The 121,222-nt window shown below is 48.2% G+C and overlaps 4 protein-coding genes across 18 annotated transcripts; all 4 read left to right on the plus strand.

The window, feature by feature from the left end:
* Positions 1-9,362: 9,362 nt before the first annotated feature.
* SLC26A9 (solute carrier family 26 member 9) lies at positions 9,363-28,425 on the plus strand (the record flags this gene model as incomplete). Its single annotated transcript, XM_082670144.1, has 20 exons — positions 9,363-9,487; positions 12,180-12,319; positions 12,426-12,536; positions 13,175-13,350; positions 14,872-15,036; positions 15,515-15,667; positions 16,000-16,082; positions 16,839-16,986; positions 17,265-17,378; positions 17,575-17,652; positions 18,213-18,308; positions 20,513-20,619; positions 21,696-21,765; positions 21,887-21,979; positions 22,118-22,231; positions 22,874-23,143; positions 24,238-24,292; positions 25,480-25,625; positions 27,052-27,123; positions 28,378-28,425. 20 exons carry the CDS (start codon positions 9,363-9,365, stop codon positions 28,423-28,425), a joined length of 2,364 nt encoding a protein of 787 aa, XP_082526270.1.
* Positions 28,426-41,343: 12,918 nt separating this feature from the next.
* On the plus strand, positions 41,344-72,476 carry PM20D1 (peptidase M20 domain containing 1). 3 transcript variants are annotated; one of them, XM_082651271.1, is made up of 14 exons: positions 41,344-41,624; positions 44,200-44,286; positions 45,787-46,019; positions 46,467-46,553; positions 47,777-47,910; positions 48,210-48,329; positions 49,082-49,157; positions 49,530-49,591; positions 49,834-49,912; positions 51,918-51,989; positions 57,182-57,350; positions 59,472-59,571; positions 60,792-60,916; positions 62,155-63,849. In XM_082651271.1, exons 1-13 carry the CDS (start codon positions 41,450-41,452, stop codon positions 60,913-60,915), a joined length of 1,518 nt encoding a protein of 505 aa, XP_082507397.1. In that variant the 5' UTR covers positions 41,344-41,449; the 3' UTR covers position 60,916; positions 62,155-63,849. The 3 variants fall into 3 exon arrangements, with proteins under 3 accessions (XP_082507397.1, XP_082507396.1, XP_082507398.1); XM_082651270.1 differs by having other exon boundaries at positions 60,792-60,887; positions 62,155-63,848; XM_082651272.1 differs by lacking the exons at positions 60,792-60,916; positions 62,155-63,849 and adding an exon at positions 72,340-72,476.
* A 2,304-nt stretch (positions 72,477-74,780) lies between these two features.
* On the plus strand, positions 74,781-98,491 carry SLC41A1 (solute carrier family 41 member 1). 2 transcript variants are annotated; one of them, XR_014296520.1, is made up of 12 exons: positions 74,781-75,149; positions 76,848-77,870; positions 85,814-85,921; positions 87,048-87,119; positions 87,764-87,908; positions 88,047-88,193; positions 88,801-88,948; positions 89,795-89,874; positions 90,389-90,523; positions 90,832-90,980; positions 94,260-96,545; positions 96,686-98,491. XR_014296520.1 is itself a non-coding variant. In XM_082651295.1 (11 exons), the coding sequence occupies exons 2-11, from the start codon at positions 77,496-77,498 to the stop codon at positions 94,443-94,445; spliced, it is 1,545 nt and encodes a 514-aa protein (XP_082507421.1). In that variant the 5' UTR covers positions 74,781-75,149; positions 76,848-77,495; the 3' UTR covers positions 94,446-98,491. The 2 variants fall into 2 exon arrangements, 1 of the variants encoding a protein (XP_082507421.1); XM_082651295.1 differs by having other exon boundaries at positions 94,260-98,491.
* Positions 98,492-108,122: 9,631 nt separating this feature from the next.
* On the plus strand, positions 108,123-114,340 carry RAB29 (RAB29, member RAS oncogene family). Of its 12 annotated transcripts, none has more exons than XM_082673296.1 (6): positions 108,123-108,190; positions 110,245-110,344; positions 110,906-110,977; positions 111,672-111,853; positions 112,124-112,245; positions 112,529-114,340. In XM_082673296.1, the coding sequence occupies exons 2-6, from the start codon at positions 110,326-110,328 to the stop codon at positions 112,638-112,640; spliced, it is 507 nt and encodes a 168-aa protein (XP_082529422.1). In that variant the 5' UTR covers positions 108,123-108,190; positions 110,245-110,325; the 3' UTR covers positions 112,641-114,340. The 12 variants fall into 12 exon arrangements, with proteins under 12 accessions (XP_082529422.1, XP_082529425.1, XP_082529426.1 ...); XM_082673299.1 differs by lacking the exon at positions 110,245-110,344 and adding an exon at positions 108,510-108,759 and having other exon boundaries at positions 108,129-108,393; XM_082673300.1 differs by lacking the exon at positions 110,245-110,344 and adding an exon at positions 108,510-108,759 and having other exon boundaries at positions 108,129-108,331.
* The last annotated feature ends 6,882 nt before the right edge of the window (positions 114,341-121,222 follow it).

Below are 121,222 nucleotides of genomic sequence, written 5' to 3' on the forward strand. Positions count from 1 at the left end.
ATGAGAATTAACCCAGATAACCTGTGTGAAAACCCAGTGTCATTATCAAAAGTCAGTCAGACTCAGGGGAGACTGATTCACATGAACAAAACTCACATTAGACCAATCAGTAGACCAGAATGTTCATGGGTCATTTAAAAGAGAGAAATGTACCTGCAGGCATCCCCAGATGCTCCAGTAATTGGGCAGTGCATTCTCTGCACTGAAGGAACCAAAGTACAACCAAAAGGGTTTCCCTGGCAGGCATGGTATCCAAGCAAGGGATCTTAGTTGTTTGATCTTGGTGGCCACTGTCACCTGGCTATAGGGGGAATCTGATAACTTGTCCACCATAGTTTAGAACAGGTCACGCTACCCATGCCACTGGACAGTGCTGGAGATGAATGGGCAAATTCTGGCCCTCTGGTTCTACTTTGTTTGAAGATTCCATCACACAGTCATTCACCCATTCCACGAATCTATATTGAGCTTCTACTAAGTGCCAGGCACTCGGCTATGCGGTAAGCATACGGAAGTGAACGAAACAGGCGCTTCCCTGCCCTCCTCATGGAGTTCACAGTCTTTGGAGAAAGACTGACAATTGAACGCATAACTTCCATCCATCGTGATCAGTGTACTGTTACCATGGTGAAGCAGAGGGAGCCATGGGCACATGGCAGCTAAGCCAGCGCAGGGGCCTGGGGAAGGGCTGCTGGAGGAAGTGTCCACCTGCCCTCAGCAGGTGGCAGGACACGCTTGGGTGGCTTGCCTTCCAGCTTTCTTCGGTCATGTTCAGGCGCCTAGGTACACCCTGACAACTCTGAGTGACCTTGGGTGTTTCCTTAGTCCCCACAAGCAATGCATCTACAGACTCTCCCTTGGGCTGGGCTTGCAGACAATTCATTCTTTTATTCATTCAACAAATATTTATTGAGCCCCTATAATGTGCTGAAGCTAGCTCATTTCTCAGCGGGACTTTCTCCTTAACTTCCAGGGTGCCTTACTGAAGCCCCCTGTACTGATTCCAGCCCACCTCAGAGCCTCTGTTGTCTTCTGGAGAGGTGGGAGGACAGTTCAGGCTAAGGCAGTGCAGCCCCAGATGCATGAAGGAAGGGGCTCCTGGCACCAGCTGGGGACTCCCCTTCTCAGGAAATATGTCAAGAAACTGCCCCAACCCAGCTGTCTGCCCTTTCTGAGGTTCTCCCACCATGCTCAGTGAGCACGGGGTGGGTGGGCAGCTCTAACCCAGAAGGCAGGCAGCAGCCTGAGCAGAACCACAACCGAGGTGGACATTCATTCATGGAAGTGACAGAGGCCTATGAATTAGAGATTTGCTAGCCTTCAGGTCGCCTTACATATGATTGTTGTAAGTCCAGTTTCTTGAGCGCCTTTACCATATCCCAAACCCCCATGCACCCCTTGCACCCTACCTGGGAAGTTAGGAGGGCAAGGAATACTTTCCCCATTGCACTGCTGGATAGATCAAGGCACAGAGCTTACAAGTGACCTAAGGCTGAGGACAGAGCTGGGAACCAGGTCTCCACCACTGCCCCAAACCTCTCAAGGACCCTCAAGGCCTTCCAAAACATGGCTTGTGGCCTTCCTCAGGGGTGTTCAGAGGTCTACTGTCCCCCTTCAACACCCCCCTCTCTCCAACGTTCAAAGCAAGCAGCCCCAGGACCCCACCTCCCTGGGGGCCTCAATGGGTCCCATTGTCCAAGAAGCTATTTGGCTTGACCCCAGCCCCATAAGCAACAGGACGCAAGCTCGGAGAGGGGTCTGCCTTGTCCCCTGCTCAGCCTCGGCTGGCCGCCTTGGGGGAGCCTGTGAGGCCGGGGGCCCCGCTGAATGTGACCTATTGTCTTCAGGGTGGATTTAGGAAGTGCCAAGCTCCCATCAAACAGCCCTGCTCCTCAGGTAAAACAAAAAAAGGGCTGTTCATTTGGGACCTTTCTTCCCTTATCTCCTTTTCCTATCTCCTCAGGCTTAGCTATGGTGTAGTGTTCAAAACCACTTCCCCTCTGAGCCAATCGGAAGCCGGGGCTCACCCTGTGGCCCTGAGGTAAAGTTATTTATAAACGCCTCCCTGGATTATTTGAGCAGAGCCCTTTCGCACACCTCTGGAACACCTTTCGGCTGCCCGCTCCCCAGACACACCTGCAGCCCTGCCCAGCCGGCTCTGCTCACCCACTGGTAAGCCCCACCCAGCCCACCCCCTGGGCTGGGGGTCATCCCTGGAAGAGGGCGGGCACCGGGGGCAGTGAGAGGAGGGATGACAGGAACCAGCCGATCATGGCGGTGGCTGTTTGCCAACCTGGGCACAAGTGGGAAGGAGGCTCTGGGCCCCCTGGGTCTGAGAGCAGCCCCCAGCCCTTCACCTCGGAGAAGCCCATTGGGTCCTCACTCCCATGTCAGGACCTCAGCTGCAGGGCAGGGGGCCGAAGGGAGCTTGTGGGATGGAAGGTCCGGTGGAGGAGGTCTGCTGGACCCCCAAATGGGGTGAGGAGAAACAGCCAGCTCCTTTGCAAGGGCTTCTTTCCTTTGCAGAGGAAACAACAAAAATATTGGAACTTCCTCGGGGCGCCAGCCTTTGAAGCTGCTGGCTGCACCTCTCCCTTTCTTTTCAAGTCTTGGAAGCCAGAAGCTCTTAATGCTTGGCTCACCGGCCTGCTCTGTGTGGCTGTCTACTCCCTCCTTCTGCCCCCCAGACGTCCTCTTGCACTCGTTCGCTTCTCCACCAGCTCGAGGCCCCTGCATGGGCTGCGTGTGTCCCCAGTGTCTCCATGAGTCCTGAGAGGTTGGAGGAGGTGGAAGGAGGGGAAAGTGAGGATTAGGAGAGGGTGAGCAAGGGACTGGCTCCGTCAGGCAGGCAGGAGCAGGACCCAGGGACCCGACTCCCAGGTGCCTGCTTCAACTCAGGAGGAATGGGACCAGCTCCACTGGCTCCCAGCCTCCTAACTCCTCATCCTGCAGCTTTGAGGGGCCCCAAATCACCCTCAGGCAGTGCCCCCACTCCTCAAAATCAGCCCACGGGCTCCCCAGCCTAGGCCAAGCAAATCTTCTATCATTCTAGCACAACCCACCACCACCACCACCACCCCCCGCCATGACACTTGACTCCACTGGGTCTGAGCACCGGGAGGAAGACCAGCTTTAAGGCCGTGCCCCTCAGGGTGGCACAGCACCCCAAGTCAGGCAGACAAGAGGGGGGCTATCCCCCCGATGGCTTCACTCACACGGACACCCCTCTCCCAGAGCCCCACGGCCCTCCCCAGCCCTCCCTTGGCCCTGGTGTTCAGAACCTGGCAGGACCCTCCTTGGGCAGCACTGAGACCAGCGCACATGGCTCCTTCACCACCAGGATGGGCTTCCCGGGCACCTCCCAGAGCCTGGTCGACTGTCCGGAATGCTCAACTGTATAAAGCCTGGGGGTAGAGGTAGACTCCTTTTTTTATCTCTTGATGTCCAGAGTCTTCCCAGGGATGGGCACATACCAGGCACTTAGTGAGCGTGTGCCGAACTGAATCAGACAACCCAAATCTGATTCCAGTGAGCTCCCTGAGGGAACGAGGGGCCAGCTCAGCACTGAGCAAGCTCTTCATTCCTTGAACCAGAGCAGCGGGCCCATTACTGGGGTCCTTGTACACTGGCCTACTTCCAAGTGAGACTCACCCTAGTCTCCTTACAGACCTCTAGGCATCTAACCTTAAATGTCCATTTCGGGGACCCATGACCTTGGTCAGGTCTCACTGCTGGAAAATGCCTTTCTGCTGGAGCTTATTTCCTCAGCCCAGCAGCCACCCCCAGCAGGGAAAGCAGAGAGGAAGGGGTGAGCAGGCTTAGAGATAAAGAGTGGGGATTTGGGCAGGTAGCAGTGACTCTCTCCCCTACAGGGGATACCAGTCCCTAGAACAGCCAGAGAGCAGGAAGGCAGCACAGGGACATCTTGTGCTCCCCTTCACATTACTGGATTAGGCTGGGGTGAAGAGGGGGTGGGAACTTTTCCCAAGAAACATGGGGACAGTAGAAATAAAAAGAGTAGTGATAAAATGCCTTGGAAACTCACAGGCCTCTATACCCTCACTCCTTCCTGCCAGGGATGTGGTCACCAGCTGAGACCCCAGCTCTCCTCTCCTATCTCCAGCTCTCATCCCACCCACGCTGTCACTCAGAGGTGGCCCTTTCCCTCTGGTTCCCACCCTGGATGAGGCGGGGAGGAACCAGCAGCTAGAGCAAAGGGGAAACCTGAAAGTGACCTTTCCTCTGCCCAGAACACAGCGATCGCCCAGGTAGGGACCAGTGATAAGAAGCCTGAGCTGCATTGGCCGAGCTGGGGTTGCTCCCGTGCCTGGCACATGTGCACATCAAAGAACACCCCCCAATCTCACACACACACACACACACACACACACACACACACACTCACTCACCCGGCAAGGCTGAGGAGGAAGCCAACCTGGGCCACAATGACAGGATCACCTCCAGACCTACTGAAACCCCACAGATGGGTTCCTCGTCTCCCTGCTCCCCAGATGTCCTGCCTCTTCTACAAAGATTTTTTTTCCCAGTCCCGGGAAATTTTGAAGGAACAAGGGCATCGGGAAGGCAGGGCGGGCGGCATGTAGAAGCAGATGGGAAAAGGAAGGCCAAGAAAGTCAGAGTGACTTGCCTGAGGTTGCAGAGGAACAAGGAAGAGACCCCTCCAGAATAATTGGAGTAATAATAACAGTCTGAATTTGTTGCTCACGTACTGTGGCCAGGCACCATTCCAAGACTTTCTATGTATTAACTTGGGCACTGTGCCCAAGCCCATCTCTGCCCACTGTATTCTCATGGGCAATGTGACAGACCTAGTCAGAAATATGACTTGGAGGAGATTCCAGTGGGCTTTCTATTGAATGAGTTCACTGTGGGGGAATTAAGATTTTGATGAAGCCCAAGAGGGGGGCCTGCTCTGGTCTGTGCCCTCCCCACAGAGTCCATTTCCCCTTTGTTCCACCCCCAGCTCCTTAGCTCTGCAAGACTTCCAGATCCCCCTTGCCCCAGATGTGACCCCATTCCCCTGCCAAGCCTGGGGAATTGTCCATACACCCACCTCTCCTCTTCCCTTCTCACCTTCTACTTCCCCTGAGCCTCACGGGCCCCCCTCTAGGTCTCTCCAGCAGCTCAGGACCCGCCCTCCTTACCTCCACAGTGGGGGAGGGGCGGGGGCACCCTTTGTTCCTCAATATTGTCACATGGCCCTGCTGTTTCTCCCTGATCCGGTGGGGGATGGGAAGCAGTGGAGGGGCTGACACCGTTTGACGGGAGGCCAGAGCCGGTGATACACACCTATGGCAGTAGAGCCCTCGACTTTTCAGCCATGCTGACATCATTTGGCAAAGGCTGTGTGTTTGTTTAACTAGGGATCAAGTCTTCACGTTCCCTATACCTCTCTCCCCTTATTGCCCCCTCTCTCACCTTCCCACCCCTAACCTAGCACTGTAGGAGCCCTCTCTGGGGGTCCCCGGGAGCCCCTGAACTCTCTGAGAACGCGGGGATCATCTGGGAGAGGCGGTGCCCCCACCTCGTTGCCAGCTCACCCTTTTCCGCCTCTCCCTCCCATCCCCCTCTCCTCCTAGACCTGAAGGACTGGCTGGGGATGAAGTAACCTCCCCGCCTAAGCCCCACCCTGCCTCAACCCCTATTCTTGGAATGAGTAAGTATGATGAGGGTACCTCCTCACCAGGAGCCGGGGCAGTTGCGTGGTTGCAGATTTGCCACTCTGTCTGTCACTATCCTGGGAAAGCCAAGGCCAGGAGAGGAGTCAGAACCCCCAGCAGAGCCCTCGCGAAGGTCCTGTATCACTGGCTGGGATGGAAGGTCACCAGGGTTGTCTGATGCCACTCAGGGATGCCAGAGGGCAGGATCAGGGTTGTCTCTGGAAGGTCTGGGCCCCTTCCAACAGGAGCACTTGAGTTGGAGTCAAAGGCCTGGTTCAGTTCCCATCCCGCCTCTGAGACTCAGTTTCCTCATCCACAAAATGAGAGAGCTGGACTTGCCTAGACCTCAGGTTCCCTCTGGGCCAAGCTTTCTGAGGCTGACGGGCTGCTGGGCTCTCATTTTTGTACATAGTGCACACTCAGGATTAGGAAAGCTCCCAGAGCCTTCTCCCCTTCAACACCCTATTTCTGGAATAAGATGAGGAGCGTATGGGAAAAGGGGCAGATTTTGCATTCCAGTAAAGCAAGGGATCTTCTCTCCTCTGTCAGCCTGTGTAAGAGGGAACTCCCGTAGCATCTCACCCCATTTGTATAAAGCCTGCCCACAGGGGCAGAAACAGTCCTGCGTCATCCAAATTCATCTGTGCTCTCAGAAGAATTTCCAACACCGTCACCCGCTTTCCTGCCTCCCTTCCCTGGAAGCCAACGGTGGTGCACAGGCTGGACAGGTCCCAATAAAGGAGATTCAAGGAGAAAGAGATCCCAGGCCAGGGTGGTCAGGAAAGTCTTCATAGAAGAGGAACAGGTAGGCAGGGAGCAGGAAGAGAGGGAGGAGAGGGGAGGAGGAGGAACCTAGCAGGTCTTAAGGAGGGGCAGGGCTAAAAAGGCAGAATGAGTCAGGACATCTCAGGTAAGGAGGAAAGAGTGGACAGAGGCCCTGAGGGGAAACCGAGGAAGCTTGCTCAGGGGATGCTGAGTGGACAGCTTGGATGGAGTGGGCAGACCCAACCTACAAACCTACTGAGCCCACCAAAACAAGGCCAGGTGCTGTAAGGACGAACATGCCAAAATAAGGAGTCTGGGCTTGATCCTCCTGGAAATGAGGAAGCTGAGGTTTTCTGAGCAGGGGGTGTGGGCTGGGGAATCGGTCAGAAGGCTAATGCAGTAGTCCAGGTGTGAGATAAGACCTGAGAGAGACACCGGAAGGAAATAGCAATGGGATTTGATGAACTACTCAATGTGGAGGCTGGTGGGGAGGGAGGGAGAAGTGTGCAGGGTGGGGAAAGGTGCCACTGAGGAAATGGGGGAATGGGGGGGGAGCCGGGTTAGGAGGTTTAGTACGATCAGACACTGCCAACCCCTCTGCCCACAAACACACCACTAGAACTGGGAGCCTTTGAAAGTAGCCTGGGAAGAGGCTTCGGGTATCACCGCCTGCTGCTTAGCAAGGAAACAAGATCTCCCATCGCCTCCTCTTCCCTCTTCTGCTTCAGCCCCCTTGACAATTCTGGCTATTGCTTTGCAAGTGGTCTGTTCGGTGGCCAGGCATTGACTCCCCAAACGATGAGTCTTCCTCTGAAGCCGGGCTGGAGCTCTGGATTCCTCCAGAGGGTCACGATCCCCACTCATTGCTCCCAAAGGGCCCGCCAGGCAAAGCACCTAGAAAGTCGGACCCTTCCTGATCCGATGAGAGGGTGGGGAGGGGAAGGAGGTGCGAGGCCATCCTGCTTTACCGGGGCAAAGGGCTGGAAGCCTCTGAATAGTCTCTCCCAAGAGGAAGGAAGCGCTCTCCTATCTTAATCATAGTAATCATCGCCGTTCCAATTTACTGGGTGCCCTTAGGAGACCAGCCACTTCACAGACATGATCTCATTGAATCCTCATGGCAAACACCTGGGACTGTTATTATCCCCATTTACAGTTGAAGAAACTGAATCTTTGAACCCAGGTCACTCTGGCTCCAAAGCTTGTGCTGTTTACCTTATGCCACTCAGTCTCTCACTTCTCCCATTGAAGTGTCTCACGTGCCATTGCTCTTATTCTTTTCTGCCCATGTCTTCTCTGAAACAGCATTTATTGATTCACTCAGCAAGCATTTGTTGGGTGCATATTAAGTGCCCAGGCAAGGGCCTGGGCACAGACACTGTGGGCAGCCTCATTCCCCCACTTCCCTGCCCGTTGGGTAGCATCCGTGGGGTTTTGCCAGACACTCAGCCCAAGCTTACAGGTCCTGGTGGGCCTCAGGGTCCTGCGACCCCCCGAGTGGAATGCACCAGCCTGACCTTCATCCACCTGGGCACAGTCTCATCCACAACAGCAACTCGCGTTTGCATCACTCTTGACATTTTACACAAGGCTTTCCTGTCCATTTATTCATTTGATCCTCAAAAAACCTTGTGAGGTGGCTATGGTACCCCAGTTTTACTGATGAGGAATCTGAGGTTCAGAAAGGCAATGCTGCCCCTTCCACCTCACCAGTAAAGCCAGCACTAGAACCCAGATTTCTGGGCCCTTAGTTAATGCATTTTCCACCTCTTCCCCGGTATTCTCTTCTACAAAAGGCATCAACCAGCCTGCTCCCCTCTGATAACCTCTCATTCACCCAGGTTCTCCCCTAGGAAGCCAGTGGGGGAGCATCCTGAGACCCCCATGTGGTTTCTCACTCTTAACTCCATCTTGAATCTTTTGCCAAACTGGCCACGGCCATCCCACACTCCCCACCTCGCAGACGTAATCTCCCTCTAAGCCTGTCCCTTCTCTTTCCTCACCCTCCTTCTTCCTCTGAGGTCCTCCAGGTGGGCTTCTCCCAGCTCTGGGGGGCAGGGGACAGGAGAGCGGACCAGGAGTTTGAGGATGGAGGAGGGAAAGATCCCTGCAGGGAGCTCCTCTGGGCCTCAGGGGCCCTGGCACTTAGTCCTGCCCTGCTCAGCTCCTGGAACGTCAGCAAGGTTGCGCAAAAAGCTAGGAAGAGAGGCACCAGTACACAAGGGTGGAGGAAAGTTAGACACAGGAAGCCGTGGGAGAGCCAGCCGCCGCAGACCATCTTGATTTCCCCAAACACACCATTGTCCCCCTGGGGAAATCTGTTGGTGAAGTCCTAGGCGGTTCCTTTAAGAAGGGTCCTCTTGAGGTCACCTCAGCCATCCCCCACCCCCCCGCCCCCAGGCAGGCTGTTTTCTCTCTTTCTTCCAAGCTGACCGGCTGAATGGTATGAGACATTCTGCCAGGGAAACTGAGGTCTAGGGAGGCAGAGGGGCTTGTGGGGACACCAGGGGACGATGTGGGGAGGGTGGTAAGGGGGAGGGGGCAGAGGATCAACCTGCTGAATCCCAGCTGTGACTCCTGCCCTTGCACTCCTACCTCCTTTTTGCCTGGTGTTCAGCGGGGGTGACGGTGATGTAACAGGTGTGGAGTGCCAGCCACGTGCTGGGCGCCAAGCAAAACAGCCAGGGTGAGTGTATGCATCATCCGTGCCTGGGAGGCAAGGCCACCAAAAGAAGTGAGTCTGGTGGAAAGACTTGAAAGAGGGAAGGGAGGCACCTTGCTGGCTGGGGGCGGGGAAGACAGAATAAAAGTCTGCTGAGCTAGGATTAGAGAGAGAAGGCCCAGGCCGGCGCTGGGAAGGGATGCCCCTCGTTCTTCCCTACTCTGCTTCTCCCAAAGCTTGTAAATGCCCCAGACATGAGCCAGCCCAGGCCCCGCTACGTGGTAGACAGAGCTGCCTACTCCCTCACCCTCTTCGATGATGAGTTTGAGAAGAAGGATCGGACGTACCCACTGGGAGAAAAACTTCGCAATGCCTTCAGGTAATGTGGCCCAGAGCCCAGACTCCTCTCTCTTCTACTCCTCACCAAAATCTTCCTGTACCAGGCCATGACTCCGGTACCAGTGTCCCTAAGACAGGACGTGGGGAAGCCTCGGGGAGGTGAGATTCTGAACCCTGAATGTGAGATCCTATGCCTCAGCTCTACTGAGACCCCCAAGGAGGATGGGGAGTGGAAGCAAGGACCATCCACAGGCTCAGAAGGGCTGTAAACCATCCCCAACCCCCTGCGTGAGGTCTCGTCATATTCTCAGTCCACTCAAGTCTCTCCTGGGATCTTAAGGGAGCTGGAGAAGGGCACGCTACCATATGCGGGTGGGGAGCTGCAGAGCCTCTGCTGCTCCTGTCCCTTCTCCTGTCCTTTCCTTATCAAGAAAAATCTGAAGCCTCCCCCACCCCCATGCACTTTGTCCTCTTTCCCTCCTGGGTGCTCCTTCCTTCTCCTGGTCCAGACAATGCCCAAAGACAGCCGCTAAATTCCTGGGCTCTCCTAAAGGGTACCTACCAGGATGTGATCTCACCAGCCCCTGGGCTCTTTCCTCTCTCAGATCCCTGGCACTGTGCTGGCGGGTAGTGAGACCATGCCTATGAGGAGGGGGCTCCACAAGGGGATCTATACCCACACTCCAGGAGCCTGAGGCTACGAGCTTTATCTTCCCCCTTCCCAGACGTCTGGCAGACCTCCCTCAGGCTTCACCGGGGTCTGGTTTGCTCTTCCTCACTTCCCTGGGGAAACAGCTGATTCAGTTACCTGAATTGAGGTCACTAGCAATGGCTGAAGTAGAGATGCAGGTGGAACTGGTTCAGACTGGGGGAATCACCCAGCTGAGTCTTCACGAAAAGCCCCAGCCCAACCCTACCTCTCCTGGGAGGCTCCACCTCTGCCCGGTTACAGTCAAGACCTTGGGTGCCACAGCTGTGTCCCTCAGGCAGGCGGGCTCTGCAAGTCTTTGTGCCCAAAGAGTTTAAGTTTGGGTTGTTACTGTACTGGAGGGATGAGGGTACCTGCTGTTGTCCTAAAAGATTAGGATGATGGATAACATAAGGCGATGCAGGGAGCTAACAATTCCCATGTGGCTGGCAGGAGAGCCTTGAACAGTGCCTGGCACACAGAAGGTGCTCCAGTAAATATTTGTTGAATGAATGAATGAATGAATGTCTAGAAAACCAACCTCTCTCCGTCCACTTCCCGCCTGGCTTCCGGAACCTCTGTATGGGTGTTTGGCATCTGTTCCCAGTTCTTCTCTCAGGCTTCAGATTGCTTTGCTCAATATATGGCAGGCTTGCAAGTAAGGCTGGGCATGCACAAGCCCTCGAGTGGGTTGTTTTTCTTCCCCAGCCAGCTCTCCGTTCACGAGTCCGGTTTTCCCTGCCACAAACAAACATGAGAGAGTTCCTGCAGGCCTGATTCTCTCTTAGGACAAGCCTTTAGAGATACTTTAAGCTATCTACTACCAGTCCAACTCCCCATCCAGCATCCCAGGGATGGGAGAGGCACTACCCACCACAGAGGAGACCGGGGAGTCAGATGGTGATGGTGATGCGGTTCCGTGAAGCACTGGTTGGGACAGAAAATCTACCCAGACTTTACAGGGTACAAAGCATTGCCTGTGTTGATTTCAGTTTTGGGTGACATCCAGGGGACCCAGTGTCAGGGAAACTATTGTTGAGCAAGAGCAAAGAGCAGGAATTGGTGCTGGGCAGGAAAGGAGGCCTAATCAGAGAAGGCCAGTGAGTCACCCGATGGGCCCTGAGTATTTGAGTTCCCTCAGCTGGGAGAAGAAAAGCAAATGCCTGCCCGCCCCCCTTCTAGTCATCAATCCACCAGCTGTCACCCTTGAGATTGAAGGCCCTTGTTTTTACCACTCCTGAGTTTCTAATGAAAGGACCTCAAGGTGCTCAGCAAACAGGGGAGGGATCAACTCTCCCCACCCTGCGTTAACCAACAGTTTCCCCATTCTTCCCTCTCCTGATGAATGAACAGGGGAAAGAACTCCAGCACTCGAGTCATCACACACAAAGGATAGCAGGTCAGCAGAGGTGCACCCTGCAGGGACAGTGGAGCCTTCCTTTGGGGGGAAGTTCTAAGAAATATGGCAGCAGCCCCCACTCAGACTGAGTTTCAATTCAGGCCCATTCTTTCACTTATTCATTCATTCATTTCTTCAACAGATATTTACTAAGCACCCCAGTGTAATGCACGAAGTATTCAAAGCTGAGCAAGAGAGCCAGACTTCTCTCCATGTTGGGTTTACTGTGTAGTGGGAGAGATAGATGAAAAGCAAGAAATTACAGCACAAGGTACACACAATGCTGCAGGAGCCCAGAAGAGGGTGCCCGGGCCTGTGTTCAGTCAGACCAGAGCAAGGCCATCTGAGGTGGAGGCTGGACTTGACACCTCGGCAGGCTCAGCCACCGCAAAATCCATGCCTTTAGGCCGAGTCTCATAGACTTCCCAGGTGAGCAGTCAGCAATCAGACCTCCAGCTAGCGCCTAGGGCATGGTGACGGCTCTCAAGAGGAAGTCCTGCCACACAGTGTGGGTGCTCACTGAATTTTGCGTGAATGAGTGAACGAATGGGTGAATGACCAAGAACAGGATATTATAATCTATTCCCGACTCAGAGCATCCAAGCTGTGCAGTGCTGACCGGAAACCTGCCCTCTTCCCCTCCAGATGTTCCTCGGCCAAGATCAAAACCGCAGTGTTTGGGCTGTTCCCCGTGCTCTCTTGGCTCCCCAAGTACAAGATCAAAGATTACATCGTCCCTGACCTTCTGGGTGGCATCAGCGGTGGATCCATCCAGGTCCCACAAGGTAAGGGGATCCCCTCAGGCAAGCCTATTTCTCTCCCCACCCCACTCTCTGTGACCTCCATAACCCAACCATGCCCCTGGATGTTCACGGTCTCGGTCTTCTGCAGGCATGGCATTTGCTCTGCTGGCCAACCTTCCTGCTGTCAACGGCCTCTACTCCTCCTTCTTCCCCCTCCTGACCTACTTCTTCCTGGGGGGTATCCACCAGATGGTGCCAGGTAAGGCCTCTCCCCTCTCAGCAGGCAGCTGACCTGGACCACAAGGATGGGTGGTGGGTGGCGAAGGGGGCTGGGGTGATTTCCCATCTGCATTCTCCTCTAGCTGGTGCTGCTTGGTCCTGGAGGGACCATCACTGTGCGTGTCAGTCCCAGGTCTTCTGTGACCTTGGAGAAGCCACTTAGCTTCCATGAACTCAGTTAGCATGACCTGTTGGGTCTCCCTCCCTGGAAGGTGGGGAAGACTTGGTGGAATAAGATATGCCATGAAGTGCTGAACAGATGTGGGAAATTACCATCTAACTCCCAGACTGGTCCCAGCGGACCACTTCAGGGACACATGGAGTTCTCTGGTGCTAAGTGAGATGGAGAAAAACGGCCTGACCACAAGGCCTGTTTCTGGCGCAGGCTCTGCTTATATTTCCAAGCCCATTTCCTCATGTGTCCAATAAAACAACATTAACAGATGGGGTGAAGGCACATTGAAGAGTTGTAGATCATGGTTGGATGTGAACGGTTACTGTTATGCTGGAGAGGAGCCTTGGAGGCATGGGGGTTGGGAAGCGTTCCTGGGCCCCTTTCTGGTTTCCACGGGTGTGGTCCAAACCTCTGACTTTTGCTGGCTGGGTGGGGCACCACAGGTACATTTGCCGTTATCAGCATCCTGGTGGGTAACATCTGTCTGCAGCTGGCCCCAGAGTCGAAATTCCGGGTCTTCAACAATGCCACCAATGAGAGCCATGTGGACACAGTGGCCATGGAGGCCGAGAGGCTGCACGTGTCGGCAACGCTAGCCTGCCTGACTGCCGTCATCCAGGTGAGGGGGGCGGTCTCCATCTCTGCCGGGGCCCCACCTCAGGAAGGCACCAGCCCACCCTGCCCCTGCCTCAGAGTCCCAGTTTTGACATTAAAGCTGACTTAGGGCTCTACGTCCTCCCTCTTCCCCACTTCGAGGCTACAAAGAACCTTGAAAATTCAGAGCATCTCTCCTTCCCTGTCTCCAGCAGGTGCATAAGACCAGCATCTACACCTAATAAAACTGTCCTGAGCTAATGACTGTCTAAAGGACTTCTGGCCTCTCTCCACTACCCTTTCCAGTGCCCAGCTCTCTGCCAACACAGTCTTCCAGTTTCTCTAACATCACTTATCCCCCTCCTGGGAGCTTCTTCTGCTCCAAGCCACAGCATCACCTGCATGACATAAATTACATTTCCACCACATGCAAAGGACTCTGCTAGGTTTTATGAAGGCAAACGCAGCAGCACAGAATGTAAGAGCAGGAAGCAACCTTGGAGGTTTCATTCATTGATTCATTCAGTTAATGTTTTTTGGTTGTTTCACCGTGCCAGGAACTGGGCTAGGCTCTGGGGATCAAAGATAAGTAAGAAAGAGGCCCAGTTCTCAAGGAGCTCACAGCCCAGCAGAGGAAGTAGCCATATCAACAGATAGATGTATAGGCAGTGAGGTCAGCAACATAACGGGGCTATGTACCAATAGCTTCAGGAACGCCAAAGAGAAAGTCAGGGAAGGCCTCTCCTCAAAGAGAGGAGGTGACATCTGAGCTCAGTCTAAAAGGATGAGTAGAAGTTGACCAGTAACCAAATGAACAAGGCATGGAAGGGACAGTCCAGGCAGGGGGAATAACACCCCCAATGCACTGAGGCCTAAGAGAGTGTGAACTGACCAGGGAATGGCAAGACAAGGAGTTTGGTATGGCCAGAGGGAGGAGGCCTTTGGGGAATGGACCAGAGAAGAAGGTAGAAAGGTAGGCAGGGGCCAGACGATGAAGTCTGAAGTCCGTCCCCTAAGCAGTGGCTTTGGGTCTGACTGGCGGTCGGTTTGGACCACTCAGACTATGGAGAAGATGACGGACGGGAGGTAGATGAGAGTCAAGGCAGGGGACCTGTTGGGAGATTATGCAGAGGTCCAGGCAAGAGTGACAAGTGCCTAGACCAGGGTGGCAGCCAAGGAGATGAGGGGGTAGACTTGCAGAACATTTTGGCAGGAACAAAATGAACAGGGCTTGGTGATAGATTGGAGATGGGGGGTGAGGAATGATGGCTCCCAAGTTTGTGGTTGGCCAGCTGGTGGGCAGGGGTATCAATTACTGAGAGAGGAAACACTGGTGAGTACCAGGAGGAAACTGGAGCCAACGAGGTGAAGTGTCAGAGGCTAAAGGTCTGCTGGCAGGAGAGGGCGAGACAAGGTCATGATGGACTCATTTCCCTAGAGCTGCTGCTGTCAGGGCTGCACGGAACTCCAGCCCTGGGTTTGAGCCAGGCAGGTATGGGAGCTGCTGACCCACCTTGGTCTCTCCCCACCACCCCTCTCCTCTCAGATGGGCCTGGGCTTCGTGCAGTTCGGTTTTGTGGCCATCTACCTCTCTGAGTCCTTCATCCGGGGCTTCATGACAGCCGCTGGCCTGCAGATCCTGATCTCCGTGCTCAAGTACATCTTCGGACTGACCATCCCCTCCTACACAGGCCCAGGGTCCATCGTCTTTGTGAGTCTAGGAACGCACCCCTGTGAATAGAGAGGGGCTTGAGCAGACACATGAGCCGAGTTCACTGTCTTAAGAAGTTCAGAGAGGATTCCAAGAAGTTCCCGCTTTAGGAGGGAGTGTCAAACACGTGACCTTGAGGGCTTGCTGAGGTTCTCTGTGGTTAAACCCTGCAGAAAAGCAGAGGTACACTCTCCATCAGCTCCCCGTTCCAGTGCCTCAACCCCTCCCTGCCTGGGAAGTCCTTCCTTATGTCTAATCTCCATCCCTCCTCCTTTAGCTTGAACTCTTTCTAGAGAAAGAGGAAGGGAATCTGCATTCCCATCCCAGTATGAGCTCCAGACATGCCCTGTGGGAGAGGGTGGTGGAAAGTGGAATCCTGAGTAGGATCTGGATTCTGCTTTTGGTGAGAGCTGATGACATCCCTTCATTGGCTCAGATGCTGGGTGGGAGCCCATGAGCATGATGCTGTCTCCCACAGACCTTCATTGACATTTGCAAAAACCTCCCCCACACCAACATCGCCTCGCTCCTCTTCGCCCTCATCAGCAGCGTGTTCCTGGTGCTGGTGAAGGAGCTCAACGCCCGCTTCATGCACAAGATCCGCTTCCCCATCCCTACAGAAATGATCGTGGTAAGGACCTTGCCCAGGGGTGGAGGGCTGGGGCCCAGGCAAGAGAGGCTGTGAGAAAAGGAATCCGGCTCCAGTCAGAGCCAGGGGAGCCCCTCTACCCAACCGGCCCCCGGCCCACTCGCCCACTGTGAGCCAGTAGGACAGGAGTCAGGGGTGAATCTACTCCTTCCCCCTGTGTATGGCTCCCACTCTCCCTGATCCTCAGGTTGCCCCCTTCAAGGAGGCAGGGGAGTGGGATCTGGGGTCCCCAAAGAAAAGGGAAGGCTTGAGAGGGACCCCTGCCCTGGCCCCAACTTAGAGCCAATCCCAATTCTCCACTTTGGGGTTTGCAGGTAGTGGTGGCAACAGCTATCTCTGGGGGCTGCAAGATGCCCAAAAAGTATCACATGCAGATCGTGGGAGAGATCCAACGAGGGTGAGTCCAGGTGGCTGGGAAGCCTGACCCCACCCCCACTGCACCGCCCCCAGGTTCAGAGTCAGAGATGAAATGAACTCTATGAAAGTACATTATAAACTCTGTGACACTGACCAGCTATGAATTATTACTATTACTTACTATGGAGAAGAGCCGCACAATCCTGGCTGTTTCCTGACGGTGAGTCATGAAACACTCCGCGCGAAAGTCTCAGTTGATGGAGGCTGTTAAAGCAAAGCCGCTCTGGTCAGCCCCTCTCTGGTTCTTTGCCTTGCTCTAATACATTGGCTCTTTTACCCACGTGGAAAGGAAGCCGTTAGGACTAACAAAATTCACTGAGCGTCTACTCTGTGCCAGGCACCACACTGGGCCCTGGGAGGGGAGGGGAGGTGCTTATGCTGCAGAGTTGGAGCAGGCCATGGAGAAAAGGCCCACAGCACTGGGGGCTGCGGATATGCGGACGAGTGCGCGTAAGGAGTCCAGAATCTGGATGTGAACAAGTAAGGCCCTACCGCTTACTAGCTCTGTGACCTCAGGCAGGTTATGTTCTCTAAGCCTCGGAGTTTTGCTTTGTCAAGGGGAGTGACGGTAGCGGCCCTGCAGTGTGGTACTGAGGATTCAAACCGGAAGGGCTAATTCATGTAAAGGCCCTGGCACAGAGTGGGGCCCAGCCGGTCCCTGTGGGTTGGTGAAGGTCGCGGTGCCCTCCCTCTCCTCACACCCTTGGGCCCTGCCTCCTTTCTGGCTCCTTGGCAGGTTCCCCACTCCCGTGTTGCCTGTGGTTTCACAGTGGAAGGACATGATTGGCACAGCCTTCTCCCTGGCCATCGTGGGCTATGTCATCAACTTGGCTGTGGGCCGGACTCTGGCCAGCAAGCACGGCTATGACGTGGATTCTAACCAGGTAGGTCCGGCCACCCCCCAGCAGGGCTGAGCAGGACGGGCCAGGGCCCACAGAGGCCTGGCAAGAGATGTTCTGGGGCTCTGGGCTTAGGTGAGGAAGGCTGCCTGCTAGTGCGGAGAGGGGGACTCTAACACCAAGAGGCTGCCTTCTACTTGATTGGGAGAACGTGGCTTTAAAGCAGTAGGGTCACTCTGAAGTTCAAGATCCAGCTTGCAAGGCCAACTGTGTTTGGTCTGTACCCTGCACCCCAGCCCCAGCTTCCAATCCTGTGCCCACAGGAGATGATCGCCCTGGGCTGCAGCAACTTCTTCGGCTCCTTCTTTAAAATCCATGTCATTTGCTGTGCTCTCTCTGTCACTCTGGCTGTGGATGGAGCTGGAGGAAAATCCCAGGTGAGCGCTGCACCAGGAGAGTGTGGGAGGGGTGGGGGAGTAGCAGAACAATTGCCCCGGAGAAGCCAGGCCACCTGCTTCTCCAACCTTCCTCTCCCCTCCTTAGCCTCCAGTCCACCAAAGGCATCTATTGGAAACAAAACAAGAGCGAGAATTTCACATCTATGCCCTGTTTCCAAACCCTTTCTCTGAATAGATGTCAAGCCTGTGCGTCTCCCTGGTGGTGATGATCACGATGCTGGCCCTGGGGTCCTATCTCTACCCTCTCCCCAAGGTAAGAGCACAGCACAAGAGCAGAGGCAGTGAGAGACTCCAGTAAGAGCAGGCCCTGAGGGCTGTGTGGTGCTTTACAGATTACCAAGTGCCATCGTTGTCACACGTTGTCCTAGTCACAACCTGTGAAGTAGTAATGCAGGTTTTACTCTCCCCATTGTACAGGTGAGGGAAACTGAGGCTGAGAGGGTCTAGGTGATCTGCTTGTGGTGACAAGGCTCACAAGTGCAGGGCTGGTCACAAACTCCAGCCTTCTGACCTCAGAGTCCACACCCAAGTCAGTGTTTACAAGTCGGTGTGGGCGCCTGGCTAGGAGGGCTCTAGGCACGGGCCGTGTGGGGATGAGGGAAAAGAGGACGGGCAAAGATGGGGCCAGGGGCCCTATGACTCTAGCACCTGCACTCCAACCCTAAGATTGAATGCAGAGATTTGGGGTCTCTGTCAGCAGAGATGTTCTAGAACTGCAACTCTGTCCTGCCAGGTTTCAGGGTCAGGTGTTTGCAGGAAAGGCAGGAAAAGGGGACACCCCAGGTGACAAGGAACAATGTTCTACTTCCCCAGGCTGTGCTAGGAGCCCTGATTGCTGTCAACCTCAAGAACTCCCTCAAGCAACTCGCCGACCCCTACTACCTGTGGAGGAAGAGCAAGCTGGACTGTGTAGGTATTGGGCGGCCTCTGGGTACCCGTTGTGCCCTTGCCGCCTCCTCCAACCCCACAGCCCTGTCATTTCTTCTGTCAGTGATCCCTCTGGTCGGCTGCTCGCTGATTAGCATAACCGAGTGCTGACAGCTCAGGTTTTGTTTGTTTGTTTGTTTGTTTTGTTTGTTTTTTTTGTGGTATGCGGGCCTCTCACTGTTGTGGCCTCTCCCGTTGTGGAGCACAGGCTCCGGACGCACAGGCCCAACGGCCATGGCTCACGGGCACAGCCGCTCCACGGCATGTGGGATCCCCCCGGACCGGGGCACGAACCCGTGTCCCCTGCATCGGCAGGCGAACTCCCAACCACTGTGCCACCAGGGAAGCCCCAGACAGCTCAGGTTTTGGAGTGAGACATCTTATGTTCAAATCCTAACTCAGCTGTTCACTGGCTTTATGACCAATGGCAAGTCCCTTAACCTCTCCGAGTCCTGGCTTTCTCATCTGTGAAATGGGTATCTTATACTCTCTACCCCCCACCTCAGGATGCTTATGAAATGAGATAATACAAGTAAGGAGCACATTGTCGAATTGTATCTTGTGTTCAATAAAATTTAGCTATTATTATTTTTATGATTTATAGTTCCAAAGAAAGCTAAATGAAATCATTTTAAAAAACAAAAAAAACCTAGAACATAAAGCCAGCAGACCAGGATCTTAAGGAAATTACCAGACTTCTCTGGAGTTCTGTTTCCTCATCTGTAATGCGGGTGATGGTCATGGCTGCGTCACACACTGGCTCTGAGGATTAAATGAGATCATAATGGGAAAGCCCCATGTAACCATAAAACAATCAGCAAACATGAATTATTGTTTTGATTAGTCACATTCCCAACGCATCTTCCACTGGGCAGTTGAAATGAGGCTACCATATACTGACGACACTGCCTCATCCCCACTTGAGCCCCACCATAAGATGTGAGAAAGGATTTACTAACCTCCTTTCAAGATGCTGAAACCAAGCCTCAGAGAGGTTTAGTAACACATCAAAGGCCACAGAAGTAGTAAGTGCTAGAGTCAGGACTGGAACCCCAAATCTTAGACTCCAAACCTCTGGACTGGACTGTCTCCTAGGGGAGAAGGTACACTTGCACAGTATGAGAAGGAAATCCTTAAAGCCAGAGAAGTGAGTGGTCCATCTGGGGTCCCCCAGGGAGTGAGGGATGAGGATAGGGAGAAAAATGGCGTCCCAGTTCCCACCCCGAGAGATCTGCTTTTATCACATCCCAACAATCCCCCCCACTATGACAATAGTTCCTGATATTTACATAGTGCTTTGGGTTCCCATCTGATCTTCACAATTCTGTACAAGAGTGTGGGCAGATTTATTTCCTTCAGAGGAAAATGGGGGACTCTAAAACACCACAGGAGGCAACTGTCAAAACTGCATCCAGGACTTTCCTGGTGGCGCACTGGTTGAGAGCCCGCCTGCCGATGCAGGGGACATGGGTTCGTGCCCCGGTACGGGAAGATCCCACATGCCACAGAGCGGCTGGGCCCATGAGCCATTGCCGCTGAGCCTGAGCGTCCGGAGCCTGTGCTCTGCAACGGGAGAGGCCGCAACAGGGAGAGGCCCGCGTACTGCAAAAAGAAAAAACTGCATCCAATCCTGTCCCCAAACGCACACAACCAGGCCCCAGGCTATCAGATCAGGAAATGTAGCTGAGCACATGTCCGGCACACAGCTTACTATCAGATGGAGGAATGGAACTCAGGTTTACTGAGCACTCACTGGGCGCCCATCACTAAGGCTAGGACCTTATCTTCCTTAACTCTTTAATCCTTTCATGAAGCTGGTATTATTATTCCCCCTTTGTGAATTAGGCAACTAAGGATCACACAGCTAGTAAGGAGGAGAATGAAATTTGGAACCCAGGCATATCTGACCCAAGACTCATACTCTTCTCACTGAGCCATCCTGACTCCCTGTGTATGCTGGGGTTGTCTATTTACAAGCAGACAAGATCAGGGAGCCACACTCAATCTAAGGGAGATGGGCAAGTGTAACCGAAGCTCAGTTACATAAAACAGTGCAAAAATGGCATGAAAAGGGAAGGGTGGGTCTGAAGTTGTGCTAGCAGAGAATGACCTAGGCTGGTCCAGGAAGACTTCCCCAAAGGGGCAGTTTTCTCCCCAGGCCCGCTTTGACGTCTCTCTCTTCACAGTGCGTCTGGGTGGTGAGCTTCCTCTCTGCCTTCTTCCTGAGCCTGCCGTATGGTGTGGCAGTGGGTGTCGGCTTCTCCACCCTGGTTGTGATCTTCCAGACCCAATTGTAAGTAACAGCCCCTCACCCCAAGGCACAGCAGTGGGGCCCCTGGGCCAGTCTGCCAAGAGCTCCCACGTGAGGCCTGGCCCAGCCCACTGCATACTGTCACCTTCTGGACCTGGCACTGGAGGGGCTGCCAGGCCCAAGGAGAGCCTGGCCCAGCCAGGACTTTCGGCACAGGCTGGGCTACCTGACTTCCCACATCCTGAAAACCCAGGGGAAGCCATCACAGTCTTGGAGGGCTGGGGGACCAGAGAAAGTGGGAGTCAAGCAAGTGGGTGAGACTCAGTGTCCTTTCAAGGGTGCTACTAGACCCCAGACCAAATGGAACCCCACCCCAAGGGAACAGCAAGTCAGAGGACAGCTACGTCCTTGCTATAAAAACATTAAGTGGGCTTCTCTGGTGGTGCAGTGGTTAAGAATCCGCCTGCCAACGCAGGGGACACAGGTTCGAGCCCTGGTGCAGGAAGATCCCACAGCTGCGCTCTAGAGCTCTCGAGCCGCAACTACTGAAGCCCGCGCACCTAGAGCCCATGCTCCGCAACAAGAGAAGTCACCTTAATGAGAGGCCTGCGCACCGCAATGGAGAGTAGCCCCCGCTGGCCGCAAATAAAAAGAAAGCCTGCCCGCAGCAACAAAGACCCCACGCAGCCATAAATTAATTAATTAATTAATTGATTTTTTTAAAAAAATTAAGTGAAACAGACCAGGGGGTCCAGGTCAGGGCAGGAAGGATGCTGAATATCCGGGAAACCCTGTCTTCTCTTCCTGAGAACTCAGAACCAGGAAGTGGTGACTTTAGGACCCCGTAAGCATGTCACCTTGTTTACTCCCCACCCTTTCTCCCCCCTGAGCCCCAGCCTGGGAGCTACGTCAAGGAGCTACCTGTCAACCCTCTAATTATAGCCCAGACACAGGCCATCAGGCATATGTCTCCAGTGCAGAAAGACAAACACAAAAACCCCAGGGTGAGGAAGGGACCCTCTCCTGGCCTGCCTCTGCCCAGCCCCCAGCCCCAGTGTCCCTCCAGGCCCATCCGCTAATAGCATTCTCTTATGTTTTTCTTTTCCTTCTTCATCCAGTCGAAATGGCTATACTTTGGCCCAAGTCATGGACACTGACATTTATGTGAATCCCAAGACCTATAATAGGGTGGGTAATCCAAGATTGTGACCTCCCTCTTTTGCCCTACCCCCACCCCAAATAAAAGGGTTTAAAAAAAAAAAGCCAATAAAGATATTGCTGCTAACTGAACCGAGTCTTCCTGCCACAGGCCCAGGAAATCCAAGGGATAAAGATCATCACTTACTGCTCCCCTCTCTACTTTGCCAACTCGGAAATCTTCAGGCAAAAGGTCACTGCCAAGGTAAGGCTCGGTCCTCTGGTGACCAGAGGGGCTGGACAGAGCGTGCCTGGAAGATGCAAGAAAAGGAGCTGGGAGCTGAGAGCAGGCCACTTCCAAAGAGGGTGGAGGTTAAGACTGCTCTCTGCTCTCTCCCTACAGACAGGTGTGGACCCCCAGAAAGTATTGCTGGCCAAGCAAAAATACCTCAAGAGGCAGGAGAAGAGGAGAAGGCTGCCCATACAACAGAGGAAGTCCCTATTTATGAAAAACAAGGTGAACTGAGGCTAGAAACAGCCCATGCCCTCTCCCCTGCCGTCTCTGATCTTGTTACCTGGTACCCCACCTCCCAGTATCTTTGAAGTCAAAGATATCAAGTCTCTGTGGCCACTGCCTGGTGGGTATTGCCTGGTGGATATCTTCTCCTTCGATGAGGAGCTGTCAGCTCTTAGGGTAACCACTGAACTCCCACGGCCCGTCCTCATTTTCTGGCTAAGATAGGATACGCCCGTGGACTTACAAGCAATCCCATACGGGGAGCAGCAGTGAATTTCCTGGGGTACCCATCCAACCTAGATCTAGCAAGGTGGATGTAGGTGTGGGAGTTCTGCGGAGAAGGCAGACATGGATAAATGCGAAAAAGGAGCTCAATTGTTTCCGAAGGGCCTTTCTCTCAGAGCAGAGTGGGCTGAGGCTTCGGTGCCTCTCTTGGAAGGGTTGTGGGAGACCAAACGTGCAGGCCCCACCTAAGGAAGGGGCTATGGGAGATGCCGGTCCTATGGGCTTTTGGGGGCTTATATTCACCACCACCAGGTTCAGTTACCTCCACCTTCACGCCCCTTGCCCCAGCTTCAGCCACAGCAAAGTCTGACTGAGTGTGATGACCCCTGACTCTGCCCTCCTACTCCCGCCCTCCAGACTGTCTCCCTGCAGGAGCTTCAGCAGGACTTTGAGAATGGCTCCCCAACGGACCCCAACAACAACCAGACGCCTGCTAATGGCGCCAGCGTGTCCTACATCACCTTCAGCCCTGACAGCTCCACAGCTGCCAGTTGTGAGCCCCCGGCCTCTGCTGAGCCCAGTGACATCCTGGCCAGCGTCCCACCCTTTGTCACCTTCCACACCCTCATCTTCGACATGAGTGGGGTCAGCTTTGTGGATCTGATGGGCATCAAAGCCCTGGCCAAGGTGAGGCCCTCGGGTGGAGGGAGTGCCAGCCCACCCCCCAACCCTAACCGTCACCCCTGCCCCCCTACACTCCCTTTCCTTGGAGCCCTCATTTGAACCAGCTGAGCGAGACAGCTCACCAAGGAACCTAACAGCTCCTAAGGTCCCTCCCTGTTCCCCAGATGCTACCAGGACAGAATGCTCTCTGCAGAGCAGGCCCAGACAGCACGAGGCAATGCCTGCCTGGGGAGGGATACCAAAGCCAGGCCGCTGGTCCACCCTGTCCTAGCACCCCTCTGTAACAGAGTCCACCCCAAGTTCCCTCTCAGGCTGCCAGGAACCCACCCCAGGGTCCTCTGAGGAGAGTTCAGCTTGGCCCTGGTTTGTGGTCTGCCCTTCCTTCCCACACTCACCCAGACACTCTAGCGTCAGCCGGTTCTGGCCAACAGAGGAAAGAAGACATTATATCAGTGCCTCACATCCTTAGACCAGACACACAGCTCACAGGATACCTTGAATAAATGTATCCACGTGATAACTTTTCAGCCGCCACTTCCAATGACAAGGAGTCAGTAAACCTCAGAGGCTGGCCCAGAGAGAAGCAGCCCAGAGAAACCGAGGGGTACAGAGGGCACATAGGCTGATGGCATCACCAGCCAGGTGCACAGAAGGCTCCATCCCCAGCCCTGGGCTCAACCTGCTTCCCTAGCCTGGACCTGGCATGAAGCCGGGCAAAGCAGTAGCCTCTCTGGGCCTCGGTCCTCCCCTGCAGTTTCTGCCTGAAGCCACGATGTCAGGAAAGAGGTGGAGTCCAGGACTCTAAGCAACTGAAAGAAAAGATCTGGCCCCATAAGAAGGGGTCATGGGGACTTTAAGTGGCTGCCTCATTGGCAAAGCCCCACGTCCACCCCGCTGTCCAGAGGAGCAGTCAGCCAGCACTCCAGGGAGAAGTGCTGTGCTTTGCTGCTATTTTTATCTTTGGCTGCCAGGGCTCTCGGGGCTACTTATTTGTTTGGCTCCCCCTCTGATGTGCGTTTTGTGAATCGGTTTTCAGGCCCACTCAGAACATTCCTTTCCTTTTGTCTCCCTACCCAACACCCTCCCGACTCCTCTAGCTGAGCTCCACCTACGGGAGGATCGGTGTGAAGGTCTTCTTGGTGAACATTCATGGTAAGAGAAGGAGGACGTGTAGGCGACTGGAAGGCTGGCAAGGGGCTGAGGTGGGAATAGGTGGGTGGGATGCTGAATAGTGAGTGGGTAGAAATGAGAACAGCCAAATGTTCCCCTAAACTACTGGCTGCTCATAAGCGTTTCGGGCACAAGTTAGAAGAGACTACAGCCGGGTTAGAGAACATCCTAGGGGTCTCAATTAGAGAGTGGGGGGATCATGGAGTTAAGAAATGACAAGTAGGATTCTAATTTGCCCACCACTAATTTGCCATGTATCTTTGGCCAAGTCACTTCATCTGTCTAGGGATCGATTGCCACCTACATAAAATGAGGCCGACTAGATAAATTTGGGAATCTTCTCCAAATCCAAAAGTCTATGAATAAGCACAAAGCATAGATACACCATAACCATCCAGGGAAGACACAGATAACACAGTGTTATACGCACACAGTCTCCAGGGCCCACACACACAGCCCCAAACCGTGTCCACATCGCAGTGGACTTTCACCTCATCGGCATGTGTGCAGAGTGCAGGGACACGGACACACAGCAAGAGTGCACAGACACACGGGAGAAAGGGAAGGGGCACATACTGGCACACCCCGTTTCCCGCGGAGGGTCAGCAACTTCCAGCAGGCCTAGCCAGCTTCGGCGCTGGCCTGAGCACAGCCCAGGCTCTGTGCAGGCTCCGTTCAGGAAGAGAGTCTGCACTGGCAAGTGACCTGCTCTGTGTGTGCTCCAGAGTTAGAATCAGAAGCTCCCGCCGACCCTCACTAGACACTCCTCAGGAAATCATGTCCAGGATTGGGTAGGAATAAGGGCTCTTCCACACACTGGACATTGTAGGAAAGGTCTGGATAAACAGCAGGAAGGACGAACCCTCAAGGGACAGAATGGGCAAACGTTTTAGCCTTTCCCACTCGAATCACCACGAAGTACCAACTCCCTGAATCAAACTGCTTCCTTCTGCCCTGGGGTGAAGGTTCAGCATCTTCAAGCTCATGTTGCCCTCTGCTGTCCAGAAATGATACTGCAAAGCCAACGAGAAGGCTCTAGGATATAGCAAGAGCACAGCCCTCAGGCCTCTCTCTCCATCTCCCTCAGGCCCTCTCACCATTTTCCCCCAACCCCAGGTCCTGTCCACGGTGGTGTTAACCTTTTGAAGGTGATCTTTCCCTCCTTCCAGCCCAGGTGTACAATGACATTAACCATGGTGGCATCTTCGAAGATGGGTGTCTAGAGCGCAACCACGTCTTTCCCAGCATACACGACGCAGTCCTGTTTGCCCAGGCAAAGGCCAGGGAAGTGGCCCCAGCACGTACCTTCCAAGGGGTAAGGTCCCTGCACCTGAGGAATCCTAGGCCATGGGTCACTGAATTAGCGGGACGGTTTGGGTTCCAACACCAATTCTGTCAATTAACGGTTCTGAATCTCAGTTTTCTTATCTGTGGAATGGGTACTCTAAGGTAACATTATCCACCACGGGATTTTTCTTTTGTTTTGGTTTTAAGATTAACTGATACTTGTATCTTTTACGTCACTTGAAAGAGCTTTGTATATTACAAAATCCTTATTAATATCAATTTCCAGATCACACAAACACCCAAAGCACAGCGGGTTATGCCTGGCATTCTGGCATTGCTCATCCCTGCTATTCCTTCACTCTTTCTACAAGAGGCTTTGGGAAAGGGAGGGGAGTAAGCCTGCCTGTTTTAATTTAGCAGAGCTTGGAGATTTCAGGCTGGTGATGGATGAAGAGTGTGGATCAGAGTTTTGTCTCAGCTTCTTGACATTTAATTTACTAGCTCAGTAAGTGGTATGCAAATGAGCTACAAATAACACTGTCTACAAATAACACTTCAGAAAGCTGGGAGGCAGAAAAAGCCCATTCCACTGGGGTCCCTGCCCAGGCATCCCCAGCCGACGCCACCTCCCAGGCTCCCCTGCCAGCTCAGCTTCTACCCTTGGCCTCCCAAGACTCTGTGCCCCAGTCCATGAAACAAACCTCTTCTGCCCTCTGTGGGTCATAAGAAAGGCTTTTCTGGCCCTAGAGCAACCATTTGCTGTTTGCTTTAAGAGACTGATGAAGGTGAAGCCATCTGTTCTAAGCGCTGAAAGCCTGCCCAGGGAAACACGGGGCCTGGCGCCTGCCTACCACACAGAGGGAAACTGTGAGAGCAGCGGCCTTTCTAGCCTCATGCACCCTGTCACCAGAGCAAAGAGAGGGCGATTCCAGAAGAATCCTCATCATCCGTTATTGCACAATGTCCACTATTTACAGTTTATATATTCTTAAAAATGTATATTATATGTATTGTATATTTAACTATTACAGAACATATTCATATCTATAAATGATACACACACACCCCCTTTTCAACAGCATGGTGAGGGAGAGAGCCAGCAAAGTGAGTCTGATTATCCTACTTTTACAGATGAGGAAACAGATTCCCAGAGAAGGGAAATGGATTCACAGGTCAGGCAGCTAGCCAGTGATCCTTGTAAGCTAGGTAAACCTTCCCTGCCTCTGAAACGCCCACCAAGGAAGCCCACCCTGATGTACACCTGTCTGCTGTGAGGAGGAAAACCACAGCTGTGCTGTATTTTGAGAGGCAAATGAGGGAGGTGAGGGAAAAGTCAAGAGGGCAGGTTATGCATCAGAGCACATGGTGCCCCTCACCCACCCCGGAGCCTGCCATTTGTGCCAGACCGTCACTCAGTTACTGCAGCTCATTTTGCACTTGTTTCCCCCATCCAGGCTCCAGTGGACCCCGAGCTCTCTTCGTATGATTCGGAGGAGGACAGTCCCAGCTGCTGGGACTTAGAGCAGGTAAGCTGAAGGCTGGGGGTCAGGAGGAAAAGGAAGGAGACCTTCTCAAACCCAAAGTGTTGGCTGGGCTCTCCCATCTCCAAGCCAGAGCAGTCACCTTGAAGGCAACAATGTATCTTTCTCATCTTTCTTTTAATAGCAGATCTTAATTCTTCTCACTCACTGAAATGCATCATGGGGGAAGGGAGAGTCACTGGACCAAGTCCTGGATAACTAATATCTATTCTTAACTCTCCAACACACCTGCTACTTGACCTTCGGCAAGCCACATAACACCACCAGGCCCCAGTGTTTATCATTGTGAAATAAGGGGAATATGGGGAATACCTTGTCCCATCTACCTAACAAGATTAGTGGGGGTTGCTTTTGTTCTCTGTTAATTCAACTGGTATTTATGGAGTGCATACGACTTGCCTGACACTATCCCAGGGTGGGCACACAGCAGTGAACAAAACAAAGACCCCTGCCCTTGGAAAACTTACATTCTGATAGGATCAGATGAATTCTAGGGATACATGAGGGATACAAATATTACTGCACGTGGATGGGCTTTAAGAGCTAAGAGCTATGCAGGTGTGAAGTCTTACTTCACGTAAAGCCCTATGGTCCTGACATGAAAAGTAGCCCCACCCCAGTGCCCTGAATTAAAAGAAACCAGATCACTAGGTTTAGAGGAATTTGGCTCTGGGTCTATTAGAAGTAACATCTCACTTTGTGCCTCTTCCCATTCTTTTGGGGTATGAGTTCCATGGTCCTCTAAACATGTCTCTGGGGGTGCTGAGGGCATGCGGGAGGCATTAGGAAAGAGAGCCGGGGCCACAAAGATTTGGCGGATGGATTTCTGGGTCCCTGTGGAATCTCCAGCACATTCCAAAAGCCTGGGTAGGACCAAAATAGCTTATCAGAGCAAGAAAGGACTTCAGAGCTTGTCTGATCTCAACCCTCATTTTACCTAATAAAGAAAGTGGAACGATAAAGGAGGGCAGGACCTGTGAAAGTCACACAGCACACCAGAGGTGATTCAAAGTTAGATTTCAAGCATCTTCTCTTGTCAGCTCTGTACCAGTTCACCTCTTAGGCTGACCCTGCCTCTCCCCGGTTCACATACGCACGTGCACACACTCGCACACACTTCCTCAAAATGCCTCTTTCTGGCCGGGGGTTCATAGGGTCACCTGGCGATTGCCACCACTCTGAACCCAACAGGTCTGATGCTGTCTCTCCCCCTCCCACTTCCTTCCTGTGGCCCTGCAGGAGATGTTCGGCAGCATGTTTCACACAGAGACCCTGACCGCCCTGTGAGGGCCCAGCCAGTTCCCATGCTGCCTGCAGAGCACCTGGTACCTGGGACTCCCATGAAGGATGAGCCTGGGATCATGGAGAGTGGCGGGTAGAGGAGAACACCTCCACCAGGACTCCAGTACCTCTCCACCCTCCTCCTCCTCTCTCATTCCCCTCCCAGCATCTCTAGAGCAAGTCAATCTCAATGGCAGGGAGAGACACCTCTTCATCCTTCTGCTGACCCTCAGGGCCCCAGCCAGCAACAAGCAAGCCTCCTTCTCACTCCACCGCTCCCACCCACGCCCTGCCTGTGGCAGCTGACAGGACCCCCGACTGCTGGACTTTAAGACTGAGCGAGGAACAGAGAGGAAGCCGTGTGCTGACGTAGAGTGCAAGCTTCGAAAGTGTCCTGGCGCCAGCATGGCTTGGTGTCAGATGGTGTCAAGCTGTCACAGGACACAGAGACGAACTTGCTTAGGACTGTGTGGTTGCCCTCCCCAGCTGCCCAGTCTGTCTCTGGCAGCTCTGTACCCCTGGGACCATGTGCTCCCACAACCCAGGTATCTCTGTCTTGGTGACTATGTCCCCTTCTTCCTCATCTCAAGGCTGCTGAGACCTCCACTACTACTTAGCACATCAGATTCTAGCCTGGGGAGTGGCTACCAGAGCTACCTCCCCAGGGGCAGCCCACCAAGGTAGCCACATCAGCCTCCTGAAACATTATCACTCCCCCTGCCCTCAAGGGCTGCTTCCTTCTACTTGAGACCAGGTAGGAACCCAAAAGGGACAGGGGGGTAGCTGGCAGAATCCTCTGGCAACCCAGCAACAGATACTAGTTATTCTGCACAAAAGCTTTCCCTCTTTGTACTGGAGATGTGGAGGGGCAGGGGGCGCTAGTACCAATCCAGGGCCAACGGGTGGGACCTGGGCCCCGACTGTCTCCCTGACCTTAGAAATGCGTCCCCCACTTGGGAAATCTGCCTTGTTCTCTTCATTTGGCAAAAAGCCAATGAGTTTAACTCTCCCTTATCAGCTTGGGGCCTGAATCGTTCAGCCAGGCAAGGCAGGACACCCCACCAAGGGCGTATCCCAGCTGGGTACCAAGCATGGAGAAGGGCTGATCCAGACTGGGTCTTCCTCCACAGGGATTCCTTAACAAACTCAGGACCTGAGGCCATCTCCTTCCAGGAGAGATGAGAAGAGGGGTTAAGTTCTCTCTATATATAAGAAGGTAGAGAAACCCCACTGTTGACTTGAAAATAAATAGGTTCCATGTGCAAGTGTTTGAGAAATTTTCCATGGAAGTGCACCAAAAACATTTTGGCCTCTCCCCACTGATTCTCCCAAGTTCCTTCAATGAATGATCCCTGCCCAACAGGATGGGCTGGCCCAGCCTGGAAAAATGTCCGAATTCCTAACTTCAGCCTGACCTCCACTGTGTGCCTGTGCCTTGAGTGAGCTGGTCAACTAGCAAGTCTTCGCAGAGTTAAAGGAGGGGGTGCTGGTGAAGAGCCAACAGATTCTTGGCCTACAAGCATTGCTTCTTTGTGAATTCATTATGCCATCTGGCTGCCAATGGAACTCAAAACTTGGAAGGCAGAAGACAATGTTATCTGGGATTTACCGTGCCCAGCACCCGAAGTGCCAGATTTCGAGAGGACAAGAACCGTAGCCAATGAAAACTCACCCTCCCCTGCTCCACCTCCTGCAGAGTCCAGCTCAGGCCCAAGAGGTGTGGGAAGAGCACAGAGCCTCAGGACATCCCAAGTTAGAGGCGCCTTGTGAACCAAGTGTCTAGAACCCTTGAGGACTTGATGAAGTGACTGTTAACCCCCAGGCCAGCCCCAGACCAAAAGGTGATTGCTGACTCACAGTGGCCTGGAGCTGGGGACTCAAGGAGGGATCCTGAACCATGTCCAGGGGTGTAGGTACTCACAGAGACCACAGTGGATGTAAGATCGGAAACACCTGGGGTGGAGGGAGGCCTTGAAGAGAACTTCACTGTTAGAATACTTTGGAAAGAACATAAATTCACCCAGACCACTCACTGGACATGACTGAGGCAGGAAAGGAGAGCAAGATAGTCAAATAATCCAGGATTTCAAAACTTCTGAATGTTCTTAGTTATACTGACCAGCAATGATGTGGTTCCTGGAGAAGACCGGGACTCTTGAGATATTTGTGTAATTTATTTAATTTAAACACCATTCTCCTTTTGTTCATTTTGCTAATAAAGTGGTTTTGAAATGTGAACAAATGCATGTGTTCGGGTGGTTTTACAGAGAGGCAAAACCAGTCACCTCCAGGAAGAGGCGGCTTGCTTTGCCCTGTCCTGGGGAAAAGAAACAGAAAGCTAAGACTTCTTGAATCTCCCAGCTGCTCTCCAGGTTCCGGTTTTCCACTCCTGAGAAGGAATAAACGTCCACGATCCAGCTGAAGAGCAGAGATTGGGGCATGACACCTGGACCAAGGGATCCCCATACTCAGGACGAATTCCCAGAGCCAACTCTGTGATTTCTGTGGCTATCAGGGAAGTCAAACTTCCACCATCTCTTCTGTATATGCTTCACGTGCTAATTCTTCAACATTCATGAGATGTCTGTTAAGGGCCAGTCCCATCAATACTCAACAAAGCTTTCAGAGTCCTTGGTTTGGAGGAGCACACAATCTCCGACATTTCCCTCCCCTGTTTGTGAGACAATGCAAGGAGCAAAAGGCCAAAGGACTCAAGTGTCCAACGAGCTAGGCTGATTCTCAACTTTGTTTGCTAACTGTAGGAAATGGGAGGAAATAAGAGGAATCACAGGGCTTCCCTGGTGGCGCAGTGGTTGAGAGTCCGCCTGCTGATGCAGGGGACGCGGGTTCATGCCCCGGTCCGGGAAGATCCCACATGCCACGGAGCGGCTGGGCCCGTGAGCCATGGCTGCTGAGCCTGCGCGCCACAACAGTGAGAGGCCCGCGTACCACAAAAAAATAAATAAATAAATAAATAAATAAGATAAAAAGAGGAACCACAGAAAAAGAGCAAAGGCTTGAGGGAGACAGAAATAGAATGAAGTGGAAAGAGATGGAGGGCTAGAGATAAGAAAGATCAGCGGGATAGATGCATGGAAACAAAGAGATCAGGAGAGCTAGAAAAGGGAGAAACAGGTGAAGGAGGAAGAGGATATATTGCAGGGGCAGAGAAGTCACTGAGTTCCAAAATGATAATTTATGTAAAATAAACTAATCTTGCTTTATCATGCTATTCAACTGCCCTGCAAGATCTGAGTAAACTGGCAATTAGCATCCCTCCACTTTGAATTTTATATATGTTTTTAATGATGCTATCTTAGCCTGAACCCCTCCCCCCGCCAAAGTAGAACATGAGACAAAAGCTTCCATACAGGTATTTGGGAGGTGATCCCAGCAAGCGGGAGTGAAAGGCAGGAGGAGTGAAACAGGGAGGGAGGGAAGGCCAACAAAAGAATGAGTTACTGAGATAGCCTCTGTGGAGGGCAACTGGGGCTCCCACCTCCTACGAGCTCTGCAAAATGCATCTCTAAACTGTCCTGGAGAAACATTTAACCATCATTCCCATCTTCTGTTGGTCAAGGGTGATCCCTTGGATATTAACTCTCCAAAAATTATGGGTTGCATGGACGTGAGCACAGAGCAGTTCCAAAGGGGTCCAATGCTGTGGCATCAGGGAAGCGCCCCCAGGACAGGAAGGAAGAGGTGTGCGTGAGACCAGCAGGTAAGACTGCTCAGAACTGTTACCCCAAAAGAGGCTTCGTAGGAGAGTTTCGAGTGGCGTAAAAGTGGCATCTAAATCAGATGCATTTCTTTAACTTATCTTTAAAACACATTTTTACCTTTAGTTGTAAAACTACAACATGGCTTTAGCAGTCTTTGGGGGAGTAGTGTCAAAACTTCTATGTTAACTAGACGCTGTGGTGATCATTTTACAATATATACAAATATCAAATCATTATGTTGTACACCTGAAACTAATATAATGTTATATGTCAATTATATCTCAATTTTTAAAATTCTATAAGATGATCATCTCCCCATTCTACAATGGAATGGAGTATTTTAAGACTCTGCCTTCCTAAACATAGTTTCTAATACAATTCCTTGTTAAGAAGAACCAGGGCCCCTCAGAGCAATGGCTGGTTCCAGGGCCAGGGTAGGGTAGGCACAAAATGAGTCTGAAACAACTTTTTATGCCAGAAGGCAAGGAACTGTTAAATAAAAAAAAAGATGGAGGCATATCACAAGGACCAGATTCAAGCACCTTCTACTAACTGAATGTAGGGTAATTTGGGCACCAAAACAAACACAATGATGAATTTTAAACCAATAAAAACAAGAATTGATTCTATACCAATACTAGATAGATAGATAGATAGATAGATGGACAGAAGATAATTCTAGAGGATTTCTAGTATTTTGTAACATCTGGAAGCTTTAGTCCCCACCTATAACATTTACAGTTTTCTTATTCAAGGATATAATATTCCTTTCCATTTTAATCTCCTTTTGATAATCTAAATAGTGTCTTCTCATATAGATCTTACACATTTCTCAAGTATATTCCTAGTTATTTTTTACCTTTTTTATTGCCTTTTCCATTATAAATGGAATCTCTTCTTATATTTTCTAACTCGTTGGTGATTGCATATACAAAGGCTATTGACTGTTGTATATTAACTCTGTACCCAGATTACCTGCTGAATTCTCTTCAGTACTAATAGTTTTGTAATAGTTTGGCAGTCGATTATTTCAAGTTTGCCAGCTATACATCCTATGTGTACAAGTAATAAACATTATCAATTTATCTCCTTAAATCTTTATACTGCTAATCTCTTTTTCTTGTTTACTTGTCTTGTCTAGTACCTGCAAAAATAATATTAAATAATAGTGGTGATAATAGACATCCTTTTCTTGTCTCTGACTTTAATGCTAAAGTTTCTGCTTTTTTCTCATTAAACATGATTCTGGCTTTAGTACTGGAAAATATATTTTATCATTTTAAGACTTTTGTCACAAAAGGATGTAGAACAATCAACGTCTGACTTGACAGTGTGAGGAGTTACACTGATCAGCTCCCCAGTGAAACTGGTAACCATTTTTTTAAAAATTTAAGCCTGTAGATATGGTCCTAAGGGCAAACAACATATGAAGAAATATCTATTCAAGAAATAGCTATTAGAAGAATATAGATATAAGACATTAGAAGAAAACACAGAGGTAAATTTTCATGACCTAGGATTTGGCAAAAAAAAAAATTCTTAGATATGACACCAAATGCATGAGCAAGAAAAGAAAACACAGGTACATTGGACTCATCACAATTAAAACTTTTGTGCTTCAAAGGACACCGTCAAGAAAATAAAAAGACAACCCACAGAATGGGATAAAATATTTGCAAATCATACATCTGGTATCTAGAATATATAAAGAACCCTTGCAACTCAAAAATAAAAATACAAATAACCCAATTTTAAAATGGGCTAAATATCCAAATAGACATTTCTCCAAGGAAGATATTCAAATAGCCAATAAGCACATGTAAATATCATCATCATTTGTCACCTGGGAAATGCAAATCAAAACCACAGTGAGTTATACACATACACACATTCTTTTTTTAATATTCTTTTCCATTATGGTTTATCCCAGGAGATTAAGTATAGTTCCCTGGGCTATACAGTAAGACCTTTTTGTTTATATGTGTGTATAACTGAGTCACTTTCCTATACAGCAGAGATTGGCACAACATTGTAAATCAACTCTACTTCAATTTTTAAAAATTAAAAAAAAAAAAACACAGTGAGGTACCACTTCACATCCACTAGGATGACTAGGATCAAAAAGTCAGATAATAAGTATTGACAAGGATGTGGGGAAATCAGAATCCTCATACATTGCTGGTGGGAATGCAAAATGGTACAGCCACTTTGGAAAACAGTATGGAAATATATCAAATGATTAAACATAGAGTTACCATATGACCCATCAATTCCACTCCTAGGTGTATATCCAAGAGAAATTAAAACATAGGTCCACACAAAATCTTGTACATGAAGGTTTATACCAGGATTATTCATAATAGTCAAAAGGTGAAAATCCAAATGTCCACCAATGTATGAAAGGATGAATAAATGAAGTGTGGTATATACATACAATGGAATATTATTCAGTCATAAAAAGGAAGTACTGATACATGCTATAATATTGATGAACCTTGAAAAATATAAGTGAAAGAAGCCAGACACAAAAGACCACATATTATATGGTTCCATTTATATGAATGTCCAGAATAGGCAAGTATTGATATACAGAGACAGAAAGTAGATTAGTGATTGCTTAGGTCCAGGGAGAGTAAGATGGGGGGAATTAGGGATGATGGCTAAAGGGTACAGGGTTTCTTTTTGAGGTGATGACAATGTTCTGAAATTGACTGTGTTAATGGTTGCACAGCTCTGTGAACATATTAAAACCATTGAATTGTACACTTTAAAAAAAAAAGAAATTTGACATCTAGACACCTTGTAGTGAAGCTTAAGAACACTAAAAACAAAGAGGAGTCCTTGAAAGGAGCCAGAGAGAAAACAGTTCACGACAAAAGATCAATAATTACATTGTCAGTCAACTTCTCAACAGGAAAGATGGAAGCCAGAAGACAGTAAACTAATGTCTTCAAAATGCTAAGAGAAAACAGCCATCAACTTAAAATTGTTTGCTCAAGAAAATTATCTTGCAAGAATGAGGATGAAATAAAGATATTTTCAGATAAGCAATAATTGAGAGAGTTAACTGTCATCAGACTTTCAGTAAAGTAACTTCAAAAGGATGAACACTGGGAAAAAGAAAAATTATTCCAGAAGTAAGGTCTGAGATTCAAGAAGAAAGATTAAACAAGGAAACTGGTAAACATACTGGTAAATATAAAGAAACTGTCTCTATATAATAATAATAACTAATTTGTGGCATTTTAAAAAATAAATTTAAAACCTAAAATAAATAAAAAATAAAATAATGAACAACAATAGCATATAGAGAGAAGGAGACCAGGGTTAAAGCATTCAAATGTCTTCACATTTTTCAGAGGAAAAGGGTTACAATATTAAATTCAAACTTATTAAATATGAGCACTAAAATTTCAATAGTAAATCATAACACAACAAAGAATATAATTTCCAAACCAGTGGGGCAGAGGAGAATAGAATAAGAAAAAAACCCACACGATGAAAGTTTAATTAATTGTTTAAAAAGGCAATACGTGGGGAGAAAGAAGCATAGAAAAGGTAGTGCTAATAGGAAGATGATAGAAATAAGTCCAAATACAGAAGAAATCACGGAAAAAATGTAACTAAACTAATCTCATTAGTAAAAGAAATTGTCTGATTAGATTAAACTTTAAATTCAGAGGTCCTTCTAAAACATAAGGACAGGGATTCCCTGGCGATCCAGTGGTTAAGACTCCATGCTTCCAATGCAAGGGGCACAGGTTTGATCCCTGCTCGGGGAACTAAGATCTCACATGTCATGCAGTGTGGCCAAAAATGTTTTTAAAATGAAAAAAATAAACTAATAAATAAATTAATTAAATAAAACATAAGGACACAAGAATGGAAAAAACAACCTATACAAGATAAATATTAACCAAAAGAATGAAATAGCTGTATTATTAGCAGACAAATTGGTTTTAAGACAAAGAGATTATGAAGCATAAAAAACCACTATGTCATGATAAAATTTTCAACAATTCTAAACCTGAATGTACCAAATAAAAGTCTCAAAATAAATAAAGCAAAATTGATTTTTTTAAAACTGAAAATATGACAAATCCATCAACAAAATGGAAGATTTCAATATACTGTCTCATTAAGTCATACAGATTTTTTAAAAGTAAGGTATGAAAGAGTTAAGCAATAAAATAAACAAACTTGATTTAATAAACAGATGGAATTGTACACACAACAATTAAAATTTACACTTCTTAAGTACACATGAAATATTTACACAAATTTACACTAGGTCCTAAAGCAATTCTCAAAAAATTTCAAAGCATAGGTGTCATTCCACATTTTGTGACATAATTCATTGAACTTAAAAATCAGTTAGAGGGCTTCCCTGGTGGCGCAGTGGTTGAGAGTCTGCCTGCCGATGCAGGGGACACGGGTTCGCGCCCCGGTCCAGGAAGATCCCACATGCCGCGGAGCGGCTGGGCCCGTGAGCCATGGCCGCTGAGCCTGCGCGTCCGGAGCCTGTGCTCCGCAACGGGAGAGGCCACAACAGTGAGAGGCCCGCGTACCGCTAAGAAAAAAAAAAAAAAAAATCAGTTACAAAAACATAACTTGAACAAAAAAATAGGCGTTTAAAAAGTTTTTAAAAACACTTCTGAAAAACTCATAGTCAAAGAAGAAATTATATGGAAACTTTAAAACACTTAGACCTAAACAATAATGAAAATACTACATATCAAAACTTGTGGTACATAGGGAAGTATGCTTCAAAGTAAACTTATAGCCCTAAAATGCTTTTGTTAGAAAAGAAAAAAGACAAAAATTAATGAGCCAAATATTCAACTATGGTAGTTGGAAAAAAAAACAAAGAAAGCAAAAGAAAGGAGATAGTAATAATAGAATAGCTAACATCCATTGAATGGTTACTATATGCCATGTACTCTTCCAAGCCCTTTACATGTATTAACTTATTTAATCTTTCCAACAATTCTGAGAGGTACATACTGTTATTATCCCCTTTTTACAGATGAGCAAACTGAGGCTCAAAATTTTAAGTAAAGGGCTTCCCTGGTGGTGCAGTGGTTGAGAGTCCGCCTGCCGATGCAGGGGACACGGGTTCGTGTCCCGGTTCAGAAGGATCCCACGTGCCGCGGAGTGGCTGGGTCCGTGAGCCATGGCCGCTGAGCCTGCGCGTACGGAGCCTGTGCTCCGCAATGGGAGAGGCCACAACAGTGAGAGGCCCGCGTACCGCAAAAAAAAAAAAAAAAAAAAAAAATTTTAAGTAAGTTTCCCGAGATCACTCAGCACAACTCCATGAATGTAGAGCGCCTAGGAATTTAACCCAGGCAATCTGGCTCCAGAGCTTAAACTCTTAGTATAAAGTTGAAAACTTAAACAAAATGAATAAATTGCTAGTAAATATAATATACCAAAATGGAATCAAGAAAACAGTAGAAAGCCTTAAAAATCCTATAACCATTAAATGAAACCAGCAGTTTAAAAGCTTTCCACAGAGAAAATACCAGGTCGAAATTACTTTATTTTTTAGAATTATTAGAAAAATATCTTAGGTTTTTGGTCCTACTTTACATACACACTCTTCCAGAGCATGCAAAAAAAGGCGGGGTGGGGAGGAAGGTCAATCCTTTAGTAGTTTAAATGTGGTAGAAATTTCCCTTTCCTTCCCCTTCCCACCTCTCCTTCTCTCTCTCTCTCTCCCTCCCCCCCCCACCGCCATAAAAGCAGATCATCACGGTCCAACATGGCTGCTAGAGCTGCAGCCATCACATATGAGAATGGAGGAAGAAATTTAAGCAGAATGTATCTGCTTATCCTTCATTCTCCACATTCAGTCACATGGCAAACCTGGCTGCAAGGGTCTGGGAAATTTATTCTTTTAGCTGGGTATCAATGTGTTGAGCTCAAACTCAGGGTTCTTATTACTTAGAAAGGGGGAAAGAATATTGGGGCAGCTAGAAATCACTACAATATTCTCTAATTAGATTTCTACTATTCACTTGATATCAAACCCAAAACAGAAAAATTACAGGCCAATCAAACTTACAAACAGAATTGCAAAAATCCTAAAGGAAGATGCAGCAATGGGTTTATCCAAGTTGAGTTTATCCCAGGAATGTCAGGGCAGTTTACATATTTTAAACTTATTAATGTAATTCATTACATTAACAGGCTAAAGGAGAAACATGCTCTACCTGACTTTGAGATGTATTTTAAAGTTATAGTAATTAAGACAGTCATATTAGCATAGAAATAAACAAAGCAACCAATGGAACAAAATAGAAAGCCCAGTTTTCATTCATACATGAAAACTTAATAAATGAGAGAGTTGTCCTTGCAGATCACTGAGGAAAGGACAGACTATTTAATGGATGTTGCTGGGAAAATTGGTTACCTAGTTGGAAAAAAATAAAATTTGACCTGACCTCATACCATTTACAGAAAAAACAATTCCAGATGGATTAAGATCTTTGATGTAAAAGGCAAAAGTTTAAAATTTTAAAAAGAGAGCATTGGGCTTCCCTGGTGGTGCAGTGGTTAAGAATCCGCCTGCCAATGCAGGGGACATAGGTTCAAGCCCTGGTCCAGGAAGATCCCACAGGCCACGGAGCAACTAAGCCTGTGTGCCACAACTACTGAGCCTGCACTCTAGAGCCTGTGAGCCACAACTACTGAGCCCGTGTGCCACAACTACTGAAGCCCGCGTGCCTAGAGCCCGTGCTCCGCAACAAGAGAAGCCACTACAATGAGAAGCCTGCGCACTGCAACGAAAGAGTAACACCCACTCGCCGCAACTAGAGAAAACCCACGCACAGCAACGAAGACCCAACACAGCCAAAAATAAATAAATTAATTAATTAATTTTTTTAAAAAGATAGCATATCCTGGTACTGGCACAAAAACAGAAATATAGACCAATGGAACAGGATAGAAAACCCAGAGATAAACCCATGCACATATGGTCACCTTATCTTTGATAAAGGAGGCAAGAATATGCAATGGAGAAAAGACAGCCTCTTCAATAAGTGGTGCTGGGAAAACTGGACAGCTACATGTAAAAGGATGAAATTAGAGCACTCCTTAACACCATACACAAAAATAAACTCAAAATGGACTAAAGACCTAAATGTAAGGCCAGACACCATCAAACTCTTAGAGAAAAACATAGGCAGAACACTCTATGACATAAATCACAGCAAGATCCTTTTTTGACCTACTCCCTAGAGAAATGGAAATAAAAACAAAAATAAACAAATGGGACCTAATGAAACTTAAAAGCTTTTGCACAGCAAAGGAAACCATAAACAAGACAAAAAGACAACCCTCAGAATGGGAGAAAATATTTGCAAATGAAGCAACTGACAAAGGATTAATCTCCAAAATATACAAGCAGTTCATGCAGCTCAATATCAAAAAAACAAACAACCCGGGCTTCCCTGGTGGCACAGTGGTTGAGAGTCCGCCTGCCGATGCAGGGGACGCGGGTTCATGCCCCTGTCCAGGAGGATCCCATATATGCCGCGGAGCGGCTGGGCCCGTGAGCCATGGCCGTTGGGCCTGCGCGTCCGGAGCCTGTGCTCCGCAACGGGAGAGGCCACAACAGTGAGAGGCCTGCGTACCGAGCAAAAAAAAAAAACAAACAAACAACCCAATCCAAAAATGGGCAGAAGACCTAAACAGACATTTCTCTAAAGAAGATATACAGATTGCCAACAAACACATGAAAGAATGCTCAACATCACTAATCATTAGAGAAATGCAAATCAAAACTACAATGAGATATCATCTCACACCAGTCAGAATGGCCATCATCAAAAAATCTAGAAAAAATAAATGCTGGAGAGGGTGTGCAGAAAAGGGAACCCTCTTGCACTGTTAGTGGGAATGTAAATTGATACAGCCACTATGGAGAACAGTATGGAGGTTCCTTAAAAAACTAAAACTAGAACTACCATACGACCCAGCAATCCCACTCCTGGGCATATACCCTGAGAAAACCACAATTCAAAAAGAGTCATGCACAACAGTGTTCATTGCAGCACTATTTACAATAGCCAGGACATGGAAGCAACCTAAGTGTCCACCAGCAGATGAATGGATAAAGAAGATGTGGCACATATATACAATGGAATATTACTCAGCCATATAAAGGAACGAAACTGAGTTATTTGCAGTAGGTAGATGGACCTAGAGACCGTCATACAGAGTGAAGTAAGTCAGAAAGAGAAAAACAAATACCATATGCTAACACATATATATGGAATCTAAAAAAAGAAAAATACAAAATGGTCAGAAGAACCTAGGGGCAAGATGGGAATAAAGATGCAGACCTACTAGAGAATGGATTTGAGGATACGGGGAGGGGGAAGGGTAAGCTGGGACAAAGTGAGAGAGTGGCATGGACATATATACACTACCAAACATAAAATAGATAGCTAGTGGGAAGCAGCCACATAGCACAGGGAGATCAGCTTGGTGCTTTGTGACCACCTAGAGGGGTGGGATAGGAAGAGGGTGGGAGGGAGGGAGATGCAAGAGGGAAGAGATATGGGGACATATGTATATGTATAACTGATTCACTTTGTTATAAAGCAGAAACTAACACACCATTGTAAAGCAATTATACTCTAATAAAGATGTTAAAAAAATAAAATAAAAAATCCTTCAGTCTTAATGTATTTGCCTGGAGTTGCAAAAATGCAGTGTTAACATTGATATCAAAAACACTTTCAGCGAATTCCTAAACAGACACAAACATTCTCATCTAATATACTTCAAAACAATGTCTATAGACAGAGCAATATTGTTCCAATTGAAATGAAATCAAGCCTGGGGGTGCAGAGCTTCCTCAATGGAATCTAAGGGAATGGTAGTCAAGCCCTAAGCTTCAGAGGAAGCGAGAAGTAGATAAAGGTCTGATAAACTTTGTTCATTTATTTGCCTTTTCCCCCTTTTATTTGGTCTGTTGTCATCTAGAAAGGGATTTACGAGTATCTCAAAGCAGAAGATCAAGTGCAGGCAAGACCTTGCACTAACTTGCCTGGAACCCTACGCTACGAGCTACAGGGCGAGAAACCACAACCCCCAAAAGGCCTTGCGGGCCTGGGGCGGGGCCGTCCCGTGGATTGGTTGTCCTGCATCTCCAGGCAAGGGATGATTGGCCAGCCCTGGGAATGGAGTGAGACTAAGGCAGTTGCGGGAATTAGAGCAGTGACAGGCCGAAGATCGCCGGCTGGCTATTTAGGTCCAAACTCCAGCCCGCCGACTGGCAGCGAGGAATTGAGAGAAACATGGCTCGGCCGTACGTTTGCCTGCTGACCCTGGCGGCTGTGCTACTGCTAGGTATCGCCACCGTCTCCAGATCGAAGGGCCTGCGGGGCAAGGGCAAGGGGCATCAGAGGGCGCCGCGAATCCCTTCTCAGTTCAGCCAAGAGGAGCGCGTCGCAATGAAGGAGGCTCTGAAAGGTGAACCTGGGTCCCCTTCACCACTTATTCTCATATATAGGTCGCTGTCTCCTCGGGCCAACCCGCGACTCCCTTCTGCCGCCACAGAGGTCGGCTACTCGAGCTCGAGCTCCGCAACACCCCACCGCCGAGCCCTGGCCCCATTCACAGCACCTCGTGCCCGACTTGGGGAGCCCATTCTTCTCCTAGACCTGGCTTCTGGGGACTCCAGCGTTCCCAGCCTACCCTGGAAGCTTCAACTTTGCCCTTATCCACACTACCCCACCCCCACCTCCGCTTGCCTGGAGCACGGGGGTTGGCCACAATCTGATCTCTTTTGGAAGAGGTGGCTGCCAGTGTGTCAGGGGGTCATCACTGCCTTGGGGAGGACGGGGCAGGGCAAAGAATCCCTCCAACTCCTGCGTGAAATCTCTGGCCCCATCCCTGCTGGAGGTTGGACTGGATACCCTCCTCCCTCATTTGGGGGGTGTTGCCCCATCACTGCCCAGCTCCTCCGACTGACCCCTTGAATTCAGGCTGAGGGTACTGATCACTGCCAATGTAGGACTTGCTGGAAGATGGGGATTCTTGCCCCTCTCCAGGTCTCCTCCTTAGGTGAAGTGATAAAGGAAGGGTCTAACGTCTTTTTAAATGGCACAATTTTAGGGATCTGAGGGTGCAGTCCCTTCACCTGACACTGGAGGGGACCCCCTAAACTCTTCCCCCCACACTCGAGGTTACTGTGTGGAGGGGGAGCAGGGAGATCTAAGCTGTGGTGTGAAAAGGTAGGGAGAGATGCTGGGGGTGAGGGTGCTGTGTTCTAGACCCCCCATATTATCCCAGTATCCCCTGCCCCCTTTTCCCTCACCCCATGCCCCCAGTTCTGTGGCAAATCCAGATTGTGAAAATGTACAATAAATGTGTAATGAGTAAAAAAAAAAAATACAACAGCTTTTAACTTTGAGAGTTTTCACTTGTTAAATCACTTAAGACTAAATGATCTGAATCTTATCTACAGATGAGGGAAATTGAAGTTTAGGTCAGTTAAATGATCTTCCCCAGCACCCCGCACCTTGGAGTAAGCACTGGGTGACAACATCTAGTGCCTGTAGTTTCTAGATGGCTCCAAAAAGAGGTGTGGGAGTGTTGCCGGGGTGTGAGATGTTCCTGATTTCTTCTCCTAAAGGACATCTCTCCCCTAGACCGTAAACCAAGGCTAAAAATTTATTTACCTTCCCAATCTGCGTTTTCCAGGAGAAAAGAAGAAAGTTTCTGTTGAGTGCTAGATCCTGTGGTATAATGAGATCCTTCCTCACCATTGGGCTTAACGCCAGTCTTTTCCCTTCCATTAAGTGATGGATTAAAAGAAACTGCCTACGTAAACATGTGCCGGCAGATGCAAAAGCTAACCCTCATTGTTAAATATAAATTGTGTTTGTGCTGGAGCGATAGGCCTGGGAGGCAGAGCAGGGCTTTCCCAAAGCATCATAGTATAAATAGTTCTCTGAAGGGCATTGGGCAAGCAGCTCACTAGAGTCTCCCTGCACAGAAGAAAGCAAAAGCTAGATTAGAACCTAAAAAAGGGGCCTCATAGCAACATGGCTTAGAATGCTGAGCAGGGGACAAAACACCTGAGTTCAGAACTCGAGTCTGCCTCTCCATCTCATGTAGGCAGTTTTAGTCTTTTTGAACCTTGGCTTCCCCAACTATGTGGTAGGCTATGACGCAGGGTTGACTCTTAGCAAAACTGAGTACAGAAGTCAGAGGCCCTCCCTTGACATCAAGCTGCCCTGGGTGCATTTGTTCCCAGTGTTTTCGGACAGCCATCTAATCAAATAATTTCATGATCCATGTGTTTCTGCGCCCCTCCTCCCCCCCCCACCCCCGCTGTTTGCATTTGATAGTGGAACTCTTTAAGAATGTAAAGCCTTCACCAAGGGATCAACCTAGTGGCAACTCAGCAACTGAGACTTCCGGGTAGAGTGGATGAGATTGTTTATGACTGAAGAGCTTGTTTGGGAGCTTCTAAATCCACCCCTTCCCAGGCATCATGTGCCCAAAAAGCTGGCCTTGGCTGAGAGAACAGTGAGACTCTGGATGAGCCAGTCTAAGAGGAATATGCCTACTCTCTGTACAGAAAAGCACACAAAGCTTCATTCTCGTAGGGACCCAGGACAGCGGGCTCCTTAGATTCATTGAAGGGAGGGTGGCTTCAGAGGCAGAGTGAGACCTTAGAAGCAATTTATAGCAGCTTCCCACTCAGGGTCAGGATATAAAATCTACTCCTGTCTGACCTCCCCCACCCCATCCCATCTCGGACTTTATTTTCCTTTAAGAACCATATTAGCCTAAATAAATTCAAAGAACTTGAGTTTAAATCCCAGTTCTACTGCCTGTTTCTGGACGGTCTTGAGCAGCTCACCTAACGCCTGTAAGCTTGTTTCCTCAGTTTCGAATAAGGGAAAACGACAGTGCCTACCTCAAAGGATTGTATTGCCCTCCACCATAAGATAATGAATGCAAGAGAACTTTTTATGTACAGAGGGCTGTGGAAAAATCAATGGTTGTTATCATCTTCCATCTCTGACTCTGATAGGTGCCGTCCAGATTCCAACAGTGTCTTTCAGCCCCGAGGAGCTCAACACGACAGCCCTGGCTCAGTTTGGAGAATACATTCATAAAGGTCAGCCACAAACTGTGCACAAGGGGCAGGAGGGGTAGCGCTGGAGACACGGTGCTTTTACAGAGTGATAAAGAAGTTAATTTGTGACTGACCACGGGCAACCTAATTTGTATGGGCCTCTTTTGACCAAAGTTTGTACATAGTGGGGAGCGATAGAAGGGAGACTCCAGGAGTTAGAGTGGACACAGAGTAGAGACTATAGATTTGCCCTTTGAAGAACCAAGGCACATAGCTGTTGGGTTGGAGTTTGAACTCTCCCAATCTTTGCCCTAAATATGTCAGTCAATACATATAATCTAATCAAAAGGTAGGACTAGGAATTCCTTCTCCCATAGTTGCCAGAACTATGCTCCATGCTCCTCCCACCCCTACCTCCATACACATACCTACAGCCCACACATGTGCACATCCCACCTACCCAAGCCCTACTCCAGATTCATTACTAACACGTTTCTGAGCTTCTAGGCAGTCGACAGCTTTGAACTGTCACATCAGTCCTCTCCCCCTACCCCACTGCCCATGAGCTAAAGAAATATGGGTCAACGGAAAAAAGGAGACTTGGAGCTCCCCCTCCCCATAGAAGAAGCTCATGGAAAGTAGTGAGGCCACTTTCCTAAATCAAATAAAAAACAGCCCCCCTCAAGTCTCAGGCGGGAGGGGCTGGCAAAGGCACGGCAAGGAGCCCCCTCTCTAACACTCTGGGGACGGGTGGATCTGGGGTCAATCCAGCAGGCTGAAAGTCTTCACTAAATAGGAGATAAAAATCAGGAAAGAAATGTACAGTAAGAGTAGACTAGGTAAGCTGGCTGACAAGAAAAAAGCATATTCTTTATTTTTGTTTGGTTGGTTGGTTTTAGGTATCCACAGAGGTATATATGGATTCTTCCAACACAGCCCAGAGGGAGATCAAAGTTCTTTCTCCCATGTTTCTAAGGCCGCCTGTGTTAATACTTATCTATAACCAGAATAGTTGACCCTGGGAACACCCACACCTGCACACAAAATTGTGGTCATATGCTAGACAGAATAATCTTTTATCTCCATATAACACAAACATTAAAAGTATTGTTTTGTAAAAGAAAACTATCTCTGATTTTTTAATATATATATAGTGGTCATGTTTGGTTCCAAGTAATTTGGATACTGGGGCCTATTATATTTAAAATTTAACATAGTCTTCATCTCCGTCATCCTGTAACGTGTATTTGTGACAACATTAGAGGTCAGACCAAGCCAGATCTTAAGCTCTTATCTGTCATAAGGGTGGGGTCTTGATATGCAGGTTATTACACAGTAATAGCACATTATAATATAGGGAAGAGGTATTTCAGAGATTGGGCAAATCAGGAATCAGACTGGCTTTGTACCAGAAGGCTTCCTAAAGGAGGCTGCATGTTTTAAAGGGAAAAGAAAAAAGCAGGGAGAATCAAATGGTAGGAAAACCAAAGGCAACTGTTGAATCTGGCTTTCTCTCATTGCTTTTCATCTCTCTGCTTCTAGTCTTTCCTACTGTGTTCAAAACCAGCTTTATCCGGCATGAAGCTGTGGGAGAGTACAGCCACCTGTTCACTGTCCAAGGCTCGGACCCCAGCCTGCAGCCCTACATGCTCCTCGCTCACATTGATGTGGTGCCTGCCCCTGACGAAGGCTGGGACGTGCCCCCGTTCTCTGGGTTGGAGAGTGATGGCTTCATCTATGGTCGAGGCACACTGGACAACAAGAACTCTCTTATGGTCTTTAAACGCTATGTTCCCTCTGCCTTGGAGTCCTAAAGATTAACCCAGGAGGGGGGTGCTTGGCTAACCCCTGGGAGGCAGGAGGCTATGGTAGAAAGAACCTAGGCTTCAGGATACCTCGGTTCCAGTCATCAGTTTGTCACTTCCCTAGCCCCGATTTCTCAAGTGTGAAATAGGGATTAGAGTAGATGATCCCCAGGTACCCTTTCAGCTCTGACACTGATATATTTATGCTTTCCTCTAGGTGGTAAAAGTTTCATGCAGAGCTCTGCTTCCCTACATCCCATCCCCTGGGACCATTTTAATTTGTTCTCTCCAAAGAGAGTCTATCACATCCTAGTCCCATCAGCCCTATTGCCAGCAGCCAAATGTCTCTGATGCCCGTTGGTGCCACACCTTAGAGAATAAGCCTTTCTCCTCTTCCATTGTCCTTCTGTCCCCCAGGCAATCCTGCAGGCCTTGGAGCTTCTGCTGATCAGAAACTACATCCCCCGAAGATCTTTCTTCATTGCTCTGGGCCATGATGAGGAGGTAGAACCCCCTCATCCTATACCTATCTCTGGGTCCCCTATTGGGGGAGGGAGTATGCTTCACCCTGGTCTGGTTTGCTCCCCGGCTGCACTGTCTCCAGGATATGGCGTGGTAATTTGCCAACTTCTCTGGGTATCTGTCGCCAGAAATATCTAAGGACTTTGACCAAAATGCAGATGCCTGGGCTCTGTGCCATAGATCCGAATTTGTTATTTTTAAAGACTTTTTTTTTTTTGTGGTACGCGGGCCCCCCACCACTGCAGCCTCTCCCGCCACGCAGGCCCAGTGGCCACGGCCCACGGGCCCAGCCGCTCCACGGCATGTGGGATCCTCCCGGACCGGGACAAAAACCCACACCCCCTGCATCGGCAGGCGGACCCTCAACCACTGCGCCACCAGGGAAGCCCAAGACTTTTTTTCTTAAGAGCAGTTTTAGGTTCACAGCAGAAATGAGAAGATACAGAGATTTCCCTTATTTGCACGAATGCACAGCCTCTGCCAATATCAACATCCCCCACCAGAGTGGTATGTTAGTTACAAATGATGAACCTACACATCATAATCACCCAAAGCTATAGTTTACATTAGGGTTCACTCTTGGTGTTGTACATTCTATGGGTTTGGACAAATGTGTAATAACATATATGGTATCATTATGGTGTCATACATATTTTCACTGCCAATTCATCCCTCTCTCCTTCCCCCAAACCCTGGCAACCACTGCTCTTTTTACTGTCCCTGTAATTTTGTCTTTTCTAGAATGTTATATAGTTGGAATTATACAGTATATAGTCTTTTCAGATTGGCTTCTTTCACTTAGTGATATGCATAGATCTGAATTTTTAACAGACTCCCTGGTAATACCTGAGGCAGGCACGTAATCCATCAGATACGCCTAGAGAAGGACTGGTGTGATGGGAAGAGAAATAACAGGGAGATCAACGAATGTGTTTTATTTCCAGTGATGCCACTTGCTTTGACCCTGGGCAAATCACTTCACGCTCTGGGTCCCAGTCTCTTCCCTTGTGAAATGAGGGGCATTGGGCCCTTCCAGCTCTGACACTCCAGGATTCTGTGAGGCAGGATTGTCAAGGGCCCTGCCCCCCAGGAAGAAGCCTGGGTGGGGAGGCTCTGGAGCCCCCAGCTATGCTGAATGGGTCTCTATGAGCTACCTCTGGAGGTCAGGCTGAGAAGGACTGTGGCTCTGGGTTCAATGTCTGCAGGTATCAGGGGTAAAGGGGGCTCAGAAGATCTCAGCCCTCCTACAGGCAAGGGGCATCCAGCTAGCCTTCATTGTGGATGAGGGGAGCTTCATCTTGGATGGTTTCATTCCCAACCTCCAGAAGCCCTTTGCCATGTGAGTAAAGCACCCCAGCCCCCAGCTTGGAAGGCGTTCTCACCCCATTAGAGTTGACCTCAGCCTGGTGTCTCTAGACCATGCGAAACAACTCTTTATTTTACTCCTCTTGCTTTAATCACCCCGATCTTCGACCAGGTCTGGGCTTCCCTTTCCCTTCCTCCTCTAGAGTACATTTTGTTAAGCAGCATGAAGCTGACCCCCTGGCCCACCAGACACTGCACAGATGGGCCTGGGGCCTATGGGATCATTCAGGGTGGGAGGAGGTCAGGAGGGCCCTCTCTGACCCTCTGCTACAGGGTTTCAGTCTCCGAGAAGGGTGCAATTGACCTCATGCTGCAAGTAAACATGACTCCAGGCCATTCTTCAGCTCCTCCAAAGGAAACAAGCATTGGCATCCTCGCAGCTGCTGTCAGCCGGTAAGCAATTCCTGGCCCTGCTCCCTTGCCAGACTCAGGCTGGAAGACCTGGCATTTTCCCACTTTGAGTGTGAGGAAGCTAAGCTTCTTGTCCTGAAGCTGGGCTGAGAAGCCGCCATGGGGGCTGCGGGAAGGACAGTGGGTTAGACATCAGAAGAGGATCTATCCATTATGGCAAGTAAGGGCCAGCAGACAAAAGCTAGGTTAGGTAGCTGGAACAGTCCAAATTCCAGGCCTGAAGTTAGAGCTCACAAGCTGGAAAAGAACTGTCTAAATTCTCCACCTGCCCTGGCAAGATAACTAAGGCAAATAAAGGCTGCTGGCTGTGGGTCCGGGTCTATAACAGCAGAGCTTACCTCTGGCCGGTTTTCTTGCAGAGTAGGAAGAGGAATTATATTCATTCATTTAAATATTTAACTATCTACCATGTTCAAGACTTTGTGCCCAGTGATGGGCATACAGACAGTCCCTTTCCTCTAGGAACTCAACAGTTAGCGAAAGAGACTGACAATTTGGCTGCAGTGTGGTAGGTGCAATGAGACTGGGGGTGCCTACCTTGGGCTTGGTAGACAGGGACAGCCCCACTTGTGCTTTGAGATCTTGGAACGGTTGGATTGGTGGAGGTGATGGGGAGGTGAGTGGGAGGCCTCCTGGCCAGGCCTGTTGAAACATCCTATCTCTCTCCTTCTCTTCAGACTCTGCTGGTCTTAGACTGAGTTGAGTGAGTCTTGAGAGCTCCATTTCTCTTCCAGACTGGAGCAGACACCAATGCCAAACATGTTTGGAGGCGGGCCGTTCAAGATGGCATTGCAGCAGCTGGCAAACGAGGTATGAGAAGGAATCTCGCAGACCCCTTGTCAGCTGTGGAAGAGGAAGAAAGGGTGGCGGAGAAGTTGCCTTTCGAGTAATAAAGGAGCCCTACTGCTGACCAGTGCTCTGCCCATTCTCCCCTGTTCCCAGCCTGTGGCTGAGCCCAAGATGTGGGGATCCAGCTTGTTCTTTGGGGCTCTTGGTGCTCAGGCTGAGAACCTGAGATCTAACACCGGGCAGCCTGAGGGAGCTGGTTCCCACTCATCCTTGAGGCTACTGCCAAGTGCCCTCAAGGCAGATCCAAAGTAGGGAGAGACGCAGGCCCCAGAACAGTGAGCCTGTTATGCTGACCCCTCTGAAATCCTGCTGACCTGCTGCTTTCCCTTTCAGTTCCCCTTCCCGACCAACATAGTCCTGAGCAACCTGTGGCTATTTCAGCCCCTTGTAAGCAGGTAAAGTTTTATCTTTCTGTCCCTCATATCCCCCACCCCAAACCTACCCACTTCCCAGTCCCCTCTCTTTGGCTTAACTGGGCCTGACGAACCATCCTTCAGCCACCAGACACTACATCTAATTCGTACATAGGACATCCCTCCTTGTCTTAAAGATCTCCAAGGTTCAGGAAAGGGGGTAGTCCAACAACCCATTCTTTCTTTCCATTGTACAATGTCTTACCTTAGTCCTTCTGCTTTAGGTTGATGGAGAGGAATTACATAACCAATGCACTGGTCAGGACCACCACGGCACTCACCATGTTCAATGCAGGGGTCAAGGTAACACCACCTGGTTCCTCCCACACACCCCTCCATCCCTTGGCTTTATCTCCTGGCTTCTCCTTCCTTCTCTGGTTACAATTTGAATAGTAGGAAGGCCCAGTGCTGAACTGTCCTGTGTCATCAGATGGGTAAGCCTCAAGAGCAAGCGTTCTAAGCTGACGTCTACAAACTCCGTGAAATTGCTGGACAAGTTTCATATATGTGCATTTCAGGGGCCCCCTCAGGTTCTCTGGGTCTGTACCCCTTCAAAAAAACAACCATTACGCTGGTGTGAAGAGGCATTATTTGGGAGTTAATTCTTGTGACCTATACTCATTCAACATGTAATATATTAATTTAGCATTTTGGTCACATAGGCTTAAAGATTCCCAACCTCCCTACCACCTTTGTATTATTCTTCCTCATATTTTGGAAGATTTATTCACCTCACAAATTAATGAATGATGAATATATTTTCCCCTAGTGTTACCCTGAATTGAATGAGAGAAACTCACCTGCCATTTAAAAAATCTATATCATTTGTGATATACATAACACTTAAAATACATACACTGTCATTCCCCAAAATACAGTAAATATTGGGTGGCCTTTGCAAACGTAAATTCTATGAGGTTTACTTTTTTTTTTGGCCACGCAGCGAGGCTTGTGGGATCCTAGTTCCCCGACCAGGGATCAAACCCCGGGCCCTCAGCAGTGAGAGCGCAGAGTCCTAACCACTGGACCACCAGGAAACGCCCGAGGTTTACATTTTATAGAAATAAGTTTCAGGTGGACCACTACTTTGATAATTTTTTTTCCAAGAACTACTTTTCAGCAAATTGGTCTACTTCCAGTTGGACCAGCCACTAAGGGGCTTGTCTGTTTGAACTAGCCACGCTAGCTCGCCTGGGCTGAGGCCTTTCTGAAATCTGGAAAGGAGTTAGACCATTCCAATTTCTACCAGTACCACCAGCACACATTCAAGGAGCACCATTCACCTAGAATACAGTGTGGCCTTGTGGAGCCCTGGTACTGTGCAGCCCGGGTTGAGTGTAAGTGAATGGTGCCTCAGAATTCACTCCTGACGTAACTGTGTGTGTCAGCCAGGCCCGAGTGTGTCTGGCGTGTCAGCCAGGCCCGAGCTGGCTTCACCAGCTGCCTAGAGAGTTCACCAAAATAACAGTACTGTGTCCTTGCATTTGAATGGTGTTTTTATCTGTCCAGAATACTTTCACATTTGTTATTCCATTTGGTCCTCCTCACAGAGGATTATTGCCCCAATTGCCAATTGAAAGACAGAGACACAAAGAGGTTGTCATTATTCAAAATCACATGGCTAATTTATAACAGCCAGTTCTCCTGTCCCTAGCCTGGTGCTTTTTTTGCACGATACCAGTTCAAAGAAAGATAGGCAATTGGGGAATCTGTTCTCTCGCGGGCTCTGGGGAAAAATTCCCTCCATAGCTTAACTCTCTTCTCCAATTAGTCTTGGATTTTTCCTGGTCAAACAGAGAACAGAGTCAAATTTTGCAGCTGGATGTGGGAAATCACCATCACCGTCACCACCACCATTATCATGATCAACCCCCTGAGAGCCATGATGGGGCCTCAGATGCTCTGGGTGCCCTATCCTGAGTAAGGACTAACGCTGACCGCTGCAGAAATGTCCTGGGTGCCCTGGGAAAGAGCACACACAGAAGACTGCCTGTGGCACTGCATGGGGCCAAAGCAGAGGTGTCCGTGCACTCCCAGAGAAAGCAGTCTTTCTCTGAGCATCTCTCTGTGACCCCCTCCAGGACCAAGAAGCATGAAAGTCTGGCCTGAAGCAGAGACACACCTCTAGCGTTGAACACATGTCAAGGGCCCAGAGAAGACAGGGGCTGACTGAAAAAATTAAGCCTTGGATTTTTCAATCAAATCAGCTTCCTCTCCCCTTGCAGGTGGTAGTTGGCACTTCCTGGGCAGGGGTCAGGTGTGGGGGGCTTGAAGTCGGCTCAGCCAGGATTTGTGGGTCTCTCTCTAGGTGAACGTCATCCCCCCTGTGGCCCAGGCCACCGTCAACTTCCGAATTCACCCTGCACAGACAGTCCAGGAGGTACGTACCATGTGTTCCTGACAACTGAGTCAGCATCAGTGAGATGTGTCTGTCGGGACTGCGGTGGAGCTGCAATCCCAGGGCTGGCCCAGGCTCTCATTTGTTCAATGATTTTTCAAAGGCTTCCTATGTGCCAGGTGCTTGGCTGGGATAGGAGATCTCTGGCTTGGGGGAACTTGGAGTCTGGGGATGGGAGATGAATGATAATAATAAGTGACAAATAGGAAATGATAACAATAGTAGCAAACACAGGCAGTGAACTTTCTGTGCTCTTGGCACTGTTCTCAGGTAGACATGTACTCATTTAATCCCTACAACCACTCTATGAAGTAGGAAATATATTATCCTCATTTAACAGGGAAAACAGAGGCACAGATAAACAGAGGAGGTAAATAACATGCCCAGGATTATACATCCAGCACTAGTTCCGGAGTCTGTGCTTTTAGCCACTACACTATACTTGGATTATAACAAATAGGGCTGAACAAATTACCACAGGACCAGTGCACAGAAGGGGGCTGATGCTACCTCTGAGGATCAAGAAAGTCTTTTGTGATCACTAGAAATTTGAACTGGGACTTAAAGACAAATAGGACTTTGCTAGAAGTAAGACATTCAGAATTCAAATAAAGTCTAAAGAGTTGGATAACTTGGGGGAGAAGTAATGGAAGATGAAAATGGAGTTGTAGTTTGGGGATCAAGGCCTTGTATGCCATGCCGAGGAGTTTGGGCTCTAATCTGTGGACAAAAGGGAACTGTCAGAGGTCTTCAAACAGGGCTGTGATAGACTCAGATTCTTTTTTAGGGAGACAGTGCTAGTGGTGATGCTGAGGAAGCCCTGGAGTAAGAAGAAACAGTTAAGCTGTTACAACATCTCAGGCAGTGGGTATAGAGGTTTGAACTAAGGCTGTGGTCATGGGGTGAAGAAGGTACCCACCAGAGGTGGGTGTGAGAGTTGGGTTCAGCAGGTCGCTGTGTGTAATGGATGTGGGGTGAGTGAAAGACAGGACGGCCCCACGGTTTTAAACCTGGGTAGTTGGCCAGGTGCTGATGCCTTTAACCAAGATTGGGAATTCAGGAAGAAGAGCAAGTTCACAGAGAAATAAAAGGGTTTAGAAATTTGAGAAGCTTCTAATATATTAATAGGCAAGTATAAATACCTCAGATCTAGAGAAAGAATGAACTAGAGATAGAGGCTGGAGTATTATTAATTGAAACCTCTACAGCCAATAAAATCCCGCGGGAAGGGTGTGTGGAGTCTGGAGAGAAGAGGGTTGCGGACAGTGCCTTGCAATGTTCTGCTATGAATATCAATTTTAAAATTATAAAAGTGAATGTATAATTGCAAACCATGATGAGTGCTATGAGGAAAGGGGGCCGGGTGCTATCACAGAATATAACAAGGAACCAGACCTTGTCTGTGGGGTCAGGCAAGGCTTCCCTAAGGATGTGATATTTGAACTGAAAGCTAAAGGGTGAAAAGAAATACACAGAATGTTTGACATCTGTAGGAAAGGCTAGCTTATTTAAACATCAGGTTGAGCTAAAAAGAATTTCGAAGGTAAATCTGATCCTTCTGAAAAGGATCAAAAAAAGCAACCTAACAACTGTCAGATGAATAATATGTTCCAGGATTAAGCAAGGTAAGGGTCAGGTCATCGAGGGTCTGCCACATTTAGACTTCTGTGGTCCTTTCTCCCTGGGGCCTTCCCTACAGAGGATGTTGTGTGTCCTCACACAGGGCGGGAGGCACACCCCTCATTGCAGGGGTTGGGGGGATGAGTTGACAGCCAGCCCAGAGTCACCCAGCATTGGCAGGGATCTGGGACAGTGTAAGCCCTGGGCTCTGCTGCTTTTCATCCAGTGCCAACCTTTGTCCTCTCCCTGGGGACTCATGGGACCAGGAAATCACTGAATTCCCCTCACTGAGCTTCTTTCCACCAGTTTTTTTTCCATCCTCATTCCAACTCCATGCCCTTTCCACGGGCTGTTTTCCACCAGCTGGGGCTTTCATCTCCCCAGGTTCTGGCACTCTTCCCTCCTCTCCAGTCCCCTGCCACAGTGGCCTTCCTTCCCGGCCTATCTCCGGAATCCTTAGGCCCATCCTGCTCACCTGCCCCAGGGAGGAATGCAAAGCCCCTGTCATCCCAAAAGCACGCAGCACCTCTTTGTCCTGGTCACTCCTCTCCCTCGTGCCCCAATTCCATGCATCAGGGACACTGCCTGCTGGTCTGAGGGCCGAGGGTGCAGAGCCTTGCGCTGGATCCGATGGAAACATAAATGGCTCCCAGAGCCCTCTTCCTCCATCTTTAGCTGGTCTCTCCCATGTCGTGGATGTAGATAGGTCTCCGGCACCCATCTGTGCGGAACAAGCGCCTTCAGAAATGTAACAGGCTTCCATGTGGAAAGGAAAGTTTGTTCTGCATGGGCCTCAGGGAGTAGAAATAAGGCCACTGGGAGATACTTCAGGGAGCCCCCACTTAAAGGAGAGTTTGGGAGTATGGCATCTTGGATGGTAATGAGCTTCTCAGAGGCTGGATGTCCACCTATCTAGAGTGTTTTACAGAAAATTCCTTTCTTCCTTCACTGATTCATTCACCAAGTGTTTATTGAGTGGCCACTATGGGCTAGACATTCTTCCAAGCACTTGGGAAAATGGGGAACAAGCCAAGATTCCCATTCTAAAGGGGCTTAGGTGCTAGTGGGTAGAGACAGCAGGAAGCAAGCGATCAAACTGAAACCCAAGAAGGAGCAAAGACCTGGGGGCAGCATTCAGGCAGCAAGAGCACAGGCCTCGAATCTCAACAGAGATGAAATCCTGCTGATGTGTCTTGTACTATTTTATCCTGTGGACTCTACAGAATATTTAAAAAATAAATAAAAAGAGGTGGGGGGGAGGTTAGATGCTACAGGAAGCCATATCTCAGTTCATTATTAGGAAGACATTCATAACAGGGTTGTTCAAAGGTGGAATATATTAAAACACATGACGGTGAGCTTTCCGCCCCTGGAAATATTCAAGGACAAGCTGATGACAGCCTGTCATAGACGATCTAATGAACAGCCTTTCAGTAGGATAGAAGCTGGTCTTGCTAACTCTAAAAGACCTTACCAATTTTAAGTACACATTGTCCTTGCCTTCAACGAATTCATCATTCACTTGAGAGGAAAATACAGCTTCGCATAAAATAGAAAAGAGCTCAGAGAAATGAGGGATCAATGTGCTCTACAGTGACCCTTGAGGTCCCTCTTACCATTGATGAGTCCCTTCTCTTAGTCCCATCCTTGTGCCTCTGATTATTGCCCAGGGTGGTCCCTCCATTCTAAACAGGCGAATAACAGCTAACATACATGGAGTGCCAGGAACCAGCCTAAGCACGTTACATATATTCCGGTAGTGGTAACAACCACCTTACCAGGTAGGTGCTACTATTATCCTCCTGTTAACAGATGAGCAAGCTGAGGCACAGAGGTTAAGCAGCTTGCCGAACATCACACAGCAGTAAGCGGCTGTCTGTGGCACAAAGTTCGGTGTTACTCCTCAGTTTTTGTACATGCCCCTCTCCATGCTCAGACTGCCTCTTGCCTCTTCTCCATCAGTTTCATATCCTTCCTTCAAATTCTGGCTCAAAATTCATCCCACAAAGGAATCCATCTTAAATGAACACCCCGCTCTTGCTGGCTCTGCTCCACGCCACCTCAACCTGTAGGTACTTTGGAAGCAGTAAAGCATCATCCCGGTAAAGTCAGACCACGTTCAGATACCCAGCCCAGCAATACCAACTGGATAAACCTTGGGCAAAAGCTCCTTAATGAGACAACTCCCATTGTTACTTTTATTGGTTCACATCTTTTAAAATGTGTGTATCCAACGTTCATTGCATGCCTTTTATGTTCTTCGTGCTAGAAATATAGAAATGAGGTGTTTGGGTCAGGACCTATCCTAACAGCTGGTGGGAAACCTGGGCTCTTGTGCTCATTGAGGGTGGTCCAATCTGTGTGCCGTCTTCAATTTCTGGAGGCAGGAACCTTAAAGTGAGTTGGGACAGGGAGCAGCAGACACTTCTGGGGATGACTTCAGGAACCTTTCCAGTGGGTCAAGAATATATCCAGACTATATATTAATTCTTGTAGCAGAGTATTAGGGACATAAGTGCTAGAGTGAAAATAAGCTCTGACAAGTGAATTGGCTCCTACCCCTAATCCAACAGCAGGGAATTTGGTTTGCTTTAAATGGTGGTTTCGAAGCCAGAAGTAGGAACCCTCATTTTCTTCCCAGACTCAGCTCATAGCATGCTTCTAGGGGACACTGACCTAAAAGTGGTCTTCTTGAGATAATGCCCCCAAGCTGTGAGACAGACACTCCCCTTTCTAGGGCAGAGACAGTTCTAAAACAACTGCTGATCAGATGGGTTGAGACTACTGCTGGGACTTTCCCTGGGTGGCTGAGTGGGCTTGGGGGGCCACCCTAAGTCAGCTGCCTGGTCCATTCCCACATGGCTCCACGGGACCTGATCCTCAGGGTCTGGTCTACATCCTGCCTGGGACCAGGACTTTTGCTGAGTTCAGCTCTAGTTATTTCAGACTGAATTTTCTAGAAGCTTCCTCAGGTTCCTTCCTGAGGAAAGGAGGCACAGAGAGAAAACTTGAATACCAGTCCCCCAACTCCTGACTTCTTGTCTGTTGAGCTCATCTTCCTGGCTCCAGTGCAGTCGGTTTCAAAGAGGAAGCAGGGATGCCCAGAGAGAAGAAAGAAAGAAAGTATATGACCCTGTCACCATCCGTCAGAGACTCTCCCTGGCTGAAGTGAGGTCATCACATCTATCCCCCTGTCTCGAGATGGTTGAGATTTCCACTGTGCTGTCTCTTCTACATTTTCACCCAGCCCATGGTTCTCAACCCAAGGGAAAGGACCCAATTTCCTGATTTTCCAATCCCCCACCTGCCTCGTGGCTGTTAAGGCAACCTCCCAAACATTTAACCTAAATCTACCATGCTGTAGATTTCCAGGAAGACCAGCCCTTCTATCTCCTACAACCAGTCGGCTGAAATTGAGGTCCCAGTGCCAAAGTGAGTCTCCTCTGTAAACTCCAGGGCTCTGCCTTGCTGGAGAGAAATCAAGACTGTTTAAATTCATACAGTACTTGGATAGCAGATTAATAAATCGAACTCCCTTTGTTTCCTCCCTCAAGGTCCTAAAACTAGCCAAGGACATTGTGGCTGATGACCGGATCCAGTTCCACGTGTTGAATGCCTTTGACCCCCTGCCTGTCAGCCCCTCTGATGATCAGGCCTTGGGCTACCAGCTGCTCCGCCAGACCATACAGTCTGTCTTCCCGGAAGTCAACATTGTTGCCCCAGGTAATGACTTCATCAGCTGTGGCTGGGGGGAGGGGGAGCTGGAACTGTATCCTGTCTAATATCCACTGCCCCACCCCCACCCCAGCTGTTCAGCCTGGAAACAGCTGGCTGCTTCCTCTCCTGATGGGACTGGAGCTGTATTTTCCCCTCTGAGTAGAAGTGAAAAAGCAAACAGGAAAGGATCAGAAACAATAAATTAGGTCAGCCAAGCCTGGGTCCTTGCTTAACCTAGGCCAGCCAGTCTGGCATGGAGGAGAGGATCGGCTCCGACTCCCCCTCCTCTGGAGGAGCCCCAGAGGGGGCCAGGTTCCCCATCTGGTTCTGATCCATTCTAGGATAGCAGTTCAGCAACAGAGCTCAAAATCCGCAGCCCAGAAACTCCTCCTGGCTGTACCATCTGAATTAACCTCCTTCACCTCTCCCAGTAGCAGCGCCGCTACACCCCTTTCCCAGTCTTCTGACGTACCTTCCAAGTCTATGCTGTATAGACGGTGGTTCTCAAATTTAACAGGAGAAGAGGATCACCTAGGGAATTTATTAAAATGCAGATTACCTGGACCCACTCCCAAGGATTCAGGTTAACCAGCTCTGGAGAGGACCCTGGAATCTGCCTTTTTAACAAATACTCCAGGGGATTCTGACACTGGAATGATGACTGACCACAGTTTGAGAATCTGTGGTCTGTGATGTGAGGAAGAGATGCTCTGATGTGAAGACCTGTGTTCACTTTCCTTTTATCTAGCTTTAATCATGGATTCTCTCATTTTCTAAGCTAATATTAATACTTAGGACCTGCCCCTGTGCTAGGCATGGGCCCTTAAAGAGATTACAGTGAAATTCTGCACCCATAAGCTCCTCGGGTGTGGGGAAAAAGAGCAGCCTTGTTTTTTAATCAACTTAAATCAGATCCACTCCTCAGAAATTCAACCTCAGACATTATTGAAGCCTCCAAGCACCACCACCACCACCTGAATCAGGCCCTTGGGGTCTTATGCGACAGCATAGCATCAGGATCCCTTAGTCTGTGGTCATCGGTCCTTGTGGTTGCCTCTGAGACATCCATTATCCTGGCCACAAGGTCACTTCAGGTTGCAGATTTCCTCGGATTCCCTGGCCTGTCCAGGGGGTGAGATCTTTGACTCTAGACCCAAGAACATACCCTGAATGTACCCTCTGAGATTTGCCACCTGCTTGGACTCCTGCCACAGAGCGGGGCCTGGGTCCCCACCACCTAGGAACCCTCGCTTGCACACTCCCAGATTCTCCTCTCTTGGCCCTCAAAGGCTCCCTATCTTACCCTCTCCTTTCTGGGGCACCTGCCATAATCCCATCAACAGAGTTGGGCTTTTACAGAATAAAGATAGGCAGGCATCAACTGGCAGAAATCCCCAAAGCCAGGAATTGTGAAGGGGCTGATTATCCATTTAAAACCAGGAGTGAAAAGTAGAACAAAACACAAATTACCATCGCAGATCATCCCACCACACTTTAACTGATGTTCCAGGGGGTCTTTCTTTAAAGAACACTCCTACTGGGGAATGGGGTGACCTGCTACCTTCAGGAGAGGGGGACACTAGAGAGTATCCTGGGACTTTCCAATCCTGAAGTTTGACTCTAGGAAGACAGAGTCATCCTTCAGAGGACAAGAATAACAGGAAATTATGTTCTACTTGAAGAAGATTGCATTTTATAGCAGTAAAATTCCCCCAGAGAGTGTTTATTTCTGACCTGGGTGATATACAAGAAAACTCAGGCAATAAGGAAGATGTACTTAGATTTCTGGATATCTAGATTTCTAGAGTAACCTGGCTATGGGTATGAAATGATGCTGTTGGCCTCCATGGTCATCACGGAGAGAGGGCACTTTGGACCATTCAAGGGATGTCTCATGAATGCCTTTGGGAAGATAGCCCATGTTCCTGGCTGAAGTGGTGTTTTAGAAAGGTTTTGAGAATGGGTAGCCTGAAGGACAAAAATTCATAGTCTCAGCCTTCCAAGGAAGGGCCAGACATCTTCTGTGGTGACACAGGGGTCCCAGTTTCCCAGGTAGCCCACCTGCCACCACTTCCCTGGCTTGGCTGCTCACATAAAGCCCCATTCCTCTTGATTCTTCCTTTCTAGGTACTTGTATTGGCAACACAGACAGCAGACACTATACGAACCTTACCACTGGCATCTACCGGTTCAACCCCATCTACCTGCAGCCTCAGAGCTTCAGCAGGTGAGTGAATGGAACAGGTTTGGACAGCTTGGTGGAGAGAGGAGATACATCTGACCTGTCCCTTTCCCACACCGTTCTTCTGACAGTCCACAGAACGGGAGAAACCCAGGGTTTGCACAAACTAAAATAAAGATATTATGGAACCCAACTGGCCAGTTTTCCTGAGCACCAGAGTCTTGCCACTCCCCTGAATGAGTGGGAATTGGTGACTGTTTCCAGGGATGGAGATAATCAGATGACCGGAGAGAACCTGGAAGAATTAGGACCCTTGAGCGCTAATCCCACCTCTTCCTCCCTTTGAGAGAGTGCTTCCCCTCTGGATCTCATTTTCTCCCCCAAGAGGGGGTACTCCAGAGTTCTCAATTTCCAGTCAGTGAAATGCAGACACATTTGAGGTCAAAGGTGGGCTTGTGCTTTGAATTCTCAAAAGAAAGCACAGTGTAGGAGTCTGAGACCTACGCACTAATTTCAACTACTGCATGTGAATTACTACTTTGTGGGTTCTTCAGCAAATTTTTAGTCCTGGGGTATGGGGGGATGATTGCCATTTACCTCTCTGCTCTTTACCATATCCAGCTCCGATTTCCTCATCATAAGTCAGTTACCAATAAAACAAAAATATTTCAATATGAGCTTAAGAACAGATTTCATGGGGGGGTGTTCATTTTTTAATGGGGGTAGGGGAAGGTAGCTATTCTTTATTTCCTTTCATCTTTGAGGTTACATGTGTGGTTATGTTGTGTTGTGTTGAGGCAGGTTGTGGGCATCGGATCTGGAGGTGAAGTTCTAGGTGAAGTAGAGAAGCCATAGGTACCCTGGGCAATTGCCCTCCCTATCCACTTGTGCCCCTAGTAATGTGGGGTGGGGGATGGCTGGCTTAGAGATAAGTCTAGCTGGAATTCTGGCCTTAGAATTAAAAGATAACTTTCCCTCAGAGGAGAAATTATCAAATGGATTCCAGAGCAGGAGATGATTTGCAGTCCCCAGGAGTTGATTATTATCTGCCCCCACTGTTCTTCGCCATGGACACGGATCCTGGAGAGATGACCAACATGTCATATGAAACCTCGCTTCCTACAAAGGGCTGCTCCCACCTTGCCCATTTCCTACCCCTGGACAGTCAAAGGCCAATGGCTTCAGGGGATGTAGGGTGGGGAGTGCTCTGTAATAACACTTGTACTAGAGCAATGGACTCTCCCGCCCAAATCTCTTTCCCTCAGCATCCACGGAATCAATGAGAAAATCTCAGTCCAAGCCTACGAGACCCAGGTGAAGTTCATCTTCGAGTTCCTCCAGAATGCTGACGCAGACCCAAGGCCAGTTCCTCACCTGCACGAACTGTGAGGTCGGGGAGCCAGCTGGATCAGGGATGGCTGATGCTGGGCCAGGACTAACCCAAGGGGGAAGCCAGTGTTGATGAAACTTTGGGTCAAAGTCACATTATACTGACCTCACCCACCTGCCTTGCTCACTCCTAAACTCACTCAACACTCAAGAACAAGGCCAGGGAGAAGGGGAAGGCCAGCAGGAGCCCAGCTTCTCCCTTCCTCCCGGCAACTCCATCCCTCAGCCAACCGGCATTTACTGCCTTCTTGTCACTACCTTAGAAGGTATCTGGCCTGTCTGTCTCACGCTGGTGATTTAACTGCTCCTTGTTAAGTCCTGACTGAACAAATGCAGATTTGAAAAATATCAGCCAGATTTGACCTTCTACAAGTGTTTAATTTAGGGCACGCTTGTTGGGCTGCCTTTTCCATGGCCTATATATTTCTTCTTGCTGTAATTTCCTTTCCTCCCCCAGCCCCCGCCCCGTCATCTTGGATTGTTTAGCTGGCTCTTCATCTCTCCTCTCCTGCCCCTGCATCCCTCCCCTTATCCTCCCTTTTATTCTACCCCTGGAGGAAGACTTAGTCAAACTATGATACTCCCATAATTGCCACAACAATTGGTCAAATAAAATGGTCTATGCTGCATCAGCTGGGGGGTAAAACAGAGGCAGGGGGCTTTGGAGGAACCCCAGACCTCCTGGTTCTGGAGGCTGGAGCCTCGAGAAGAAAGCCTCTGTCCTCGGGCTCCTCCAAAGGGCTCCCTGGGCTTTGCTCCCTCCCCTGCCCTGTTCCTGCCACCTGCTGCTGCTGTCCCACCCCAGGAGGCACTAATCTGTGGAAACATTTCCCTTGCACATCCCACGGGCTGAGCTCCCAGGAGAAGGGCAGCCTCTCTCTGGAGCCCAGGACCAGCAGGACGCTGGCATCATGTCCTAATTCAGACTTATCAAAGAGAAGTGGAGGACATGGGGTGGGGGGACTGCCTGGAGGGGCTCTGCTCTGGCTGGTGGGGCAGGGGGAGGGGCGAGTTGCCCTCCATTAGGGGACTGCAGAGCTCCTGTCTTTTTTCTCTGGAATCTAAGCCTGAGCGTATTGGAATCTGCTCAGTAGCTGTCAGGTGGGGAGCATTGAAAGGCAGCATTTCTTGGCTCAAGGCTGGGAGCTGTGCTTTGTGGATCACAAGGGAGTCAAGGTCATGGAGGGAGACACAGAGGGAGCTGAGACCTGAAAGACTCCCTCTTTTTTTCCTCTCCAGACAAGGACCTTCCATGCCTTCCTGGGGTTTGATGGCAGTGGGCTCCTTTTCCCTCCTCACAATGCCCGGCCCCTCCTGCCTGCCTGTGGATGTGAGCTGTTCTTAGGAGCTGGGGCCTAATGGAAAGTGTTAGAAACACAGTGCAGGAATTATTTGAGGTTTTCTGCTACTCCCCCTAAGATTCACATTCCTTCGCTCGCCCTCCCTTTTCTGGCCAATTCAGTACTCATTCAGCCTTTGTTAGAGGGTGAGCTGAAGAACAAAAAGGATTCTTCACATTTGGGCAGAGCTGTACAAAGTGCTTTCACAACACCTTATCTCATCGGAGCCACATAAGAACCCCCGTGAAGAAGGCATCATTTTTCTTACAGAGGAGGAGTTGGTTCTCAGAGAAGTTACGCATCTAGCTGGAGGCAGTTTCAAACCCATGTCACCTGGCCCCAAGCTCATTGTTATCCCATGATCCTTTGTGACTGATGAAATCTACTTCCCATTGATTATCTTATTTAATACTGACAATCACTCCAAAGGGGTTACTGCCCCTGTTTTTAACAGATGAGGCAACTGAGGCTCAGAGGTTAAGTAATTTGTCATGCAGGTGTTAGGGGCAGAGTCTGTCTGCATCCAAAGCCTGTGCTAATAGTACTGAAGAGGAAACTGAGGCTCGGAGAAGTCATTTGCCCAGATTACACAGTTCTTAAGGGGCAGCCTTAGAATTCAAATGCAGCTCAAAAATCCCCAAGTCCAGTGCTTTTTCAGTCACACCACACTGCCTGCCCCAAGAACCTGTGGTGTCTGGCTCATTCATTCTGACCCAGGGAGATCTCAAGGACAAAGACTGTTCTACTGTTGGATTTGGTTCTTAGCTCAAGCTCTCTGTTCCCCTGGCTGACCTCTCCCTAGTCACATCTCTCCGTCCGTCTGGCAGCATTCCTTACACACCCACCCCCTGCTTCTGGGTTCAGCTCTTCCCCCTTCTTGAGTTTGGGGACAGCCAGGTCTCTAATGATCTGTGGGATAACTGGGAGAAGAGTGAGCAGGGAACGCTGTCCCTGTCTGGTCTCACCACTCTCTTCAAGCATCAGAAACAATAGTGTTCTGAGCCCCCGGAGTGGGAAGGAAAGCCTTGAGAGGGAGCTGCTCCAAATCCTGGCTCTGAGAACACAGAAATTCCAGCCCTCTGTCCCCTGAAGTTTTCTGGAAAGAGCAGCTGAAAGTGCTGGCCAGAACAACGTGAGCCCTAAGATTCTGGGGAGGATGGGCCAATGAACCTGGGACTTTCCTCCACCCCTACCTTCATCCATCTGCCACTCACCAAGTCCACCCTGAAAGAGCTTCAGCAGATAATCACAAGTGCACAGCACACCCCCATCAAGGAATTAGCTCAAGCTTCTCACTCATACCTCCCTAAGGTTGGAAGGAAGACAAAATATTCATAAGCAAAGAGAGTGGGAAAGGAAAGGAGTAAATTTTGGCTGAAGTCCCTTGATTTTGAGCCTGAGTTGCTGAAAACTTGGCCATTCTAGACCCAGTATTCTTTTCTTCCAGAGGAAATAAGAGAGACAAAGTTCCTACTGAAGAGTTGGACACTTCATTAATTTTTTCAAATTTTAAACCTAATTAAATATTTTAATAACAATGAAACTATTTGCAATTTTTGTGTTCAGTGTCCATGAGGCTATCAATAAAAAGGATAAGTATCATTTCATATATGTGACATCTAGACCTACAAATGTAAGAATGCTATAAATTACTTAATGCTACAAAATGTTCCTCAACCACCATGTGCAATGTTGCAGATATTACACTAATTCATGAGTTCCTACAAAACCAGAAATTGGGACTCAAAGAGGAGCAAGATAATGGTCGCTCAGCACTCCTGGGAAATAACATGTCGCGCAGGAACCTATTACCGTCATGCTATCCAAGAGGAAGGACTTGACAAGTCAATTTTCTTTTCCCTTAGCTAAGCACTTTGACAGCTGAATTCCTCCCTGCACTCCAAAGCTAGTCTGTCTCCAAAGTTCACAGTGACACAACACACAAACCTTCAGGGCATTTCAGATGTAATTTTTTTTTTTTTCTGAAGACACAGGGCAATTTATGTAGAAAAGCGTTTCTCTGGGGCCTGAACTATGTTAGTCTTAGAAATATGTGTTTAGGGTGACAGGTGCTCTGTGCCAGCACTGAGTGCTGAATCCCAAGTGACAGAAACACCTCTAGGTTTTTAATAGATTTAGTTCTTTTGTGGCTGTAATCTATGGTACCTTCTAAAGCATGAAGCCCAGGGCAAGGAGCTCTCTTGCCCAGGTCTAAGAGATAAGGTCTTATTTTATATACCCGATGGTGCCCAGTCGGAGGAATCAGGAAGGCCTCTGTGGTAAGGAGGTCATGAATAAGCTAAGACTTCAAGATTGAATAAGAGTTAACAAGGCAAAGAATTGGGGAGAATGGGGTGGGGTGCGGTGGAAGATGCGCCAGACATAATAGAGTGTGCAAATGAGAGCCTGCTGCCTTCAGGAAACTGAAAGGAGGCCTGTTTGGGCCTTGTAAGTCAGGATAGGAATTCTGGAACTTGACTTAGGGACAATGGGAAAGGGAAAAATAGTTAAAAGATTATTTTTCCTTCCTTCCATCTTTCCATCCTTCTTTTCTTCCTTTTATTCCTTCTTTCTAACACTTACACAGTGATTACTCTATTCCAGGCACTGTTCTAAATAATTATATCTATGTATATCTATATCTAGATATAGATAGATTTGTGTGTGTATAATCATTTAATACTAATAATTACCCTAGGAAGTAGGCTGTTGCAATGTAACAGTTGAAAAATCGAGTCAGTGGATTGGAGAAAGGTAGGTGTATTAAAAAGTTATTTAGGTTAGTCATTAGAGAAATGCAAATCGAAACCACAAGGGATACCCCTTCACATCTACTAGGTTAGCCATAATTAAAAAAGAGGAAAACAACAAGTGTTGGTGAGGGTGTGGGGCAATTGGAACCCTGGTGCCTTTGCTGGCGGGAATGCAAAATGGTGCCGCTGCTGTGGAAAACTGTTTATTGTTTCCTCCAAAAGTTAAACGTAGAATTACCATATCACCCAGCAATTCCACTCCTAAGCATATACTCAAAAGAACTGAAAACATGTATTCACACAAAAGTTTGTACTCCTAGCAGTACTATTCACAATAGCCAAAAGGTGGAAACAAACCAAATGTCCATCAACAGGTGAATGGATAAACAAAATACATTGTATCCATACTGTGGACTCTTAAGTCGCCATGAAAAGCAATGACACATGCTTCAGCATGGATGAACCTTGAACTCATTATGTTGAGAGAAAGAAGCCAGACACAAAAGGTCACATATTACGTGGTTCCACTTTTACGAAACATCCAAAATAGGAAATCCATAGAGACAGAAATCAGGCTAGTGATTGCCAGGAGCTAGGGGGATGGGGGAGGGGGGAGTGATTAATGATTAAGTGGTTTCCTTTTGGTGTAATGAAAATGTGACTAAATAGAGGTAAGAGTTGCACAATATTGTAAATGTACTAAATGCTAACTGGATCGTATTTTTTTAAATTGAAGTATACTGATTTAAAATGTTTCACGTGTACAGAAAAGTGTACACGTGAAACATTTTTCTTTCATTTTAGGTTATTCTATTTTTTTTCAGATTCTTTTCCATTATAGGTTATTACAAGATATTGAATATAGTTCCCTCTGCTATACTCGTTGTTTATTTATTTTATATATAGTAGTGTGTATCTTTTAAACCCAAATTCCTAATTTATCTCCCCCCCTTCCCCTTTGGTAGTCATAAGTTTGTTTTCTATGTTGGTGAATTGTATGCTTTTATTTTATTCATTGAAGTATAGTTGATTTACAAAGTTGTGTTAATTTCTGCAGTACAACAAAGTGATTCAGTTATATATACATTCTTTTTTTAAATATTATTTTCCATTATGGTTTATCATAGGATACTGAATATAGTTCTCTGTGCTTTATAGTAGGACCTTGCTGTTTATCCATTAGCAAGTGAATTGTATGCTTTTAAATGGTTGATTTTGTGTTATGTGAATTTTACCTCAATTAAAAAAAAAATCAATCCAAAAAAAAAGTCTTTAGGAGGTGGAGCCAATGGATGGCACTTGGTGATTGATGGATGGTAGGGAGATGGAGAAATAGAGGAAGGAGTCAAGAATGACTCCCAGCCAGCTGACTTGAGCAAATAGGAGAGTGACTACATTTACTGAGAAGGGGAAGACTGAAGCAGGAGTAGATATCTAGGAGATGATGAGCTCCATTTCGGATATGACAAGTGGGAAGTGTTGAGGCACCCAAGTCCGGAGCTAAGAAGAAAAGTCTAAGACAAAGATATTTGGGAGTCATCAACATAGCAACATAAATTAACACTACAAGAATAAATGAGACTCAATATCTAAGGGTCTGATCAAGGAAGAAGAACCAAATTTGTAAATTTAAATTAGCATGTTAAAAGACACGTCTGATAAGGGACTGTTATCCAAAACATACAAAGAACTCTTAAAACTGAACAATAAGAACCCAAACACCCCAATTAAAAAATGGGGCTTCCCTGGTGGCGCAGTGGTTGAGAGTCCGCCTGCCAATGCAGGGGACACGGGTTCGTGCCCCGGTCCGGGAGGATCCCACATGCCACGGAGCAACTAGGCCCGTGAGCCACAACTACTGAGCCCGCACATCTGGAGCCTATGCTCCGCAACAAGAGAGGCCGCGATAGTGAGAGGCCCACGCACCGCGATGAAGCGTGGCCCCGGCTTGCCACAACTAGAGAAAGCCCTCGCACAGAAACAAAGACCCAACACAGCAAAAATAAATTAATTAATTAATAAACTCCTACCCCCAACATCTAAAAATAAATAAATAAAATAATCTTTAGGGAATTCCCTGGTGGTCCAGTGGTTAGGACTTGGTGCTTTCACTGCCGTGGGCCCAGGTTGGATCCTAGGTCAGGGAACTAAGATCCCATAAGCCACATGGTGTGGCCAAAAAGAAAATAGTCTTTAAAATAGTAGACAGTGTCAGCAAAGGCATTAAAAATTAATATAAATTTTAAAACATAAAGCCTCTGTGTTCAAGGACTTTGTAGCCTAGTTGGGAAAACAAACCCAACACATCAAACAATACGTCTTAAGTTGTGTAACTTAATCATCAAAGACTATATTTCATCGTTCACCCTCCACTTCTCTACATGCGCGCAGCCACACGTTGAAAACTCTGCTGTTCCTGAAAATGCCACAGTCTCCCTTGCTTACCTGCCATGTCACTCAGTTTCCTCTAAATAGAATGCTTTTCTCCTCTGTTTTCAATTCTTCTGGGCATATACTTAGCAGTGGAATTGCTGGGTGATATGGTAATTCTGCGTTAAGCTTTTTGAGGAAATATTGAACTATGTCCACAGCAGCTGCCCCATTTTACATTCCCACCAGCAAACGGACAAGGGTTCCAATTTCTCCACATCCTCACCAACACTTGTTATATTTTCTGGGTTTTGCTCCTCTTTTTTTAATGAGCAACCTAGTGACTGTGAAGTGGTATCCCTTGTGGGTTTTTTGTTTGTTTGTTTTTAATTTATTTATTTGGCTGCGTTGGGTCTTCGTTGCTGTGCATGAGCTTTCTCTAGTTACGGCAAGCGAGGGCTACTCTTCGTTGCGGTGCGCGGGCTTCTCATTGCGGTGGCTTCTCTTGTTGCAAAGCACTGGCTCTAGGCACGCAGGCTCAGTAGTTGTGGCACATGGGCTTAGCTGCTTCACGGCATGTGGGATCTTACCAGACCAGGGCTCGAACCCATGTCCCCTGCATTGGCAGGCAGATTCTTAACCACTGTGCCACCAGGGAAGCCCTCCCTTGTGGTTTTGATTTGCATTTCCCTAGTCACTAACCTAAATAACTTTTGAATACACCTACTTTTCTCCAATCCACAGACTTGGTTTTGAGCTGTTACGTTGAAGCAGCCTACTTCATAGAGTAATTATTAGGATTAAATGAGTCAATATGTAAATCCACACAGGAAGATTCAACTGAAGCATCTCCATGTCTTTGAAGACTTCCAGAGCCTTCCAAGTGTTCAGTGTTTCCTCCTATGACAAAGGCATATTGTTCTAATATGTAGCCTTGATTGAGAACCACAGGGTTGGGGCACTGTTCCCCAAACTGGTCAGATCATGGGAGTCATCTCGTGCACTAATTAAAAGGGTGGATTTCCTGGCCTGGCACCAGATCTTTGGAAACAGAATTTCCAGGAGAGAAGCCTGGAAATCTATATTTTAAAAGAAGTGCCCACAGGAGATTCCTATGACCAAGCCTGTTTAGGAAACCCTGGGCTAGCAGACAATCAAAGGGCAGTAAACACAGAGGGCATTTTGAAACTAGATAATCTGGTTTGCAAAATATGATCTTCTTGCATCCTGTCTCTGGAAAGATCAAGCTTACTCATCTTTGGCCGATAACTTACTACAGGAGTGCTGCCCCCCAGACTATCTCCCCACCCACGTCCATGCGACAGAGATGGTCCATCTTTAACACTTTGCAGTTAGGAGTGCCCTCACACTCTGTGAAGTCTAGACCTCAGTGTGAGTCCCAGAGAGAGCCTGAGCTGCCCCTTCCACATGCCTAATTCTTATTTGTGGCTCTTCCTCTTTGGTGAAATCGTACTAGTCCTTACCGTGTGTGGGAAATGTTCCAAATGCTACGGTATCACTAATATTCACAGCATCTATAAGAAAGAGAGTAGTGTCTCCATTTTTTAGATAATGGCTCAGAGACATAAAGGAGTTTGCTCAAGGTCACATACCTAATATGTGACTGAGCATGGATTCAAACCCATGTGATTGCAAAGCTGTGGCACATTCCACTCTGCAACTCTGCCTCTCTCACAGATTACTTCATCTCCCCAGTTATAGCTCACCAGACTATTTTGCTTGCTGTTAACTCTTCCCAGTTATACCCAGTAATTTCAGAACTGCAGTTCCAAAATACCGGGAACCATCCAGCCTAAAGGAATCCAGGAAGAGTACCCAGAGGGCTTTGGGAAAGGAGAGCTCAGTTAGAAGAAAAGGGGATGGTGAGAGCAACTAGCTTTGAGCACAGATGGCCACACTTCCCCATCCACCCCCATCACTACATCCTCCTAGAACTGAATAAAGCCGGAAGGGGATATCACCTTAGCTCAGGGCAGCAGGAAAGAAGTTGACCTCTGGGAGGGAGATAGCTGGGGAGGGGTTATAGCAAAGGGAAAAATGGGAGGGGGCATCCCTTCCCCAGCAGAAACAAAAGACAGAAAACTTTCCAGCCATGTCAGGCTAGTCTTGTGACTATACCATGCTAGTTAGGGGATCCAGGATTTACAGGGCTCTGGAATTTTGTAATGTTTCAGGATGGGCCTCCAGGTAGTTCGTGGAGAAGCCATTGGTAGATAGCGGCTGTTCCTGAAAGAAGGCCAAGGGACCTGGAGGACCTCAGGATGGAAGCTAAATGAACCATATATTAGAAAAGTGCCAAGCAAGACTGAAGAGGGCCGCCCACGGAGGTACTTCCCTCCCAGGCTCCTCCACTGGCCCCTGGCCAGTGATCAACACCTCCTCCTTCCCCCGAATCCTCCACCCCCGCCAACAATCTCATACTCTAAGCGAAGCGCTGTGCCTGCTATACAAGTGCCATTTCATGACACTTCATCAAACCCTCTCCGGCTAAACTGCTAAGTCCCCAAGCTTATCCTATATAGAAAATTCTGGAGCAGCTTCTAGCCTCATTGTCTTCTGGAGGGAGGGGATGCTGTGAGGTTTTTGCAGTGTTGCAAGGGAGCAATTTCTCTTCTGTAGTCATGGGAGTTGGTCAGACTTCTGACCTGACCTGGTATCAGCTATAGCTGAAGGAGGGGAAGGAGAGGACAGTGGAGAGAAAGATGGTGACAGAACACTGTGAGAGAACACAACAGGCCTGGGGAAAGACTTCCTGGAGATGAAGGGGCTGGCAGTGACTCAGTGGTCTTTCATCTTCACGATGGATATTATAGGCCATAACGAAGTTAAAGCCAGTTCTGAAGAAGAAAGTTCCTTATTGGGGAGGTAGGAATGAGACGCCACAACCAGTCTCAAGGCATCTCCTTTGGAAAGGAAAAGTGTAGAAGAGCTCTCTCAACTAACAAGCTTTAAGAGTAAGCAGGAGGAAAGCAATTATACCCCAATAGAGATATCTACAAAAAAGAGTAAGCAGGAGGGAATTCCCTGGCAGTCCAGTAGTTAGGACTCAGTGCTTTCACTGCCGGGGGCCCCAGTTCAATCCCTAGTGGGGGAACTAAGATCCTGCATGCAGAGCGGCTCGGCCAAAAGAAAAACAAGAGTAAGCAGGAGTAGCGCCTGCATGACCTTGGAGGCTTTTGCCATACAAAGGTCCACTGTGATGCTCAGAGACCCTTACTGTCTCTTTGACACCACCGCCCCCTCCACCTCCGAGTCTCTCCTTCTGAAGTATCTGGCTGGCTTGCTACCTGCTTGTAGTTCCTGTCTTTTCAACTGCGCCCTCTGCTCCCTACATCCCTGCTTCTCTCTTCACAGACTGTAGCTGTTTCTGCTTTTTTCAGTAGGGAAGGGCTGGGTGTCTTCCCCTTCCCAAGGTCACAGCTGGCTGGGCTGGAAGGAAATCTGCTCCCTCTATCCCCTTTCAGTGTTTGGCCCTAGGAATCAGCGCAACACAGGGCAGACTACCTGAATGAGTCTCATCCATCATTCATTCCACATATTTATTTAGTACCTACTAAGTGCTGGGAGCTGGGAGTACACTAGTGATCAAAATATAGTCTTGTCCCAGTGGCCCTGAGGCTTTGGAAGACCCCAAAACTGGGGCCTTCTGTATTTATATACTCATAGAAATATCTGCAGTACCCGTAACCAACAAAGAACTCATATCTGAAATGTATAAAGAAATCCTATAGGGCTTCCCTGGTGGAGCAGTGGTTAAGAATCCGCCTGCCAATGTAGGGGACATGGGTTCGAGCCCTGGTCCGAGAAGATCCCACATGCCGCGGAGCTACTAAGCCCATGTGCCACAGCTACAGAGCCTGTGCTCTAGAGCCCCTGAGCCACAACTACTGAAGCCCATGCGCCTAGAGCCCATGCTCCGCAACAAGAGAAGCCACCGCAATGAGAAGCCCACACACCGCAACGAAGAGTAGCCCTCGCTCGCCGCAACTAGAGAAAGCCTGCGCACAGCAACGAAGACCCAACACGGCCAAAAATCAATAAATAAAATAAATTAATTTTTTTTAATCCTACAAAGCAATAAGACAGAAAGCCTAATAGAAAGTGGACAAAGAAATGGACAAAGTACTTGAACAGATATCCAAATAGTAAATAAATATATGAAAAGGTGCTTAATCTCACTGGTTACCAAGGAAATGCAAATCTGAACCACCATGAGGTACCACCCACCAGAATGGCTAACATTTTTAAATCTTTATAGATCGACAGTACAAAGCGTTGATGATGATGTGGAGCAACTGGAATTCTAAGACGCTGCCAGCAGGAGTGTAAACTAACATGAGCACTCTGGAAAATGATTTAGTAGCATTTATTGACACTAAACATATAAACATAGCCTATGACCCAGTAAGTCTGTTCCTAGGTATATATCCAACAGAAATAGAAACATAAGTGTATCAAAGGACAGAAACAAAACGGTTATAGCAGCATTATTGATAACAATCCCAAACTGAGAACGACCCAAATGTCCACCAGAATAATAGAAAAATAAATTGTGGTATATGCATTTAATGGTGACAAAATAAAATTCATATTTTATTCCAAGACAGGAAAAATTTAAACAAAAAAGTTTTCTCTCCCATTTGGGCCTCCTCCTTCCCCTTTAGTGTGTATCGTGCGTCTGTATTAACCAGACCTCCTTAGGAGATAACATTCCTTCTCAATCTTGTAAGGGGTCATGATGACCCACTGCTTTATACTGCAGATCTGGATTGCGTAAACTGTCAATATGTCATCTGGTGTATAAACCTTTGTCTCAAAAACGTATATAACTGTGCTTTGACCTTTAATGGGCAGAACAGTCCTCAGAGGTTTCTGAAAAACTGTCTCCTGAGTTATAATCCTCAGGTTGCCTCGAATAAAATTTTCTATTTCTTTCTTAGATTGACTATTGATTAATTTTTTCATCAACATCTGCAATGGCATACCATAGAGCAATGAAAATAAATGAGCTACTGCTACCACAACAATATGCATGAATTTCACAAACATACTGAGTGAGAGAAGCCAGACACAAAATAGTACCAACTGAGGGACTTCCCTGGTGGCGCAGTGGTTAAGAATCCGCCTGCCAATGCAGGAGACACGGGTTCGAGCCGTGGTCCGGGAAGATCCCACATCCCACATGCGGAGCAACCAAGCCCGTGTGCCACAACTACTGAGCCTGCGCTCTAGAGCCTGTGAGCCACAACTACTGAGCCCGCATGCCACAACTACTGAGCCCGCATGCCACAACTACTGAAGCTCGTGCACCTAGAGCCCGTGCTCCGCAACAAGAGAAGCCACCGCAATGAGAAGCCCGTGCACCGCAATGAAGAGCAGCCCCCGCTCACTGCAACTAGAGAAAGCCCATGTGCAGCAACGAAGACCCAACGCAGCCAAAAATAATTAATTAATTTAAAAAATAGTACCAACTGAATGGTTTCATTTATATAAAGTTCAAAAGCGGATACAACTAACATATGGGATTAGATAGAGGTTAATTTGGGAAGGAAGGTGGCATAGTGACTGCGAGGAGACATGCGGAGGGCTTTGGGGGTGCTGGTAATGGTCGAATTCCTGATCTGGGTGGCCATTATACAGGTATGTTCACTGTGTCGTAATTTGTTGACCTGCACACTTAGGATTTGTGCACTTTCCCATAGGTCTGGTATACTTCAATTAAAAAAAAAAACTCACAGGAAAGGAGGAACTGTTAAAGGGGGATAAAAAAAAATAGGAGGTGGGAAGGGAATAGAAGGCATATCAAGATTTTACATACAGGTGGATTAGCTGCGGCAAGATGAAAAGGGAGCAGGGAAGACTGTTGAATGGAGCAGGAACTGTTTCCAGCCCCTGACTGAAAAGTCTCCAGATACATCAACCTTAATTCCCCACCCATCCCTACACCACCTATTGAAAAACTGATCCTTTGGAAGAAACCCAATGTTTCCTAGTCTAGCAGTTACTTCTGTCTCCAGGCGGAGAGACTCAGTGTTTGTAGCCAAAATTAGAACCCCAGTTTTGACACTGACATTTTCTCTACTAGGTGCTGTGAGACTTCAGGCCCTTGATGCAAATTCCCAGCAGCTAAACTGGAATAATCCTGAGGACTAGAGTGGGAGGTGAGGAGCTAGGTTGTACACGTTTGCCATCCTTGCCCAAGGGAATCACCTGCCTCTGTTGCTGTGTGTGCTGGGGGGTGCGTGTACTTCGGAAAGAGGAAAGCGCAGCCAAAAGCTTCATACCCAGCACTGTGTTCTCTCCCCAGGCACTCCTCTACTCCAAAACCCATCCAGGGGTCTAGAGTCATGCTCGAATGCACCCCTTAGCCACTTTCCGGGAGGAAAATGACAGGAAGGAACCACTGGTCACAGGTTCCACTGACAAGAGGGGAAAACCTGGGGGTGGCGGTTCCTTTATGGGGGAGGCGGTTCCTTTATGGGGGAGGTCACACCCCCTGCACAAAAACATCCCCAAAAGAACCTGTACTGAAATTGCGTTAGAGAGGTAGAGATACCCCAGGGAGGAAGTGGCAAACGGCGAAATGGGAACACCCCTCTTTGATCCCATAAGGTGCGTCAGGGAAAGTTGGACTTCGTTTAGGCAGGGACGGAGACATCTCTTCCCATGCTGCCACCAGGATCAGTGGGTCAGAGGAAGCCAGGCTACCCCCCGCCCCTACCTCAGTTGCTGCGTGTGGGACCACAGCGGTGAGTCTGACCTCTCTTCCCGCCCCTTTCAAGGCTGGGACTTTATTAAGGCCGGTTCTATCAGGCTGAGCCACGCGCTTGGAGGAATGCGGATTCTGGCGGAAGCGCGAGGAGACTAGCCAGCAGGAGAGGAGCTGTGTCCGAGAACAAGGTAGGGACGGTTCTCTCCGGGAACCGAGCGCGGGGTTAAGAGCACGGGGATGGCTGCTTGAGGCCCGGAGGTCAGAGCTGGCTGGCTCCACGGGGAGGTTTCCCAGTCTCCCCGGCTCAAGGAAACATTCAAGATGCAGGGATAGACGTGCACAGGCGAACACGGCTTTAAAGAGCGAGGAAAGGTCCCAGCGCGGCGGGGCGGGCCCGAGGGAGGTGGCAAGGCGCCTGGAGCGGGAACCTCAGGCAGCCGGCGGATGGGCGCTGGGACCCGCGAGCCAGCCTCTGGCTCCAGTCGCTCCTCGCACTGCGTTTTGCTGGCGCCCCGCCTCCGCGGCTCGAAGCGAAGGAAAGGGGCCAGGCCGAGTCTGAGCCCGCCCCCTCCCCCGCCCCCGATTGGCTGCTGCAGTTGTCCATCCAGAATCTATTTTTGATGGGGGGGGTGCCACCCAGTCTGCCCCAGATCACGTTTGCCCCTAGCAGCCAACCAGTCGGGCCCAAGTCCCCGGGCAAGAAGCGATTGGGGGCGAGTGAGCTCGGCCCCACGGTCCCCCGTCCGGGTCCCCCAGCCCCCGCCCGGGAGCAAGGCGGTATATCCTGCACTCCCTCCCTGACCACCTCCCCTTCGTGGAAGCGGAGCGGCGGCCTCGCAGTAACGCAGAGGCGAAATGTAGCGAGCCGGGTGTCGCGGCTGGACGCTCGCCTTGGCTGGGGGTGTGGGGGGCACGCCGTAGGCCGAGGAGGACTGCCGAGGAGGAGTGATGAGAAGAGGGGGATCCCTGCACCCCCCAAGACCACGGGTCCCTGCTGCCACACGCCAGGCGCCCCTCTTCCTCCCCAGCGAGGGGCAGGTCAGTCCTGTTGGGTCTAGAGGGTGGGTGGCGAGGGCGGGAGACCTGGAGCGCAGCGCATTTGCTGAGTCTGAATCGGGGAAAGGCGGGAGGGCCACCCAGATACCTCTCCCTCCCGGGGTTTGGGGATACTAAGACGGTCTTTTTTGTCCCCTCCTCAGGGCATCCTGGGTCACTTTTGCTTCTTTCATCCCATGGCCTTAGGCCCATCTGAAGTCTCAGTCACTGGAAGGAGTGGGGTGAGGGACTGGCTTCTCTTCCTTCGAGCCCCCCTTTCAGGTTAGGTGACCTGCCAGGAAGCCGGGAGGAGGAGGGAGGGTCAAGTTTTAACGGACTCAGAAACTTTTCTGGCAAGGGGCAGTGGACTCTCTTGCTCAGAGGTTTCCTCCTGGATCTCTAGTGAGGGTTTTTGAAAGAACCACAGGACAGTGTTTCAGGAGACTGGAAAAGGGAGTCCTGGTGACGTGAGTGACTAGAAAGAGAAAACAGTTCCCATGGGCCAGTTACTGGAGTTTGATCCACCCTTTCCCAAACAGGAGTTGACTAATTGTGTGTGCTTGGAATACTTAAGGACCTATTCATCTTTCCTAGGGAAATTCTCTTTAAATTTATTTTTTACTTGTGAGAGCTATTCTGGTGAGCTGGAATAGGGTGGGATCAAGGCCTGGGGATTTCTTTAGGCAAGAAAAGTGGGGCCGTTACAGCTAAAGAGACATGCAAGTGCATGGGAGCAAGTGCATTTTGGCTTATGCTGCTTTGCTTTTTATTTTGCTTTGTTTTATTTACTTATTTATTTGGATGGTGCTTTTGTTTTTTGTTTTTGTTTTTTAAGAATTACATTATATCCAACTCTCAATAACCCTGGGGAACAGGGTGAACCTAGAGAACTGAAATGTGTGCATAATAACCAATAGTTTTACCGTCTTTCCCTTCAAACTGAGATAACACCCTTGTCCTATCTGACAAGCTCACAAGGCCAAGAGCAGGGGGAGAGAAGTAGGAACAGAGGCCTAGATCCAAGTCAGCGTCTGAGCTTTCTGTAACACTGTTGACTCTCAAGGGCAGGAGTGGGTAGGCCTCTGGCTCTTGGCCTTGGTCTGGCAGCCTTGCCCCATTGCCCAGGAAGTCCTCCCAGTTGTTGTTTTTTTTTCCTCAGGGGCTCAGGGGCTGGGGCTTTTAGGGGTCTGGGGTCCCTCACTCAGTGATCAAATTCTCCCTGCTTATTTGCCCTGTGTGGCTGTAAACAATCACTTTCTACAGCAGGGTGGCTACAGGGAGCTTGTGACTGAATTTGTAACTGACCCCACTGGGAGACCACACCTTAATAATCTTGGGTTCTTAATGGGCATTCAAGAAGGGATCTCCCCCAGGACATCCCTTCCCATCCCCGGTCGCTGAGAAGGCAATGCCAGGGTCTCCTGCGCAGCATCTTCCTAATCCCAGGCTGGCCACATCTCATTGCTGTTGACCACAGTGGTGGTCCCTGTGAGGCAGTGGGTTGCCTGTTGGGAACATGGCAGGGATAGTGCCCTCTGGGCATCTAGATGTCACAGGGCAGGAATGGGTGATTTAATGAAAAAAAGGAAGGCAAATAGCAAACTCTTTATACCTGCCTTGTGGGAGGATTCTCCCAGTAGGAGCTGTCCTTTGCTGTATCATAACATTCTCTTTTTCTTGTCTTCTTTCTTCATACATAAGGTGTTCCATACAGATTCTTGTGACTTTAAGGACCAGGGATTTGGGAAGGTGCAAGGTCTTCCCAGGAAGGAAGGACATCTCTGGAAAAAAGGAGAGAGACAGCAGATAGTGCCCTGGGACCAGCAGAGCCCGAGGAGCTGTGGGAAGCTGAAGGAGCCCAACCAGAGGCGGGGGAAGGAGCCACAGCCCCCGGCCGAGGCTGCCTTCTGAAAGATCTGAACTCAAGCTACTTTAATGAAAGAAGGGCCACCTCAGAGGGCACCCCAGACTTAGCTGGGCTCTTCTACTCTGGATGGCCCTTGCTCTGAGAAGCCTGCACTGAGAACCAAAGAAGTTAAGAGGCCAGAGAAGCTTCCCCCAAGCACAGCGCTGGCCAGCTGGGTCAGGCTTCTGCACCCCTAGTGGCCGGCTGCAGAGTCTGGTGAGGAGTTTCTTGCTCCCCTCCAGCTCGTGGCTTCAGTGCTTGATGGGGCTGCCTGTTGGTGGATCAGTTTTTGCAGCACCTGATAGGAGCGGAGAGCCGTGGGAAGAGGTCCCGCGGCGACCAAGCCTGGGTTCACCCCAAGACTAAGTTCTTTCCAGAGTTAGAAAGGGAGAGAAAGCAAACAAAGAGAGAAGAGTTCCCCCTTCTCCTCCTCCCTTCCCGTCATGTCCTCTAAGCCGGAGCCGAAGGACGTCCACCAGCTGAACGGGACTGGCCCTACTGCCTCACCCTGCCCTTCGGATGGCCCCGGGCGAGAGCCCTTGGCCGGGACCTCAGAGTTCCTGGGGCCTGATGGGGCTGGGGTAGAGGTGGTGGCGATTGAGTCTCGCGCCAACGCCAAGGGAGTTCGGGAGGAGGATGCCCTGCTGGAGAACGGGAGCCAGAGCAATGAAAGTGACGACGTCAGCACAGACCGTGGCCCCGCACCACCCTCCCCGCTCAAGGAGACCTCCTTTTCCATCGGGCTGCAAGTGCTGTTTCCCTTCCTTCTGGCAGGCTTTGGGACTGTGGCTGCCGGCATGGTGCTGGACATCGTACAGGTAGGACCTGCGGAGGGCAGCTCTTGACCCTGAGCCCGGAGCCACCTTTTCCTCCCGGGAAACTGTCTCTTGGAGCTTTTCTTCCACCTCCCTGTCAGAAGCAGCTGCTGTTTCCTGCAGTACTTTTCCCTTTGGATCATGTCCTTGGCTGCTTCTTCGTCTAGTTACTTTCTACAGAAGCCTTGAGGAAGCTCAGTAGTCCCAGGGAGGTGGTCAGGGCAGTATTGCTTAACAGAAGCAGAATTGGTTCCAGAGCTCAGGCTTGGAAGAGGAGAGATGGAATTAGGGTTGTTACCTGCCGTCCCTCCTGGGCATTTCTGCTGAGCCCAGCTCAGTAGGAGACATTTAGATAGGTCTCCTCTTTATACTTTCTTTTCGCTTTACTTTGGGGTTTCAAGGATACCCACAGGAGAAAGCTCAGTTTCAAGTCTCCCCTTCATCCCCCTGCTGGGCAGGAATTTGTCTAGCTGCCAAGAGGGTCTCAAATTAAGTGGGAAGGTTCTTAAAGGCATTTTGTGTTGCTTGTCTGCCTGTAACCTTGGCAGGATCTTGCTGGGGATTGGGGGTGGGCACATGCTGTCTGATACATGATTTGCGGGGGTGGGGGGCGGTGTTGGTGTGATGAGACATAGAAGTGCTAATTGTGTGACATATATGGGGACAAAATATAATCTCTCATGGAATCTCTCAGGAGGACATGGAGTTCAGCATCCCCTCCCCTTTTCCCATCCAACCCTACCAACGATGCATGTGGTAGTACAGAGAGTCCTGCTGGCAAGTCTCACCAGGCCCTTGTCCCAGGAAACAGGGTGGTTGGTTCTAGGTGGTTCTTTCAATGCTGTCTACCTGGACCACTTTGGCTTGAGTCCTTAGGAGAACACTGCAGCTTTGGTTGCTAATGAGGATGACATTTATGTCATTCCTGCTCTCTCCCCTAACCTGTTATCTGGGGGATTGTTCCTCATGCCAGAAGCTAGGAAGGCAGGCTTTGGATTCCTCCCCCTGGTAGCTGCTCCTTCTAGGGCAGCGAGTGGAGGTAATGGGAGGAGGAGAAATGAGACCAGGGTAGCAGTTCTCCACCTCTTCCATCCCTTTCCTGTGGCCTTGGTTTTCATTCTAAGAGTTTTCCAGTTCTGGTTTGGTGCCTCCAAAGGGTATAGAACCAGGATCTGGTGGTGACCTGGGAAGGGGTTGTTTTCTTTTGTGGATAGTAAGAACGGTAGTGGGGAGCATCTGTTGGCCTCTTCTGTGGGCCCATGAGGTAGGAACCGTAACCATCTCCATTGTGTAGATAGGGAACCTGTGGCTCAGAGGGATTAGGTAACTTGTCCCTGGTCATCTGACTCAGAACCTATGCCATTAACCTCTATGGCCTTCACCATGGCTGTGGTTCGCCAGTTGGTTAAAGGCTCTGGGAGGGGTCTGCTCTCTTTGTCTTTCCCCGAAGAACAGCATAGACTGGAATCGGGAACAGCTGGAGTTACATTCTAAAATGAGCAAAGAACAAAAGTTCTTAGAGGGCCCCTCCCTCCCCCCATCTCACACACTGAAAAGACTTCTGACACCTTGCCCACCTCCACCCCTCACCCATGGTCCTGAGACACTGAGAAACCCAGGTAGGGAATCTTTGGAGCCTGACCAGTGTGCCCACAGAGGACCAACATTTGCCCACAGTGTGGCACCTAGGCCCACCCCAAAGCTAAGGTCCAGCTGGTATGGATGACAATGGCTGGTTTGTTCTTGTCCCCGTCCCCCCAGCCTCCTGCCACAGCTGGTCTGGAGCAGGCCCTGCAGATGGCTGCAGTTATGTCATGGCAGGGGTGGGAGCAGAAAGATCAGGGACCACAGGGAGATTCTTATTCCATATCTAAGGGGGCAAAAGCGGTGTCTGACAACCTCGGATTCAGGAAAAGCAGGACAATTTCTAAGGATTCACACGCATTCCCCCTTCACAAGCTAAGATGACCTTCAGTGGGACAGAATCTGGGGCCCTAAGAGGCTGGGGCCATCAGGAGGAGCTGGCTGTAGAGTATCCCCAGTGTCTCAGAGCAGCTGAGCAGAAGGCCGTGTTGGTACAGATGTCTCCTTGGTCCAGGGCACCCCCCTTTTTTCCCCACTGCTGCAGAAGCCCCAGTCTCTTCCCCAGGCCCATTTCTCTCTCCTCTTATCTGCCCTCCTCTCCACTCAGCCTGTAGAACCAGCCTCTGCAGTGAGATAAGGGGCTGGCCTACTGGCCAAAAGTAGGAAAGGTTTAAGTGGACTGCAGTCTGCTGCAACTTCCCCACCGTGGCTGAAAGTTCCCATAGCATTTGGGAAGGAAAGCAGGACTGGGCCCAGTGTTGGAATTGAAGGGGGTTGGGATCTGGGAGCCTCCATGCTGCAGATGCCCTGCCCCACCTCCTGGTTTGGTCCTAGGCGGCCGCAGAGCATCTCACTCCCCTCTTCTGTCAGCCTTTTGAGGGATGGGGGTGGCAGGAGGTGGTGTGCCAACCTTCACTGGAATCCCCAGCTGTGTTAAAACAGGTGAGACTCCCAGCTCCTTATCCTGACTCACTCCTCACTTGCTGAGGATCCCAAGGAAAGGAGACACCCCCTCCCCGAAATACCTCCTCCTCTCGCTTTTCTTTCCTGCTGTGTATACAGAAGAGTCTACAAAGGTGAAAGTGGATGGCAAGCATGGGCTTAGGGAAGTGGAGTGGGAAAGAAGCGTTCCCCTCATGGCTGGCCTGCCCCCGTGGCTGCTGGCATTCCTGGCTAGGACACTCAGGTTCCACATGTCCACCCCTTTGATCACACTTTGTACAGCCCTCTGTACCCGGGTGCTGCCCTGAGGCCCTTCTCCTTGGACACCTAGAGGATGTCTGCAGGTGGCGGGGGAAAGCCTCAGGTGAAGGTTGGGTTTACTCTAATCTGAGCTGACTTAGTCCTCACCCTGAAAGGTAACTCCAGCCCACCTTCCCAGGTTCTCCTACAGCCTGGTTCTCAGAGCTGCTGGGGATCTTAGTCTTCTTCATGTCCTTGACTCCAGCTTTTCCAGGCTGTGACTTTCTTCCCTGCTGCTGTCTCCCTGGAGGGGAAGGCTCAGGGCAGAACACTCAGAGGCAGGCAGGGGTCTGTCTTTGAGGCCAGAAGAGGTGAGGGATGGAAGAGGCAAGATGGAAGTATCAGGATGAAGTAGCAGCAGGGCCACTGAGGTGTGAGACTTAGGGTGATTGTTCAGAATTGGGATTATTTCTAAGTGTGAAGGGAACTGTCTCATCCCTGAGCCCCAAAATATCAGGGCCCAGTGAGCCCTCACTCCCCTGTATCCACGGACAGAGAAGGAAAGGGAAGAAGAGCTACATTTCTGAGAAGCAGTGTTGATGTGTTCTGTCCCCGCTTCCCGCCAAGTGCTTCCTGGAACGTGCCCTTTTCCATCCCCAGCAGAGCAGGAAGGTGTGGGTGAAGGCTTGGCTGACTGGTTTGACCTCAGGGGCAGGCACTTCCAGCCTGGATGAACAGGATGGGCCTGAATTAGGCCAAAGGAGGAAGGAGAGACACTGTCGGGCCCCTGCCCATTCTACCCACTCCTCACCTCAGGGCAGCCTGCTTCTTGGGCTCTCTCAGAGCCGTGTGTGTGTGAGTGTGTGTGTGTGTGTGTGTGTGTGTGTGTGTGTGTACATACATGTCAGAGGCTCCCCTGTCTGAGCTGTGTCTTTGAGAGGCTTTGGTGGGTGAAGAAAGTATGTGTGTAGGCATTGGCTACTTTGACCCGAGTGCCAGCTCAGGGCGTTGCTGGGTAGGGGCACAGGAGGTGTGAGGTTCCAGGCTGTATCCTGGCTGGCCGGGAAGACTTCTGCATAGGGCTGTCATTGCAGCCGCTGGTTCTCCTTTCCTGTCTGTCCCGAATCTTATCGCTGCTAAAACCCTATCCCTTCTAGGTCCTTGTGTAGTTGAAGGAGAGGGTGCCTGTGAGCTGGGAGACGCAGGGATTTGGGAGTATTTATAGTGGCAGCTGGAGGGGCTTAGCTGAGCTTCATACATTTTTTTTCTTAATCGTAAAGACAAACAATATACCTTACAAACAATTCAGAAAATATTGCTGGCATACACTTGGAGTATTTCTTTCCGTGCTCCTTCACTCTGCCAATAAGTACACATATTTTACATTCGCCTACCTGGAGATCGAAGCTTTTCACAGAGCCTGCGGCTTGGAAGCTGGGAGCGGTAGGTGTTATGCAGTGAGGAGGGGATACGAGGCTGGGCTCTTGAGCGGAGCTTCCAAACCACCCTTATAGGTCAGCCACCCTTATGAGGGGCGGGGAGGGGAGCAGAGAGAATTCTTCGTCTCTGGAGCTGCGTGTCCAGTTGAGGTGAGGGAGGAGGAGGTAGAGCTGAGCACGGCCTTGCCTGCTGGGAGCTGGTGCCCCAGAGCTATGTGCTGGCCTTGTCCAAGAACAACAGTCCCCGAGTTCCTCCAGCGTAGACGGGACTCACTGGGGCTGCCTTCTCTTTGGGGGCCCAGGGATGAAAAGGGATTTGCATCCCTCCTGGCTCTTCCTGTGGGTGCCTGAAAGCTCAGCAACTGTGGCTGGGGGACAGGCGGTTTCTTTCCCATCCTTAGTTTTCAGAAAGAGCCTTCCCTAAAAACGTCCTGCGCCTTCCACCAGTGAGGAGCTAGGCCAGGAGCTCAGGTGCAGATACGCTCCAGCCCTAATGAGATGAGCCCTTCCCCTGGGTCCTGGTAGGGACTCCCCCTGCCATCAGCACCCCACACACACCCACAAAAAGAACTCTGACAGGAAAAGAGAGGTCCTTGCCTTTATAGGACTCCCCAATGTCCAGCCTCCCCTGGACTCTAATCCTAGCCTTAGCCCCCTCTGATTTCCGTGCTCCTCTTTTTTTTTAACTGTGGTAACAAACACATAAAATTTATCATCTTAACCATTTTTAATGTATAGTTCAGTGCTGTGAAGTATGTTTTCACATTGTTGTAAAACAGATCTCCAGAACTTTTTTATCTTGCAAAACTGAAACTCTACACCCATTAAACAAACATGAACTTCCCTTTTCCCCCTCCTCCTAGCCCCTGGTAACCACCATGCTACTTCTATTTCTAGGAATTTGAATACTTTAGATGCCTCGTATAAGTGGAATCATATAATATTTGTCTTTTTGTGATTGGCTTATTTCACTTAATATAATGTCCTTTTTTGTTTTTTTTTTTTGCGGTACGCGGGCCTCTCCCTGTTGTGGCCTCTCCCGTTGCGGAGCACAGGCTCCGGACGCGCAGGCTCAGCGGCCATGGCTCACGGGCCCAGCCGCTCCGCGGTATGTGGGATCTTCCCGGACCGAGGCACAAACCCGTGTCCCCTGCATCGGCAGGCGGACTCTCAACCACTGCGCCACCAGGGAAGCCCAATATAATGTCCTTAAGGTTCCTCCATGTTGTTGCATGTAACCGGATTTCCTTCCTTTTAGGGCTGAATAATATTCCCTTGTATGTGTAGACCATGTTTTGTTTATTCATTCATCTGTCAGTGGACACTTGGGTTGCTTCTACCTCTTGGCTATTGTGAATAATATTGCTATGAACATGGATGTACAAATATCTCTTCGAGGGCTTCCCTGGTGGCGCAGTGGTTGAGAGTCTGTCTGCTGATGCAGGGGACACAGGTTCGTGCCCCGGTCCAGGAAGATCCCACATGCCGCAGAGCGGCTGGGCCCGTGAGCCATGACCGCTGAGCCTGCGCGTCTAGAGCCTGTGCTCCGCGACGGGAAAGGCCACAACAGTGAGAGGCCCGCGTACCGAAAAAAAAAAAAAATCTCTTCGAGACCCTGCTTTAAGTTATTTTGGGTATATACCAGACGTGAGATCGCTGGATCATATATTAGTTCTCTCCTTAATTTTTTAAGGAACCGCCATATTGTTTTCCATAGTGGTTGTACAATTTTACATTCCATCGACAGTGCACAAGTGCTCCAGTTTCTCCACATCCTCACCAACACTTGTTACTTTCTATTTTGTTTTGTTTTTTAATAGTTGCCATCCTAATGAGTATGAGGTGATATCTCATTGTGGGTTTGATTTGCAGCCTTGCTCATCATTAACTATAGAGCTGTCAGTGCCGGAATTGCCTTTAGGGACCATCTGATCTGGTCCCTGAAGTGTACCTTTTATAGTCAAGAGCTCAAGGCCCTTATAACTTGTCTAAGGTACCCCTGGCTGGTCTCTGTGGGAGGATGTTGGGGACACAGCATGAGGCCTATCCTTGTGGTCTCTTGTGCGAGACCCACGACTCTCAGTCCAGTGCCTTTGCTCATGAGAGCACTTTGCCTCCTGACCTTGATGCTCTGATCAGCCTGCGTACCTCTGTCTGGCCTCCTGACCCCTCGCCTCTCCAAACCTGAAGGCTTTCCATTCTAGAAATGGATAAAGGCACAGGGAAAGGAATCCACATTGCCCTCGGGGGCAACACAGTCCCAGCCTTTTTTGCAAGTCTTCAGTTTCAACTGCAACTAAAGTAGCTTTCAAATAACCAATCCTGGCTCCTACATTTTTCCTACTTAGCACTAAAGAGTGCAGTGCTCTCTGAACCTCAGTTTCCTCATTTACAATGTGGGATAATAATAGCTCCTACCTCACTGGGTTGTTGATAGGATCTAATGAGGAAATGCACGTAGAGCCTTAGGCTGGCACATGGTACAGACTTAAAAGATGTTAGCTGAAGAAATAGGTAGGAGAGCCAGGCCTGATGGTCTCAGGGCTGGAATCCCTGTCTCCTGACTCCCAGTCCAGGGCTCTTCCTTGCAGGGGTACACTTACCTTTCCTAACTGAGAGATTGGGGCAGGTCTGTAGGGTGAGAGAATGCAGAGGAGGAATGAAAAACCTCTTGCAGACCAACACTCTGAGGTTTGGGGGCCTTAATTCAGAGCCTGTTCTAAAGGAGAGCTGCCGTGGCTGAGGCACAAAGCCCTTGGAGATAGATAGAAACCAAACAAACTCTCTAATCTCCTCAACCCCAGCCCCATGGAGCCCAGTGCTCAACAGCTGAGACAACACTGCTCAAGGCTGAGGCCACAGAGAAACCAGACTGAAGACAATTGGAAGGGAGATCGCAAAGGAGTTCTGGGGTGTAAGCCAGCCCGGGGTGACTCAGCTGTGTGGGTCCCTGCCGTCTTCTCCCCCAGCTCCACAAAGCAGGCAGAAGAAGCAGAGACGGGCTAGGGCCTCCTGACTGGAAGGGACCCTCCACGTCTCCCCTTGTTCTGGGTGGCAGGAGGGGGGGCTTTGTTGTTTGGAGTACCACGGACTTGGTTTGCTTCCAGGGTTCCTGGAGGAAAGGCGTCTGACGTGCTCACTCCCTGCTGATTCCATTTTCTCCTCAAGCCCCTGCTCCCAGACTATCCAGTTGTAACCGAACAAGGGCTCGTGTGCCCACAGCCCAGAAAGCCAAACTCTGACAGCAGGTTCGCAGCAAAGTAAGGGCTGACTGCAGGGCACCGAGCAAGGGAGTGGGAGACAAGCCTCAGATCCACTCCCACTTGGTCTCTGAGTGAGGGGGATTTAAAGGGGAAGAACAAAGAAGCTGGGGTTAATCATCATCTTGTGACATTTCTTAATTGTACTTTTGGGACTCAGAGTTTAAGAGTCTATGGTCCGGTGGTCCATGACCCAAGGGTCTGTTAGCTCATTTTGACCTAGAGAAACAGCCTAGGTCTGTACGTTAATGATGTTATGATTGACCTCAGCAATCTTAGTCATCTGACTCTGGCTGATTGGTGTTCAGTTAGCACAGGATTGAGGTCAGAAGGGACAAGAAAGGGATTAAAGTTTTGGATAAAGACATTAATCATAACCTTGGAACAGGAACTCGCTTTTAGGAGGACTCAGTTTCACGTTCAACCTCGATGCCAGCCCTTTGGGGCCCTGAAATGCCTGGGTTCTGTTTTCACCTTGCAGCACTGGGAAGTCTTCCAGAAAGTGACAGAGGTCTTCATCCTGGTGCCTGCACTGCTGGGGCTTAAGGGGAACCTGGAAATGACCCTGGCATCAAGGCTTTCCACCGCAGTGAGTGTCCTGGCTGGGAGGAATGGGGCACACAGAGGACTCGGGGGCAGCACAGAGCCTGACTAGGAGATCACCACAGGCCTTTCTCAACTGTCCAGGTCTGCAGTGTGGGTCTGGGGTGGAAAGGAGTAGGGAGACCCCGGGCCGGTTGTCCTGCTCCTGGGCAGGAGCTCCCTGCCCAGAGTGGTTCCCAGGCTCGGTTTCTGGATGTCCCAGCCATCCTTGGCCTCTTGCCCCACCTCCTGCTTCGCAACCCGCCTCGTGACTGTTTGTGCAGCTTTGACAGGCGAGCATCATGCTGGTCCCTCCACCTGCACAGATGGGGGCCTCCTCTGATCTCCAGCCCTACTCTGCAGCTGGGCAGGAGCAGAGCCAGGCCTTCCCAGCCCCCCTCCAATCCCATTCCCTTTCCCCCATGGCAGGCTGCTCTTCTGTAAGGGAATAGATGAAGAGGGGCTTCTCATCACTCCCACCTCCCCAAACTCTTAGATCGGCCTTCATGGTTCGGAGACTGAACCAGATACAGGCCCCATGGGGTGGGAGGCAGGAAGCAGTACAACTCAGGAGCCCAGGGGAGCCAAGTGACAGGGGTGTCCCTGCACGGCCATGAGCCTGGAGAAGGCAGCAGAGAGAAGTGGCAGCCAGCCTAGCCCTCCCCAACTTGCCCTCCTGGCCGATTCCCATGCCGCCTCACTCCTTCCCAAACACTCTCGTGGCCTCCGTCCTGCACCAGCAGCTGACCTTTCTCCCCTAAGATGGCAAGCTGGCTTCAGAGCCAGGGAAGGATCAGGTCATTTTAACCCATGTGGGAATGAGCTGCCCAGGTGAGCAGGGCAGAGCATGGAATCGGCCTCTGCTCAGTGGCTGTCCTGAGAGGAGGGGAGAAGAGGAGGCTGCCTTGGGAGCCCCCTTCCCAACCCCAGCCAGAGGCAGGAGCTCAAGGCTCTTTTGCTCCTTCCCTCTCACCCCAGCCCCTCGACCCTGCTTCACTTTCCCTGGGGGTCACGTCCTGGTCCCAGAGTCTTAGGTCACATGCACTGCCTGCTGATCCAGGCAAGGTCCTAATGGATGGAGCTGCAGGCCTTTTCCAGCCTGGAGCTCCAGACCCTCGTCCTCCCTCTCGCAGGCCAACATCGGGCACATGGACACACCCAAGGAGCTCTGGCGGTTGATCACTGGGAATATGGCCCTCATCCAGGTAAGAGAGCAGGGACCAGAGACAGCGGGGCTAAGCTTCCTCCCTGGTCAGGAGTTTGAAAGGCTTAAGTCAGCCCCTGCCAGCTCCTGAGTAAAGCTCCAGCATCCTGCCGAGCTGGCTTCTCCCAAAGGGACTCCAGGAGGTAACCAGGTTTCCCAGGAAAACAGCCAAGATGGGGGAGACCCCAGTATCTCCACTGTCAGTTCTTGGCTTCCGGTGGTGCAGAGGGCTTGCGTCCCCACAGATCAGACTCAGGAGGAGACCCGGGAGTGCTGACGGTCCTTGACTGCTGTTGTCCCATCTCCCCATGAGGCCACACAGGTTCCGAACTGGGAGTCTTCCCCGTTGAGTCCCAGGCCTTGTGTCTGGACTGAAGTCTCAGGCTCTATTGAACCTCCCCCAATCCCCAGAGGGACACTCATTCAGCCAGTAACATGTCCTGGGTTCCTGCAGGGTGCACTACCCAGTACTGGTGTCTGGTGTGAAACTAAATAAATAAAGACATCATTCCCGCCTGGGAGGACTGGACAGGCCAGCCCCGCCTGCCTCCTGGGGCTGCTGAGGGCAGGAAGAGGTCTGGCTAAGTGCTCAGTGACCTCAGCTAAGACACGCTCTGCTCTCCGAGTTACCACTCCCCTCCTCAGGTGCAGGCCACGGTGGTGGGCTTCCTGGCGTCCATCGCAGCCGTCGTCTTTGGCTGGATCCCTGACGGCCACTTCAGTATCCCACATGCCTTCCTGCTCTGTGCCAGCAGCGTGGCCACGGCCTTCATTGCCTCCCTGGTACTGGGTAAGGAAGGGAAGGGAGGGGCAGGGGCGTAGGAAGGGCTGCCCCAGGGGTGTCAACTAAACCTCCAGTCTCTCTTTTTGTTGGTTGATACCCCATTATCTCTTCTTACCCTGGCTGGCCCCTCTCCTTCCTCCCCAGGCATGATCATGATTGGAGTCATCATTGGCTCTCGCAAGATTGGAATCAACCCAGACAATGTGGCCACGCCCATTGCTGCCAGCCTGGGAGACCTCATCACCTTGGCACTGCTCTCAGGCATCAGCTGGGGACTCTACCTGGAGCAGGGTGAGGCTGAGGCAATCAAGGGTGTGACCAGGGTGGACTCCTGGGTGGGACTGGGAGAGATGGTAGTGGGCTTGCACGTGTGTAAGGATGTCTTCTATGTTCTTAACTGTTTGGTGGGAGCACAGTTTGTAATAACTCCCTGCCTTAGAGAGGTGAGGCTAAGTACTTATCTCAAATTCATGCAGGCAGCGGGAGCAGGGGTGAAAGTATTTGAGAAATATGCTTGGTGCTGTCTATTCTCACTTATCTTGGAGGGGTAAGGGGGAAAGGAAAGGAGCTAGAGGCTGGAATCTGCTTGCAAAATGAAGAAGAAGAGGGGAGATAGGGATTTCTGGGGAATCTAAGCAAGAAACCTAGGATCTGGTCTGTGCCCCTAATAAGTTCAATATCTGAGGAGGTTTCACCTTGGTTTCCTTATCTACAAATGGAAAAGGCTGGCCCCATCTACCTCCCGGGTGTACAGTGAGCATCAAATGAGGTAATACATTTACTGGCATTGAGTGTGGTGTTACTGTTGGTCAGTTGGGGCATTTGCAGGCTGAGCCAGGGGGAGGCTGGGAGCAGGGAGCCGCAGTGCTCACCTCCCTCCCATCTCTGCCTCTCTCAGATGTCTGGCAATATATCTACCCCCTGGTGTGTGCCTTCTTCGTGGCCCTGCTGCCTGTCTGGGTGGTGCTGGCTCGACGGAGCCCAGCCACAAGGGAGGTGTTGTACTCAGGCTGGGAGCCTGTCATCATTGCCATGGCCATCAGCAGGTAGGCTCGGGCTCTTGATGCCCACCCTCCCCCTCCCCCCTCCCTTCCACAGACTCACTTTTAAGCCGCGGAAAGAGGAAGTGTGGCACAGACCCTAGAAATGCCTTCAACACTGGATCAGTCACATGTCCTTCCGGTGCAAGTGACAGAAGCCATCTGAAATGGGTTTCATTAGAAAGCAGAACACACTGGCTTAGAGAACTAAAGAGGCACAGCTGGATTCAGGGACATAAATGATATCATTAGGGCCCCAGTATTCTCCATGTCTCAGCTCTGCTTTTCTCTGTGTTGGCCTGCAGCTTCAGGTTTGCACTTCCTTACGCTTACTGATGCCAGCAGGGATTCTTTCTCTCAACAATTCTGCAGAGTCCCATTATAGAATGTCATTGGCTGTCATCCAGTCATGTGGCTATCCCTGAACCAATCACTGTGGCCTTAGGGATGTGCTGCTCTGATTGGATGGGCCTGGGGCCTCACCATCATTGGAGCAGTGTCACTCGAACCACAGTGACTGAGTTTGAGAGAGGTGGTTCCCTGAGGAAAAGCCCAGCACTGTTACCAGAAGGGGAAATCATACTGAGCAGGCAGAACAGCAGGCGGCTCCTCTAGCCAACTTGGGAGGTGGGTAAAGGAGACAGCTGCCTGCCCCAGTTTGCTCCGGGTGCTGCGCCAGTGTGTATGTCAGGAGCATCAGCTGGTCTGGCAAGGGGAGGCGAGGACTGGAAGGACAAGGGACTCCTGGGAGCCACCTTGCTGCCCACGTCCAGATGGACCTGTACCTCTCATCCCGAGGTCTGGAACAGAAGCCTTCAGTGGTCTTTGTGTCTTGTCTTTGTGTCTGTGTAGTGTGGGAGGCCTCATCTTGGACAAGACTGTCTCAGACCCCAACTTTGCAGGGATGGCTGTCTTCACACCTGTGATTAATGGTGAGGTCTTGGCATTAGCTGCCTAGGGGAAAGAAGAGGGCGGGATCAGAGGATTTAGGGGGCTTTGTATCAGTCAGGGTTCTAGCAGGCAAGAGAGTCCAGCTCAGATAGTTCACGACTTGAACTGCTACTTGAAACTGGTTACTGGAACCAGCGCATGAGCACTGGATGCCTGGGTCCACGCAGAGTTTTGGAGAGGGGCTGAGCCAGGCAGGGCCTTGTCCCCTCGGCTGTGTCTGACCGCAGGTGTACACTCTGCATTGATGGAGAAGGCAGGCTCCCTGAGTCTGCAGATCCACCTGTGTCCCTTCCTGCACTCTCAGCCGTGTTAGGAGTACGTGGGACTGCCACCTCTCCATAGCATGGGGGATGGGAGGAGCCTGGAAGACTCCCTGGAAGGAAGGGTGTCTTTGTCTTCCTTCTTAGTGTCTCACTCTTTTCCTGGGGTCTGGTGAATGGGTCGTGCCCTCCCCACTCCCCACCCCCACGTCTCAGGTCTTATGTGTCTCCGCAGGTGTTGGGGGCAATCTGGTGGCTGTGCAGGCCAGCCGCATCTCCACCTTCCTCCACATGAATGGAATGCCAGGGGAGAACTCTGCGCAAGCCCCTCGCCGCTGCCCCAGCCCTTGTACCACCTTCTTCAGTCCCGGTAATGCCAGAGTCCCCACCTCCTAGGTTCACTCCATCACTTCAGAAACAGCTGGGGCCTGCATACGTAGGTTCTCCTTCTCTGTTGGGCTGTATGTACCAGCTGTTCTGGAGGGCAGAGCCCAGGCAGGAAGGCTGTCCTTTCCTGGGTCACCCTGGGGGTTGGGGACCATGGGATGGAGACATAGGGATAGGCAGCTGTCTGCTGCCCTGGAGTGTAGCGTGGTACCTCCTGACTTCGAAAGGCCTCTTGGAGCCCGTTCTCCTCCTCCCCTTCTCCTCCTCACACCATCTCTCCCCTGGTTCCAGATGTGAATTCTCGCTCGGCCCGGGTCCTCTTTCTCCTCGTGGTCCCAGGACATCTGGTGTTCCTCTACACCATCAGCTGTATGCAGGGCGGGCACACCACTCTCACACTCGTCTTCATCATCTTCTACATGACAGCTGCACTGCTCCAGGTACGGACTGGCAGGGGCACGGGGGCGGGGGCCAGGGCTGCCCTGCACGGATGGGAGGAGAGGTCCAGGCTTGGCCCAGAAAGAGTCTTCCAACTCTTTCTCTGTGACTGTGTGGCCAGTAAACACTGGACAGGGGCTCAGGAGAACAGGCTGTAGTTCCAGCAAGGTCACTAACATGCTGTGTGACTTTTGCTCAGTCATTTTACTTCTCTGAGGCTCAGTGATACATTTGTAAATTGAGAGGAGTGGACCAGAGGTGGTGGACTTCAGGCAGGTGCCACCCCCCCTATCCTGGCCACACAGCTCCATGTGTTTCTGTTCACATGCTGGGGTTCCTTGGGAGATTTCATTTGAATAAAGGGTTTCACAGCTTGAAAACGTGTCAAAACCACTGCACTAGATAATCTGTTGGATCCCATCCAGCCTTGCCATTCTGTAATACTAGGATGCTTTCTCCCTGGCTTTTTATTACCTTTTTTTCAACTTTTTGTTCTGAAATAATTATATATTCTCAAGAAGTTGCCCCCCAAAATGTAGAGAGATCCCATGTACCGATCACCCAGTTCCCTGCAGTGGTAACATCTTGCATAATTATAGCACAACATCAAAACCAGGAAATCAGTGTTGGTACAATGCACAAAGCTATTCAGATTGCACCAGTTTTAGTATGCACTCGTGTGTATGTGTGTGTGTGTGTGTGTGGTTCTATGCAATTCTGTCATGTGTACATTCATGCAACCACCACCACAGTCGAGATACAGAACAGTTCCATCACCACAAGCCTCCCTTATGCAGCCCCTTTATAGCCAAACTCACCCTTAGTATCACATTTTCAATTTCTACAGATTTGCTTTTTGAATAGGTAATAGTAGTCACATAGTTCAAAAAATGTGTAAGGTTCATAGTGAAACCTCAGTGAAAAGTCTTTTCTCTGCTTTTTCCAGCCATCCAGTTCTGTTCCTCACAGGTCATTGGTGTTATCTGTTTCTTTTTTTTTTTTTTTTGAAGTATAGTTGATTTACAGTGTTGTGTTAGTTTCTGGTGTACAGCAAAGTGACTCAGTTTTTTATATATATATATATATATATGTGTATATATATATATATATGAATATATATATTCTTTTCCATTATGGTTTATTACAAGATACTGAATATCGTTCCCTATGCTATACAGTAGGACCTTGTTGTTTATCTATATCTGTTTCTTATGTATCCTTCAAGTTTATTCTATATTTATGGAAGCAAACATACATATTTTTCTTATTTTCCTCCTTTTTTTTAAACACACATGTAGCACACTATACATACTGTCCACACCCTGGTTTTTTCACTTAATTCATCTTAGAGATCATTCCACACCCATATGTGAAGAGCAGAACACCCTGATTTTTATGGCTGCATTTTCTCCTGTTGTGTAGACGTGCCACAGTTTCATTTAACCAGTCCCCTATTGGTAAGCCCTTATCCATAACTCCAACCCCTCATCCCCGACTTTAGAAATGTTGTGTGTTAGGACATCTTAGCAAGGGCTGGGCCAACCACATGCAGTTTCCCCGCGGCAGTTACCCAAGTTGCCACGTTGCATTGTGAGTTGGGGTGAAGCACACTCGATGGGAGAAGGGAAGGTGTGTGTACCGAGGGTCTGTGGCTGGAGGGTAGCCCTTGGCCACGTCGGGAAGGATGGGCCCGGCTTCATTCCCCATTGTGAACACGCTGGGGGACACTCTCACCTCTACTGTCTTCTCTAGCCTGTGCAGGGCCGGAGCACGGCACTTGATCCCCTCTAAAGGTTCTTCCTGACCCCCTCACTGCCCCCTCCCAGCCATGTGTCCCAGGGCCTGCTCGGGAGGCTGGAATGTGGGGACAGCTGCTGCCATTCCCTTCGTGGGACACGTCCCGAAGTCCTTCTGGCCACGCTCTTTATTTGGGATGCTTCTGCAGCTGCTGGCCAGGGTGTGAAGTTATGGGGGGCTGGCCCTCACCCAGGGCTGGGGCCAGGGCCACAGGAGTCCAAAGCAGCCGTGTGTGGGGCAAGGTGGAACGTGAAGGTGCTAGAACTGTAACCTCTGGCTTCCTTGGAGAGAAGACAGGAGAGCAACCAGGTTTGCCTAAAAATAGGTATCACTTCTGGCTTCTGGATCCCCCAGTGGCCCTGGTTCCGGCATCTGAGCCCCTCAGGGCAGAATTTGCATACCACAGTATTTACAAAGTACAGTCAGGAGTAAAACCTCCCAAATGACTGTGTTGGAGCTTTACCGTTAGAAACCGTTTCATTCTCACGCAGATGCAGTCATTTGGGGATCCCCAAATGTCAGGAATCATGCGGACTATATCAAAGACGCAGGCCAGCCCACTCCACCAGAATATTTTAGACCGAGTTTATCACCAACTTAAAAGTGCGTGTGAATCTTGTTAAAATGCAGATTCCGATTTAGGAGATCCAGCGTGAGGCCTGAGATTCTGCATTTTTCAGAAGCTCCCAGCTGTTGTTGATGCTACTGGTCCTGGGCCCACTAGCAAGGTTCTAATCTAGATCATTCTTAATTTTCTGTAGTAATGGAAGAAAAGCAAGGGCACAGATAAATCAAAGCAGCAGATAATCCAAAACGTCTTTTGAATTGGTGTGCACTGTCTGCTTTGTATTTAGCCGACTCATTCTTAATTCTGTTTTGCTAGGACTAATGTTAAAATAAACTTGCATTCTCTGAGCCCACAACAGCAGAATGGGAAGGGTCAGGAGGAAGGCAGCTTGGGATAATCAACTGTTACTCAGACAGCTGTGCCGGCAGCAGCCTCAAACGCCGTCCTTATTCCACTCTGCTCTGGGACAAATCCCTGTATGAAAGGCAAACTCCAACCCCCAGTCCCCTGCTGGGCTCCCAAAGAGGCCAACATGGCAAGAATTGGAGTGACCTGAGGATAGGATGACCCAGAATTAGAGGCAAGAGGGCTGAATTCCTGCAACCAGTGGGATGTCAATTAGGAAGCCTCTTGTTTAGTAAATTTGGGAGCAGAATGTAATGCTGATGTGGGAAACTCCACGGGGTAGGGGCATCTTCCTTCCCAAAGAACTCGAATTACTCCTGTCATCTGTTCAAGGTGGTCACTGTGGGGTGAAGGAACATAGAGGGGTTGCTGAGGCAGAGGGACGAGCTGTCCCAGCTTAAGGACTGTGGATAGTCAAGCCTTGTGATGCAATGAATGGGTTGATGGCATGGCCTCTGTCTCCCCCTGGAGAGAGGGGATGGCTGTAGGCTGGGCCCTTCTGTTTCTCCAGGTGCTGATTCTCCTGTACATCGCAGACTGGATGGTGCACTGGATGTGGGGCCGGGGCCTGGACCCGGACAACTTCTCCATCCCGTACTTGACGGCCCTGGGGGACCTGCTTGGCACTGGGCTCCTAGCACTCAGCTTCCATGTCCTCTGGCTCATTGGGGACCGAGACACGGATGTCGGGGACTAAGCCTGGTCACTCGGCCTTCTCTCCACCTCTCTGCACTTTCTGTGTGAAATTTTTTTTTGGTTTCTCTTCCCCCACCCCACCCCACTTGACACTCCCACCTCTTTCTAGGACTTCACTTTGATACCGAATTCTCATTATTTTCAATGGGAATTTTTATACATTGAGCCAAGTTTGTAGAGCAAGAATTCAGGCAGGACAGATGGACTGAGATGAATAGTACAAGTAGATTTTTGAGACAATCACCAAGTGCAATTTCATGGTGGGTGCCTCCAGGTGAAGTGGATTGGGGCAGGGGTTTCCATCTGGGATCTGGGGACATTTGGTTTAGCTTTAGCAAACTCAGCCTCAGTGAGTGGGCTCTGGTTTTGGGGGTTTGTCTTTGTTTTCTTTTTTTCTTTTCGGTTGAACAGAGAGATAAATGTCACTCTCCCTTCCCCTCCCACACACACATACTTTTTCTAGAAATGGACCAACTTCAAAGCACTAAGCAGGAGACAGCTGCTCCTGGCCCCAAATAATCCGAGCCCTATTCTCTACCCTGCTCTCAAAGAGAATGAGGTGAACTCCTTAAATTGTGTACATGCTCCTTACCCAATTGCCTGATAAATACCACCAGCCCCTCCCTTTGATCTTTTTTCCAGTTGATTGTCTCATCCAGGAAGATATGAGCAGTGGCCTGGTCTCCCTGTTGACCCGCGTCTACCCATAGTTTGCCGGGATCTACATCCTCCCTGGGCCCAGAGAACTGATTATCTCTGTTCAACCTTTATTTCTAATTACTTCTAAGCACGACCTTTCCCAGAGCTTGCCGGGTTGGGTTCCAAGATTAGGGACGGAGAATGGGTATGTGAAAAATGGTTGGGAGGTTGAGGGCAGCCAGGGGTGTTTCACTGCTGCTGTTCTCCTGAAGACATAATCACGTGGTCACCTTAGACCCTGTCACTTCCTGAAATCGCTCATTCTTTCATGCCATGGAGGTCATTTTTCCTTTCTCTTGGCTTCTGCCCACATTCATCATTCATTCACTCATTCATTCATTCAGCAAATACACAGCCTCCCCAAGAGCAGCTCTTCTGCAGGCACGGTCTGAAACATTTGTTGAGCGCTATCTGTTGAGTGCCTACTACGTGTCAGGTCCTGTTTGCACAGGCACTGACTAGCCAGCAGTAAGGGAAACACGGTTCTAACCTCGCCTCGTTCCTAGATATAAAGGCCATGTGCCCTTTTCAATCTGGCAGAGAGTTTCCTCGCTGTATTTCCATCTTTGTCACCGAGCCAGCTTCCGCCTCTAGATTCCACTCCTGGATCCCACTTGCGCACAACACTGACCACGGCTAGAGCCCCTAGCCCCATTGCTCAGCCACTGCTGATTTCCCTAAACTCCCCTTCCTCACCCTCCCTTCCCCCCATCTCCTCACCAGCCACGCAAAAGAGGATTCAGAACTAGAAGGCTGGATATCAACCAACTGCTTCCACTTTTCTCTGCCCAGCACAAGACTGGGAGAACACCGGAGTCTCTGCACCTTCCCCACACGTTACCGTGAGCAGATCAGGATTCTGTTGTCCACACTCACATGTACAAATCTGGGCATTTGGATGCAGGTTTTTTTCTAGCCTGTCTATCCACAGCTTTCCCTTAAGCCCTCCGCTCTGTAGCCTAAAGGGCCCCTCTCCAGGGGAAGACTAGGCAGTGACCCTGACTTTTACCACTACCATGCCTCATCCCAGGAACTTGCCCTTTACTTCCAGAGACTTTCCTCTCCCTCCATTTCCACCCAGGCCACCTTCCAGAGCCTAGAACTTTAGAATTGGAATCATAGAGGTTATGTAGCTGGGGTTGTGTCCAGCAGAGTTTATTAACACCAGCCTGGCCTTGTTTCTGCTCTTCCTCAGGCCTTCTTTCGTCTTGTCTTCCACCTCCAAACCCATTTGCACACAGACTCTTATACAGGCACCAAAACCAACTCTTCCGCCCCTGAGGCTGTGCCCCTGGGGTGTGCAGTCACCCCTGCCCCAGTCACTCACCGCTTCTTCATCTCTGGAGTTCAGCCAGGCTGCCCTGGGGGATTCCGGAGTGTCCTTTGCCACAAAAGCAAGAAGGTAGGCGTGCCCCAACCCCTGAGTGTGTGAGCAGAGGGAGGACTGCGGGGTGCGAGGGAAAGAAAATGGACTTCATGACTTTCATGGAAGATCCATTTCTTTTCCCCCGATTGCACAAACTGCATGGACTTGTGGCCCAGCTGTGAGGAGCAACATTGGTTTACGCTTCTATCCTTAAAAAGTTACAGAACTGTGTCCTACGACAATTATTTATAGTGACTATAACTGAATTGACAAATGTCAACGTAACTGATAAATTATATTTGGTAAAATAAAGAGGACGTTTATTTAGGTGGCTGGTGGTTCCTGTGTGTCTCATCAAAAAGCAGCTTCCACTGTTGCTTTGGGCCCCCTCTGTAGTCCCACCCCCTCCTCGCACAGAAGTGGAAAGGGGCCAGAGTGCAACAAGAAATATTTCTTAAATACAGAGATGCGTGATAGAAAACATCAGCCATTTATTGAGAAGCAATCAGTGCTGCTCTGGGACATATTCCAGAAGCCTTACTCTATCCTTGCTCTCCACACACTGACTCAGCCTCGGTTGGGGTATTGTGCAAAGGGTGCAAGCACCTATGGGTTAAGATTCCTTCCCGCCAGCGGTTTATAATCTGCTTGGGTCAAATAATAATAGCCATTCTTTGCTGAGTACTTGCACATGCTTTCACTGTGCTCAACCCTGTAAACTCTTAGCAATTTACAATTGACTGCAAAGGGTTTAGAGTCAGGCGTGAATTCAAATCCCAGATCTTCTGCATTGATCTGTGTGACCTTGAGCAGACCATTTACCCTCTCTGAGCTTCAGTTTCCTCATCTGTACTAATACGTATTTCCTAGGGTCGTTAAGCAACTTCAGTAAGATAACTGACATAAAGAACTAGACACTGTGCCTGGCATACACTAAACCCCAACATGCTAGTCAACTCTGAAGTGAGGGGGAGGTGGGCCAATGACTAGGCAATGTCAATACTATGACCATAGGGGTAAACCGAGGGTGGCTGGGGAGCAGGCAGACGGAAAGGACACCTAACCAAGTCTTGAGGGGCAGGGAAGTCTTAGAGGAAGCCAACAAGAATAGGAGCAGCATGTAGAAGGAGAACCATCCTGGAGAGGAAACAGTAAGCTAAGCAGAGAAGTGAGCCTGGTGCTTTGGGGAACTACAAATGGTTCGCATGACTGGGGTTTGGAGGGCAGGGGGTGATAACACAACCCTCTGAGACACGCACACGTTTGTGACGAAGCAGTTTTTCTGAGATGGCAGATAGGGAAGGGCAGAGTCACGGTGCAGTCTCACCCAGATCCGTCTGACTCCAAAGCCTCTGCTGGGAACCACTGCCCGAGCAGGACACGCTCCCCCAAGGATCCTTGACAATGATATAAATGACACAGTGCTGAGCATTACCCAGCTTGGTGATCAGCCCTTTTTTTTGAGATATAATTGACAAAGTTGTAATATATTTAAAGTATATAATGTGATTTAATATATGAGTACATTGTGAAAGGATTTTCCCCCCATTGAGTTAAGTAACACATCTATCACGTCACATAATTACCCTTTTTTTTCTAGTGAAAACATTTAAGAAATCAGCCTTTTATAAGGGGCCTGGACTCTGGGACTAACTCTTCAAAGCAGTAATATGTTAGTAAGGCCATTAAGGGTTAGTGGAAAGAGGATAATTGCTTGTTAATTATTATTTGTATAATATTTAATATATAGTATATTATACTCTATGATATACTTTTAAATAATAGCCTCATTTACAACTTCAATATTATCTCTCAAAACTTTGCAAAAAAGATATTATCACCTTTTTACAAGCGAGAAACTGAGGCCCAGAGGGGTTAAGTGTCTTGCCCAAGGTCATAGATTCACACCCAGGATTCTCTCAGCCCAGTGCTTTCCCACCATGCCTGGAGCCAGATGATAGAGGTGTCCAAGGTGTCCCTGTGTAGAGAACATTAAAACGTACTGAAATGGTCAAAAATACTGTGCCTGTTATCTGTTTTGCCCTTGAGACACCTTGTATTGCTGTAAAATGATAATTGTCTACAGAAATAGACAATATCTTCCAGTGGACATTTAAAAACAGGCCTCCCAGGCGCCAGCCTATCCCTGATGATATTTTTGCAACATAATTACAGGCAACACCACCAACCCTGAGATCAGTCAGCTGACAGTCTCCTGAAATCCCGCTGTCTCCAGCTAAAATTCAGTAACTGAACAATCACAGTATAGTGCTGTTTAGTGCACTATATGTTATTACATTATCTAAAGATAAAATATTTTAATATGACTCCCAAGAAAATATATGGCTTGATTAAAAAAATTTTTAAGGGCTTCCCTGGTGGCGCAGTGGTTGAGAGTCCGCCTGCCGATGCAGGGGACGCGGATTCGTGCTCCGTTCCGGGAAGAACCCACATGCCGCAGAGCGGCTGGGCCGGTGAGCCATGGCCGCTGAGCCTGCACGTCCGGAGCCTGTGCTCCGCAACGGGAGAGGCCACAACAGTGAGAGGCCCGCGTACCACAAACAAAATAATAATAATAATAATTTTTTTTTAAAGCTAGTAAGAAAACCAATTGCAGGGAGTTCCCTGGTGCCCTACTGGTTAGGATTCCCGGCTTTCACTGCTGTGGCCCGGGTTCAGTCCCTGGTCGGGGAACTGAGATCCTGCAAGCTGCGCGGCATGGCCAAAAAAATCAAAAAAAACAGAAACAGAGTACCTTCCTGCTAGGAGGAATGGAACAGCCTAGAAGGCTGGTGCCCCTGGGCCTGAGGAATAAAATTAGCCTGGGTGGTTAATGTTAGTGTTTCTCCCCTTCCACAGGGTCTCTTTGACAATAGGAACTGTCTGACTTGGTTACTTCTCGTGAAAACACCTCAAACCCCTACCAGCTTGAACTCTCAGTTGAAATATTACATTTAAAGGCCAGACAGAACCCAAATGAATGGATGATTGCGTCACCTTTCAAATATCACTTAAAAAAAATCTATGTAGTGAAGACTCAATTCCTTTGGGAAGGAGCAGGAATGAACTGTCACCCGTATCCTCCCTTGGCTTCGATTTTGTCTCTCTCCCTCTATTACTGGCTTCTCTGCTCTCTCCCAGGCTCCCCCTTCCCTTGTCTCCCCACCCCTTCTTCCCATTAAAAAAAAAAAAAAAAACAGAAACAAAATGCAGGAATGTGAGAACCAGTTGGCCAGAGAGAAAACAAATTCTAAACATAATTTGAAAGACTTTATGGCTATATTCATGTTTAGTTATGTTGGGTTGACTAATATTGTCCAGTTATTGGTGTTTTCTTTTACAAAGTTAAATGAAAATAATCCCAAATAAGTAAATATTTTGTCATATTCAGAGCATAGTATAAGTTCCTTATTTTGAACATACTAGAACAAATTACTTATGTTGAACATTACAGAAATTATTTTCTCTTAGCTCCTATCAAAGAAATGTTGAGCAAGTAGATAGAAAACCTAGCTTTAAGGGAGCTCCAAATTGTGACCTGCCTGGGACACCCACATGTTTATCCATCCTTGACTCTGCACAGACTGTCATATGTGTGACTTTCAAGTACATTACCTAAGTTGTTGACTACCTCACAAATTACTCAGAAATCAAGTATGTATCTGGTTTTTAGGAGTTAGAAATCTGTGGGAAAAGTAACTAAGTCAAATATGAAATATTAACTAAGATTACCAGGCCAAAAATCAAACCAGCCTTCGATACAGTTTCAGGAAGGTGCAGGGGAGAGATGTCACCATTGCCTGAGGTATTCTCAGGGGACCCAATCCCAAGCCTGGAACACAGCCACTGATCTTCTCCCTTGGGACTCCCATGCTATGGAGGACAGAACAGCACATCACGTGCCCACCTAGGCTTCTACATTCTCTATCTTTTGCTTTGCTTAGCATCCAGGTTATCTTTTCCCTGTGTCAGGGTCAAAGATGGTGGCCAGAATCCTCTGGGATACCCCAGGGCATCACTAGAATTCTCCTACTCCTCCAGTGAGGCACAACTGCCCACTGCCTTCTCCAATCAAGGCAGATTCTTATTTTTTGAGCTCAATAAGTAAGACTCATCATGTCCACTTTTGGAATGAGGCAACTCTTGGAAAACATGCTAAGGATGCTATACTCTTCTTCTGAGAAGTCATCACCCTACTTTCCTCACACAGCTTAATTTTAAATATAATAACAAGCACAAGCTTTAGAGGTAGACATAGGTTTGAATCCCAGCTTTCTCAGCTCTTTTGATCCCCAGTTGTTCCTTCTGTAGAATGGGACAGCAATGCCTTCTCTGTGGGGCTGTTGAGCACACAGAAGTTTCAATAAACAGAAGCTCTTATTATTATTATACAATGTTGATTAAAACGAGAAGAGAAATACTCAGAATATAGAGTTTGGGATGATATGAAGGAACTAGTGAATTGAGAAGTTAATAGACCCGGACCCACCCTGGATTCTGCTCATTAGTGCCGTGGGTGCAGTTGAAGTTGGACAAAGTTGTGCAGTGTGGCAGACCAGCCAGGTTCATAGGTCTCTGTTGGGTAAGTGCACTGTGACCCTGACCCGGCTTCATCTTCAGTGGCCCGAAAACTCAATCCCATCCAGAAGTCATCTCAGGGAGGCTGACTTAGGCCCACAAACTCACAGAGGCCTGTGCATAAGACAAGATGGTCAGTGGGCCTGACACACATGTAAGCCTGACCAGCACATTCCCTCCCTGGAAGGAAACTACCCAGGAAAAAGGTGATCAGAAGGTACTCAGAGAGTTGGGAATCTTAACAGAGAAGTTTGTTTTATAACTTGAAAATATAATGGTGTCAGGCCTTGTTAGTCAGCTGCAGAGTCTCCACAATAGGGACACCTGACAGACAGCCAGATATTCCCTTAAGACTAAGGTGTCTGCCAGACAGAAGCCAGAGATGTGTAGCCACTCTTCTCCTCTCAATGTCTCCTTTCTTTACTTCTAAGACTGACCAACTTCCCTTCAGATCAACACATTTCTGCTTTAGATATGTTCATACTCCAATCAGTCTAGTCTTCTGCCTAGGAACCTCTCATTACATGTTGATTTTAGAGTTTAACACAGTATTTCCAAGTTCTTGGTGGAGGGGTGGGGGGTTGTCAGTGGGTAACTAAGGGTGGCCTATGGGTACAATAGTCTCTGGCTTGCTCCCCTCTTACAGAGTTGAAAGGTCATAGAAAATTAGAATCATCTGTGTTAGAAGGGAATGCCTTCATTATACAGATGCAACTTTCTCAGTGACACGTTGACAGTTGGGGCCACACACTCAGCTCTTTAAACCAAAAATTCTCCTCTACCCCTTTTCCTATCTTCTTTCCCTGGTTTTATTTGGGGTGGATGGGAGGGTATCCATGGAAGAAGGCAAATGTGGCAACAAAAGCAGTAAAAACTAGGTTATAATGTTTTCCCTGGATACTTCCAGGCTCAAAGCTAGCTGCAGACTCTTGGGTACAAGTCCGCAGAGGAGTGATTGACACGTTGCCCTTTGAGCCCACCAGCCTCTCTCCAGAGGGTTTCCTAGGGTACCTTGCTGCAGAAACTTCTGGCTGAATGCTTAGCTGGGTCACAGGCATTCCTGTGCTTCTGCTTCCTGTGCCCAAAGCAATCACCACAAAGTTATGATTACTTAAGTGAATCTGGAGTTTGGGGCTTAGGGACAGCTGCAGCCCCATGGCCTAACCCTTCTCTGGGTCCATCCCTCCCATCCGTGCTCCTGGGCCACTTGCTGTATCATTTCAGTCTCCATTTCATGTTACAAAGCATTTTTCCACTTTCTTCCTAGCACAGGGGTGGAGGCTATGGAGATTATATAAACTTTCTCTTTTTTTTTTTTTTTTTTTTTTTTTTGCCACGCAGTGCAGCTTGCAGGATCTCTTAGTTCCCCAACCAGGGACTGAACACAGGCCACAGCAGTGAGAGTGCCAAGTCCTAACCACTGGATCACCAGGGAATTCCCTAAACTCTTTCTCTTCTATTTGAAGTCAAGCTCCCAAGTTCTTAGGCGATTTCCTAGTGCTGGGTCACTTCTTTAATAAATATTTATTGAAATCATATGGTAGTCATCACCAACCTGAAATTAGTGATGTAATAAGCTATACACCACCTCCTCTAGGTAGGGCTCTTGCCAAAAACGTTTTTCCAGAATCTAATCTTGAGAAAACAATCAGACAACCCAGAACATGGGTTGACAACCCAGACTCTCTACAATACAACTCTTTAAAAAGAAAGTCAGTGTTATGAAAAGCAAAAAAAATGGCAAGGGATTACTGTAGATTAAAGCTCTCCAATAGAACCGTCAGTGATAAGGAAAACAGTCCACGTCTGAGCTGTTCAATATAGTGGCCACTATTACATGTGGCAACTGAGCACTTGAAACGTGGCCAGTGTGACTGATGAGCCAATTTTAGATTTATTTAATTTCCATTAATTTGAATATAAATAACCACATATGGCTACTGGCTCCTGTATTGGACACAGCATAGTTCTACATTAAAAAAAGACTAAAGAAACAAAATGACCAAATGCAATGCATGAACTTTTATTGGATCCTGGATCAGAGGAAGGGAAGTGAGAAAAAAATATTTCAAGGGATATAGATAAATGTAAATTTTTTATGATATTATTGAGCTAAAGTTAATTTTTTTAGGTGTGATAAGGGTAACGGTATTGTTACCAAGTCCGAGCTCCTACTGCTTGCCGCACAACAGGCCAATAAATGGAGAGTTGAGTTCTTGGGGCACGGAATAGCGACTATATTTGGAAAGCCAGATGACCAAGAAGATGATGGACTAGTGTTCCAAAGAACCATCTTACCCTAGTTAGAATTCAGGCTTCTTTTATACTAACGGAGAAAGTGGTGTGGTTGGTTGTTGAAATGTCTTGGTGTTGGTGATGTAATCCTTTGTGCTTGCAGCTGTCCACATAGGTCAGATCACCATGTTTCTATAAACCTCCAACAGGACAAATGTTATTCTCTGTTCTGCAACTTTTTATCTCTATATGAACGGAAAAGTATTATACTTACTTTTAAAGGTCAGAGCCTGGACTTCCCTGGTGGCAGAAGTGGTTAAGAATCTGCCTGCCAATGCAGGGGACACGGGTTCAAGCTCTAGTCCGGGAAGATCCCACATGTCGCGGAGCAACTAAGCCCGTGCGCCACAACTACAGAGCCTGTGTGTGCTCTAGAGCCCGCGAGCCACAACTATTGAGCCCACGTGCCACAACTACTAAAGCCCATGTGCCTAGAGCCCGTGCCGTGCAACAAGAGAAGCCACTGCAATGAGAAGCCCATGCACCACAACTAGAGAAAGCCCGCGCACAGCAACGAAGACCCAATGCAGCCAAAAATAAATAAATAAATTTATTTTAAAAATAAATAAATAAAGGTCTGAGCCTTGAGAATGCACTATCCTGTATATTTCAGGTGATAGGCAACATTCTTAACTTACAGCAAAAGTAACAAAATACAAAGGTTAAAGTAAAAGAAACAGATCTAATATGGAGTCAGATTTGTTCTTCCTTATACAGTATTTTGGTTTTATAGGAGAATTTAATTATTAGGGCCTACGTACTAAAGTATTTAGGGATGAAGTGTGTGCTACTTACTTTCAAAAGGTTTGATATGTATACACAAAGAGACAAAGCAGATGAGGCAAAATGTCAGTAATTGAAAATCCAGCTTTAGGACATACTGATATACATTATACTCTTCTTTTAACATTTCTATGGGTTTGAAATTTAAAAAAAAAAGTGGGAAGTAAAAAGGAGAGAGGCAGGCACCAATTGGAAGTGTGATAGTAACAGAGCAAGGCTGACCACTTCCCCAGCTTCCAAAAAGCTGTGTTCCAAACATGTACATGTAAATCTGCTGTTGGCACTCTGAATGTGCTTTCCCTCTCTCTTATTTATGACTGTCTATCTGGGAGACTGAAGCTTACTATCGAAGAAATACAATACCCCTACCCCCACCAAAGGAATTGTCACTCCTTTAATAGAAACTCTGTGACTTGGGGGGATACCAGGAACTTGCTAATCTTCCCTCTTAAATCCTCACTCTTCACACTTCTGATTTGGCAAACTTAAAGTAGCTCCTCTTACAGACAACCGGGGCCAAAGCCAAAATTTTGTATTTGAAATGCTTGTTTACTTTGCAATGTACTATTTGCATATAAGTTAAATAATTTTAAATTGGTCACACAGTTAAAGGAACACAGATCAAACCGATTGTAAATGCTCCAGGTGATGAATAAGGGCTGCAATCATAAGGGAAATATTCCTAAATCGGTTGATGCATAAGTCAGGCTTTAAAGCAGCATTTCTCAAAGTGGAATCTGGTCTGGGTATCACCTCAGTACTTGACAAAAAGGCAGATTCCCCTGGGTTCTACCACAGCCCTGCAGAGTCAGAATGTTCATATTTAACAAGCATCCCCAAGTAATTCTTATGCACACTAAAGTTTGAGAACCCAAAGTATGGTAAGATTTAGGTGTGTGAAAAGAAGCCTGATGGGTATTCTGATAGGTGAAGCACCCTGAGCGAAGATACAAAGTAAAAATGAAATTGGGCTTTTAAAGAGCAGAAGGAACATCACCCTTTGGAGGGGGAAGATTCCCGTTTGAGATCAGGTGAGATAGAGTTGTTAGGTAGGGTGGGGCTTTGGACACCAATTCAGAAAGGTTGGACAATTTTTGGATAATTGGTAGACAATGAAGGAACAATGATGTTTTAGGAAAATCATCCTGGCTGGTTGTACAGGATGCACTGAAGATTTTAAAACATTAAAATCAGGGAGATCAATAAACAGGTTTCTGAAGATGATCCAGGTGCGAATAATGAAAGCCTGAACATGAAAGTGGCACTGAATACAAAGCATAAAGGATGGGTGGGAGAAATGTCTTTGAAGGAAGGATCAGTAGGATGTGGTGACTGACTTTTTAAAACGGAGGGGCTGTAGAGGAATGTGTGTAAGAGGAAATATTAATAATGCTCACTACTACACACTACTATATATAAAATAGATAACTAATAAGGACCTACTGTATAGCACAGGGAACTCTGCTCAATACTCTGTAATGACCTATATGGGAAAAGAATCTAAAAAAGAGTAGATATGTGTATATGTATAACTGATTCACTTTGCTGTGCACCTGAAACTAACACAACACTGTAAAGCAACCATACTCGAATAAAATTTTTTTTAAATGCTCAAGGTCTACAAGCAAAAACAAAAACCTAATAACATAGTTTTAAAATTGGCTAAGGAGTTGAATAGATTTTTCTCCAAAGAAGACATACAAATGGCCAAAAAATACATGAAAAAACATTGAATGTCACTAATCATCAGGGAAATACAAATCAAAACCACAATGAGATATCACTTCACACCTATCGGGATGGCTATTATTAAAAAAAAAAAAAAAAGACAACAAGTGTTGGCGAGGATGTGGAGAAATTGGAACCCTTGTACACTGTTGGTTGGAATGCAAAATGTTGCAGCCACTATGGAAAACAGTATGAAGTTTCCTCAAAAAACTAAAAATAGAACTATCATATGATCCAACAATCCTATTTCTGGGAATTTATCCAAGAGAATTGAAATCAGGATCTCAAAGAGATGTTGGCACTTCCATGTTCATTGCAGCACTATTTACAATAGCCAGGATAAGGAAGCAACCTAAATGTCTATCAAATGATGAGTTTAAAAAGTAGTATATGCATACAATAGAATATTATTCAGCCATTACAAAGAAGGAAATTCGACAATAAGCGACAACATAGATGAACCTTAAAAACATTATGCTAAGTGTAATACCCAAGTCACAGAAAGACAACTACTGCATGATTCCACTCATACGCGGTATCTAAAATAGTCAAATTTAAAGAGTCAAAGAGTGGAAGAAATAGTGGTTGCTAAGAGCTGGGGGGAGGGGGAAATGGGGAGTTACTAATCAATGGGCTTAAGGTTCAGTTAAGCAAGATGAATAAATTCTAGAGATCTGCTGTACAACACTGTACCTCTCTTGCACACTTAAAATTTTGTATTTTTTTGTATTGTATTGAATACTTTAAAACTTAAGAGGTAGATCTCATGTTAAGTGTTCCTACCACAATAAAATAAAAATGTTCAGGTCTGAAGCCTGAGTGAAAGGAAGAAATGATGAGGCCAGTGACAGAAATAGCTGTTTTTGTGGTGATGCAGTGAGAGGGAGGCTCTGGCACGACAGCCAAATGGAGGCACCTTTATAGCAGTTGAACAGAACTGACTGGAGATAAAGATATAAATAAAATTTAGACAAAGAGAAATTTGAAGCCAAGGCAATTCACTAAAGTAAAAAGTTTAAAGAATGATCAGCTCAAGGACCAAGACTGAAGCCTTAGGGAATTCTTAGGGAGTGATGGGATGGAAGGAAACCATGAAAGAAAAAGGCGATCATCACAGAAGTAGGAGGCTAAACAAGAAAAAGTGTCACAGAAGCCGCGTGAGAAACAAATTTCAAGGAGTTGTCAACTATGTTAAAGCCAATGGGAATTGAGAAAAGACCATTGGAAAGGGAACTGAGACATTCGGAAAAGATGAGTAGCCTAGCCTGAACTTCCTTACCTGGGTAACAAATATTTTGGGCTAAATATATTCATTGTGAACCGTGCTGATGTTCTCTCCTCACAGAACGTAAGAGGTAGCCTATCAAGAGATCTAACCAGGGCTGTTTTCCCATTGCCCTGTTGCTTTTACTTCTATTCCTGGGAAAAGTATAGAAAATGGAACTTATTTTCTTTGCCGTGAAGCTCATGTCCCCTTAACTGCTACCTAAAGGGCAGGCAGGTCAGAAAAGTTACAGGCTAAAAAATTAAAAGTATTTGCAAAACTGTAGTTTAATCGTTATTCATGAGCAACAGCAACAACTGGAGGAGGGCTGCCAGTGTACTCCAATTAGCTTCCAGCCCAAATGATGTGATGACTAGAGATTGTGGAAGTGAGGATGAGGAACCGTCTGTTGTTTTCTATCTTTACTGCAGTAGCTAGTTATTAAATATTAATAACTAACATTTAACGACATGGGTTTTCCTAAGAGTCAGCCTTTTAATCTGTCCTTGAATTTGACTGATATTGGGTCTTTGGGGAAAAATATAAGAGCTAGGCTTCATCATGTTCACAAGATCCTGGATATGTCCATCCAACTGAAAGAATAGGAAATAGATTTGGAGCATGAGGGATGAGGCTTGAGCTTTTATTAGTGGAATAATGTATGGCATCTATGGAATAATTTTTAATCTTAGCTCCATAAAACTTTTAAAGATAGTGAGAAATCTACCTGGGGACGGATTTAGGCAGGTGAAATCATGTCGAACAAATCGCTTCTGAAGGATCTTCTCTATTCCAGAATTATTTTAAAATAAGATTCCAAACGGTTCAAAGGATTTGAAACTTTGCGTAGTTTTTTTAAAAAGAAAAATAGTGCATTAACTACGCTTCCCAGGAGGCCAGGCGGGCGAGTCTCCTCACTCGCCTACTTCTCTTCACCGCGAGGTAAGATGGGAAATGTAGTGCCTCAAGCAACGCTGCACGTGACGCACGCGGAGGAAGGCGAGAGGGACTGCGCCGCCTGGTGCGGTATGAGGTCTGGGGAGTCTGGTTGTGAACGTCTTTTTCCCCAGAATTTGGTTTTTGCAGTGCGGGGAGGGCTCCCATCTTCTCCCTGACCGTGAAATGAGCTGGCCCGGGTTCATTTGCCCGCCGGAGCAACTCCGGGGAAGTCCCGGTGGGTGAGACATCGTGGTGCCTCATCCAGTTTCTCGGTAGCCGGGCGGGGAGGGGGAGAAGGTGAGAACAGCAGGGGGCTAGCAGTTTGCGCCCTGCGCCCCACCCAGGCTGCGGCCGCCCGGGGAGGAAGCGCGTATAGGTTGAGTGCGAAGTTTCCTTTTTTGCTTTCTCGTCAGAGAAGCCCCAACGGGCGGTTCGGCGGGAATGCCAAACTTCAGTTTGAGCGGGGTCGCGAGCCAAAGGGTTTAAAATAAGTTACTCCCCCCACTTCCCGCCGCCGTATAACGTCCATCCCGCTAGCCATGGGCAGCCGCGATCACCTGTTCAAAGTGCTGGTGGTGGGTGACGCCGCAGTGGGCAAGACGTCCTTGGTGCAGCGATATTCCCAGGACAGCTTCAGCAAACACTACAAGTCCACGGTGGGAGGTGAGACGTCGCTGCGGGGGCGGGGTAGACGAGAGGCCGGGATCACGGGACTTGAGCCGCGGACTCAAGTGGGGTGGAGAACGGGGGATTTGGTGTCTTTGGGTCCTTCCTCGGGCCTGGAAATAGGTGTCTGGGATCCTGAAGGGAGGCATGCTGGTGTTTGATTTGCATGCCTCTCTTGGGTTTCCCCCAATTAAGTTTTCCCAGCCTGAGCTGATTGTCTGGAAAGAGAGCAAAACTGTGACGATGGGAAATGAGGGCGGGTGGATGAGAAAATGAGCGATTCCTGCGTTTCGCTAGGGAACTCAAGTCTCCTCCTGCAGCCTTCCTAGCGGTCACAGGCACATCTCTGCGATCAGCAGAAGCAGCTGAGACCCTTTGGAGCGCCTGGTTAGGTACCAGTTGGGGCTGTTGTCCTTCCTCTCACGGGAGTTACAGACAGCTGTTGAAGGAACAGAAAGGTGTTTAACCTGGCCTCACGGAGCCTAGCTTTGTTATGGAAATACCTGCATGGGAGGGCCCCTTGGCCACACAATCAGATGCTTATCAGGGCTGAAGAGCTGTGTGTTTTTTGTCCATCGATTGCTTAAATAAAGACTAGGAATTCTTCCTAGTGTAAAATATACCACTTTTCTGACCTATCTTCCCACACACACACAGCTTTTTCTCTCAAACTGGGGAGATGAAGGAGGCAGGGAAGACAAAGAGTTAATTCCTTTCTTTCCAGTTTGGCCTTTGGACTCAACTGTCTTTTCAGAAGTAGAAAAATGCCTTCTAATTAGAAGTTTAGATGGGAAGAGCTGGTGAAGAGGGAAAGTAACAAACATTTATTTATCTCCATTAAAAGAACATTTTTTAAGGAAAAAAAATTGCAGTAATGTAAGTTTTGAAATTGTGTGCTAGTGTTCATTCTGGAATTTTTTTAAATTAACATGCATTTACATTGCAGTTAAAACACCCTCCTTAAGAACATTCATCAAGGGTTTCCCTGGTGGCGCAGTGGTTGAGAGTCCGCGTGCCGATGCAGGGGACACGGGTTCGTGCCCCGGTCCGGGAAGATACCACATGCCGCGGAGCGGCTGGGCCCGTGAGCCATGGCCGCTGGGCCTGCGCGTCCGGAGCCTGTGCTCCGCAATGGGAGAGCACAACAGTGAGAGGTCCGGGTACCGCAAAAAAAAAAGAGCATTCATCAAAATTAAGGGTTTAAAGTTTCAAACAAACAAAAGTTTCAAAGATTGTTTCCTGACCATTCTGCCCCACACTGCTCAATAATATGAGCGTCCCTATTTCATGGATTTGGTTTAAAAGTATCCCACTAATTTTTAGCAATTGTTGTAGTTTTCCTTTAGTAGAGAATATAATTGACTGGCTAATTTTTTGTTCAGTGTTTATTCTTAATTTTCCATAGCTTTTATTTCTGTCATAGACGTGGAGAAATGTATTTCCAAATCTCAGAAATTATCCTGTTGCTGTCCTTATCAAAAGCTCTCCCCCGCAGCCTTAACTCATGGACTCAGCATCTACAGATGTGGCAGTAGATTCCAGCACTGTTCTTAAGCATCATCCATGGAGTATCTTCTTGCTGGTGAATCCTCTGGGACCTTTTCACTTTATCCCATTCCTGCCCAAGATAATTCCTACGGCCTTATGGAGAATGTAGAATTCCCTGAGGGTGTGTTTTTCTCATAATACAGTTGGACTAGAAACCAACACTGAAATGTGGAAGATGCAAAAGCCAACCCACTTACCTCATTTCCCTCTTCTACCCCATCATCCCTTCCCTGAGAAAACCCCCTAAATCTCCCAGAAACTGTTTAACCTGAGATTAGGAGTTGTTTTTATAATTACTCCCATCCTCCTATCCCCAGCCTTAGAGACAAGTAGGATCAAATACATTGATTTGATGAGAGAGTAAAAACTGGAGATGCCTTCAGAGATGCATGTGAATTACCTGTCCCACACTTAATACATGAGTGTGGGCTCATCTCAGTCCATTGAGGGCTTAAAAGTAACCAAACAAATAAATAATGAATGAATGAATGGGATTGGAGTTGTGTGTCTCTAGGGTTGTAATTGCATATTTGATATGACTTTGTGGATTTTTTAAGGTAAATTTAATTCAAGTATATTATACATAAATTTTCAGTGGATTTTGCTCTGAAGGTTCTCCAGTGGTCTGACTCAGAGATGGTGCGCCTCCAGCTGTGGGATATTGCAGGTAGGATGGATAAGACTGGACAAGAACAAGGAAGACATTTTGGTTTAACCAACAAGCTCTCAGAGAAAAAATGGGACAGGGAGACCAGAAGTTTTTTCCTGAAGCTGGAATGATTGAACTGCTCTGAGGACATATAAGCTGAATAGATGTAGAGCTTTTGTAGATGTTTTCTGTAGATGTTTTGCCCTGAATAAATGTAGAGCAGTCTGTGTGGTTGAGGGTCTGGCAAAGTAGTGAACTGTCCAGACCGTAGGTAGATGCTCCCACAGCAGGGGGAGGGGGTGCTCTTTCTAGGTTTTCAGCTGACCTTGGTGAGAAACAAGAAAAGAGAAGACAATAATAATAATAGCTAATCCTTATTTATTATGTGCCAAGCACTTTTCTGAGCATTTTAGATTCACTGACTCATTATTAATCCTTACAACTATCCTATGATAAAAAGCTACTGCTTGTTTCCCCACTTTACAGATGCTTAATCTGAAGCACCGAAAGCTTGACTTGTCTAAAGTCACATAGATAGTAAATGACAGAGCAGGGATTTGGAATTGGGTGATCTGGGCGCAGAATCTGGACTCACCCACTACGCATACTGCCCTCTTTCCCACAATGAAGATGGAAAGGGCAGGGTGTCAGGGAGGGTTCCAAGGCTGGCTCTCAGGATCACCTTCTCAAGAACCGTCTCCTTACTTCCCAGGGCAGGAGCGCTTCACCTCTATGACCCGACTTTACTATCGGGATGCATCTGCCTGTGTTATTATGTTTGATGTTACCAACGCCACTACCTTCAGCAACAGCCAAAGATGGAAACAGGACCTGGACAGCAAGCTCACACTGCCTAATGGAGAGCCGGTGCCCTGCCTGCTCTTAGCCAACAAGGTATGTGGTTGATCTTGGAAAATGGCCCCTGGCCTCAATCCGTGGGCAGAGAGTAAGCGTGTCTAAACTGCACTCTGATTGTGGGTATCCACTTGCCCTTCTCTACCTCCTTTCAAGAGATGTTGAGACTTTCTTTGGGAAGAATGTTGGCTGTAGATTTCAGATGCTGCTGTTCTAGCCATGGGTGGAACTGTTTTAAATCCACACGTATCTGAGCAATGTTTCTATTCCCAGGAAGTTTATGGTGTTGCCTTTTATTTTCTTTGCCAGTGTGATCTGTCCCCTTGGGCAGTGAGCCGAGACCAGGTTGACCGGTTCAGTAAAGAGAATGGTTTCACAGGTTGGACAGAAACATCAGTCAAGGAGAACAAAAATGTTAATGAGGCCATGAGGTGAGTAGCTCATCCTGTTCTAGGGATAGGCACGCAGATTTTCCCATCTTCCACTGCAGCCCCTTGGACCTCCTTTCCTTGTTTCTGAGCAAACAAGAACAGACTGAGCCACTGGAATGCCAGCTCCTGAAGGTCAGGGATGCTGTCTTCTCTCCTGAGATAATTGGGGACAAAGGGGCATTTAAACCTTGTGGCTTTACTGAGTGCCACCTGGTGACAAGACAGATAATATCTGCCGTTTCTCCATCCAGCTTCTCAGGTTTGTTTTTTATTTGTTTTTTAGAGTCCTCATTGAGAAGATGATGAGCAATTCCAGGGAAGATATGTCTTTGTCCACCCAAGGGAACTACATCAACCTGCAGACCAAGCCCTCTTCCAGCTGGGCCTGCTGCTAGTAGCGTTTGGCTTGTTTTCCCTCCCAGTTCTAGGAGATCCTTCTCTTCCCTTTGGTTGCCCACCCAGCAGTTTTACTAAGTACATTTGAACTGTCTGCTGCTGACGGTCCAGTAAGGAGGGCCATCATCACTAAGAGAAGACACGTGGGACCCATGGGCATTTCTGCTGCCTCTGCTGCAAGTTGCCTGTCACTTGCTGCTGGCTCACGGGGCCCAGTCAGTGCCTTCTGTCCAAAAAAGATCATCTCATCTCTCAATTTGTGATCTGGGATTTTGTGGGAAGGATTAGAAGTCAGCATCTGTGTTTTACGGATCATAATTCTCACCTACTTTTGAGCATATTTTTCCATTTAATGTATATTGATATCTCAATCTGATAGGACTTCAGATTGCAAGGAAATGAGATCAAAGGTCATTTCCCAAATTCCTTGTTGATCATTGCTTTCAGATTCTTTCTGTCTTGGACTTTGAATTTAAACACCTGATTCTGAGATACAGGAGAAATGGGGCTGGATATCTATGGGTTTAGGGCTACTGGAGGTAAACCAAAAGTCACTATTTCTTTAAGCTTCTCAAGTCATATTAGCTTTCTTTTGTCTTGGTTTTAAAAATAGTTAACCTTTTAAATGATCTGTCTTTGGTTAGAGAGATTCTTTCCCCCAAAAATTAATTCTCACTTTAAGGTTTTCTAGTGTCTCTCTCCCAGTGGGATGGGGACAGGGTTTGCAGGTTGATGTCTTGCCACGTAATGCTGCAAGTGACATCAGCTGGCCGTGGTACCCTGAACTAGGTCTATTCCTCACAGCTCTGGGAGTCTGAATGGAAGAAGAGGGTCAGGTTAACAGAACAAAATCCTACGGGGCAACTTGCTTAGGAGCACTTTGGGTGTCTAGCACTTAACAGCCATAGAAAATAAATATTATGTGTAGACCTTTGCCTGGGGGTGGAGAGTAGATAGACAGAAAATCATTAGGTAATTTAAGTGCTAAATTGGGTGGAGTTTTTAGTATCAAATCACTTCTAGACAGTTTAATTTGTTAAATTCTCACAGGATGGTGATTTATAACCTGCCCAACGTTATGAATATTCTTAGTGAGCTCAGGCTTAGAGCTCTTTGAGAGACACTTACCTAAATAAGTGTTCTAAGTCAGTGGTTCCCAAATCTGACTAATGAGAACCACCTGGGAAGTTTAACGATTTTAAAATAAAATGTTTTAAGATTTCTGTTTCCCAACCTCAAACCTACTGAACCAAAATGTCCAGGGATGAAGCTTGGGGATTTGTTGTTGTTGTTTTTCAGAGTTTCCCAGGCAATTCTGCTCAGCCCAGTTTGGAAACCCTTGCTGGAGAACGTGGTAAAGATGCAGAGACCCAGGCCTTCCCTGGGCTTCTGTAGGCTCCATTAATTCTCCAGGTGATTTTGACACACACCAGACTTTGAAAAGCACTGTCCTAAGAGAGCTCAGAGGCCAAATATCAGAGCCCTCGGTGGTTTGTTTGTTTTTAATGCCAGTTGTTATAAATTTTGCATAATCTTCTGAGACCTTCAGGTTCTCTTTTGTATTACTCTTTCCAGGTAGGGTTCTTATTACAATGATTCTGAAAATAATAGTGGAATAACAAGTTCTCTGTGAAAATAAAATTGATTTTTATTCACTGGTTTGAACCCCTGAAAAATCACAAATAAATGGGAAATAAGTATTGTATTGATAGTAGTTATTGGCCTTCAATGTGACTTTGTTATTTTATACTGATAGAGTATTGTGGAAATGGAGACTTTATTTTTTAAATACCTTCTTTAAAAATGAAGGTAAGGGCTTCCCTGGTGGCGCAGTGGTTGAGAGTCCGCCTGCCGATGCAGGGGACACAGGTTCGTGCCCTGGTCCGGGAAGATCCCACACGCCACAGAGCGGCTGGGCCCGTGAGCCATGGCCGCTGAGCCTGCGCGTCCAGAGCCTGTGCTCCGCAATGGGAGAGGCCACAACAGTGAGAGGCCCGCGTACCTCAAAAAAAAAAAAAAAAAAGAAGGTAAGTGTTATTCTGTTTATCTGTTAATTTACCAGTACTGATTGCCTCATTCCAATTCAGAACTTGATGTAACTTCTCAAATACTGCAATGGTGACCATTTAAAAAACTTGAATATGCTTTCTTTTCCCACTTGCTGACTCAGGATATTCCTGCCTTTTCAAGCATTGCTAGAGGCTGGCCTGCCAGCCCTTCTGATTTTCTCTCCCAGTTGGTCAACGTTATGGCCCTGAAACTAATTAAAGAAGAAAGTGAAATATTTCTCCTTATGTTCCTATCTATAAAGAAAAGGGAAAGCAATTAAGATAAGGAAGAAGAAAATATTTACATGGTTAGAAATGTGATTATACTAAAAATAATTAGATCCTATCATTTGGATGCTACCTCTTGGGTAAAAATTGTTTGGAACATGGATATCATTGTAGCCCTTCCCTAGAGAAATTTCCATATTTGAGACAAGATACCCCTTCAACCATCCACCAGGTCTGTGGCCAAAGAGAAAACATAAGCATTCCCTGCAGACTGTTCTAAGAGACCCAAGGAAAGGCTGAGAACAGAGCTGTGGGACTGTGACTGCCCTGGCTTTCAACTTTGAACAGAATAGCTGAGTGATCAAACAAGCCAGGAAAGGAACCCTAAGTCAAGGAAGGCCCCTAAGCATAAGTGATGGTTTGCTGTTTTGTACTGCTAATGAGCCGGAATTGCTCCAAGATGCTGTTACTCACTTTCCTTTCCTATTGCTAGGGAATATTTGGGTTCCTTATTTTTCCCTTTTATCTCCAGATTTAACTGTTTTCTTTAGATGGTCTTTCTTCTGTCCTCAGGACACTGTCCCATCTAACAGGAGGCTCTTCCTGCCTGTCGTCCTTTTGTAGGCAGTGGCCTGCTTTTGACATGATCTAAGGCCATGGTTAGAAGATGTAAAAATCTCCATGGTAGGTATTCTGTAAAATCTAGTGACTAGATTGCTCAGGGAAATAAACCTCTGTGCCCTTTTCTCCTTCACCCCGCTTGGTTCACTATGTATAGGAAGAGGCCTCAGCTGTGTACATGACTCATTTATTAAAACCAAATAACCCCCAAGTTGGAATGGATAGGAAGCCACTAGACAATGTGCATTGGGGACTTCCCTGGTGGTACAGTGGTTAAGAATCCGCCTGCCAGTGAAGGGGACACGGGTTCAATCCCTGGTCTGGGAAGATCCTACATGCCGCAGAGCAACTAAGCCCGTGCGCCACAACTACTGAGCCTGCGCTCTAGAGCCCACAAGCCACAACTACTGAAGCTCGCATGCCCTAGGGCCTGCGTGCCGCAACTACTGAGCCTGTGTGCTGCAACTACTGAAGCTCGTGTGCCTAGAGCCTGTGCTCTGCAACAAGAGAAGCCACCGCAATGAGAATTCCGTGCACCACAACGAAGAGTAGCCCCCACTCGCCGCAACTAGAGAAAGCCCACGCACAGCAATGAAGACCCAACGCAACCAAAAACAATGATAAAAAAAAATGTGCATTGGAAAGAACTTTACATGTATTTTTGATTCAGCCATAAATACCAGAGACTTGAGAATATATCTACATATGACCTTTGTTGTTGTTAGAAAACCCTGCCTTCTCTTTGGCTTTCAAGCATAATCTGAATTCTGTTCAGTTTTATCTGCAGGTTTCAGTATAATACTGGTATTGCTCTGTTTAGGGTTCTCCAGGGAAACAGAACTAATAAGATGTGTGTGTGTGTGTGTGTGTGTGTGTGTGTGTGTGTATGTAAAGGGATTTATTACAAGAATTTGGCTCATGTGATTATGGAGGCTGGCAAATCTAAAACTTATGGAGCTGATGTCCCAGTTAAAGTCCCAAGGCTGGCAGACTGGAAGAGCTGATATTCCAGTTCAAAGGCCACCAGGCAGGATAATTCTCTCTTACTCAGGACAGGGCCTTCAACTGATTAGGTGAGGCCCACCCGCGTTAGGGAGAGGAAACTACTTCACTACATCTACCAATTTAAGTGTTAATCTCATCCAAAAACACCCTCACAGAAACACCCAGAAGAATGTTTGACCAAGTATCTGGGCACCCCATGGCCCAGTCCAATTGACACACAAAATTAACCATTTCTTGCACTTAACGGTACTTTACTATGTGATGGTGCTGTTTTGATAACTTTTCTTCACACTCAACTTTAATTTGATTCACACTCATCTGATTAGGAACTAACTATTAATGGGAGTAAAGAAGAGAAAGCAGATAGGAAAGGAAGACGATAAGATAGACATTTTATGATTTATCATGATATGATAAGGGCAGCCCAGTAGCACTGGATACCAATATCTGACTTGGTATAAACTCTTCCCTCAGCTCTGTGAGTTGTGTATGCTTCTTACACTACCTTGGAAATAAGAAAGCAGATAGTTCTCATTTTATGTTTGAGGGAACAAATATCTCAAAATTTGACTAACTGAAAGGCAGCTGGTTGAATTCGTAATAAAGCCAAGACATAACTGCAAATCTTCAAATTCCCCATCTCCATTCTGTCATTTAGGTTTCTGTGAAGAATTTGACCTGAAAAACCTATTTTAGAAAATAAGCCCAGACATTTAGAGAAGCAGAACTGGCCCCTTTTGGGTTTGAAACTCTTAGTTTGTGTTATATAGACTTTGAGACCATGTTCATGTGTTGAATAGACACATGTGTGTAATTAAATTTGGAGCCAAATTAAGTGCAGGTTGAATAACATGCAGCACAGATATGTCCTGAGATGTTTGACAAGTTCCGCTTACTATGATATGTCACCCAAGTGCAGTGACTGTTATTTAATTTTGAACATCAGCTTTCTTGTTTGCAAATACAGGGGTTAAAATGTTTTTATTCTTTTCCATTGTAGTTTATTACAAGATATTGAGTATAGCTCCCTGTGCTACACAGTAGAACCTTGTTTTTTATTTTTTATATACAAGTACAGGGATTTTAACAGCCATTTTATTTTCGACTGTTGTTGCCAGTAGTTGACATCTGAGTGTTTCTGTAAGCCAAATACATATTCTTCTAAGCACTTCACATGGATTATTTTTATTTTCACAATGACCCTATGAGTCTACATATATAGACATTTAAGGCACAAAAATTAAAACTGCTCAAGGTTAGACAGCTAGGGAGTGGCGAACGGATTTTTTTTAATATTGCTTCTGGTTTTTTTTTAATGTAAATGCGTTCATTTTTGGCTGCGTTGGGTCTTCGTTGCTGCGTGTGGACTTTCTCTAGTTGCGACGAGCAGGCAGGGGCTACTCTTCGTTGGGGTGCGCGGGCTTCTCATTGCGGTGGCTTCTCGTTGCAGAGCACGGGCTCTAGGCACGTGGGCTTCAGTAGTTGCAGCACACAGGCTCAGTAGTTGCGGCACACAGGCCCTAGGGTGAGCGGGCTTCAGTAGTTGTGTCTCGTGGGCCCTAGAGCGCAGGTTCAGTAGCTGTGGCGCACGGGCTTAGCTGCTCCATGGCATGTGGGATCTTCCCGGACCAGGGCATGAACCCGTGTCCCCTGCATTGGCAGGCGGACTCTCAACCACTGCGCCACCAGGGAAGTCCCTGCCAAACTGATTTTTAATCTTAAGCAGTGTGACTCCAGAAACTCCCTTTACTATAATACACTGCCTACCATTTTGTATGTGTATGTTTTGATGGTGGCATCCTTGAAGTTTTCCCACATAAATATTCAGTAAGGTGGGAACAAAGAGTAATTTATTAAATGGATATACAGGTTTTCAAATACTTTTATGATGAAAAATTTAAGTCTACTCATTAAGGAAAATGGAGAAAAGAAGGAAAATCCAAACCACTATAGACCCAAAACCCAAACAAAACCTCTATTTACATTTTGATAAATTTGTGTTCAGTCCATTGTTTTTAATGCAAAGATTTTTTTGTCATATATTTGTATTTACACTTAAATCATTTCTGATTACATACCTTTTATGTATACAGTATTGCAGTAGGAGTTGTGGGGGATATAGAGATCTATGCCATAGAACTTCAAAGAAGGAGGGCAAGAAAGGTTTCTTAAAGGGAAGTAGGACAGGAGATGGACACCAATCGAGAAAGAGGTGGGCTAGGATTTCAGGTTGGGAAGAAAGGGGGTTTCGAATTTTTACACAGGTTTGAGAAGTAGCCAGTAGACCAAAGGGCTCATGTTGTAGAGCAGTGGGAAATAAGGTTAGAAAGACTGTGGACAGATTATATAGGTCATTAATTAAGCAATAGTGGCACACGTACCATGTGCCAGGTACTTTATTAGAAGCATGGGATGAGGCCTGGGGAAGAGCGTTCAGACTTTATCATGGGAGCTGTAAGGACGTATTGAAAATTTGAGTATAGGAATGCCATGAGTGCTGTGCTTTAGGAAGGTAGCATTGTCTGTTGTATCTACCACATATTCCAAAAAGAGAAGAGAAGCTGTCGCAGTAGTTTAAGCACGAACTGGTGACAAGGGCCATGGCGAGTGAAAAGTGAATTTGAGAAATGCAATGAAGAAAGAATCAAGAGGTCTCTATACTGAAGACAGTGAGGGCTTGGGGTGGAGTCAGAGGCACCAAGGGGTTGAGCTCAGGTGATTGAGAAGAAGGTGCTTCTGGCAGAGGTGCAAGAGTCAGGAAAAGAATGTGGGTAGGGGAGATAATTTGTTTGGCATAGATAAATTGAGCTTGTGGGTATTCAAGTGGAAATATCTGTTAGGCAGTCAGGATGCTCGCTGGAACTCAGAAGCAGAGGGGCTGGCAGTAGTTGGTAGAATGATGCCCATACTGGGCATGGTCGGAATACATCAGTTCTCCTAGGAATGGTTAGGAGATAGTGGAGAAAGAGCGACAACGCCTTGGACATTCACCGTGGTCAAACATGACTGTCATCACTGTCACCTTTTCTCCATCTGTATGCTGTGGGCAGTGTTTGTTAACTCTGTTCCCGGGGCTCAGGGATTGTTATGTTCTAGTGGAGGAACAAACCAGCTGTTGGATTTGGGGGTTTTCCTTCAGTGAAGACAGTGTGATCCATGCTGCCTCCCAGAGTGCTTCACAGTGTCCAAACTACTATACCTTCGCAAGGGATCCCTTTTTGTTGTTATTGTTATGCCAATCATGTGAAGGCTGTAAGGAGCAATATAATTATCCCCATTTTACAGGTGAAGAAGCAGAGGCACAGGAGTTTAAAATTTGCTGAAAGTCACCTAGGTAGTAAATCACAGTGCTCAAGGCCAGTAGTTTTCATTACAAGTTCAGTGCTCTTTTTTGTTATACCTTGGGGTCTCCGCTTTCAGCACTGTTCACTTAAAAGTATTTGTTGGTGGTTTAGATGGATAAGGCTCTGTCTTCTTCAATGTTACAAGGGCAAGTTTTCTATGGATTTTATTGGTGGTGAGCAAAGCAACAAGTATTAGTCTTCTGGGGTTTCTTCTTCAATTTATACTGGATGTCAAGTTGTACATCCTTTTTATTTCAGTGGTAGAAACCCATCTAAACTTAGGTCTTAACATTCTAAAAGTAGAGAGGAAGATGGAAGTCTGGAGCAGAAGAAATATACACTTGAGAAAATGAATGTAAAAGTTAAAACTGGGGACTTCCCTGGTGGTGCAGTGGTTAAGACTCTGCGCTCCCAATGCAGGGGGCCCGGGTTTGATCCCTGTTCAGGGAACTAGATCCCACATGCATGCCACAACTAAGAGTTCACATGCCACAACTAAGGAGCCCATGTGCCACAACTGAGGAGCCCGCCTGCTACAACTAACAAGCCTGCCTGCCACAACTAAGATCCAGCAAACCAAATAAGTAAATAATTTTTTTTAATAAAATGAAAATAAATAAATAAAAGTGAAAATTGACTTTGGCCCAGTTTTTTTCTGGCTGTGACCTGAGGCAAGGGAGCATCGTCTTTAACCATGCACCTATCTCCAAGCAGGTTTTTGGCCTCTGGGGTTACAGAAAGACTAACCAGACACACAGCTCTTCTATCCCACCCTTTCTTGTGAGTATTGTGATGGGGCAGAGAGTCAGCAGGTTGGAAGTAGAAGAGTAAAAAAGAAAATAAAGCCTGGAGAATCTTTCTTTAACTTCCCGGCAGGGTCTTCAAAGACAGGTCCCTTTCTGAGCTCCTGTGGTCAGTAGAAGCAGTGTCTATCTTTAGACCTCGTTGGTTGTTTTTCATGAGGCCACAGAACTGGAAGTCCCCAGCACAGAGTAAGTGCTCGAAAATTTTTACGAAGCTCCTGGCACCTATAGCATATCCTTGAAGGAAGTGGGTCCTTTTTTTTTTTTTTTTTTTTGCGGTACGCGGGCCTCTCACTGTTGTGGCCTCTCCCGTTGCGGAGCACAGGCTCCGGACGCGCAGGCTCAGCGGCCATGGCTCACGGGCCCAGCCGCTCCGCAGCATGTGGGATCTTCCTGGACCGGGGCACGAACCTGTGTCCCCTGCATCGGCAGGCGGACTCTCAACCACTGCGCCATCAGGGAAGCCCGGAAGTGGATCTTTGATAGGGATAGGGAAGAGCCATCAGGCCCATCACCCACACGCTGCCAGGTT

Source organism: Grampus griseus, assembly GCF_964374135.1.
Source record: "Grampus griseus genome assembly, chromosome: 1".
Taxonomy (NCBI): Eukaryota; Metazoa; Chordata; class Mammalia; order Artiodactyla; family Delphinidae; genus Grampus; species Grampus griseus.

What these genes read in the sequence shown, in the direction of transcription:
- RAB29 (XM_082673299.1), top strand. Translation starts at nt 108,636, where the DNA reads ATGGGCAGCCGCGATCACCTGTTCAAAGTGCTGGTGGTGGGTGACGCC. An exon ending in CCAGCTGTGGGATATTGCAG is followed by an intron (nt 110,978 to 111,671) that starts GTAGGATGGATA and finishes CTTACTTCCCAG; the next exon opens with GGCAGGAGCGCTTCACCTCT. An exon ending in AATGTTAATGAGGCCATGAG is followed by an intron (nt 112,246 to 112,528) that starts GTGAGTAGCTCA and finishes TTTGTTTTTTAG; the next exon opens with AGTCCTCATTGAGAAGATGA.
- SLC41A1 (XM_082651295.1), top strand. Translation starts at nt 77,496, where the DNA reads ATGTCCTCTAAGCCGGAGCCGAAGGACGTCCACCAGCTGAACGGGACT. An exon ending in CATCAAGGCTTTCCACCGCA is followed by an intron (nt 85,922 to 87,047) that starts GTGAGTGTCCTG and finishes TCCCTCTCGCAG; the next exon opens with GCCAACATCGGGCACATGGA. An exon ending in ATTGCCATGGCCATCAGCAG is followed by an intron (nt 88,949 to 89,794) that starts GTAGGCTCGGGC and finishes GTGTCTGTGTAG; the next exon opens with TGTGGGAGGCCTCATCTTGG.
- PM20D1 (XM_082651270.1), top strand. Translation starts at nt 41,450, where the DNA reads ATGGCTCGGCCGTACGTTTGCCTGCTGACCCTGGCGGCTGTGCTACTG. An exon ending in TGGAGAATACATTCATAAAG is followed by an intron (nt 44,287 to 45,786) that starts GTCAGCCACAAA and finishes CTCTGCTTCTAG; the next exon opens with TCTTTCCTACTGTGTTCAAA. An exon ending in AGTCAACATTGTTGCCCCAG is followed by an intron (nt 57,351 to 59,471) that starts GTAATGACTTCA and finishes CTTCCTTTCTAG; the next exon opens with GTACTTGTATTGGCAACACA.